Raw genomic sequence first — 144,179 nt, 5'->3', positions numbered from 1 at the left:
CAAACTCCAAGGCTGGAGTGATTATCTTAGGCTTCCACATACAATTTATTTGCAGTTTACTGGAGAACGTATAGTAAGGTTCCTGCCCTAACGTCACGATTATACTGGTGGACAGTGCTGGACTTTTCACTCATTATGTTCATTGACCATTGAGGCCTGTTTACTAGACAGTCGCTTTAACCCACTAAGCCACAGCGCAGAAGCCATACCCCTAGCCTGTAAATACATGATACTTATCTGGGTGGTCCCTCTGCGTGCATCCTAAGGAATCCTTAGATTGCAAAGCTTCGCGTGGGCTCCCCCCAAAGCTAAGCCGTAAGGAGAAACGAGACGAGTAGTCTGATCATCTGTAAGTAAGTACAGTAAGTGAAAGGGAAAAGTACCCTATTACAAAGTAACATGACAGAAAAGGGAAAATGTATGTAAATAAATAATTAACTATTTAAGCGTGCTGTCTTGCTACTGTGGGCTGCGACGGGGTTGGGCACCATGGGGGGTTGGGTACTGGTGGGCCAGTATCCCGCCCAGTGTGAGTAATGGGCCGGGGGAAGGTGCAGGCCTGCCTGCCACCAGGGAAAGGGGGGGAGCGCTGTGGGCTGCTGCCCCCACCCCAGCTGTTGCATCACTGCGTATTGCGGTTGGCTGTACGCAGTTTGCCCCGCCTGCGCTTGCGGAGTGAGGGTGCCCCGAGACAGTATTGGAGGGTACGGGTGGGTTAATTGCAGCGCTGGGGGCGGGGGGGGTGTGCACGGGCTCCGGCGGTGGGGTCTGTCCTACCGGAGCCGTGTTATGCTGCTGCTGGGCACGTCCCATCATGTGTGGGTACGTGCTGCTCATGTGCAGCGACGCGGGGGGTGTGCTCACGGGCTCCGGCGGTGGGGTCTGTCCCACCGGAGCCGTGCTATACTGCTGCTGCTGCGCACGTCCCATCGTGTGTGGGTACGTGCTGTTAGTGTGCCGTGACGCGGGGGGTGTGCGTGTGAGCTCCGGCGGCGGGGCCTGTTCCGCCGGAGCTGGGACATCCGGCTGCTGCTGCGGCTGGGCGGCGCCGAGCGTGACGCGATCGCTCGGCGCCTGAATTGCAGCGCTAGGGGGGGGGGGGTGCACGGGCTCCGGCGGTGGGATCTGTCCCGCCGGAGCCGCTATTTGTGTCTGCTGCCGCTGCGTGTGTGGGTACGTGCCGCTACTGTGCAGCGTCGCTGGGGACGTGAGTGCGGGCTCCGGCGGTGGGGCCTGACCCGCCGTAGCCGGGGTTTGTGGCTGCTGCTGCGGCTGGGCGGCGCCGAGCGTGACGCGATCGCTCGGCACCGGAAGGAGGGGGGGTGCGGCCTGCGGCTGGCTGCGGGCTGGGGCCCTCGGGGAGCAGCGTGCTGTGAACCGAGCGCTGCCTGGTCCGCCTGGATGAGACGCCGGGGGGGCATTCCTCCTGGGCCTGCGCATGCTGCGGGGTGGGTGCTGGCTGACGGTGCTGCGTTTGGGGCAGTGTCTGAATATATTTTGTGATAAACTGCCGCAGTGTATGGAGGGGGATTAGATTGTGGTCTGTGTTATACCCTTGCAGTGTTGCTTATACCTGCAGCGTAGGAGAGGGGGAGCGCGGGGAGGGCTAATAAATGAAAATGTACTTATCCTTCCCTTGCTTCCAGGAGCTGTGAGGTGGGTGCCTTCTTGGATCCTTGATCAGCATGAAAGAGGGAGCCTGCCTGGCATTCCTGGTCTTTTGTACCTCCCAGGTAAGCCTCCTCCCCCTTTCCCTATAGGATGCTGCTATGCTACCTGCTCTATCCCCCCCCCCTCCCCTCCCCTCCCCTTTTCTCCCCTTCCCTGCCCCAGGCTCCTTCTTTAAAAAACCCAGGACGCTTATTTATTCTCGGGCCTAGTTTGTCCCTCGAATTCTTGAAAATGAGTGGAAATTATGGTTTTTGAGGTTAATAATACTTTGGGATCAAAATGACCCCCAAATTCTATGATTTAAGCTGTTTTTTAGTGTTTTTTAAAAAAAAAACACCCGAATCCAAAACACACCCGAATCCGACAAAAAAAATTCGGTGAGGTTTTGCCAAAACGCGGTCGAACCCAAAACACGGCCGCGGAACCGAACCCAAAACCAAAACACAAAACCCGAAAAATTTCAAGTGCACATCTCTAGTGCCAATAAAGTAATACATAAAACACTAGGTGAATAACTTGTGTAGGAGGTGAACTATCTGTTTGGTAGATATATAGGCCCTCATTCCGAGTTGTTCGCTCGCAAGGCGATTTTAGCAGAGTTACACACGCTAAGCCTCCGCCTACTGGGAGTGAATCTTAGCTTCTTAAAATTGCGAACGATGTATTCGCAATATTGCGATTACAAACTACTTAGCAGTTTCAGAGTAGCTTCAGACTTACTCGGCATCTGCGATCAGTTCAGTGCTTGTCGTTCCTGGTTTGACGTCACAAACACACCCAGCGTTCGCCCAGACACTCCCCCATTTCTCCAGCCACTCCCGCGTTTTTTCCGGAAACGGTAGCGTTTTCATCCACACGCCCATAAAACGCAGTGTTTCCGCCCAGTAACACCCATTTCCTGTCAATCACATTACGATCGCCGGAGCGAAGAAAAAGCCGTGAGTAAAAAAGCTATCTTCATAGCAAAAATACTTGGCGCAGTCGCAGTGCAAACATTGCGCATGCGTACTAAGCAGAAAAACGCTGCGATGCGATGAAAATTACCGAGCGAACGACTCGGAATGACCCCCATAGTTACCATATATATGCAACTTGGAGTGTCTGGTAAATGTCTGATGTAATGTCCAATATATCCTTTACTTCTCCCAAACACAATGGAAAACATTGCACCGAATACAGGGCCCGATTCAGACCTGGGGGTATATTTACAAAGATTCGTGTTTTGGCCGTTTTGAAGGGTGTTTGAACTCGAATGGTGTCGGGTGCATTTTACTGCAACTTTTTGAATCCTGATACGATCATTCACTAAGCTGCCGAGTTTTGCTCAATCGTTTTTTCCGATGTCGATGTGATTCGTAATATCAGGCAGTGTTTTACGGGAGTGATGAGTAAAACACTGCCTGACAAAACACAAGGAATCCCGGCCGGATCTGTGAGATCCATGCAGGGCTTCATTGTGTACCTTAAAAAGTTGTTTAAAGTCTTAAAAATTCAGAAAAAAATTGCGTGGGGTCCCCCCTCCTAAGCACAACCAGCCTCGGGCTCTTTGAGCCGGTCCTGGTTGAAAAAATATGGGGGGAAAAATGACAGGGGTTCCCCCATATTTAATCAACCAGCACCGGGCTCTGCGCCTGGTCCTGGTTCCAAAAATACGGGAGACAAAAAGCGTAGGGGTCCCCCGTATTTTTGAAACCAGCACAGGGCTCCACTAGCCAGGTACATAATGCCACAGCCGGGGGACACTTTTATACTGGTCCCTGCGGCCCTGGCATTACATACCCAACTAGTCACTAGTGATGAGCGGGTTCGGTTCCTCGGAAACCAAACCCCCCCGAACTTCACCCATTTTACACGGGTCCGAGGCATAATCGGATTCTCCCGTATGGCTTGGTTAACCCGAGCGCGCCCGAACGTCATCATCCCGCTGTCGGATTCTCGCGAGATTCGGATTCTATATAAGCAGCCGCGCGTCACCGCCATTTTCACTCGTGCATTGGAAATGTTAGGGAGAGGACGTGGCTGGCGTCCTCTCCGTTTATTGTTGAACTTGATTGTGCTTTATTGCTTAATTGTGGGGAGGACTGGGGAGCAGCTGTATAATATAGGAGGAGTACAGTGCAGAGTTTTGCTGATCAGTGACCACCAGTTTTATCCGTTCTCTGCCTGAAAAAAACGCTCCTTATCTGTGCTCAGTGTGCTGCATATATCTGTGCTCACACTGCTTAATTGTGGGGACTGGGGAGCAGCTGTATTATATAGCAGGAGTACAGTGCAGAGTTCTGCTGACAGTGACCACCAGTATACGTTGTCTGCCTGAAAAACACTCCATATCTGTGCTCAGTGTGCTGCATATATCTGTGCTCACACTGCTTAATTGTGGGGACTGGGGAGAAGCTGTATTATATAGGAGGAGTACAGTGCAGAGTTTTGCTGACAGTGACCACCAGTATATACGTTGTCTGCCTGAAAAAAACGCTCCTTATCTTTGCTCAGTGTGCTGCATATATCTGTGCTCACACTGCTTAATTGTGGGGACTGGGGAGCAGCTGTATTATATAGGAGGAATACAGTGCAGAGTTTTGCTGACAGTGACCATCAGTATACGTTGTCTGCCTGAAAAACACTCCATATCTGTGCTCAGTGTGCTGCATATATCTGTGCTCACACTGCTTTATTGTGGGCACTGGGGACCACCAGTATATTATATAGGAGGAGTACAGTGAAGAGTTTTTCTGACCAGTGACCACCAGTATACGCTGTCTGCCTGAAAAACACTCCATATCTGTGCTGCATTGTAGTATATATAGTAGGAGTACAGTGCATAATTTTGCTGACCACCAGTATATAATATATAGGAGTACGGTACAGAAGGCCACTGCTGTACCTACCTCGGTGTCGTCAAGTATACTATCCATCCATACCTGTGGTGCATTTCAGTTTTGCACAGTTTGCTGACCACCAGTATATAATATATATAGCAGTACGGTACAGTAGGCCACTGCTGTACCTACCTCTGTGTCGTCGAGTATACTATCCATCCATACCTGTGGTGCATTTCAGTTTTGCACAGTTTGCTGACCACCAGTATATAATATATATAGCAGTACGGTACAGTAGGCCACTGCTGTACCTACCTCTGTGTCGTCAAGTATACTATCCATCCATACCCGTGGTGCATTTCAGTTTTGCACAGTTTGCTGACCACCAGTATATAATATATATAGCAGTACGGTACAGTAGGCCACTGCTGTACCTACCTCTGTGTCGTCAAGTATACTATCCATCCATACCTGTGGTGCATTTCAGTTGTGCGCAGTATATATAGTAGTAGGCCATTGCTATTGATACTGGCATATAATTCCACATATTAAAAAATGGAGAACAAAAATGTGGAGGTTAAAATAGGGAAAGATCAAGATCCACTTCCACCTCGTGCTGAAGCTGCTGCCACTAGTCATGGCCGAGACGATGAAATGCCATCAACGTCGTCTGCCAAGGCCGATGCCCAATGTCATAGTAGAGAGCATGTAAAATCCAAAAAACAAAAGTTCAGTAAAATGACCCAAAAATCTAAATTGAAAGCGTCTGAGGAGAAGCGTAAACTTGCCAATATGCCATTTACGACACGGAGTGGCAAGGAACGGCTGAGGCCCTGGCCTATGTTCATGGCTAGTGGTTCAGCTTCACATGAGGATGGAAGCACTCATCCTCTCGCTAGAAAAATGAAAAGACTTAAGCTGGCAAAAGCACAGCAAAGAACTGTGCGTTCTTCTAAATCACAAATCCCCAAGGAGAGTCCAATTGTGTCGGTTGCGATGCCTGACCTTCCCAACACTGGACGGGAAGAGCTTGCGCCTTCCACCATTTGCACGCCCCCTGAAAGTGCTGGAAGGAGCACCCGCAGTCCAGTTCCTGATAGTCAAATTGAAGATGTCACTGTTGAAGTACACCAGGATGAGGATATGGGTGTTGCTGGTGCTGGGGAGGAAATTGACAAGGAGGATTCTGATGGTGAGGTGGTTTGTTTAAGTCAGGCACCCGGGGAGACACCTGTTGTCCGTGGGACGAATATGGCCATTGACATGCCTGGTCAAAATACAAAAAAAATCACCTCTTCGGTGTGGAATTATTTCAACACAAATGCGGACAACAGGTGTCAAGCCGTGTGTTGCCTTTGTCAAGCTGTAATAAGTAGGGGTAAGGACATTAACCACCTCGAAACATCCTCCCTTATACGTCACCTGCAGTGCATTCATCATAAGTCAGTGACAAGTTCAAAAACTTTGGATGACACCGGAAGCAGTCCACTGACCACTAAATCCCTTCCTCTTGTAACCAAGCTAACCACACCACCAACTCCCTCAGTGTCAATTTCCACCTTACACAGGAAAGCCAATAGTCCTGCAGGCCATGTCACTTGCAAATATGACGAGTCCTCTCCTGCCTGGGATTCCTCCGATGCATCCTTGAGTGTAACGCCTACTGCTGCTGGCCACTTAACCACGGACATGTGGACAAGTGGAGCAGGGCAGACTCAGGACTATATGACTGTGACAGCCCACTGGGTAGATGTATTGCCTCCCGCAGCAAGAACAGCAGCGGCGGCACCAGTAGCAGCATCTCGCAAACGCCAACTCGTTCCTAGGCAGGCTACGCTTTATATCACCGCTTTCCAGAAGAGGCACACAGCTGACAACCTCTTACGGAAACTGAGGAAGATCATCGCAGAATGGCTTACCCCAATTGGACTCTCCTGGGGATTTGTGACATCGGACAACGCCAGCAATATTGTGCGTGCATTACATCTGGGCAAATTCCAGCACGTCCCATGTTTTGCACATACATTGAATTTGGTGGTGCAGAATTATTTAAAAAACGACACGGGCGTGCAAGAGATGCTGTCGGTGGCCCGAAGAATTGCGGGCCACTTTCGGCATTCAGCCACCCCGTGCCGAAGACTGGAGCACCACCAAACATTCCTGAACCTGCCCTGCCATCATCTGAAACAAGAGGTGGTAACGAGGTGGAATTCAACCCTCTATATGATTCAGAGGATGGAGGAGCAGCAAAAGGCCATTCAAGCCTATACATCTGCCCACGATATAGGCAAAGGAGGGGGAATGCACCTGACTCAAGCGCAGTGGAGAATGATTTCAACGTTGTGCAAGGTTCTACAACCCTTTGAACTTGCCACACGTGAAGTCAGTTCAGACACTGCCAGCCTGAGTCAGGTCATTCCCCTCATCAGGCTTTGCAGAAGAAGCTGGAGACATTGAAGGAGGAGCTAAAACAGAGCAATTCCGCTAGGCATGTGGGACTTGTGGATGGAGCCCTTAATTCGCTTAACCGGGATTCACGGGTGGTCAATCTGTTGAAATCAGAGCACTACATTTTGGCCACCGTGCTCGATCCTAGATTTAAAACCTACGTTGTATCTCTCTATCCAGCAGACACAAGTCTGCAGAGGTTCAAAGACCTGCTGGTGAGAAAATTGTCAAGTCAAGCGGAACGTGACCCGTCAACATCTCCTCCTTCACATTTTCCCGCAACTGGGGGTGCGAGGAAAAGGTTACAAATTCCGAGCCCGCCTGCTGGCGGTGATGCAGGGCAGTCTGGAGCGAGTGCTGACATCTAGTCCGGACTGAAGGACCTGCCAACGATTACTGACATGTTGTCTACTGTCACTGCATATGATTCTCTCACCATTGAAAGAATGGTGGAGGATTATATGAGTGACCGCATCCAAGTAGGCACGTCAGACAGTCCGTACGTATACTGGCAGGAAAAAGAGGCAATTTGGAGGCCCTTGCACAAACTGGCTTTATTCTACCTAAGTTGCCCTCCCTCCAGTGTGTACTCCGAAAGAGTGTTTAGTGCAGCCGCTCACCTTGTCAGCTATCGGCGTACGAGGTTACTTCCAGAAAATATGGAGAAGATGATGTTCATCAAAATGAATTATAATCAATTCCTCCGTGGAGACATTCACCAGCAGCAATTGCCTCCAGAAAGTACACAGGGACCTGAGATGGTGGATTCCAGTGGGGACAAATTAATAATCTGTGAGGAGGGGGATGTACACAGTGAAAGGGGTGAGGAATCGGAGGATGATGAGGAGGTGGACATCTTGCCTCTGTAGAGCCAGTTTGTGCAAGGAGAGATTGATTGCTTCTTTTTTTGGTGGGGGCCCAAACCAACCAGTCATTTCAGTCATAGTCGTGTGGCAGACCCTGTCGCTGAAATGATGGGTTCGTTAAAGTGTGCATGTCCTGTTTATACAACATAAGGGTGGGTGGGAGGGCCCAAGGACAATTCCATCTTGCACCTCTTTTTTCTTTCATTTTTCTTTGCATCATGTGCTGTTTGGGGACAATTTTTTTGAAGTGCCATCCTGCCTGACACTGCAGTGCCACTCCTAGATGGGCCAGGTGTTTGTGTCGGCCACTTGTGTCGCTTAGCTTAGTCACACAGCGACCTTGGTGCGCCTCTTTTTTTTCTTTGCATCATGTGCTGTTTGGGGACAATTTTTTTTTTGAAGTGCCATCCTGCCTGACACTGCAGTGCCACTCCTAGATGGGCCAGGTGTTTGTGTCGGCCACTTGGGTCGCTTAGCTTAGCCATCCAGTGACCTCGGTGCAAATTTTAGGGCTAAAAATAATATTGTGAGGTGTTCAGAATAGACTGAAAATGAGTGGAAATTATGGTTATTGAGGTTAATAATACTATGGGATCAAAATGACCCCCAAATTCTATGATTTAAGCTGTTTTTGAGGGTTTTTTGTAAAAAAAAAACAGAATCCAAAACACATCCGAATCCGACAAAACTTTTTCAGGGAGGTTCTGCCAAAACGCGTCCGAATCCAAAACACGGCCGCGGAACCGAATCCAAAACCAAAACACAAAACCCGAAAAATGTCCGGTGCACATCACTACTAGTCACCCCTGGCTGGGGTACCCTGGAAGAGTGGGAATCCCTTAAATCAAGGGGTCCCCCCCTCCAGCAACCCAAGGGCCAGGGGTGAAGCCCGAGGCTGTCCCCCCCATCCAAGGGCGGCGGATGGGGGGCTGATAGCCTTGTGAAAAAATGTGAATATTGTTTTTAGTAGCAGTACTACAAGTCCCAGCAAGCTGGTACTTGGAGAACTACAAGTACCAGCATGCGGTGGAAAACCGGGCCCGCTGGTACCTTTAGTACTACTACTAAAAAAATACCCCCAAAAAAACAGGACACACACACCGTGAAAGTATACGTTTATTACATACATGCACACCTCCATACGGGTTCACTACGGGTGGCCGGCGGTCGGGCTCCCGGCGACCAGCATCCCGGCGCCCGGCGCCGGGAGCCCGACCGCCGGCTTACCGACAGCTTGGCGAGCGCAAATGAGCCCCTTGCGGGCTCGCTGCGCTCGCCACGCTACGGGCACGGTGGCGCGCTACGCGCGCCACACTATTTTATTCTCCCTCTATGGGGGTCGTGGACCCCCACGAGGGAAAATAAGTGTCGGTAAGCCGGCGGTCGGGCTCCCGGCGCCGGTATACTGAGCGCCGGGAGCCCGACCGCCGGCAAACAGAAGACCACCCCTCCATACATATATACTTACCTATGTTCCCACGAGGCTCGGTCCTCTTCTCCATGTAGAATCCTTGGGGTACCTGTGAAAAAAATTATACTCACAGAATCCAGTGTAGAATCAGACCTTTGTATAATCCACATACTTGGCAAAATAATAAAACGGAAACCCGACCACGCACTGAAAGGGGTCCCATGTTTACACATGGGACCCCTTTCCCCGACTGCCAGGACCCCCCCTGACTCCTAACAAAGAGGGTCCCTTCAGCCAATCAGGGAGCGCCGCGTCGTGGCACTCTCCTGATTGGCTGTGTGCTCCTGTAGTGTCTGTCAGGCAGCACACGGCACAGATACAATGTAGCGCCTATGCGCTCCATTGTAGCCAATGATGGGAACTTTGCGGTCAGCGGTGAGGTTACTTTCGGTCAACCGTTGACCGCAAAGTTCCCACCATTGGCTACAATGGAGCGCATAGGCGCTACATTGTATCTGTGCCGTGTGCTGCCTGACAGACACTACAGGAGCACACAGCCAATCAGGAGAGTGCCACGACGTGGCGCTCCCTGATTGGCTGAAGGGACCCTCTTTGGCAGGAGTCAGGGGGGGTCCTGGCAGTCGGGGAAAGGGGTCCCATGTGTAAACATGGGACCCCTTTCAGTGTGTGGTCGGGTTTTTGTTTTATTATTTTGCCAAGTACGTGGATTATACAAAGGTCTGATTCTACACTGGATTCTGTGAGTATAATTTTTTTCACAGGTACCCCAAGGATTCTACATGGAGAAGAGGACCGAGCCTCGTGGGAACATAGGTAAGTATGTATGTATGGAGGTGTGCATGTATGTAATAAACTTATACTTTCACGGTGTGTGTGTCCTGTTTTTTGGGGGGTATTTTTTTAGTAGTAGTACTAAAGGTACCAGCGGGCCAGGTTTTCCACCGCATGCTGGTACTTGTGGTTCTCCAAGCACCAGCTTGCGGGGAGGCTTGCTGGGACTTGTAGTACTGCTACTAAAAACAATATTCACATTTTTTCACAAGGCTATCAGCCCCCCATCCGCCGCCCTTGGATGGGGGGGACAGCCTCGGGCTTCACCCCTGGCCCTTGGGTGGCTGGAGGGGGGGACCCCTTGATTTAAGGGGTTCACACTCCTCCAGGGTACCCCGGCCAGGGGTGACTAGTTGGGTATGTAATGCCAGGGCCGCAGGGATCAGTATAAAAGTGTCCCCCGGCTGTGGCATTATGTACCTGGCTAGTGGAGCCCGGTGCTGGTTTCAAAAATACGGGGGACCCCTACAGCTTTTGTCCCCTGTATTTTTGGAACCAGGACCAGGCGCAGAGCCCGGTGCTGGTTGATTAAATATGGGGGAACCCCTGTCATTTTTTTCCCCATATTTTTTCAACCAGGACCGGCTCAAAGAGCCCGAGGCTGGTTATGCTTAGGAGGGGGGACCCCACGCAATTTTTTTCTCAGTTTTTACACTAAACAGACCCTTTCCCATAGATAACCATGCACAGATCTCACTGATCCGTGCATGGTTATCCAAACTCGACTGGAAAAAGCAGGTCTATTTTTTTGCTGCTTTTTTTAACGAATCGAAAAAAAACAGACCCGCACTTGAGCACTCAGAAACTAACACCCAAATACGAATGAATAGTGAATACCCGTATTGTATGAAATAACAGCCGTGTTTGACCGATGGTCTATTCATTCGTATTTCTGAACTTTGCAAATCAAACCATTACGAATAGTCCAAACACTGCCGAGATTGGTGCTTAGTGAATTCCCGGATTGGGACTTAGAAAAAAAAACACAAATCGGACAAACTCGAATTCTTAGTAAATATTGGCCCTGGTCGCTGTTGTGCGAAATCGCACAGCGTCTGATTATCGAATGACTGCGCATGCGTATGCACCGCAATGCACGAACACGATGCCAAACAGCGACAGGATGGTGCGAAAATTTAGATTGCAAGGCGTTCGCAAGGTGATTGACAGGAAGAGGAAGTTTGTGGGTAGTAACTGGCCATTCCAAAGCGTTTTCATGGAGGGTGTGTGACGTCGTGTGACGTTGATTGTATCGCCTTGTAGGAGTAAGTCCTGGGCTGCGCACAGACTGCACAGATTGGAAAAATCATTTGATGATGAGTGAATTGCGAAAAGGATTTGAAGATGTCCGCTGTCTGGCGAAGTTTTTCTCATGGCGTACACACGAATTCACACACTTGCACGGGGCGGGTTTTCAGTCTCCCTGGACGGCGACTATCTGAACGCAGACCTCTGCAAATTTGCAGCACAGCGCTCGGGTCTGAATTAGGCCCATAATCCTCTGTACTTTTGTGCACAACTTCTCAATTTTTGTAATCCAAATTGTCATAAAGATGGTTCTATCCAATGTATCCCTGGGATGAAATAGATCTGGTAATGTTGATAGACCCGTCCTGCTCAATCTCCAGCAGGACCGTATCTCCGAATCTCACCTGCACCACAGCATGTAGCTGCAAACTCCTGGAAGCTGCCAGATGATATATAGCGGCAACAGAGAGTCACGCCGGTGCGGCGTACAGCGTCCTCTGGGGGAGCACAACCCAGAGTTATCTGACCCGCAGCTGGTTACTGGTGCCCGGCTGCCATTTCAATGGAATTTCAGGACGTAACTTGCCGCACGCTGATGTGTCTCAGTCACGCCTAGGGTCATTTAAGGTAAACCATGTCAATTTTAAGCGAGGCTGCATCCCCTTCCGGTGGCATAAATCAAGACTATTGGCAAGTATAAGGTTGCTCTGATGTTACCGCCGACAAGGGTTCAGTATGGTTTACCGATGGACACAATACCGACGGTTATAATCCCAACAGCCATTGACCTAGTCAAAATACCATCATGCTCAAAATACCAACATTCATTATGCCGACATGTTCAAAATACCGACAGTCGGAATACAGACATTTGAAATGCTGACATGTCAAAATACCGGCATTAGTTTTTCTGTTTTTGTGACAATGTCGACATGACTCGCTGCGCTCGCCATGCTTCGGGTACACTATTATATTCCCCCTCCAGGTCCACTAGGATCGTAAAGCATGAACAAGTCTGTTTTGGGGCAAATATTCCTTAAAAACGCATGTCGGCATTTCAAATGTCAGTATTCTGACTATGGGGTATATTCAATAAGAGTCGGATCCATTTCTGACATGCAGTTGTCGAAATGGATCCGACAACCCCTATTCAATGGACGGCAGCGACCAGAGGTGCAGATGGCGGCCAGTGGGGGGATTAACGGCGGCGGGCATGAGTGGGGCAGCGGCGGGGGGAGCAGAGATCGGCGGCCGGCGGGAGGACACATGTCTGCGGCAGGGGGGAGGCGCTGCAGGGAGAGAGGTACCTGGTGCAATGTCTCCCCCCGCCGCCGCAGACATGTCCCCCCCGCAGCCAGCTCCTCCCGCCAACCGCCGATCTCAGCTCCCCCAGCCGCCCGCAGCATCGCTAGTCTCCTCACCTCAATCCGATTTGTTTTCAAGTTGGATTGAGTTTGTTGGAAAGGGGGCCAAAACCTGCCGGATTTGGCCCCATGTCCGACAGAAGCGCGCGAATTCCTGACTTGTTGGAAAAAAATCAGCCCCTATTGAAGGGGTTCCAACCTATTTCTGTCGGAAGCTGCCGTCTTTCCGACAAGACGGCAGCTTCCGAAAGTTATTGAATACACCCCTATGTCGGCATTTTGAACATGTTGGCATAATGAATGTCGGTACTTTGTCTGTCGATCAATGGCTGTAAATCAATTGCTACCCTCCGACAACAATGTGGTTGATAAATAGGGGCTGCAGATGCCGTAGTTGTTACATAAAATAGTATGGCGCACACCGTAAAAATGCATCGTGCTTTCATAAAAGAGCCGATCAGAGGAAAATATATCTGAGACGGTATTTTTTTACATGGGGAGGCTTTTCTACATGCGCCCACCAGCTTTCCTGACAGCAACCTCATTAAAAGGAACCTGATTCATTACCTAAAATGACTGATAATAAAGGACTGTGGGGGATGCAAATAAAAATAACGCACAGGTCACTTTCAAAAGGTTCTTTATTTATTTATTTATTTATTTGTATAAAATGAATAATTGGTTACTTTTGTTTATGTTTTGTTTTGTTTTTTACACAGATTTTCTAAAATATCCTCCATTTATTTTTCCCCATGATAGATAACAAGGTGAAAATGTCAATTATCATGCTTTCTTTTGTCCATACACATCTGTGATTGTTGAAAGATGCCTCTCCTATGGCGTATTAGGCATTTTAGGGTTCAGTGGTCCTTCAACTTCGAAATGCTTAAAGGAGTTGCCCAATTAATATGTTGTTTACTGCAATTCATCTACCCACAGCAACTGTAATCTGCCCCCACGCATAAAAGATACTGGAAGAGCGCTGATCCGTGTTACCGCCCTGCACTCCCACCTAGAACAATTTATGCAAATGCAGTGCATAATTTCAATATCTGCTGATTTCCCTGAAAGCATGTCCACCTTAATTGTGCATAACTGTAAATGTCAATTTTTTTCGTACATTATCGCCTTAACTGCGTAACTTGGTGAGCTATAATATCGTTTAAAGAGATTTTAAAAAAAAATCCCCGACCACCCATGTGGCTGAAGTGATGCTAAAATAAATTGTGATAAAGAACAGGGCAAAATTTAAAGTGAGGCGTATTTCACAGATCATTGCAGTAATGGCCAGCCTCCTGCTAACAACTGTGTTATGGTTCCAGCACTGACTGGGTTAAGCCATTAGCAGGTTCTGGGTTCCGTTGGGCCCCCGGGGGCCAGGATTCCCGCACGTGACAGGGAATTCTGGAAAGGGTCAGTAGCTAACGGGAAGAACCAGCAGACAGACAGACTGGTATTGATTAGAGGGAGTGCAGGAGGTAGAGGGGGAGAGAAAGTGTACTATACTGGGAATGTAGGAGAGGTGGAGATGAAAACAGCACAGGTTGGGAGAGTAGGTGAATAAAGAGAGAGAAGTGAGAAAGTAAAAGGGAGTTATATGGAGAGTATGAGCTGCAGCCATGTTTGGATATACTGTAAGAGGGAGCACCAGAAGTTTAACAGAAATGAGTCGATGAAACGAAAGAAAAAAATAAATGAAAGCCTTATATGGACTGCAGGAATTGTAGATAGCTGCTGTATATTAAAAAAAAATTGTATACATTAATTACATGTCAATACAATAGGTTATTAGTTATATGCAGAGAAGTGGAAGCCATTAAACTGTTTCTTGAAAAATATAAGCACAAATGATAGATCCTGTCTAGGAAAACAGACATGACATTCTCAGTAGTCACCACTAGATGACACTGTCCACATGATAATTTAATTAGTGAGCCCTTGTGGTCATGTTTGTGTCTGCTAGTCTATATGTTGTCAATACACTGTTATTTTTATTGTGATTTATGTGTATGCCACCATGTTCAATAAAGCTGGGCAACGCTGGTAAAACAAACAACAAGCGTTGCTGTAGCTATACGGTATGTGGGAAATGGAAAGCAAGATGTGTACATGCAGAATAATAACGTCAGATTCTAGAAAGACTGTATCACAAATCACAATCACAAACAGAATGGAATGAAAAGTGACAAATCACTGCACGATTTAAAGCAGCTATTTTTTTAATGGCATAACCTGGAATTTTGCATTGAAATAATATGTTTCCAACCCAAAGCACCAGGTTTTGCCTTTTCAAATACCGCTGGAAAAATTGCAGAAAATTGTCGACTGTGACAAATCACTCTTCATGCATTTACCTTTAAAGTGAACTGATTGGCAATCGCATACAACAGCCAATTTGTGGCTGCAACCAATGGACCATAATAACTATAGAAGCCAAATAACTGTAGGGCACACAAATCCATATTTGTCATGAAGAAGGTCCTTATTTTGTTTTGCCTTATGCAAGTAAGAATAACTTCCAGCAATAAACCTGATTTTGCCGGCAGCCTCCCCAGCAGCGGTAAGATTTCTCACCCTTTGCTGGCCATGGCAAGTCTTCCTACCTGTGTAACAACCCCAGGGTTGGCAGGGTATGTCTAAGTGGTTGAGAGAGTTATCACAGGCGTTGGGTGGCTATGTGACAGACCTTTCCCATGAAATGTTGTTCCCCTGTACCTTGTCTCGTTGTACCGTGCTCAGAGAGGTAGGAAAGATTGATACGAATCAGACGTGAGTCAACAATTCCAACAGGAAGTCTTTTTTTTTTTTTTTTTTTTTTACAATTTTTTTAGTGAGGCAGTATCCGATGTGTTACAGGAAAAGAAAGACAAGCCATAAATATTCGACATTGATAAAAAATCAAAAGTAATTCCTAATATGAACAGCAGAACTCCAACATATCAAAAGATACATATCAGAAAATACAATATACATTTGCACAGAATATCTGAAGCCTGGAAGTGATTAAAGTAAAACGATTGGTGGTACTCCCACAGCAATTTTTGTTAGGTACCATACCGTGTTCTGTAAGCTATGGTGGAGTTGTTGCTTAACAAATAGAGGTAGCGTATCTATATATGATTCCCACATCGTAAAGAACCGCTCCACCTTCCTATCTTTTTGCAATAGTGTTTCCATCCAATCCATCTTAAAGATAAAGTTGAGCTTGGATAGGAATAGAGGCATTTGCGGGGAAATGGTATCCAACCAACCCTGGAGTATAGGTTTCCTCCCTGCTGCACTTAGGTGGTCATTCCGAGTTGTTCGCTCGCTAGCAGTTTTTAGCAGCCGTGCAAACGCTATGCCGCCTCCCACTGGGAGTGTATTTTAGCTTAGCAAAAGTGATAGCGTCTGAGTGGTGATAGGTAAGTGTTATGGTATGTGTTGAGAAACAATTCTATGTACATGCTGGCCGACAGGGTTCTTTGGGAGTACAGTAAAGCTTTCTCCAGAGTTGGTATCGATAGGGTTGGGAAGTAATGCAACCATTTTGATATACCCCCCGGTATTTTAGCATTATCTATGATATCCCGCAAAATATTGTAATGAATCGATATAGCTCTACGTTGAGGGGGTGTGATGGGCAGGAGGGAATCCAAAGAATTTTTCCAATCAGTGGTAGAGAAATGTTGCAGCACATGTGAAGCGTAAAACTTCAGTTGCAAGAACGACAGTGGGGAGGATCCCACATCAGGGTGACTAGAAGCCAATTACGTGAATGTTAGAAGGCATCCTTCGTCAATAGAAACAAACGAGCATAAAGTGTGGAGCACCCGCTGAATTCCATGTAGCGAAAGGGTGAGTAGCCATGCCATCAAGGAAGTTGGGATTACTTAGGAGGGATAAATGAAGGGAATAATATGCATTAAGGTTGTGTTTATGGCGCAGTATATGCCATAATCGTTTAGTCGACCACAATAGTAGATTAGAGCGTATCTGGTCTGAAACATCATGGTCATGTAAATGTAGGAAGCAAGTTAGGTCAAAGTTTTGTTAAAAAACTTTGTTCTAGGGACGTATCAGTGTAAATTGACAATTGAAAAATCTCGGAGGTGCCGTAATAGTGCAGCATGATTATAGGTGAGACTATCAGGGAAGTTTATTCCACCATTAAGTTTTGGTTGATGGAGTTTCTTAAGAGCGATTCTAGCAGGAAGTCTTTTTTATTCATCTGCAATGAACTCTGGATTTGGGGTGATTGGTTAATTAAAGAACATTATTTGGGTAGTAAATCAGAAAAAGAAGACTGACATACAAGGAAAACAGGAATCTGCAATTTATCTACAATTCACACAACAAACTGTCATCCAATTGGCAAAAGACAAATTATTAGAATCACAAAGAAGAATTAAAATCAGGATGAGAAACAATTGGAATCACAAAATTAACATAAAATCATTGGAATCAGGAAAATAAAATCAGACACTGTGCATTCCATTCTATAATGTGATCACAAGTAGAATAAAGACAATACGTTTCAGTAATCCTAACTACTGACTTTTCTAATTTTCCATAGCCAAGATAACAAGTATCTTCACAGGAAATTATCGTTGGAGCTCTTGTTATTAAAGTTTGCTGTGCCACAGTGCATCAGTGGGGGAAATGGGCACAGTTACCAAAGGGTGATCCAGGGATAGGAAATGTCAATATAACTCAGTTCTTTATTGCAAATGATATATACCTAGCAAAGGAATAACAATGTCTCTTGCCAACGGCCTTTATGTCACAACAAGGGGCTTTTGTATTGAACAAACTTCGTTTCTATCAGTTACAAGGTTTGATTTACACTTGTATAATTAGCTCAGTCCTTCCAGCAATAACTATCTGTCAGCATTACATAAACTCAGTCCTTTAGCACAGATATGTCTCTTATCCTTGCGTTTAAACTCTACTCTGGAGCACTAACATTTCTCTTGAACTTGGATTAGCCCTTCTTCTATCAGTTTTAGCTGCTACAATATGGTACGATGGCTGTGCCTTGCTTAATCACTGGCTAGTTTGTAACACAGGTGGTGGAGGCTGAAAAGTACACTTGTCAGTTTCAAACAGTACTCACTCAGACCCAGAGAGCAGAATTTAAAGCTCGCTGTTCCCGCTGTAATGGCTCCTTATTCTTCCCCTCAAGATGGCCACAGCATCCGCACCTCTCACCAGGCCTGGTGATGTCCGGTCCTCCGGCTGTGGCTTCTCCACACCGGCTCTCCAGCAACACTCCGCTGCTTTCTCCAACAGCGCTGCTTTCACCGCCCAGCGTCCTGTGGCTCTCTCCAGCTTACAGTTCACGCTCTGCTCCATGTTACTCCACCTGCCAGCATAAGTCACGCTCTCCACCTTCTTCTACCCAGCACTCCTCGCTTCTCCCAGCAGCCTCTTGCCAAACAGCTTTCTTTTCTGAGGCCACATGATCAGACCCAGGGCTGCAGTTAACTCCTCCTGCACAAGCACTTCTGCTGCTGTTGCGGAGCTCCAACAAAGGTTTCTTAAAGGGGCACACACACACAGTTCCGGGGTGCCACACCTGTATTTGCCAGGATGGTCTGACTGTCTGCAGATGTGCACAAATCAACAAGCCGGCTTCTATGGCCTGTATTGGCTGCAGCTCCTAAAAGTCAGATTGGGCTGCCATAATAGCAGGGTAGTGGATTCCTGTGGGAAGCGCTTTCTGCTATCGCAGCCCAGACTGGCTGTGCCAGGGGCAGAAAACACTGCCCCCTGGGATGGCCTGTTCAGTGTGTGATTAGCAGAGAGCACTTCCATGGGAAGCCACTGACATTACCAGTCAGTCACTAGGGGTGGTGGGCTTGCTGTAGCAGTGCAGCTCTTAGATCAGGGGCGCCCAGAGGTGTGGGAGCTGGTACCATTTATTTGGGCCTGGTGTTTGTTAGAGGGGCCCTGGTCACCCCCCTGCCATACAGCAGCTACAGTGGCACATTAGGCAGGGAGGGTAGGATGCTGCTGTGTGCTGGCCTGAGGAGGGTCAATGGAGGCTGTTACCACTGAGCAGCAGCAGTCTCCTCTCTCTCCCTACTTGATGTGCAGGGAGACGAGATCGCACTGATTGCCCCTCCCCCTCTCAGATCTGCCTCTGGCTAAGTAACATGTGGCGCCAACCAATTTTTGGAAGACTCCAAGCCGATCCGGGGAGAGTAGGCAAGTATGACACACAAACACACCACCCCAGTACCTAGGCTCATCCATGCACTCAACAGACCTGGGTAAAGTCCAATACTGATCGCAGTAGTCCTATCAGATTGAGGGACTGATTCAGAGTTGGACATAATTACATCTGCGTTACGTGAACAGAAATGAAGGCAGATACTGTATTAGAGTTTCCCGCAGCTAAGTGACCGCTACTTCCCTGTCCATACATGTGGTTTCAGAGCCACCATTATTGTCAGTGCTCACTTCTACCAACCTACACTTGGAGCAAGATATTCTTTAAATATCAGACTGATCTCTGCATAGACTGCAAATCCATCAACGTGCCTACAGTGGATGCCCCATTGCCACACAGTTACACCATTCAACCCAATGTGAGATGCAACTGAGTTACATGCGACTCTGACCCGCCCGTAGATGTGTGTACGCTCATCTTCGTAACTTGAGCAGTCGCTAACCGCCACAAGATCTGTCTGCCAAATATACTTGTGAGCAACTCTGAATCAACCGCTCAGTATGCAATGTATCTATTGCAAAAGTAGCCGGGGGAAAATGACTTTTGCAACTTTTCAGAGAAGATGTATCAAACCTAGGAGAGAGATAAAGTGGAGCTGTTGCACAAACCAATAAATCAGCTTCTCTCATTTCAAAGACTAATGACAAATGACAGAAGCTGATTTGATGCTTGCACAGCAGCTACCAAAGGTAGGCAGAATTTATATGAATATTGGGCCTAATTCAGTAAGGATTGCAAAATTTACAATCCTTTTGTTAGCATGCTGGCCCTGGGGGTCTGACCCATTGCAGGGAAAGGCCGCCCAGCATGCTGACCGCCACCTCCCCACCTTCAACAGGCAGAAATTGCAATCGCATAGCAATTTCTGCTTGTTAGCAGAAAATAAGGATGCCTCCTGCCGGCACAGCTTAGCTGCACCCACAGGAGGCCCGCTGTCATGTTTCCGATCACGCCCCCGCCATGCCCCCATTCGTGCAGCACCCTCCCCATTTGACGGCCTCCGCCCCCCGCAATACTTTGTCTCTGCCCTGGAAACGGAGCGCTACCGCCCACCCCCGCCCTGGGACCGCCTCTACCTCATTGACAGGCAGAGGCAATTGCATTTTGCCCCCCCCCCCCCGCAGAAAATGCGGGCGCATAAGCGGGATGGACGCTGCGCAGGCGCCCGCAGCTTTTTTGTGGTTTTTGCAATTGGATCGCTTACTGCTATACAACCTGAATTAGGCCCATTAGACAATTTTGTGGGATGTCTCTATGTAAAAGTAAGAAATGTGGCAAAATAGAAAGTGATCGGCCTCATCTAGAATACTGTGTTCAATTCTGGAGGCCATATCTTCAAAAGGATAGTACAGGTTGAGTATCCCTTATCCAAAATGCTTGGGACCAGAGGTATTTTGGATATCGGATTTTTCCGTATTTTGGAATAATTGCATACCATAATGAGATATCCTGGCAATGGGACCTAAATTTAAGCACAGAATGCAATTATGTTTTATATGCACCTTATACACACAGCCTGAAGGTAATTTTAGCCAATATTTTTTTATAACTTTGTGCATTAAACAAAGTGTGTCTACATTCACACAATTCATTTATGTTTCATATACACCTTATATACACAGTCTGAAGGTGATTTAATACAATATTTTTAATAACTGTGTATTAAACAAAGTTTGTATACATTGAGCCATCAGAAAACAAAAGTTTCACTATCTCACTCTTGCTCAAAAAAGTCCGTATTTCGGAATATTCCGTATTTCGGATATTTGGATATGGGATACTCAACCTGTAATACATTAGAAACTGTACAAAGAAGGGCAACTAAAATGGTGCATGGCCTACATCACAAAACATACCCAGAAAGACTAAGAAATCCCAATATGTATAGTTTGTAGCAGAGAAGGGAAAGGGGGGACATGATAGAAACTTTCAAATATATCAAGGGTTTTAACAAAGTCCAGGAGGGAAACATTCTCCAAATGAAGAGAAGCAATAGGACACGAGGACATGCACTGAGACTGGAGGGGGGGAGGTTCAGGGGAAATTTGCGGAAAAATTACTTCACAGAAAGGGTAGTGGACAAGTGGAATAGCCTCCCATCAGAGGTGGCAGAGGCTAAGACAGTAGAGCAATTTAAACATGCATGGGATAGACATAAGGATATCCTTACAAAGAAATAAGGATCAAACAAGGTTAGAGAAAAAAATAATGTAAAAAAAAAAAAAAAGTGGCAGACTAGATGGGCCAAGTGGTTCTTATCTGCCGTCAAATTCTATGTTTCAAATTCTATGATCTATTTAATATTAGAGATGAGCGCCTGAAATTTTTCGGGTTTTGTGTTTTGGTTTTGGGTTCGGTTCCGCGGCCGTGTTTTGGGTTCGACCGCGTTTTGGCAAAACCTCACCGAATTTTTTTTGTCGGATTCGGGTGTGTTTTGGATTCGGGTGTTTTTTTCAAAAAACACTAAAAAACAGCTTAAATCATAGAATTTGGGGGTCATTTTGATCCCAAAGTATTATTAACCTCAAAAAACATAATTTACACTCATTTTCAGTCTATTCTGAATACCTCACACCTCACAATATTATTTTTAGTCCTAAAATTTGCACCGAGGTCGCTGTGTGAGTAAGATAAGCGACCCTAGTGGCCGACACAAACACCGGGCCCATCTAGGAGTGGCACTGCAGTGTCACGCAGGATGTCCCTTCCAAAAAACCCTCCCCAAACAGCACATGACGCAAAGAAAAAAAGAGGCGCAATGAGGTAGCTGTGTGAGTAAGATTAGCGACCCTAGTGGCCGACACAAACACCGGGCCCATCTAGGAGTGGCACTGCAGTGTCACGCAGGATGTCCCTTCCAAAAAACCCTCCCCAAACAGCACATGACGCAAAGAAAAAAAGAGGCTTTTTACTGATATTTGGTGTTTTGGATTTGACATGCTCTGTACTATGACATTGGGCATCGGCCTTGGCAGACGACGTTGCTGGCATTTCATCGTCTCGGCCATGACTAGTGGCAGCAGCTTCAGCACGAGGTGGAAGTGGATCTTGATCTTTCCCTAATTTTGGAACCTCAACTTTTTTGTTCTCCATATTTTATAGGCAGAACTAAAAGGCACCTCAGGTAAACAATGGAGATGGATGGATTGGATACTAGTATACAATTATGGACGGACTGCCACGGTTAGGTGGTATAAAAAAACCACGGTTAGGTGGTATATATTATAATAATAATACAATTATGGATGGACGGACTGCCTGCCGACTGCCGACACAGAGGTAGCCACAGCCGTGAACTACCGCACTGTACACTGGTTGATAAAGAGATAGTAGTATACTCGTAACAACTAGTATGACACTATGACGACGGTATAAAGAATGAAAAAAAAACCACGGTTAGGTGGTATATATTATAATAATAATACAATTATGGATGGACGGACTGCCTGCCGACTGCCGACACAGAGGTAGCCACAGCCGTGAACTACCGCACTGTACACTGGTTGATAAAGAGATAGTAGTATACTCGTAACAACTAGTATGACACTATGACGACGGTATAAAGAATGAAAAAAAAACCACAGTTAGGTGGTATATATTATAATAATAATACAATTATGGATGGACGGACTGCCTGCCGACTGCCGACACAGAGGTAGCCACAGCCGTGAACTACCGCACTGTACACTGGTTGATAAAGAGATAGTAGTATACTCGTAACAACTAGTATGACACTATGACGGTATAAAGAATGAAAAAAAAACCACGGTTAGGTGGTATATATTATAATAATAATACAATTATGGATGGACGGACTGCCTGCCGACTGCCGACACAGAGGTAGCCACAGCTGTGAACTACCGCACTGTACACTGGTTGATAAAGAGATAGTAGTATACTCGTAACAATTAGGATGACACTATGACGGTATAAAGAATGAAAAAAAAACCACGGTTAGGTGGTAGGTATATAATAATAAATAATACAATTCTGGTCGGACGGACTGCCTGCCGTGTGCCGACACAGAGGTAGCCACAGCCGTGAACTACCGCACTGTACACTGGTTGATAAAGAGATAGTAGTATACTCGTAACAATTAGGATGACACTATGACGGTATAAAGAATGAAAAAAAAACCACGGTTAGGTGGTAGGTATATAATAATAAATAATACAATTCTGGTCGGACGGACTGCCTGCCGTGTGCCGACACAGAGGTAGCCACAGCCGTGAACTACCGCACTGTACACTGGTTGATAAAGAGATAGTAGTATACTCGTAACAATTAGGATGACACTATGACGGTATAAAGAATGAAAAAAAAACCACGGTTAGGTGGTAGGTATATAATAATAAATAATACAATTCTGGTCGGACGGACTGCCTGCCGTGTGCCGACACAGAGGTAGCCACAGCCGTGAACTACCGCACTGTACTGTGTCTGCTGCTAATATAGACTGGTTGATATTTAAAGAGATATTAGTAGTATACAACAATACTATACTGGTGGTCAGGCACTGGTCACCACTCCTGCAGCAAAAGTGTGCACTGTTAATTAATATAATTGTACTCCTGGCTCCTGCTAACAACCTGCAGTGCTCCCCAGTCTCCCCCACAATTAATTATAAGCTTTTAATTTATACATTGATGACTGTGCAGCACACTGGGCTGAGCTGAGTGCACACAGACTGAGTCACACTGTGTGACTGACTGTGCTGTGTATCGGTTTTTTTTTCAGGCAGAGAACGGATATAGCAGAGAGAAGTGAACGGATATATTATATTAAATAAAAGTTAACTAGCAACTGCACTGGTCACTGACTGTGGTAAACTAACTCTGTCTGCGACTCTGCACAATCTCTCTCTATCTAATCTATCTATCTCTATTCTAATGGAGAGGACGCCAGACACGTCCTCTCCCTATCAATCTCAATGCACGAGTGAAAATGGCGGCGACGCGCGGCTCCTTATATAGAATCCGAGTCTCGCGATAGAATCCGAGCCTCGCGAGAATCCGACAGCGTCATGATGACGTTCGGGCGCGCTCGGGTTAACCGAGCAAGGCGGGAAGATCCGAGTCGCTCGGACCCGTGGAAAAAAAAGTGAAGTTCGTGCGGGTTCGGATTCAAAGAAACCGAACCCGCTCATCTCTATTTAATATGTCACCATTAAACCTATATGTACCAAATAAATAATAAATCCTAGACTGAAACAATAAAAAAAAAATTATATATTGGCAAAACAGACCAAGCAGTAAGCCTTGGAGGATATGGAGCTGGTAATAAAGGGATAAACCATAGCTGGTCTTGGATTAGTGATCGATAAATACCAACCAACACCTATCGACAAACTAATACTGCCGGAATAGTGATGGTTAATCTGAGTTGCTGCACTGCCAGTATCTTTTAAGGACTTTATAATATTTTACATAGGAATCGGCCTTTTTCAGAGACAGATGTTTCATGGAAAATGAAAACAAAGAACAATATCTAGAGAAAGAAAAAGAGATCTCAGCACGGAAAATACTGTATATTGTTGTACAGAGACACAATAATTGTTGGACTGGAGTATAGCTGAGTACACACTTAACGATGTGTGTACCTGTTGATATTGGCTGCGGCGGGTCCGGACAGGGTGCCGACATCGGCAAGTGCATACACACTTGCCAGTGTGGGGAGAGGAGCTGGGCCATGCTGCGTTCAGCAGATTGAGCAGCATGTACAGCCAATGGGTGCATCGCTGACGATATAGTGGGTACATACTGGACGATTTGAATGATATGTCGTTCAGAAAAATCGGAATCAGGCATATCGTAAAAAAATTCATCCAGTGTGTACCCAACTTAAGTGGTCGGTCAGCGGTGTCTTACTATATGGAGCATTGTGATGTGTCATTAGCATTATGTCATTTTCTCACTGAAGAGATCACTATCATTACCGTATAGAAAGCCATATGGAAATCATGTTGGGTAACTAGGCTATAGTAGTGCCTATACCAGCCGTTTCCAGAACCCCTGTGTGATGACTGGCAGCTCTCTTTGGTGACTTGAACAAAGGCCTCAGAATTACAAAAAATTTCAAACACAGCCTGTAACATGTTAATGAGGAGCTGGTTGGCTGGCACTTTATCTCTCTCCACTTTATCTCTCTCCAAGGCTTAGTACATAGACCAAAAAAATCTCTCTACTTTATCTCCAAGCTTTAATATATATGCTCCAAAGTGACATAGGGCCTAATTCAGCATTAGAGACGTACACCGGAAATTTTTCGGGTTTTGTGTTTTGGTTTTGGATTCGGTTCCGCGGCCGTGTTTTGGATTCGGATGCATTTTGGCAAAACCTCCCTGAAAATTTTTTGTCGTATTCGGGTGTGTTTTGGATTCGGGTGTGTTTTGGATTCGGGTGTATTTTTAAAAAAAAAACCTCAAAAACAGCTTAAATCATAGAATTTGGGGGTAATTTTGATCCCATAGTATTATTAACCTCAATAACCACAATTTCCACTCATTTCCAGTCTATTCTGAACACATCACACCTCACAATACTATTTTTAGTCCTAAAATTTGCACCGAGGTCGCTGGATGACTAAGCAAAGCGACCCAAGAGGGCGGCACAAACACCTGGCCCATCTAGGAGTGGCACTGCAGTGTCAGACAGGATGGCACTTAAAAAAATTGGCCCCAAACAGCACATGATGCAAAAAAAAGAGAAAAAGAGGTGCACTGTGGTCGCTGGACGGCTAAGCTAAGCGACACAAACACCTCAATATCACAGGAATTATTCGTTCTAATCAATGGTATTATTGGTCCAAATCACTGGAAGAAAATGACAAAATCACTGGAATTATTCGTTCTAATCAATGGTATTATTGGTCCAAATCACTGAAAAAAATGACAAAATCACAGGAATTATTCATTCTAATCAATGGTATTATTGGTCCAAATCACTGGAAGAAAATTACAAAATCACAGGAATTATTAGTTCTAATCAATGGTATATTGGTCCAAATCACTGGAAGAAAATGACAAAATCACAGGAATTATTCGTTCTAATCAATGGTATTATTGGTCCAAATCACTGGAAGAAAATTACAAAATCACAGGAATTATTAATTCTAATCAATGGTATTTTTGGTCCAAATCACTGGAAGAAAATGACAAAATCACAGGAATTATTCGTTCTAATTAGAGATGAGCGGGTTCGGATCCTCGAGATCCGAACCCCCCCGAACTTCACCCATTTTACACGGTTCCGAGCAGCCTCGGATCTTCCCGCCTTGCTCGGTTAACCCGAACGAGGCCGAACGTCATCATCCCGCTGTCAGATTCTCGCGAGAATCGTATTCTATATAAAGTAGTGATGTGCACCGGAAATTTTTCGGGTTTTGTGTTTTGGTTTTGGGTTCGGTTCCGCGGCCGTGTTTTGGATTCGGACGCGTTTTGGCAAAACCTCACCAAAATTTTTTTGTCGCATTCGGGTGTGTTTTGGATTCGGGTGTTTTTTTCAAAAAACCCTAAAAAACAGCTTAAATCATAGAATTTGGGGGTCATTTTGATCCCATAGTATTATTAACCTCAATAACCATAATTTCCACTCATTTCCAGTCTATTCTGAACACCTCACACCTCACAATATTATTTTTAGTACTAAAATTTGCACCGAGGTCGCTGGATGGCTAAGCTAAGCGACACAAGTGGCCGACACAAACACCTGGCCCATCTAGGAGTGGCACTGCAGTGTCAGACAGGATGGCACTTAAAAAAATAGTCCCCAAACAGCACATGATGCAAAGAAAAAAAGAGGCGCACCAAGGTCGCTGTGTGACTAAGCTAAGCGACACAAGTGGCCGACACAAACACCTGGCCCATCTAGGAGTGGCACTGCAGTGTCAGGCAGGATGGCACTTCAAAAAAATTGTCCCCAAACAGCACATGATGCAAAGAAAAATGAAAGAAAAAAGAGGTGCAAGATGGAATTGTCCTTGGGCCCTCCCACCCACCCTTATGTTGTATAAACAGGACATGCACACTTTAACGAACCCATCATTTCAGTGACAGGGTCTGCCACACGACTGTGACTGAAATGACTGGTTGGTTTGGGCCCCCACCAAAAAAGAAGCAATCAATCTCTCCTTGCACAAACTGGCTCTACAGAGGCAAGATGTCCACCTCATCATCATCCTCCGATTCCTCACCCCTTTCACTGTGTACATCCCCCTCCTCACAGATTATTAATTCGTCCCCACTGGAATCCACCATCTCAGGTCCCCGTGTACTTTCTGGAGGCAATTGCTGCTGGTGAATGTCTCCATGGAGGAATTGATTATAATTCATTTTAATGAACATCATCTTCTCCACATTTTCTGGAAGTAACCTCGTACGCCGATTGCTGACAAGGTGAGCGGCTGCACTAAACATTCTTTCAGAGTACACACTGGAGGGAGGGCAACTTAGGTAGAATAAAGCCAGTTTGTGCAAGGGCCTCCAAATTGTCTCTTTTTCCTGCCAGTATACGTACGGACTGTCTGACGTGCCTACTTGGATGCGGTCACTCATATAATCCTCCACCATTCTTTCAATGGTGACAGAATCATATGCAGTGACAGTAGACGTCATGTCAGTAATCGTTGGCAGGTCCTTCAGTCCGGACCAGATGTCAGCACTCGCTCCAGACTGCCCTGCATCACCGCCAGCGGGTGGGCTCGGAATTCTTAGCCTTTTCCTCGCACCCCCAGTTGCGGGAGAATGTGAAGGAGGAGATGTTGACGGGTCACGTTCCGCTTGACTTGACAATTTTCTCACCAGCAGGTCTTTGAACCTCTGCAGACTTGTGTCTGCCGGAAAGAGAGATACAACGTAGGTTTTAAATCTAGGATCGAGCACGGTGGCCAAAATGTAGTGCTCTGATTTCAACAGATTGACCACCCGTGAATCCTGGTTAAGCGAATTAAGGGCTCCATCCACAAGTCCCACATGCCTAGCGGAATCGCTCTGTTTTAGCTCCTCCTTCAATGTCTCCAGCTTCTTCTGCAAAAGCCTGATGAGGGGAATGACCTGACTCAGGCTGGCAGTGTCTGAACTGACTTCACGTGTGGCAAGTTCAAAGGGTTGCAGAACCTTGCACAACGTTGAAATCATTCTCCACTGCGCTTGAGTCAGGTGCATTCCACCTCCTTTGCCTATATCGTGGCCAGATGTATAGGCTTGAATGGCCTTTTGCTGCTCCTCCATCCTCTGAAGCATATAGAGGGTTGAATTCCACCTCGTTACCACCTCTTGCTTCAGATGATGGCAGGGCAGGTTCAGGAATGTTTGGTGGTGCTCCAGTCTTCTGTACGCGGTGCCTGAATGCCGAAAGTTGCCCGCAATTCTTCGGGCTACCGACAGCATCTCTTGCACGCCCCTGTCGTTTTTTAAATAATTCTGCACCACCAAATTCAAGGTATGTGCAAAACATGGGACGTGATGGAATTTGCCCAGATGTAATGCACGCACAATATTGCTGGCGTTGTCCGATGTCACAAATCCCCAGGAGAGTCCAATTGGGGTAAGCCATTCTGCGATGATCTTCCTCAGTTGCCGTAAGAGGTTGTCAGCTGTGTGCCTATTCTGGAAAGCGGTGATACAAAGCGTAGCCTGCCTAGGAACGAGTTGGCGTTTGCGAGATGCTGCTACTGGTGCCGCCGCTGCTGTTCTTACTGCGGGAGGCAATACATCTACCCAGTGGGCTGTCACAGTCATATAGTCCTGAGTCTGCCCTGCTCCACTTGTCCACATGTCCGTGGTTAAGTGGACATTGGGTACAACTGCATTTTTTAGGACACTGGTGAGTCTTTTTCTGAGGTCTGTGTACATTTTCGGTATCGCCTGCCTAGAGAAATGGAACCTAGATGGTATTTGGTACCGGGGACACAGTACCTCAATCAAGTCTATAGTTGCCTCTGAATTAACGATGGATACCGGAACCACGTTTCTCACCGCCCAGGCTGTCAAGGCCTGAGTTATCTGCTTTGCAGCAGGATGACTGCTGTGATATTTCATCTTCCTCGCAAAGGACTGTTGGACAGTCAATTGCTTACTGGAAGTAGTACAAGTGGTCTTCCGACTTCCCCTCTGGGATGACGATCGACTCCCAGCAGCAACAACAGCAGCGCCAGCAGCAGTAGGCGTTACACTCAAGGATGCATCGGAGGAATCCCAGTCAGGAGAGGACTCGTCAGACTTGACAGTGACATGGCCTGCAGGACTATTGGCTTTCCTGGGTAAGGAGGAAATTGACACTGAGGGAGTTGGTGGTGTGGTTTGCAGGAGCTTGGTTACAAGAGGAAGGGATTTAGTGGTCAGTGGACTGCTTCCGCTGTCACCCAAAGTTTTTGAACTTGTCACTGACTTATGATGAATGCGCTGCAGGTGACGTATAAGGGAGGATGTTCCGAGGTGGTTAACGTCCTTACCCCTACTGATTACAGCTTGACAAAGGCAACACACGGCTTGACACCTGTTGTCCGCATTTGTGTTGAAATAATTCCACACCAAAGAGCTGATTTTTTTTGTATTTTGACCAGGCATGTCAATGGCCATATTCCTCCCACGGACAACAGGTGTCTCCCCGGGTGCCTGACTTAAACAAACCACCTCACCATCAGAATCCTCCTTGTCAATTTCCTTCCCAGCGCCAGCAACACCCATATCCTCATCCTGGTGTACTTCAACAGTGACATCTTCAATTTGACTATCAGGAACTGGACTGCGGGTGCTCCTTCCAGCACTTGCAGGGGGCGTGCAAATGGTGGAAGGCGCAAGCTCTTCCCGTCCAGTGTTGGGAAGGTCAGGCATCAATTGGACTCTCCTTGGGGATTTGTGATTTAGAAGAACGCACAGTTCTTTGCTGTTCTTTTGCCAGCTTAAGTCTTTTATTTTTTATAGCGAGAGGATGAGTGCTTCCATCCTCATGTGAAGCTGAACCACTAGCCATGAACATAGGCCAGGGCCTCAGCCGTTCCTTGCCACTCCGTGTCGTAAATGGCATATTGGCAAGTTTACACTTCTCCTCAGACGCTTTTAATTTTTATTTTTGGGTCATTTTACTGAACTTTTGTGTTTTGGATTTTACATGCTCTCTACTATGACATTGGGCATCGGCCTTGGCAGACGACGTTGATGGCATTTCATCGTCTCGGCCATGACTAGTGGCAGCAGCTTCAGCACAAGGTGGAAGTGTATCTTGAACTTTCCCTATTTTAACCTCCACATTTTTGTTCTCCATTTTTTAATGTGTGGAATTATATGCCAGTATCAATAGCAATGGCCTACTACTATATTTACTGCGCAAAACTAAAATGCACCACAGGTATAGAATGTAGATGGATAGTATACTTAATGGATGACGAGTGACAACACAGAGGTAGGTACAGCAGTGGCCTACCGTACTGCTATATATAGTATACTGGTGGACACTGTCAGCAAACTGCAAAACTAAAATGCACCACAGGTATAGAATGTAGATGGATAGTATACTTAATGGATGACGAGTGACGACACAGAGGTAGGTACACAGCAGTGGCCTACCGTACTGCTATATACAGTATACTGGTGGACACTGTCAGCAAACTGCAAAACTAAAATGCACCACGGGTATAGAATGTAGATGGATAGTATACTTAATGGATGACGAGTGATGACACAGAGGTAGGTACACAGCAGTGGCCTACCGTACTGCTATATATAGTATACTGGTGGACACTGTCAGCAAACTGCAAAACTAAAATGCACCACAGGTATAGAATGTAGATGGATAGTATACTTAATGGATGACAAGTGACGACACAGAGGTAGGTACAGCAGTGGCCTACCGTACTGCTATATATAGTATACTAGTGGATACTGTCAGCAAACTGCAAAACTAAAATGCACCACAGGTATAGAATGTAGATGGATAGTATACTTAATGGATGACGAGTGACGACACAGAGGTAGGTACACAGCAGTGGCCTACCGTACTGCTATATATAGTATACTGGTGGACACTGTCAGCAAACTGCAAAACTAAAATGCACCACAGGTATAGAATGTAGATGGATAGTATACTTAATGGATGACGAGTGACGACACAGAGGTAGGTACAGCAGTGGCCTACCGTACTGATATATATAGTATACTGGTGGACACTGTCAGCAAACTGCAAAACTAAAATGCACCACAGGTATAGAATGTAGATGGATAGTATACTTAATGGATGACGAGTGACGACACAGAGGTAGGTACAGCAGTGGCCTACCGTACTGCTATATATAGTATACTGGTGGACACTGTCAGGAAACTGCAAAACTAAAATGCACCACAGGTATAGAATGTAGATGGATAGTATACTTAATGGATGACGACACAGAGGTAGGTACAGCAGTGCACTCTGCACTGTACTCCTCCTATATAATATTAATTATACTGGTGGTCCCCAGTCCCCACAATAAAGCAGCACACTGAGCACAGATATGGAGTGTTTTTCAGGCAGACAACGTATACTGGTGGTCACTGTCAGCAAAACTCTGCACTGTACTCCTGCTATAGCTGCTCCCCAGTCCCCACAATTAAGCAGTGTGAGCACTCAGCACAGATATATTATGCAGCACACTGAGCACAGATATGGTATGGAGCGTTTTTTTCAGGCAGAGAACGGATAAAAACTGGTGGTCACTTATCAGCAAAACTCTGCACTGTACTCCTAACAGCTGCTCCCCAATCCTCCCCACAATTAAGCAATAAACAACCAATCAACTGTCTTCTACAATAAACGGAGAGGACGCCAGCCGCGTCCTCTCCCTATCATCTCCAATGCACGAGTGAAAATGGCGGCGACGCGCGGCTGCTTATATAGAATCCGAATCTCGCGAGAATCCGACAGCGGGATGATGACGTTCGGGCGCACGGGTAAGCCGAGCAAGGCGGGAAGGTTCGAACCTGCCTCGGACCCGTGTAAACAAGGTGAAGTTCGGGGGGGTTCGGTTTCCGAGAAACCGAACCCGCTCATCACTAATATAAAGAGCCCCGCGTCGCCGCCATTTTCACTCGTGCATTGGAGATTGAACGGAGAGAATGTGGCTGCGTTTTCTCCCTGAAGAGCTCCGTAATGTGTGCTCAGTGTGCTGCAAATATCTGTGCTCAGTGTGCTGCAAATATCTGTGCTCAGTGTGCTTAAAATAATAAAATATCTACGTTCTCTGCCTGAAAACGCTCCATATCTGTGCTAAGTGTGCTGCAAATATCTGTGCTCAGTGTGCTTTATTGTGGGGACTGGGGACCACCAGTATATAATTAATTATACTTATAGTAGTACAGTACAGTACAGTAGGCCATTGCTGTATCTTGCAGCTCTGTGTCACTGCAAGTATCCATTCCATATCTGTGCTGCATTTTTGTGAGCAGTATATAGTATTACAGTGCATCATTTTGGTGACCCAACAGTATATAGTTGTGTACAGTAGGCCATTGCTGTATCTTGCAGCTCTGTGTCACTGCAAGTATCCCTCCATTCCATTTTCTTACAGTGATTTGGACTAATAATACCATTGATTAGAACGAATAATTCCAGTGATTTTGTCATTTTCTTTCAGTGATTTGGACCAATAATACCATTGATTAGAACGAATAATTCCAGTGATTTTGTCATTTTCTTCCAGTGATTTGGACCAATAATACCATAGATTAGAACAAATAATTCCAGTGATTTTGTCATTTTCTTCCAGTGATTTGGACCAATAATACCATTGATTAGAATTAATAATTCCTGTGATTTTGTCATTTTCTTCCAGTGATTTGGACCAATAATACCATTGATTAGAACGAATAATTCCAGTGATTTTGTCATTTTCTTCCAGTGATTTGGACCAATAATACCATTGATTAGAACAATAATTCCAGTGATTTTGTCATTTTCTTTCAGTGATTTGGACCAATAATACCATTGATTGGAACAAATAATTCCAGTGATTTTGTCATTTTCTTTCAGTGATTTGGACCAATAATACCATTGATTAGAACGAATAATTCCAGTGATTTTGTCATTTTCTTCCAGTGATTTGGACCAATAATACCATTGATTAGAACTAATAATTCCAGTGATTTTGTCATTTTCTTCCAGTGATTTGGACCAATAATACCATTGATTAGAATTAATAATTCCTGTGATTTTGTCATTTTCTTCCAGTGATTTTGACCAATAATACCATTGATTAGAACGAATAATTCCAGTGATTTTGTCATTTTCTTCCAGTGATTTGGACCAATAATACCATTGATTAGAACAATAATTCTAGTGATTTTGTCATTTTCTTCCAGTGATTTGGACCAATAATACCATTGATTAGAATTAATAATTCCAGTGATTTTGTCATTTTCTTCCAGTGGTTTGGACCAATAATACCATTGATTAGAACGAATAATTCCAGTGATTTTGTCATTTTCTTCCAGTGATTTGGACCAATAATACCATTGATTAGAACGAATAATTCCAGTGATTTTGTCATTTTCTTCCAGTGATTTGAACCAATATTACCATTGATTAGAACGAATAATTCCTGTGATTTTGTCATTTTCTTCCAATGATTTGGACCAATAATACCATTGATTAGAACGAATAATTCCAGTGATTTTGTCATTTTCTTCCAGTGATTTGGACCAATAATACCATTGATTAGAACGAATAATTCCAGTGATTTTGTTATTTTCTTCCAGTCATTGGACCAATAATACCAATGATTAGAACAAATAATTCCAGTGATTTTGTCATTTTCTTCCAGTGATTTGGACCAATAATACCCGAACCCGCTCATCTCTATTCAGCATGGATCACTATTCAGAGAATTCGCAAACTGAGCGATTATCAAACAACTGCACATGCATAGCGTTCACATTGCACATCTGCAAGGAGTAGTAGCGACAGAAAATGCGTACAGATCGGAAATTGCAATGTAGCTGCTGTTTGACTGACAGGAAACCTGCCATTTTCTGGGTGCGTTAGAAAAAACACAGGCGTTTTTGGGGAGGGTCTGTGACGTAAGCACAGACCACTTCCATGCCGTCTCAGTCGCAGATTAGTGGCAGTCTCAGACCTACTCACATTTGCTCAGACGGCACAGTTTCTTCGATGTTCCGGAAATTGCATATGCATCTGCAAAAGGATAGCGATCTGCGAGGCATTCGCAACTTTGCACAGGGCGTTTTTCCTTCCTGTCGGGGCAGCGCCTTTCTTCTCCTAGACAACTGCAATTTCTCTGAATAGCGATCCAGGATGAATCAGGCCCATAGTCACAACCGGGTTGGGTTTGTGTGACAGTGCTTGGGAGACCGCCGGTCACCATACCGATGGTGGGATCCCGGCTGTTGGATAGATGGTGGCACGCTGCGCTCGACACAGGTTCTATTTCTATTCCCACTCTATGGGGGAGATTCAAATGTTTGAAAAGTCGGTTGGGTGTCTGTTTTTTCCTGCATATTAGACAAGAAAAAACAGACTCCTAACTGACGTTTCAAACATTTGAATCTCCCCCTATGTCCGACAGAGACTATTCCACGAGTGGGAATAGTTCCTGTTGGTCGGCATGCCAACCGTCGGGCTGTTCACCGGTCAGAATCCCGGCGTCGGAATAGTGACCGCCGGTCTCATAACCGCATCCCGTCACAACCATAGTAGCCAGCACTGTGGCACAGGGACATTTGTGCTGCCACTATCTAGGTCTATTCATAGCATTCTCAGTAATATGGAGGGGTTCCAGCAATCATTTTAAAAAAAGTTGGCTCAGATGTCCCAACATTTGCCATAGCTTAATGGCCCAGCCCTGATCAGTACAAAATAGCCCATAATCACTCTATCACACATTGAAGGTAATAGTCTAATGGCATCTGGGCTAATGGGCTAATTGCCAACTATGAAGTTCTCCCCTCCAGGAGAAGCCTAGAGAGAAGATGCAGCTGGTCTGTTTAGGGGTGGCTGGGCTGCAACGTTAATAGGCCCCACCCCCTCCATACACACTTACAAATCCTGGTATTGTCTCCCCATCTTCCCCACTTCACTAGAAAGATACGGGGTATGGGGAACTACCCGAAAAATCATGAGTCTCCAAATACTTCCAGGAGAATAGGCAAGCGTGATCTGAAGATGACATTAGCACACACACGCAAGATCAAGAAACATGGGCTGATCCCTGTGTTAGGCAGGTGTGGAAAAAATGCTGCAAAGTAAGAATGCTTTCAAAAATACAAGTGTTAATAGTTTATTAGGTGTGACCACCCTTTGCCTTCATAACAGCAACAAGTCTTCTAGGTACAGTAAAATTGCACAGTTTTTGAGGGAACTTGGCAGGGAGGTTGTTCCAAACATTCTGTGTATGTAGGGTTTCTCAAATCCTTCTGTCTCTTCATGTAATCCCAGGCAGACTCATTGTTGAGATCTAGGCTCTGTGGGGGCCATATCATCACTTCCAGGACTCCTTGTTCTTCTATATGCTGAATATAGTTCTCAATGTCCTTGGCTGTATGTTTGGGGTCGTTGTCCTGCTGTAGAATACATTTGGATCCAATCAGACGCCTCCCTGATGGTACTACATATATGGTTAAGTACATGTCTGTTTTTATCAGCTTTGAAGATGGTTGGTTCTATATTGGAGTGGGAGAAGGGACCTTCTGACGTACCTAAGGGAGGAGACACGTCACCAGGGGGAGGAGCTACGGCCGAACAGGGTACCCGAAAAGTACGCTCGCCACGCTTCGGGCTCGGTGGCTCGCTTCACTCGCCACCTAATTACTAAAGGTAATAGTTGGTGGCGGGGATAATAGAGCAACTGTCCCGCTGGCCTAGCTCCTCCCCCTTGTGTCGTGGTTCCTCCCCCTTATGGAAAAGGTCCCTTAGGCCACTTGGATCTAGCCTCAACCCTTTGAAGATACCATTAATCCTGACCAAAATCCCCAAACCCATTTGCTGAAATGCAGCTCCAAACTTGCAAGGAACTTCCACCATGCTTCACTGTTGCCTGCAGACACTTATTATAGTACCACTCTCCAGCCCTTTAGTGAACAAACTGCCTGCTGTTACAGCCAAATATTTTACATTTTGACTCATCAGTCCAGAGCACCTGCTGACATTTCTCTGTTTTCGTGCATAGTTGAGTCACGTGTCCAAGATGAAGGTTGGGCTTTTTGGCTGCATGTCTTCCATGAAGACCACTTCTAGCCAGACTTCTCAGAACAGTAGATGGGAGTATGTTGAATATTGGATTTTTCCAGATTCTATGAAATGTTGCATACCATAATGAGACATCTTGGGGATGGGATCCAAGTCTAAACACAGAATGCATTTATGTTTCATATATACCTTATATGGTTTTGGTATGTACAACCAGAGGTCGGGATGTCGGTGGTCACTTGACCGACATCGGCATCCCGACACTGAAGATTCCGATACCAAATGGGGTAAGTATTTTGACCCACGGCTACCTTGATCCTAACTCTCTGGGGGTGGTAGCTATCCACCCCCCCACCCCCACGACCCCCAAAGCCTAACACCCCCCCCCCTCCCTCAGTGCCTAACCCTAGCCCTCCAACCCACCCAGTCACTAACTCTAACCTGTACCTCGACACAAAACTTCTCGATGTCAGTAGTTGGTGTTCTGGTGCCAGTCTCCTGAGTGGTGTCGGGATTCTGGTGACAGTCACATGACTGGCGGGATGCCGAACACATACCCCTTATACACATAGCCTGAAGGTCATTTTATACAATATTTGTAATCATTTTGTGCATTGAACAAAGTTTGTGTACATTTAACCATCCGAAAGCAAAGGTGTCACTATCTCAGGGGGTAACTCAGATCTGATCGATGTATTCTAGGGACGTGCGATGAGCTAAATACCTCAGGAGGCACGTTGACTGTTTTCGCACAGTGGGTGATCAGGTACTAAGGGGATAATTCAGAACTGATTGCTAGGCTGAGTTTTCATACAGCCTGCGATCGGGTCTAAACTACGCAGGTGTATGCACCGCAATGCGCAGGCGCGTCGCACGGGTACAAAGCGGATGGCTGAACGCATTCGCATTGGTGATCGCAAGGAGATTGACAGGAAGAAGGCGTTTGTGGGTGTCAACTGACCATTTTCAGGGAGTGGTTGGAAAAACACAGGTGTGTCCAAGCGTTTGCATGGCGGGTGTCTGACGTCAGTTGCAGTCCTGGACAGGCTGAAGTGATCGCAGCGGCTGAGAAAGTCCTGGGCTGCGCAGAGACTGCGCAAGATCTGTTTGTACAGCTCTGATACACATGCATTCGCATACTTGCACAGCTAAAATACACTCCCCCTGTAGGCGGCGACTATCTGATCGCAGCAGTGCAAAAATTGCCTGCTAGCGATCAGGTTTGAATTAGGCCCTAACTGCATATGCATCGCAATGCGCACGCGCATCGGACACCAACAATAGGCATCGCCGGTCAGCGACGGAATGGTGTGAAAAATCAGATTGCACGAGCGTTTGCAAGGTGATTGACAGCCATTTGTGGGTGGTAAGTGTCCGTTTATTGGGAGTGTCCTGAAAAATTAAGGTAGGAGGAGTAAGTCCTGGCTGGCGCACAAAGTGGATATTCACAGTTCGTCGCACACTTGCACTGTGAATTTACACTCCCATTGGAGGCAGCGATTATCTGATCGCAGGACAGCAAAATTATCAGCCCAGCGATCAGATCTGAATGACCCCCTCAGTCGTGATCAAAAATTCTTTTTTTCGGAACAGTATTTCGGAATTTTGGATATGGGAGACTTAACCTGTATGTATATTCTCCCCATTTGGTTCTCAAGTGCTGGACATTTGCTATTAACGGGTGAGGGAGTCATGCTCTGCTTAAACTATTCCCCTTATAGGAAATTCCTTAAAATGAACTTGGAATAATAATAAAAAGATTTGCAGAAGATTTATTCAATAGCAAAGTCTGCTCGTTGTTGAGTAAGATAGTGAGAAAAGAGCCTAGCTGTACATTGGCCCTACGCCTAGACTCAATAGCTTGAAGTCAAATGGTAACTTTTCTCTGACTATAAACAATTATCTACAGTTATAACTGTTTAAGCCAAAAACTTCCTTGGTACGTCTAATATTACTCTGATGTTCAGTAGCAATTCCTCCCAGTACAGCTACAGCCTATATCAACTATTGATTTAGTTTTCAACCGAATGTTGCTCCACATATACTGTACTACAGGGAAGCGCAAAGCATTATTGTGCACCACCGAGCTCTAGAGACAATTAACTTTACCAAAGTCATTTGTACTGCAGTATTAAATATATTTAATGTTGTTTGATATCATTCTGACCTGATCGTTTACTGGCATTCATCGCAGCGCAGCGATCAGGTCATAAGTGCGCATGCGCCGGCGCCGCAGTGCGCCAGCCGACGGCTGTTGTTGCCTAGCGATCACCTCTGCCTGATTGACAGGCAGAGGCGCTCACTGGGCGGGAGGGGGCGGCACGGCGGTATTTTCCCGCCATTTTGTGGGCGCGGTCTAGCCAACACAGGCGTTGCCGGAGCATGCGAGGGGCGGGCCGCAGCAGATGCGTGACATCACACGCAGCCGCTGCGACCCGGGCAGCGACGTGTAGCTACCGGCTAGCACGCAAAAGCTGTGCGATGCTTTTGTACTTCTGCGGGGAGGGGGGCAGGCCTGACATGCTGAGCGGACCCCCGCATGTCAGTGTGCCTGAATGTAGCCCTGCAAAATTTTACAGGGCTACGATCAGGTCTGAATTAGGCCCTCAGACCTAATCGTAGAAGCAAAATTGTTAGCAGATGGGCAAAACCATGGCCCTCATTCCGAGTTGGTCGCTGCATAGCGATTAGTTAACGAAACTGCAAAACTGCGCATGTGTATGCACCACAATGTGCACACACAACGTACGGGTACAAAGAGCAGGGTGGTTTTGCACAGGTTCTAGCGACGCTTTCAGTCGCACAGCCGATTGCAAGGAGATTGACAGGAACTGTGAGTTTCTGGGTGTCAACTGACCATTTTCTGGGAGTGTTTGGAAAAACGCAGGTGTGGCCGGGCATTTGCTGGGCAGGTATCTGATGTCATTACTGTGTCATTTGTCGCAGCAATCATCGCACAGAATAAGTAACTACAGGGCTGGTCTTGTTCTGCACAAAATGTGTTTGCAGGCGCTCTGCTGCACAGGCGTTCGCACTCCTGCAAAGCGAAAATACACTCCCCCGTGGGCAGCGACTATACGTTTGCATGGCTGCTAAAAGTAGCTAGCGAGCGATCAACTCGGAAATCGGAATTAGGCCCCATGTGCACTGCAGGGTGGCAGATATAACATGTGCAGAGAGAGTTAGATGTGGGTGGGGTGTGTTCAAACTGAAATCTAAATTGCAGTGTAAAAATAAAGCAGCCAGTATTTACCCTGCATAGAAACAAAATAACCCACCCAAATCTAACTCTCTCTGCACATGTTATATCATACTTGCCGACTTTATGGCTGCTCTCTCCGGGAGAGAGCAGCCAGGTCGGATCAGCAGGGGGCGGGGCAGTGACGTGACGTGCAGAGGGGGGGCGGGCCAGAGGCGGAACGGGGGCGTGGTGGAGGCAGAACCGGCATTATACTGCAAGGGTCGTGGCTATGATGACGCGATTAAACAAGAATCGCTTCATAGACTGCCCGGACCGCCCACTTTACTCACTAAGTGGGCGGCTGGGCAGGGGAGGGACCCCAGAAATCAGGAGACTTGCCTGCTCTTCCGGGGGGGCCAGGAGGGTCACCCGATTTTCGGGAGCCTCCCGGCCATTCCGGGAGAGTAGGCAATTATGTGTTAAATCTGCCTCTCCCTGCAGTGCACATGGCCCATCTGCTAACAAATTTGCTGCTACGATCAGGTCTGAATTAGGCCCATTGTTCTGAACAGTGGGGGTGATTCCGAGTTGTTCGCTCGCTAGCTGCTTTTAGCAGCATTGCACACGATAGGCCGCCGCCCTCTGGGAGTGTATCTTAGCTTAGCAGAATTGCGAATAGAAAATTCTTAGCAGTTTCTGAGTAGTTCCAGACTTACTCAGCCATTGCGACCAGCTCAGTCCTTTTCGTTCCTGGTTTGACGTCACAAACACACCCAGCGTTTGCGCAACCACTCCCCCGTTTCTCCAGCCACTCCTGCGTTTTGCAATTCGAACGCCTGCGTTTTTCCGCACACTCCCATAAAACGGCAAGTTTCCGCCCAGAAACACCCACTTCCTGTCAATCACATTCCGATCAGCACAGCGATGAAAAAGCTTTGTTATGCCGTGAGTAAAATACCTAACTTTTGTGTAAAATAACTAAGCGCATGCGCTCTGCGAACCGTGCGCATGCGCAGTAAGCGACTAATCGCAGTATAGCGAAAATCGTCAACGAGCGAACAACTCGGAATGACCCCCAGTGTTAAGAGTATTGTTATGTATCTTATGTTATAAGGTGTTATACAACTTGGTGAAGATGTTGTGCTATGCGATGGGTAAGATAATTCGTTAATGCTGAATTCTGAAGTTGTTTTAATCTGTATATTTTATGAGATCATCTTTTCCTTTGCTGAAAGCATAGCCTGACGGGAACGTCTGCTGATCCATTCCTGCAATATAAAGTTGGAAACTGTATTCACTATTCATTACCTGTAGTTAAACTACAATTGCAATATATTAGGTAAAGGAAAAACTAGTAGGGAAAGGGGTGGGTAATTTGGGATGGAAGTGGAAGGGAACCTTTTGCCTATTCACCATAAGTTCTGTATAGCAAACCTGTTAAGTTACTAAAGGTATAGTGGACTTTGGGTTTTCCATGGGGGTGCTGAGGGGCAGACATTGAATAGGGGGAATGTTGTAATGTGTACACTGTGCTCTTCTCCGTCAGCGCCATATGTACAGATGTAATAAGGTAAATCCAGCTTGCACTGAGGCCTCATTACACAAGCTGATCGCAAAACTGTTCCTGCGAATAGGTGCATGCATACCAGGGCCGTAACTACGTGTGTGCCAGCGGTGCATGGCACACAGCTCAGCCGCCCTGAGTGTGCAATTGCCTGCATCCTCTGCCTAAAGTCTGCGGCATTGTAAGTAATGAGTCAGTCTGCCAGCTCCGGGGGCAGGGGAGGAGGAGGAAAGAGCAGCGCAGTGTAATTGGTGGCTGCACCGCTGCAGATGTCCCTCTCCTTCACATTGGCTGGCCGTGATCACTCCCTCTCTGCTCCCTGGCCGAAGTGCTGCAATCGTTCACTCCCCGCTCCCTGGCGGAAGTTCCGCAAGCGTTCCCTCCCGCTCCCTGCCCCACACATGGACGCGACCACCACTAGTAGCCAGAGCCAGCCCCACCCATACCGGACCCTCTCATTCTCAGTGACTGCGGTAAGCAAAAACTGGTGGGACTGGGGGTATATGTGTATCTGGCACTGGGTGTAAATGTATATCTGGCACTGGGGGTATATGTGTATCTGGCACTGGGGGTATATGTGTATCTTGCACTGGGGGTATATGTGTACCTGGCACTGGGGGTATATGTGTATCTGGCACTGCACACAACGCATATGCCGTAATGTGTAAAAGGGGACTCTGCCTGCCATAATGAGCTCTACCTGGTGTACTGGCGTTACTGTGTGGAGTAATTTGAATAATGTAGACTACTGTGCACCGTAATATTGGTATTATTTTATGGCCACACTCCTTCACCATGGCCCTATATTTTTGGCGCGAGCCTCTGGCGTGCACTGGCCCTATTTTAAATAAGGGGGGGGCGCCAGTGCTGTTTCTTGCACACAACGCTAAAATGTCTAGTTACAGCACTGATGCATGCGGTCACGCCCATCCATAGAGAATGCATGGTGCAGCTGCCGGGTACAAATAGTCATACCCTGGCGTGCTCTGGTGTGGTGAGGCGGACCCTCAATGAGTGCGCATGTGCAAACGCATTGCTGGTTGAATGAACCTGGCTACATCTGTATATGGCTTCACCCCCTGGCTCCCCGGACCCTCCTACAGCCACCAGGCCTGCCAATATTCTCCATATCACCACCCAGAGCTGGCCCTAACCAATATGATGCCCTAGGCAAGATTTTGGCTGGCGCCCCCTAGCTCCGCGGCTAGTTCCGCCTCTGACCCTGCACCCCTTTCCCGGCACCATCACCCCTCACCCATAGCAGTCCTTTGGTGCTCCTACCTCCTATATTTTAAATACAAACAGCGCGCACAAGGGGCGTGTTCTTGCTGGGAAGGGGCATGGCCACACAATAGTCCCACCAATTCAAATTACACCACACAGTAGTGCAACTTTATTCACATTATATCATGCGATAGTGACCATTGTTCATGTTACATCACACAGTAGTACCACTTTACCTTATATATGTTACTCCTCATAGAAGTGCCCTTTATTCACATTACCTCACACTGAATTCTCCTTATTCATATTACACCACACCATAATGATCTTTATTCACATTAGACCACGCAATAGTGCCCTTTCTATACATTACGCCACACAGTAGAGCACCTTATACACATAATGCCACACATTAGTAATGCCTTTAGAAACATAATACCACACAGTAATGCCCCTTACACATATGACACACATTATTAATGTCCTTATAAACATAATGCGCCTTACACATTATGCCAACCTTTATTAATGCCCTTATACACATAATGCCCCTTACACATATGCCGCACATTATTAATGCCCATTAATGCCCTTATACACATAATGACACACAAAATGTCCCTTACACATATGCCGTAAATAATTAATGCCCTTATACACACAATGACACACATAATGTCCCTAACACATATTAATTAATTTATACACATGACACACATAATGCCCCTTACTTACACATATGCCAAACACTATTGCACAACCAACCCACCTGTACACAGCACTCACACGGTCGCTAACACTGTGACCTCTGCCTCTGCTTGGATACAGATGTGTCCTTATACATCTTGCCTCAATACGCCATGCAGCAGGAGATGCCTGGGGTGACTCAGCTGGCAGCTCTATGCCAGCTCTGCTAACGTTGGGCACCTTTTATGCCGAAAATGCATTTTATTTGCATTGCTGTGTGACTAGTATGCAGAAACAGCTTCTGCTGATTAAAATTATATGCGGCATGCCTATATTCTGTGTTCGACTGTAGCTGTATCTGCATATGAAATGCTACGTTACAGTGATTTTCAGGAATACTCTGTAACATAGCATTTCATATGCAGATATAGCCGCAGTCACACACAGAATATAGGCATGCTGCGTATCTTTTTTATCAGCAGAAGCTGTTGTGCCCCTAGACATTCCAAATGCCCCAGGCAATTGCCTATGCCTAGGGCCGGCTCTGTCACCACCGCTTAAGTGCACTATCACACCACTGCCTTCACATTAAGTGTGCAGTCTGATGATGCATTCTGCACCAGGCACACTACAACCCCCAGCAACCCCTTCATACTCCAGGCTGCTAAACTGTAATACCATCACTGTTTTAATACCACTGTGTGCATCACCTGCATTAACCCTGTCTCTGCTATTAACATTAAACGCGGTACTATGGTTAGGGACTTTCTGCATGGATTGGCAGTCACTAGCAAATCCACTGTGCACCTATTGTGATCCCCATCCCAATAGGCTAGAAATATTTCCATCAGTTTTGAGTGCCCTGTGCTCCACACCACAGTCTGTGCAACACTGCAGAGGAGCCAGACAGCCCCCACCAAGAGGACGCTGTCATCGACTGCTAGACAAGACCCAAGGCATGGCAACCAGGCAAGGTTCTTGGCCTTTTTTATTGACAGAAATGATGGGTGTGGCTAACAGGGACTGCATTTCCTGTGATGCTGCGCCCCTTGCAACGGGACCATACCCCTTTTCTAAGAGTGTGGATTATCCCTAACACCACTATACCCTTCCACTATCACGGTGCTCCCTCTCATTTTCTTCAGGGTCCGTCAGTCTGGAAATGTAGTCTCGTGGTACTGACCACGTGCCAACATGTGGCAGCCATTTGCTATGGCATGAAAGTTCCAGGAGCACAGGGAGATGTATGGATTCTGCATTTTGATAAAGGAGGGGCAGTTATGGGAGAGGGAAGCAGCTGAGCTACATGGTAAAAAAGCAGAGCTCAGAATAGATGCTGAAGGTTGAAAGTACAAGCGGAGGTAGGAGAAGAAAGGTGGGTTTACTTGGTAACAGAAGTAGTTCTGATTGTTACTAACAGTGGAGTCAGTTTTGTGAAGGATAACATGTTTGATCTCAGGGAAGAAGAGAGAAAGTTTAATGCAGACCTTGGGATCCGAAATTTTATCCAGACGGGGAAAATACATTCCATGTACAGAGATATTACATTTTACAGAAAGACCATATCCCATAGGACCTCTTTGAATAAAACAAGGCTACTCCTACTCCCCAGCTAAGCTTCATCAGTGAAAGTACAATATAGGGTTTGGGCTGCTGAGTTCTTCACAGTATATAGGAGGCAATTCCAAGTTGATCGCAGCAGGAATTTAGTTAGCAATTGGGCAAAACCATGGGGGTCATTCCGAGTTGTTCGCTCGGTAAAAATCTTCGCATCGCAGCGATTTTCCGCTTAATGCGCATGCGCAATGTCCGCACTGCGACTGCGCCAAGTAAATTTGCTATGCACTTAGGAATTTTACTCACAGCATTTTCATCGTTCTGGCGATCGTAATGTGATTGACAGGAAATGGGTGTTACTGGGCGGAAACAGGCCGTTTTATGGGCATGTGGGGAAAAACGCTACAGTTTCCGGGAAAAACGCAGGAGTGGCTGGAGAAACGGGGGAGTGTCTGGGCGAACGCTGGGTGTGTTTGTGACGTCAAACCAGGAACGACAAGCAGTGAAATGATCGCAGATGCCGAGTAAGTCTGAAGCTACTCAGAAACTGCTACGAGGTGTGTAATCGCAATATTGCGAATACATCGTTCGCAATTTTAAGATGCTAAGATTCACTCCCAGTAGGCGGCGGCTTAGCATGAGCAAATCTGCTAAAATTCACTTGCGAGCGAACAACTCGGAATGACCCCCCATGTGCACTGCCGGGGAGGCAGATTTAACATGTGCAGAGAGAGTTAGATTTGGGTGGGTTATTTTATTTCTGTGCAGGGTAAATACTGGCTGCTTTATTTTTACACTGCAAATTAGATTGCAGATTGAACACACCACACCCAAATCTAACTCTCTCTGCACATGTTAAATACCGACAAGGTCAAAATACCGACATGTAAAATGCCGACATGTCAAAATGCCGACATGCGGTTTTTGTTGTTGTTTTTTTGTGTGTATGTCGACATAAGTCAACATGGACACCATATAAAGTGTACCGCGCCCCCTCGCATGGCTCGCTGCGCTCGGCACACTATTATATTCCCCCTCCAGGTCCACTGGGATGGTAAAGTATGAACAAGTCGGTTTCAATTAAAAAAATCATGAAAAACTCATGTCGGTATTTTGACCTGTCGGCATTTTACATGTCGGTATTTTGACCTTGTCAGTATTTTAAATGTTGGTATTTTGTCCATGTCGGGATTTTGACCTTGTTGGGATTTTGACCATCGGTAAATTGGTGTCGGGATTTTGAACGTCGGGATTTTGATTGGAGGTAAACTGACTGCATCCCGTTAAATCTGCCTCCCCTGCAGTGCACATGGGCCCTCATTCCGAGTTGTTCGCTCGGTAAAAATCTTCGCATCGCAGCGATTTTCCGCTTAATGCGCATGTGCAATGTCCGCACTGCGACTGCGCCAAGTAAATTTGCTATGCACTTAGTAATTTTACTCACGGCTTTTTCATCGTTCTGGCGATCGTAATGTGATTGACAGGAAATGGGTGTTACTGGGCGGAAACAGGCCGTTTTATGGGCGTGTGGGAAAAAACGCTACCGTTTCCGGAAAAAACGCAGGAGTGGCCGGAGAAACGGAGGAGTGTCTGGGCGAACGCTGGGTGTGTTTGTGACGTCAAACCAGGAATGACAAGCACTGAACTGATCGCAGATGCCGAGTAAGTCTGAAGCTACTCAGAAACTGCTACGAGGTGTGTAATCGCAATATTGCGATTACTTCGTTCGCAATTTTAAGATGCTAAGATTCACTCCCAGTAGGCGGCGGCTTAGTGTGAGCAACTCTGCTAAAATCGCCTTGCGAGCGAACAACTCGGAATGACCTCCATGGTTTTGCCCAATTGCTAACTAAATTCCTGCTGCGATCAATTTGGAATTACCTCCATAATGCTTTACTTTCTACACTTTCCAACGTGTTTCTGATCCAAGCTGCATAGACCTCTGGGAAAGGCAGACAGCATGGATGGTGACTGATACACATACAAGGTACAATGGGGGTCATTCTGACCTGATCGCACGCTGCCGTTCATTGGAGCGCAGCGGTCAGGTCAGAAGTGCATATGGGCCGTTGCCGCAGTGCGCCGGCGCATGGCTGACCGCCAACGGCTGTCGTTGCCTAGCGATCGCCTCTGCCTGATTGACAGGCAGAGGCGGTCGCTGGGCAGGAGAGGGTTGCACAGCAGCGTTTGGCCGCCTTTTTGTTGGCACGGTTCGGCCAACACAGGCGTGGCCAACCGTGTGGGGGGTGGACCGCAGCGGCTGCGTGGCGTCACATGCAGCCGCAACGAGCCGGGCAGCGACGAGTAGCTCCCAGCCAGCACGCAAAAGCTGCGCTGGCCGGGAGCTACTCCTAAAGTGCAAAAGCATCGTACTTTTGTACTTCAGCGACGGGGCAGGGACTGACATGCGGGCCGGGCTAGTCCTGTGCTGGGCGTCCCCCCGCATGTCAGTTTGGATGATCGTAGCTACGATCAACTCTGAATCACCCCCAATGTACATAATGGATGCCAGCTAAGAATATGTTAAGACTTAGTAACCAAGAATGTTTACTTAAGGCAACATATGTTGTTTTGTGTTTTCTGTGGACACATCTGAGTAGACTGTTGTATAAAACTAGCACCGATCATTACTGTACATAGATTACTGGTCATTATTAGTCTCAGAGGGACACTAGAATAGATCACATATAATAGATGTGGGATGTAGCATACGTCAAGAGGGGTGTGACACATTTTAATGCCGACAACCACATGACCAACACACGGCACCCCGACAATGAGAATGCTGACAGGGGATGGGGTAATTATTTTACCCCTCACCTGTCCCCTACCCTAACCCACCTGGGGTGGCTATGTGTAATTGCCATGTATTAAGGTATAACCAGCACCATCTGATGATAGCACCACAGTTAGTTACTGCACAAGTACCAATATGATTTTTTTTTAATTAAGTTAAAAACATTAACAAAATGCCAATGAATACATGACCTGAGCAGACAGTGTCACTAGTGAACTGTGAATTGTGTTGCCCAAAGGAATTGAGAGAGACGGGGTCACAGAAGAGAGAGTTAGAGCAGAGGTTGAGAGGCAGAGGGACAAATCCCCTGAGCGAGAGAATGTCAGCCGTCATGTAAGCCTGTGATCCACTGTCAATATTATTTATTACCTTCAACTAAGCCAAGTGCTGAAGGAGTAAACCGAGGATTGTGATTTCATCAAAAATGGGGGGAGATGTATCAAACCCTGGAGAGAAATAAAGTTTAAAAATAACGTTTTTGTGCAGCAGCGGACCAGTTGCACGCGCTGCAGAGGGGAGGATGCGCTGAGTGAGCAGCAGGGGGTGGCAGGGACTGCTGCTGGGGGGGGTGACGGCTACGATCGCTCACCCCCTGCACTTTAAGCAGGGAGAGAGAGCACACTGCTACAGTGTCCTCTCTCTCCCGGCTCCATGCCAGCGCTGCCTACATCGGGGAAGAGGGGAAAAGAGGGACCCGGGACCCCCCCCCCCCCTTCCCCCGGGCCACTCCAACAGGCCTGTGTCTGGGTATAGTGTACTCGCCCCCTCTCTCGGTGCCACTGGTAACATTGTACTGTAGTTAGTAGCTGATACTTTATCCCACCACTTTATTTCAATGTTTTAATAAATCTCCACCACAGTACATGTTACATGTTATCCTGAAAGCTGTATTTGTATTGCCCCTCTGTACCTACAGTATGTCATCGCAACGGGTGTAGTATGGTATGCCGGCGGCCGGGCTCCTGGCGGACAGCATACCGGTGCCGGGATCCCAATCGCTGGCATACCGACAGCTGGGCGAGTGAGCTTGCCACGCTGCGGGCACAGTGGTGCGCTAAGCGCGCCACGCTATTTATTCACCCTCCAGGGGGGTCGTGAGCCCCCAAGAGGGAGAAAAGTTGTCGGTATGCCGGATGTCGGGATTCCGGCGCCAGGATCCCAACAGCCGGCAAACTGAATACCACCCCATCGCAACTAGTGATCTGATTATTCAACATTCATGAAAAGAGACACTTTTACACCGCAAAGTCTGAGAACCAAAAGAGAGGACTGTATGTGTCCAAGAGGAACCAAAAGATGAAGTAGGGTTACATATGAGAAGCATCTACATAACCGATCTGCCAGTGTAAAAAAGAGTTACACATACAATCTATGATGTTCTTTCAGAGTCTAGTATTTTCTACAGCATGGTGAGTTTTGGGGTATGGTATCGTTTAGCAGCTAACTGTAGCAATGACATACCTTTGTTGTACTCTATGTATTATTATTTCCGCTGACCAGCTCAGAAATTACATCAAACTGCAGTATCAGATGTCTAGAAGAAACTCTGTAAAGTATAGTCTGGAGATTACTGCCCACTGTTTGTATTCTAAGTCCTGACCTTGAGCTTTACAATTCTTCTAGTTGACTGTAGTCGTGTGCTATCATTATCTTCCTCAAACACTCAATAGCTAACATCTCTGCCCACGGTTTCCTTTAGCTAAATCTAATTTCTTTGTAATATCCTAGATTTTCCAGCTGCAGACCCTTTCTCTATGTTAGAGATATTCAACCTCCGGCTGTTGCGGAACTGCGCCTCTCAGACATGCTCCGCCTGATGCTGATCTGGCTCAGGGTTCACGTTTGGCCAGTTTACAAACCACTGGCCCACAGCAGGAATACAGCTGGGAGTGGCCAACGTAAAACTGATGGGAAGGCACTGGGAGGAGATTATGGTCTAGCGCAGGGGTTAGCAAAGTCCTGGCACACATGTCAGATATGACACTCTAAACAGTTTTAAGTTACACGCCAAATGCTCAGAGGATTTACCAGCCAGGACCATTTTGTAAGTCCTAAATGTAAATTTACGACTCATTATTTTATAATTAAAAAAGTATTTTGTTTATTCAGTAATAGATATAGCAAACAGTACGAGCCTAAACTAACCTGTTTACCGATAAACTTGATCAGTGTATTGGTATTGCCACTGACACCAACTCTCTGATTCTACCGTTTTCATTACTGCCCCCACTCATGCCTATTCTTAGTGCGACTGCGAGTTAGCTTGGTAACAACCGCGCTTTACGGCAGCCCAAACACACTCAAAACTGCTCTCAGCCCCATAGGGCTGCAAGCAAAGTGAGCAGAGCGGCCCGTGAGAGGTGCAAGATGCGGTGCCGTTGCCAAATTGAGGCCATTAGGGCAGTCCAGAGCAACTCTGCTAAGTGTCTTATGTGTGGCATCTTGTATTACAGTTGACTTTGCCTTTCCTTTACACTGTGCTATTTGTTGTGGTTGGTAGTAGACAAATAAAAGAAAAGAAAGGCTGGGGTGTAGCTATAACTTTGTACCCCACAGGGGCCACAAAGTTTTTCTTATAGGACCCCTTTTTTATATAGGGACCCCTTTCCCCTTCTAGAGAGACACCTCTCTCCAGAGCAGTTGTTTTTTTATGCACCATAGTAGTGTCCTAGTTAATGTTATGCCCCATAGCAGAGCCATAATTCACATTATATCACACAGTGCCCCCGGTTCTTATTAAGTACCACTGTAGCGCCCCAAGTTACCAATATGTAACATTGTATTGCTGCCGTGCCAATACACATGCCACATAGTGCCCTTAGTTCACATGCTGCAGTACACTACTTAGCACAGGTATATCCAGGAACCTGGTAGACAACATGACCTGGGCACAGTTGAGTCAGACCCTAGAGGTGGGACCCCTAAGCATGCACCTTTTTTTAGAGCAAAAACTAAATATAATTGCTAATACAAATATTGAAAGTAAAAAACAAGTGATGGAAGACAGTTCATTTGGAACCATTTCTCTTCCCAGACCTACAGTATACAGTTAATATCTTGAGCTAGACATTTATGTGAAGATTTTATGTCCATATTATGCATAGAAGAGTAAGCTGTTTTGTTTGAACATTCCCTGTATTACCATTACCCAGGATATAAAGTTCTAGATACCGATTCTCTCACTTCTCTACTCCCATTGTACTGTATTGATTTACTTAGACATAGCAACTGTCATGACAAAAAGCTGGAAGCCGATTTGATCAAGTCCTTTGTGCTATATCTACCCGAGTCTTCTGACAAATCTTTTTCTTGCCAGCTCAGGATCTATGAACTGAAAGCTGCAGAGGCCTAGCTTTTCCTGAAGGCGAGATGTAAGACACCACTGCCCCCCATACCATCAGGGAATGCATCACTGCCCGGCTGCAGGGGTAATGTAGGATCAAAATGTCTCAATGCCCTTTAGATTATGGTTAGCAGTCTTTCTTCTTTTTGAAAATCAATATCACAGCCTTTACTCCCTCTCTGAGACTTGACTGGTGCAAGATATCATGTAAATTGTTACTAAATGGAGAGTAAATTGTCCATAGCAGTGAGAGGGTTTTTTAAAAGCTAACTCAGGTCTTCATGAACTGAGCATTTCTATAACATACATATTTACAGATTCTCTTTGTGATCTATGGCGCCAGTTGTATAATGGAGGGATCTATTTAACAAACCTCCATGATGGAAGTAAAAATATAATATCTGTGATTAAGAGATTTAAAAAAAAAAAAAATTGTAACACCAGTTCACGCACATCAATATAGACCCACGGACATTGCAGGTTCTGGAGGGGCCCTATGAAGTACCACCACAACTCTGGTTTGCTATCATTGATGCACATCCCTGCTGAAGGGAACAGGAAGGGGCGGGACTTAGCAGGTCACCAAGGGCAGGGCTAAGCTCTATTCCCATAGTGCCAAGGGGGAAAAAACACTGCTGCCTCAAAGCTATCAATGGCAGAGAACCATCGGATCTTTGCCATTGAAGACAAAAACATCAACCAGTGTTGGCAAAACATCAATGGTTGTTAATCAGCGATGGTTTATGGCAATCCCTAGCACTTACTGGTAGACCTGTAAAGATCAGGGGTGAAATAGTGGCTCACTAGGGAATAGCAGAAATCAGCTGACCCTTGAAAATTGAGGGCATTCCTCATTATCCTAGGAGCACATAGAGCAGATAATACAGTTAATCTGGCTGCATGATAATTTTAACATCTCAAACCATTGTTTCTGCTTTAGAGCTGGAGAGGAAAGGGAGAGGTGGCGGTTGAGAATACTGTATGAGGGAGTATAACTACAGTAACAGTCCTGCTGTTGGAGATAGGGTAGGGTAGAGTAGAGCAACCATCCGTGGTCAATGTTTTCTTTCCGTCATTGGAAAACCATTATAGGAGAAAAGGGCCATGCATGCACAAAGCAGAAAGTGCAAAACTTTCCACCACAGGCCTTTTCCATTGATAGTAAAACCACAGACCATCACCAGCAAGCCATGGATGGTTGCTAACCATGAATGGTAGATGGCAAACCCTTGGACAGAGCTACTACAGCTTAAGGAGGAAGAAGAGCAGTGCATGGTGAAAACAGCATGGAGATGTTAGGGTGTGGGAGTATGATGGGGAATGGAGGAAGAGGAGCAGTGCATGGTAGGATCGCCATGGAGATGAAAAGGAGTGGAAGTATGGTGGAGAATGCAGGAAAAGGAGCAGTGCATGGTGAGATCGGTATGGAGAATTATGGTAGTGCATGCTGGATAGAGAATTATTTAGAATTGCTATAATGGCATCTCCATTTTGTCTTTATAATAGGATGTCACTTAACTTTCTCATCAGTGATTAGGCTCCTTTGCTGGATAGCATAATGGATGTCTGTTGTCACCATACTTTGTGAGGCTAGGATGGGTGTCCCAGAGGGAGATGGGCCTGCCTCTGTCACTGTCCAGCCACTGACAGGTTTGCCACACAGATAGCTTCCTTCCTGTGTGAAGGATCTACAAGTACAGGTGTCCCAAGAGCAGGGAATGGCACAGATTGATAATCAAAATTAATCCAGCCTGGTATCCCCTATTTCTGAGGTTTATATATGAAGTTGAATGTATGTGTCTTTGTTGTATTGGGTTACTGTATTTTAAAGTGTGGTATTGATATACTGTACTTAAATGTTGCCAGGTCTGGTGTTCAGGTACCGCTAGATTCTCTATCACATTCCCTGAACTTTTCAGATTACACAGAGGAGTTGTCACCGTGGTTGCTGCCCATGCACTTTGTTGGATATCCTCCACTGTTGTTCTGCCATGATGGTCCAAGTCAATAATGGAGCCACTTTCAATGGATAAGACATTCCGGGATGAGACATGGATTTCATTGGATTACACTTTGTGGTCAAGTATATGGTGAGGGTTGAGCGGTAGGCTTGCTGTGTGGTGAACCCCTTCACTTTTGATATATGTATGGCATTCCTTTGTGCTCTGTAAATACATATAAATGTATTTATATGTAAAATAAAGGTGCTATTGTATTTTGCCAGGTGTTTAACCAATTGATTCCAAACTCAGGTAGTATAAATGGCATCTTCGGGTGATCAGTCAGCACTAAATGTGCACGAAGAGCTACACATTAGCTCGGTGATAGTGGGATGAAAAGCCACGCAGGAGACAGAACTGGTGAAGTGTTACAGCCCCTGCTGGACTGTCAAGAAGCGAATGATACAACAAAGAACAACGAGTGTCAGGGATTCCTAATTCTTTGTTCTGCTGTATATAAGTATTTATATTCTGGGCTGCATTAGGGAGAGTCTTGTCTCTGAACACCTGCCAAGATGAGCACCACAAAGTCTGAAGATAATCATAAAACAAAGTAGGCACTACTATAACATACAAAGTTATAATAATTACTTTGATAACCCAAATGAACTGTATAAATAATTCTTACAGTGCCCTCTACACAGTTCACACAAAACTTACATATGTTCTTTTTCTACACTCATACAATCCTCTACACTAGGCCAAAACTCATGTGTGACTGGATCATACAGGCCACCACCGAACTTTTATATGTGCAATCTGGCTGGACCAATGTGCAATATGTAGCACTTATCCTAATGTAATTTATTAAATTCCTATTTCTATATAGAGTGTAAGCCTGCGATCATGGCTCTCTTACGGTTTCCCTTTGTCAAAGTGCAAATTAATTTACTAGTGGTCTTTTTTTATCCAAACTGAGAATATCACAAGAAGTCCATTACAGTCCCATTGGTAGAGTTACCCGCATTTCATGCTTTCCACAGGGGCTGGTGGTGTGATTATTCCAGTTTCTATCTTTTCACAATTAAACTCTGGCATCCTACGCTATGACGTTTATTTAATTGCAGAGAATGGAAGTTTGCAGTCTTTCCTGTGAGGCTGTTGATGAAGATATCTTTATATGAGTTCTACTACTGTGCACATGTAAGCATTCATTGGGTATATACTGTATACAAGGGAAATAATGGGAATGAAGTTTAAAGAACCCTTTATGTGAGCATTGCATTGCTTATATAAGCATACATGTGAGCATTCACATATTTGTGATATTCACGTGGTGATCTGATATACTGTACAGTATAGAGCCTTCTCCCCTCGTGTGCCTTTCCTTCTCTTACACTATATTATACTCCATACTCACTTTGATAAACCCTAACTAACCCCTGGGTTTCTGTACTTGTCCTATATTGTCTTGAACTTTATTTTCTTTTTTATTGTTTTGTTAATTTGTTTATGTACTCTGTAATGGGAGCTGCAGATCCCTTGTGGTGCCAAATAAATAAATAAATGATAATAATAATAATAATAATGATAATAATAATAATAATAATAATAATAGTAATAATAATAATAATCCATATCATGCGCCAATGAGGATAAAAAGTGCACAGCATGAGGAGGATATAAGGAAACTATTGTGGAGGACACATCTCTTATACTATTAACCCTCACTGAGGTGTTGATGTTAATGTTACACAGAGACATTACAAGAATACAGTGACATTACAAGTATTTGTATCTCTGTGTTGTTACAAATCTGAATGGAGAACTGTATCCTGATGTAAAGATCTCCCTGTAAAGAAGAGGAGCCTGTGGTATATATGTACATTGTGTGTGAGACAATTAGTGCACACACTGCCAGTTATTTGTGCTGTATAGTATATGTGGGATTGCTGATTCCATCTTTGGCAGAGCGCAGCTTTTTTCGGAGTGCCAGTGGATTTTATAAATAAATACATGTTAATAAAATAAATAAGGGTGATATTATGGTTTGCCTCCCAGTTTAACTCATAGATCTGGAATTAATAAGCATCAGATTTACTTTTATTAAATGAAAAACCAGGGGTATTTTGCAGTTAATATTATTCTCTGTTTACCAAGGAGAATCAGTGGCTTGTAAAAGCTGCCACTTAGTAAATCTAGCTGTTATTGGTATTTTTGGTCAAACTTAGTTGAGAATAGGATAGCTGACTACTAAAGCATTTAGGGCCCAATTCAGCTTGGCATGCAGAAGTGCAGAAGTCTCTATTCTGCGATTTCCGCACTTCTGGGGGCAGTGGCGGGGCGGCGCGCCAGGGTGACTCTGATGCACTGTTCTTGACAAAGGTCCATAAAGGGACCGAAACGTCGACCTTGTACTAGCTGTTTGGCTATCTTGATGCTGCCATGATTGAATAAAATGACTTCTTCTGGACTTAGTGGTGAGTGCCTATACCTTGTGAATATTTATTGTTTGGTCTGTTGCCCATTATGGAGCACCGTCTGATGTTATATTGAAGCTGTGAGTGTGGTCTTAAGATACTTTATTTATATATATATATATATATATATATATATATATATATTAATTATTCTTCAGTTTATTAGGGGGGGAATGTATCAAATGTTGGAGAGAGACAAAGTACCAACCAATCAGCTACTAACTGCCACTTTACAGGCTGTGTTTGAAAAGTGACAATTAGAATCTGATTGGTTGGTACTTTATCTATCCACTTTATCTCTCTACAAGGTTTGATACATCTCCCCCTGAATAACAAAGTCATACCATTCTGGTGTTTTTAATAAATATAGTAACTTGCTGGCAACTAACAATTAGAATTTAGAAGAAAGCCACAAATGTTACCAGCAAAATAAAAATCAAAGCAGAGTAGATAGGACATTGATCAGGATATTGGCATCAATTCAAAGAAAATAAAGATGGATCTATTTGTACAGAGACTGAAATCTTTTCTAGATGAATGTCTTTCATCTGCTTCTATATGTGTCTCAGTGTCACACATTAAAGGTACACAGAAAAAGAGAACATTGGGGGGTAATTCAGAGTTGATTGCAGCAGCAAATTTGTTAGCAGTTGGGCAAAACCATGGCCCTCATTCCGAGTTGTTCGCTCGTTATTTTTTTGCGCAACGGAGCGATTTGTCGCAAACTGCGCATGCGCAATGTTCGCAGTGCGTCTGCGCCAAGTAAATTTGCTAAAAAGTTTGGTATTTTACTCACGGCTTAACGAAGAAATTTCTTCGTTCTGGTGATCGTAGTGTGATTGACAGGAAGTGGGTGTTTCTGGGCGGAAACAGGCCGTTTTATGGGTGTGTGTGAAAAAACGCTGCCGTTTCTGGGAAAAACGCGGGAGTGGCTGGATAAACGGGGGAGTTTCTGGGCGAACGCTGGGTGTGTTTGTGACGTCAAACCAGGAACGAAACTGACTGAACTGATCGCAGTGGCAGAGTAAGTCTCGAGCTACTCAGAAACTGCAAAGAAATTTCTTTTCGCAATTCTACGAATCTTTCGTTCGCAATTCTACATAGCTAAGATTCACTCCCAGTAGGCGGCGGCTTAGCGTGTGCAAAGTTAGATTTGGGTGGTGTGTGTTCAAACTGAAATCTAAATTGCAGTGTAAAAATAAAGCAGCCAGTATTTACCCTGCACAGAAACAAAAGAACCCATCCAAATCTAACTCTCTCTGCAATGTTATATCTGCTCCCCCCTGCAGTGCACATGGTTTTGCCCAACTGCTAACAAATTTGCTGCTGCGATCAACTCAGAATTACCCCCATTGGCCCTCATTCCAAGTTGTTCACTCGCTGCTAATTTTAGCAGAATTGCTAATAGGCTCAAATCTGGCAGTTCTGCGCATGCGTATGCATCTCAGGGCACATGCGCTAAGCAAATTTACACAAAACTATGCTATTTTACTCACAGGCGAATGAAGCTTTTCAATCGCTCTGCTGATTGACAGGAAGTGGGTGTTTCTGGGCGGAAACTGGCCGTTTTCAGGGAGTGTGCTAAAAAACGCAGGCGTGCCAGGTAAAAACGCAGGAGTGGCTGGAGAAACGGAGGAGTGGCTGGTCGGACGCTGGGCGTGTTTGTGACGTCAAACCAGGAACTAAACGGACTGAGGTGATCGCAATCTAGGACTAGGTCTGGAGCTACTCAGAAACTGCAAGGAAATTGCTTTCGTTAGCAATTCTGCTAATATTAGCAGAATTGCTAATCTTTCGTTAGCAATTGCTAATCTTTCGTTAGCAATTCTGCTATGCTAAAATACACTCCCAGAGGGCGCGGCTTTGTGTTTGCATTTCTGCTAAAAGTAGCTAGCGAGCGAACAACTCGGAATGAGGGCCATTGTGTGATATACAGTAAGACTAGTGACAGAGCACATCGCCTAAAGGAAGCGGAGATGTGGCCATAGCTTTAGTAAAAGTTCTACATACAGTACAACATTTCAAAAACCTGATGTCACCTTCAGAGTTCAGACATGAGTACTGGACACTGATCATCTCCACAAGGGTTCTGCTCCAGTTCAGCCTTTACTCTATGTACAACTTTTACTAGTTGTGCAGCAAAGTCAGTGGCGGATTACACCCTGTGGAGGCCCTTAGGCAAATCTCGGGACACCTTCGCAAATTATCTTCTAATACGTTTTTCATTTTACCAACCAACAGTCTACAATCTGGAAACTGTAATGTGAAATTGATGTCTATGGTTTATGTACTTTAATGGGGGTATTCAAACAGGCACTTTTCGCCTGTTTTTAGGTCAAATTTACATTCGACCAATGCCCGTGCAGTTTTTTCGACTGGTCAAAAAAATCCAGCATGGGCGAAAATCACGTGGATCGGCAAATTTGCTGCCGCTCCATGTGTTTTGTCGAATTTGCAGGCGTTTTTGCCCGTTTTTAGCCCTTTTTCATCCATGCTGATTCGAAGAATAAAAAAGCGAAAGGGCATGGGCAAAAAGTGATTCAAAAATTGGCGAAAAACAGGTCCGAAATTGAGTGCACAAGGTCGAATTAGTGTCGTTTTTTCGGCTAGCCGAAAAAAATACGTCTCTAAATGAATATCCACCGAGCTGTTAATGGGTACATTAATACAGTATTTTCTCTATAGAGTCTTTAATGTAAAGTTTTTGTTTCTTTGAGTTGATTAATTTTATCTATCTTTTGGAAACAATTTAAGAAAGCTTGATTGTCATTTTCTTTCAAGATCAAATCAATATTATTTTAAACCGTTGTCATGGGGCCACTAAAAGACACGGACCGTTAGGCTGGTGCCTATCCTGCCTATTTGGTATTCCGGTATTGAACAAAATGTTGGTACTTTGTAAATACTAGATAACAATTATGGCAGTACTGTGCTTCAGACCAACTGTAGGACAAGCCAGCATCTGGGTGAGAAGGCTTCTGCAGTATCGTGTACTTGAGTCACAGATGAGGAATGTTCAGGATTGCAGCCAAATCTGATGAAGCCTGTTAGCACAATAAAATATGGTAATAGGCACTGCTGGGAAGATGATTATGGAGAGAGATAATCTGCAGCCACCAAGCCGGAGGTTCTTCTGTGAAGACAGACGCAAGGAGTAGATCACTGTTGTTACAGGCCATAACCTGAGCCGAAGGACGATGTCACATGGTACAATACAAGACATTATTACATTCCGAAGTCAACGCCAGCAGTCTGACAGCAAAGTGAATATGGAACACTGTTCCCTGTCATCAGAGTACATCTGCTGTCAAATTGCTATGTACATATGTCTGTGCTAGAACACAAATAGGATGTTTATAGTGTTATGGACACAATGGAGCGATGCTGTCAGGAGAGGGCATAAGCAATAGAGGGCGGGGTTACCAATTAAATTACTGCTAGGCAGCCATGTTTATATAAGGAGAAGGATGACTCAGTGTTGGGGACAGCAAAATGAAAAATGTATTAAAAAAAACCTATTTAAAAATACCAACCTTTATGGTGTACATATGTGTATTACTGTACTTGTGCTTACTTTGTTGGTAGATGTAACAATGCATAACATACAACACTTAGAATTTTAATTGTATGTTTACACAATTTGCCTTACAGTACACAAACTCATGTACAATTTTATTTTATGTAAGGATGCACGGGTAATGCTCCCTCTATGGGTGCTCAGATTAGCTGGTCTGGCAATAAGCTGCCGTATGTTTTGTCTCAGGACATCCGGTACATATATGCCTTTGGAACCACTTACTGTAAACATACAGCTGGAGGGTGCAACTGTAAAATTTGTAAACACGCTGTCTAAACTATAGATATTTACTACACAAAGAGCTTCAAATAAAACCCTACCCACAAAGGGATATATCCACCGAGTCCCTGGCTGCGTGGTCGCATGTTCTGCCCCTCTACCATCGAAGCAAGGACCAAGTCCAATATCTTTAGGTGTTTGTCAGGTACACAGAGGACAAAGCGGTGATTCAGACCTGGTCGTAGATGTGCTAAATTTGCTCTGACATGCGGGGACACCCAGCACAGTACTAGTCCACCCCACATGTCAGGCCCTGATCCCCCCTTCCTGCACCGGTGCAATAGCATTGCAAGGTGGCGATGCTTTCACACCCGCCAAGTAGCTCGCTACTTGCGCAACCTATCTGCACTGGCAGGTGGCTAACCACCGCGTTCTGGGTTGCAGCGGCTGCGTGTGACGTCATGCAGCCACCGTGACCCGCCCACGCAACGGTCAAGACACGCCTGCATTGTCTGGACCATGCCCCACCAATGGCATTCTAATGCCGTTGGCACGCCCCCTCCTGCCCCGCGACCACCTCTGCCAGTCAATCAGGCAGAGGCGATCGCACCAGTGGGATGCTTTCACAGTATGCCTGCTGCGCGTACGCACTAGGCAAAGGGCTTCAGACTGCGATTGCTGTTGTTGCATCAATCGGGTCTGAATTAGGTGCAAAGTCTGTGGAGGCTTAGACAATTTGTTCACTAGCTCAATCCTAGCACAACATTACCTCTAATCAGGGCTGTCCCAAACTAGAAAGACAGCTGTCAGAGTGAGGACCACTCTACCCGATTCCCATGGAGTTAAATAATTTGATGATGCATTCTATTTCCTTTACAACCATGTATAGAATAGTAACATATCAATAGATTAGCCTGTCCTTCTAGAGCAGGGGTGGGGAACGTCTGGCCCGCGGGCCGTATACGCCCCGCAAAGACACTTCACCCGGCCCGCCCAGCCCGCTCACAGTACCGCAGCCGCAGAAGAGGAGTGAGGAGGGAGAGACGGCATTTAACAGAGGGGGATGCTAGGTAACCTGGCAACCATGCAGCGTGCGCACGGGGGGGGGGGGGGGGGGGCGGCGCTGCGAGGGGACGCATAGAGGAGGAGGGACAATGGGAGGCTGTCACCTGCTCATCCCTTCCCGCTCTTCCTCTGAGTCCTGCGCAGGAGAATTGGGGGGAGCGTGGCTGAGACAACGCGGTGAGGAGAAGGATGGAGATTGGAGAGCAGAGGGGGAGAACTATGGGGAGCCGGCAGTGGAGAGCGGGAGCACAGAGAAGGGGAGATTCCGCGGCATTAGACACTGCCATGTGTGGCAGTCAACGCTGAAAGAAAAAAGGTAAATAAATAAAAGATGTGGGGACTAGCCTGCTGTTGGGGGGAAGCCTGTTGGTGTGCAAGGGGGATCATATTGCTGTGCAGAGGGGACATTTCAATGTGCAGGCAGATAATGTTGATGTACACTACAGGGGATGGTGTGCAGGGGATCATACTACTGTGTTTGGTAGAGTATTGTTGGTGTGCAGGGGGATATTGGTTTGATGTTAACGTTAGTGTGCAAGAGAAGTATTTTTTGTGCAGGAGGAGTGTGTTGGTACAGCCTTGTTCCTCTCATCCTCAGAGGACTGGATGAGTGTTGAGGGGGAGGCAGTGCGATCGCGGCTAGGAGGAACAACACTGCAGCACCAAGACTGAGCCACGCTGCAATGATTGTATGGCGTAATGTGAATGTGAATCATACTGTGTGGTGTAATGTGGATGTGGCTCATACTGTGTGGTGTAATGTGAATGTGGCTCATACTGTGTGATGTAATGTGAATGTGGCTCATACTGTGTGGCGTAATGTGAATGTGGCTCATACTGTGTGGTGTAATGTGAATGTGGCTCATACTGTGTGGTGTAATGTGAATGTGGCTCATACTGTGTGGTGTAATGTGAATGTGGCTCATACTGTGTGGTGTAATGTGAATGTGGCTCATACTGTGTGGCGTAATGTGAATGTGGCTCATACTGTGTGGCATAATGTTAATGTGGCTCATACTGTGTGGTGTAATGTGAATGTGGCTCATACTGTGTGGAGTAATGTGAATTTTGGCTCATACTGTGTGGCGCAATGTGAATGTGGCTCATACTGTGTGGCGCAATGTGAATGTGGCTCATACTGTGTGGCGTAATGTGAATGTGGCTCATACTGTGTGGCGTAATGTGAATGTGGCTCATACTGTGTGGTGTAATGTGAATGTGGATCATACTGTGTGTCGCAATGTGAATGTGGCTCATACTGTGTGGTGTAATGTGAATTTCGGCTCATACTGTGTGGCGTAATGTTAATGTGGCTCATACTGTGTGGTGTAATGTGAATGCCCTGCCCTAAGCCATGCCCCTAAAGGAGGAGCACCAATTCACTTTCTGATGAAAAGCACCAAAATGTCTAGTTACAGCTCTGGTGCAGAGTGTCCTGTATGCTACACAGCCCAGCAGCACTGTCACTCCCTCCAAGCGGCACTACTAGGGGGCATATCTACAGGGGGGAAAACATACTGGTGGCATATCTATAGGGGCAGGCTAATTTTTAAGTTTAAATTTCTATATGGCCCCGAAGGATTTTCTAAATATCCAAATGGCCCTTGGTAGAAAAAAGGTTCCCCACCCCTGTTCTAGAGGTATGTTATAATAGCACACACAGAAAAGGTTACTACGCCTGATAACAGAAACCTTTAACAAATACATATAAAAACATGCTTGCCTCGCTGTGCTCTCTCTCTCTCTCTCTTTCTCTTGCTCTTTTTTTAAGTGGAGAGTACGTGACAGCTTATTTAAGCAATAAATACTTGTTTCTTCTTAACAACTGGGGGCTCGTTCGGTATCTCAATAATTAATTATTTACATACATTCACTTCTGGACTACAGCATTCCCAAGAGAAAAAAGTAAGGAGCAGACAATGGCCACAAGGTAAGCCTAAATGAGATGGCCGCTTGGCACTTAGGGGTTAATGACGCTCAGTGAATGCTACGTGTATGCTACATGTATGCAGATGCTACGAACTTCGACTCGGTCTAGGCGGCAACTCTAGTGTACACAACCGCAGCATTTGTAAGCGAAGGATTTTGAAAATTATACCCCTTCTACTAAAATGCTGGGGTTTTAGAACACAGTGCTAACCCGGGCTAGACCCCACTTACAATGCACCTGTGTGCAATGTTTCCGTTCTGCCGCACTTGGAGATGACATCCTCTAGGAGAATGAACTCCAGGCTACACATTAGTAACTCGTCGGTCATGATTGCTGTAGTGCACTGAGCAGTCTCCACCCTCCCTTTTATGACCTCATCTTTGTGAGCCTGAAAAAGGCTATTTCTTATTACATCCATAGGTTTAGCAGTAGGTTTATTGTAAACAGGGCCTACCCGGGAATAACCTGGGTTGGAGGTGCAGTGTAAACGAGGTCTGACCTGGGTCTCACCCGGGACTCACCCATATGCAAAATACCAGGTCGGACCCGGGACTTTGGTATAACAGGGGTATTAGTTACAAATGTGAATTAATATGGTGACCAAGCCTGAGACTGAATTTACAATCGCGGCCTGAGTGTCCAGGGTACTGGGATGTGGTGGATACAAAAACACCCTGAAGTGTGAGAACATTTATAAGGTGTCAGTATTACTATTTCAGTGCTGTTATACCCCTTTCATACCGCAAAAATAACCCTGTAAATTGTTGATGCAGGTCGATGTGCGGTGTGAAAGGGGTAAGTCCTGAATTCCCGGGTCGTCTGACCCGGTATTTCAACCCGGGAATAAAGCAGGGTTATTACCGGGTCCGGTGTGGTGTGAACGGGTAACAAGAGTCGATGCGATCTGGGACCCGTTCACAGAATGGAGGAGGCGGCGTGGAGATGATCTCATCTCCAAACACCACCTCGGCACCCGCCCTTGATGATGCATGTGCAGCCTCCGCTCCCACCCCCGATGGTGACCTGACCAGGCATATTGCCGTGTCGCGTTGCCAATCTGAAAGTGGTATCATGGTGGGTCACACCCGGGAAGGACCCATGTACAATTCTTGGATGCGACCCGTGATTGCGATGTAAAAGCGGTATTAGTAATACAACTTTCACATCAAAAACCCAGGTTCAGCCCAGGTTTCTGTACACAGTTCCAACCTGGGTCTGACCAGGGCCAGACCCTGTTTACACTGCACATTGGGCCCAGGTTATTCCCGGGTCAGCCCCATTTAATACCCCTTTCCCACCGCCAATGACGGATCCCACCCGGGAATTGGAAACGGGTCCTTCCCGGTAGAGATGAGCGCCTGAAATTTTTCGGGTTTTGTGTTTTGGTTTTGGGTTCGGTTCCGCGGCCGTGTTTTGGGTTCGACCGCGTTTTGGCAAAACCTCACCGAATTTTTTTTGTCGGATTCGGGTGTGATTTGGATTCGGGTGTTTTTTTTCAAAAAACCCTAAAAAACAGCTTAAATCATAGAATTTGGGGGTCATTTTGATCCCAAAGTATTATTAACCTCAAAAACCATAATTTACACTCATTTTCAGTCTATTCTGAATACCTCACACCTCACAATATTATTTTTAGTCCTAAAATTTGCACCGAGGTCGCTGTGTGAGTAAGATAAGCGACCCTAGTGGCCGACACAAACACCGGGCCCATCTAGGAGTGGCACTGCAGTGTCACGCAGGATGTCCCTTCCAAAAAACCCTCCCCAAACAGCACATGACGCAAAGAAAAAAAGAGGCGCAATGAGGTAGCTGACTGTGTGAGTAAGATAAGCGACCCTAGTGGCCGACACAAACACCGGGCCCATCTAGGAGTGGCACTGCAGTGTCACGCAGGATGTCCCTTCCAAAAAACCCTCCCCAAACAGCACATGACGCAAAGAAAAAAAGAGGCGCAATGAGGTAGCTGACTGTGTGAGTAAGATAAGCGACCCTAGTGGCCGACACAAACACCGGGCCCATCTAGGAGTGGCACTGCAGTGTCACGCAGGATGTCCCTTCCAAAAAACCCTCCCCAAACAGCACATGACGCAAAGAAAAAAAGAGGCGCAATGAGGTAGCTGACTGTGTGAGTAAGATAAGCGACCCTAGTGGCCGACACAAACACCGGGCCCATCTAGGAGTGGCACTGCAGTGTCACGCAGGATGGCCCTTCCAAAAAACCCTCCCCAAACAGCACATGACGCAAAGAAAAAAAGAGGCGCAATGAGGTAGCTGACTGTGTGAGTAAGATAAGCGACCCTAGTGGCCGACACAAACACCGGGCCCATCTAGGAGTGGCACTGCAGTGTCACGCAGGATGTCCCTTCCAAAAAACCCTCCCCAAACAGCACATGACGCAAAGAAAAAAAGAGGCGCAATGAGGTAGCTGACTGTGTGAGTAAGATAAGCGACCCTAGTGGCCGACACAAACACGGGCCCATCTAGGAGTGGCACTGCAGTGTCACGCAGGATGTCCCTTCCAAAAAACCCTCCCCAAACAGCACATGACGCAAAGAAAAAAAGAGGCGCAATGAGGTAGCTGACTGTGTGAGTAAGATAAGCGACCCTAGTGGCCGACACAAACACCGGGCCCATCTAGGAGTGGCACTGCAGTGTCACGCAGGATGTCCCTTCCAAAAAACCCTCCCCAAACAGCACATGACGCAAAGAAAAAAAGAGGCGCAATGAGGTAGCTGACTGTGTGAGTAAGATAAGCGACCCTAGTGGCCGACACAAACACCGGGCCCATCTAGGAGTGGCACTGCAGTGTCACGCAGGATGTCCCTTCCAAAAAACCCTCCCCAAACAGCACATGACGCAAAGAAAAAAAGAGGCGCAATGAGGTAGCTGACTGTGTGAGTAAGATAAGCGACCCTAGTGGCCGACACAAACACCGGGCCCATCTTGGAGTGGCACTGCAGTGTCACGCAGGATGTCCCTTCCAAAAAACCCTCCCCAAACAGCACATGACGCAAAGAAAAAAAGAGGCGCAATGAGGTAGCTGACTGTGTGAGTAAGATAAGCGACCCTAGTGGCCGACACAAACACCGGGCCCATCTAGGAGTGGCACTGCAGTGTCACGCAGGATGGCCCTTCCAAAAAACCCTCCCCAAACAGCACATGACGCAAAGAAAAAGAAAAGAAAAAAGAGGTGCAAGATGGAATTGTCCTTGGGCCCTCCCACCCACCCTTATGTTGTATAAACAGGACATGCACACTTTAACCAACCCATCATTTCAGTGACAGGGTCTGCCACACGACTGTGACTGATATGACGGGTTGGTTTGGACCCCTCCCAAAAAAGAAGCAATTAATCTCTCCTTGCACAAACTGGCTCTACAGAGGCAAGATGTCCACCTCATCATCATCCTCCGATATATCACCGTGTACATCCCCCTCCTCACAGATTATCAATTCGTCCCCACTGGAATCCACCATCTCAGCACCCTGTGTACTTTGTGGAGGCAATTGCTGCTGGTGAATGTCTCCACGGAGGAATTGATTATAATTCATTTTAATGAACATCATCTTCTCCACATTTTCTGGATGTAACCTCGTACGCCGATTGCTGACAAGGTGAGCGGCGGCACTAAACACTCTTTCGGAGTACACACTTGTGGGAGGGCAACTTAGGTAGAATAAAGCCAGTTTGTGCAAGGGCCTCCAAATTGCCTCTTTTTCCTGCCAGTATAAGTACGGACTGTGTGACGTGCCTACTTGGATGCGGTCACTCATATAATCCTCCACCATTCTTTCAATGGTGAGAGAATCATATGCAGTGACAGTAGACGACATGTCCGTAATCGTTGTCAGGTCCTTCAGTCCGGACCAGATGTCAGCATCAGCAGTCGCTCCAGACTGCCCTGCATCACCGCCAGCGGGTGGGCTCGGAATTCTGAGCCTTTTCCTCGCACCCCCAGTTGCGGGAGAATGTGAAGGAGGAGATGTTGTTGACAGGTCGCGTTCCGCTTGACTTGACAATTTTCTCACCAGCAGGTCTTTCAACCCCAGCAGACTTGTGTCTGCCGGAAAGAGAGATCCAAGGTAGGCTTTAAATCTAGGATCGAGCACGGTGGCCAAAATGTAGTGCTCTGATTTCAACAGATTGACCACCCGTGAATCCTTGTTAAGCGAATTAAGGGCTCCATCCACAAGTCCCACATGCCTAGCGGAATCGCTCCGTGTTAGCTCCTCCTTCAATGTCTCCAGCTTCTTCTGCAAAAGCCTGATGAGGGGAATGACCTGACTCAGGCTGGCAGTGTCTGAACTGACTTCACGTGTGGCAAGTTCAAAGGGCATCAGAACCTTGCACAACGTTGAAATCATTCTCCACTGCGCTTGAGACAGGTGCATTCCACCTCCTATATCGTGCTCAATTGTATAGGCTTGAATGGCCTTTTGCTGCTCCTCCAACCTCTGAAGCATATAGAGCAGCGGTGGCCAACCAGTGGCTCTTGAGCCACATGTGGCTCTTTCTTTATTCAAATGTGGCTCCCAACACTCAAAATCATGTGACCACAACAGATACAGAATCCACTGCACTCCAGCCAGACATGCAGCAGCACTACAGGGACTGAAAACTGAAGGAGCCAGATACTAGAGGTGAGAGACACCCATCAGCAAACAGAGAACACATTAGGGGCTGCTGCAATGGCACGAGTTGGTGGGTGGGCTGTAGTGATGCCTGAGAGTGGGCTAGAGTGACACATGGCAGAGCTGGCTGGAGAGACACAGGAGGGTCCTGGCAGGAGAGACACAGGAGGGTCCTGGCAGGAGTGACGTGGGAGGGTGCTGGAAGTAGTGGCACATAGGAGAGCTGGCTGAAGTGACACAGCAGGGTCCTGGCAGTAATGACACATGGGAGAGATGGCTGGAGTGACATAGGAGGGTGGTAGCAAGAGTGAGACATGGGAGAGCTGGCTGGAGTGACAGCAGGGTGTTGGCTGGAGTGACATAATAGGGTACTAGCAAGGGGGACACATGGGAGAGCTGGCTGGAGTGACTCATGGAAAGCTGGCTGGCGTGACAGGGGGGTGTTGGCTGGAGTGACGTAATACGGTACTAGCAAGGGGGACACATGGGAGAGCTTGCTGGAGTGACGGGGGTGCTGGCAGGAGTGACTCATGGGAAGCTTGCTGGAGTGACGGCGGCGCTGGCAGTAATGACACATGGGAAAGCTGGCTGGAGTGACATGTGGGAAAGCTGACTGGAGTGACACGGGGGGGGGGGTGCTGGCAGGAGTGACTCATGGGAAGCTGGCTGGAGTGACAGGAGCGTTCTAGAAGGAGTGATACATGGGGGAGCTGGCTGGAGTGACACATGGGGAGATGAAGTTTATTATGTGAATCTGGCTTTTTCAATTATTTTATGTGAAAGTGGCTTTTTTAATGGATATGGCTTTAAAAAAATTATTTTATGTCGTTCTGGCTTTTTCAATGTATTTTATACCAGGGGCGTGGTCTAGCAAGCACAAGGCCACATTCCATTTTTGCATGCGCGCCATCGGCTTGATGTCGGCTCTTTGACGTACCTAACAAGGTTTATTGGCTCTTTGTCACTGACTGGTTGGCCACCCCTGATATAGAGGGTTGAATTCCACCTCGTTACCACTTCTTGCTTCAGATGATGGCAGGGCAGGTTCAGTAGTTTTTGGTGGTGCTCCAGTTTTCTGTACGTGGTGCCTGTACGCCGAAAGTGTCCCGCAATTCTTCTGGCCACCGACAGCATCTCTTGCACGCCCCTGTCGTTTTTTAAAAAATTCTGCACCACCAAATTCAAGGTATGTGCAAAACATGGGACGTGCTGGAATTTGCCCAGATTTAATGCACACACAATATTGCTGGCGTTGTCCGATGCCACAAATCCACAGGAGAGTCCAATTGGGGTAAGCCATTCCGCGATGATCTTCCTCAGTTGCCGTAAGAGGTTTTCAGCTGTGTGCGTATTCTGGAAACCGGTGATACAAAGCGTAGCCTGCCTAGGAAAGAGTTGGCGTTTGCGAGATGCTGCTACTGGTGCCGCCGCTGCTGTTGTTGCGGCGGGAGTCCATACATCTACCCAGTGGGCTGTCACAGTCATATAGTCCTGACCCTGCCCTGCTCCACTTGTCCACATGTCCGTGGTTAAGTGGACATTGGGTACAGCTGCATTTTTTAGGACACTGGTGACTCTTTTTCTGAGGTCTGTGTACATTTTCGGTATCGCCTGCCTAGAGAAATGGAACCTAGATGGTATTTGGTACCGGGGACACAGTACCTCCAACAAGTCTCTAGTTGGCTCTGCAGTAATGATGGATACCGGAACCACGTTTCTCACCACCCAGGATGTCAAGGCCTCAGTTATCCGCTTTGCAGTAGGATGACTGCTGTGATATTTCATCTTCCTCGCAAAGGACTGTTGGACAGTCAATTGCTTGGTGGAAGTAGTACAAGTGGTCTTACGACTTCCCCTCTGGGATGACCATCGACTCCCAGCAGCAACAACAGCAGCGCCAGCAGCAGTAGGCGTTACACGCAAGGATGCATCGGAGGAATCCCAGGCAGGAGAGGAATCATCAGAATTGCCAGTGACATGGCCTGCAGGACTATTGGCATTCCTGGGGAAGGAGGAAATTGACACTGAGGGAGTTGGTGGGGTGGTTTGCGTGAGCTTGGTTACAAGAGGAAGGGATTTACTGGTCAGTGGACTGCTTCCGCTGTCGGCCCAAGTTTTTGAACTTGTCACTGACTTATTATGAATGCGCTGCAGGTGACGTATAAGGGAGGATGTTCCGAGGTGGTTAACGTCCTTACCCCTACTTATTACAGCTTGACAAAGGGAACACACGGCTTGACACCTGTTGTCCGCATTTCTGGTGAAATACTTCCACACCGAAGAGCTGATTTTTTTGGTATTTTCACCAGGCATGTCAACGGCCATATTCCTCCCACGGACAACAGGTGTCTCCCCGGGTGCCTGACTTAAACAAACCACCTCACCATCAGAATCCTCCTGGTCAATTTCCTCCCCAGCGCCAGCAACACCCATATCCTCCTCATCCTGGTGTACTTCAACACTGACATCTTCAATCTGACTATCAGGAACTGGACTGCGGGTGCTCCTTCCATCACTTGCAGGGGGCGTGCAAATGGTGGAAGGCGCATGCTCTTCACGTCCAGTGTTGGGAAGGTCAGGCATCGCAACCGACACAATTGGAGTCGGACTCTCCTTGTGGATTTGGGATTTCGAAGAACGCACAGTTCTTTGCGGTGCTACTGCTTTTGCCAGCTTGAGTCTTTTCATTTTTCTAGCGAGAGGCTGAGTGCTTCCATCCTCATGTGAAGCTGAACCACTAGCCATGAACATAGGCCAGGGCCTCAGCCGTTCCTTGCCACTCCGTGTGGTAAATGGCATATTGGCAAGTTTACGCTTCTCCTCCGACAATTTTATTTTAGGTTTTGGAGTCCTTTTTTTACTGATATTTGGTGTTTTGGATTTGACATGCTCTGTACTATGACATTGGGCATCGGCCTTGGCAGACGGCGTTGCTGGCATTTCATCGTCTCGGCCATGACTAGTGGCAGCAGCTTCAGCACGAGGTGGAAGTGGATCTTGATCTTTCCCTAATTTTGGAACCTCAACATTTTTGTTCTCCATATTTTAATAGGCACAACTAAAAGGCACCTCAGGTAAACAATGGAGATGGATGGATACTAGTATACAATTATGGATGGACTGCCGAGTGCCGACACAGAGGTAGCTACAGCCGTGGACTACTGTACTGTGTCTGCTGCTAATATAGACTGGTTGATAAAGAGATGTAGTATGTATGTATAAAGAAGAAAGAAAAAAAAACCACGGGTAGGTGGTATACAATTATGGACGGACTGCCGAGTGCCGACACAGAGGTAGCTACAGCCGTGGACTACCGTACTGTACTGTGTCTGCTGCTAATATAGACTGGTTAATAAAGAGATGTAGTATATATGTATAAAGAAGAAAGAAAAAAAAACCACGGGTAGGTGGTATACAATTATGGACGGACTGCCGAGTGCCGACACAGAGGTAGCTACAGCCGTGGACTACCGTACTGTACTGTGTCTGCTGCTAATATAGACTGGTTGATAAAGAGATGTAGTATGTATGTATAAAGAAGAAAGAAAAAAAAACCACGGGTAGGTGGTATACAATTATGGATGGACTGCCGAGTGCCGACACAGAGGTAGCTACAGCCGTGGACTACTGTACTGTGTCTGCTGCTAATATAGACTGGTTGATAAAGAGATGTAGTATGTATGTATAAAGAAGAAAGAAAAAAAAACCACGGGTAGGTGGTATACAATTATGGATGGACTGCCGAGTGCCGACACAGAGGTAGCTACAGCCGTGGACTACTGTACTGTGTCTGCTGCTAATATAGACTGGTTGATAAAGAGATGTAGTATGTATGTATAAAGAAGAAAGAAAAAAAAACCACGGGTAGGTGGTATACAATTATGGATGGACTGCCGAGTGCCGACACAGAGGTAGCTACAGCCGTGGACTACTGTACTGTGTCTGCTGCTAATATAGACTGGTTGATAAAGAGATGTAGTATGTATGTATAAAGAAGAAAGAAAAAAAAACCACGGGTAGGTGGTATACAATTATGGACGGACTGCCGAGTGCCGACACAGAGGTAGCTACAGCCGTGGACTACTGTACTGTGTCTGCTGCTAATATAGACTGGTTGATAATGAGATGTAGTATGTATGTATAAAGAAGAAAGAAAAAAAAACCACGGGTAGGTGATATACAATTATGGATGGACTGCCGAGTGCCGACACAGAGGTAGCTACAGCCGTGGACTACTGTACTGTGTCTGCTGCTAATATAGACTGGTTGATAAAGAGATGTAGTATGTATGTATAAAGAAGAAAGAAAAAAAAACCACGGGTAGGTGGTATACAATTATGGACGGACTGCCGAGTGCCGACACAGAGGTAGCTACAGCCGTGGACTACCGTACTGTACTGTGTCTGCTGCTAATATAGACTGGTTGATAATGAGATGTAGTATGTATGTATAAAGAAGAAAGAAAAAAAAAACACGGGTAGGTGGTATACAATTATGGATGGACTGCCGAGTGCCGACACAGAGGTAGCTACAGCCGTGGACTACTGTACTGTGTCTGCTGCTAATATAGACTGGTTGATAAAGAGATGTAGTATGTATGTATAAAGAAGAAAGAAAAAAAAACCACGGGTAGGTGGTATACAATTATGGATGGACTGCCGAGTGCCGACACAGAGGTAGCTACAGCCGTGGACTACTGTACTGTGTCTGCTGCTAATATAGACTGGTTGATAAAGAGATGTAGTATGTATGTATAAAGAAGAAAGAAAAAAAAACCACGGGTAGGTGGTATACAATTATGGACGGACTGCCGAGTGCCGACACAGAGGTAGCTACAGCCGTGGACTACTGTACTGTGTCTGCTGCTAATATAGACTGGTTGATAATGAGATGTAGTATGTATGTATAAAGAAGAAAGAAAAAAAAACCACGGGTAGGTGGTATACAATTATGGATGGACTGCCGAGTGCCGACACAGAGGTAGCTACAGCCGTGAACTACCGTACTGTGTCTGCTGCGACTGGATGATAAATAATGATATAAAAAATATATATATATCACTACTGCAGCCGGACAGGTATATATTATATAATGACGGACCTGCTGGACACTGTCTGTCAGCAGAATGAGTTTTTTATAGAATAAAAAAAAAAACACCACACAAGTCACACGACGAGTGTTTAACTTTTTCAGGCAATCACAATATAGTATACTACTAACTATACTGGTGGTCAGTGTGGTCAGGTCACTGGTCAGTCACACTGGCAGTGGCACTCCTGCAGCAAAAGTGTGCACTGTTTAATTTTAATAATATGTACTCCTGGCTCCTGCTATAACCTATAACTGGCACTGCTCCCCAGTCTCCCCCACAATTATAAGCTGTGTGAGCACAGTCAGATATATACATAGATGATGCAGCACACTGGGCTGAGCAGTGCACACAGATATGGTATGTGACTGAGTCACTGTGTATCGTTTTTTTCAGGCAGAGAACGGATTATATTAAATAAAACTGCACTGTCTGGTGGTCACTGTGGTCAGTCACTACTAAACTCTGCACTCTCTACAGTACTCCTAAGCTCCAGTAAATCAAGTGTCTCTGTTTAAAATCAATCTCACTCTCTCTCTTCTAATCTAAATGGAGAGGACGCCAGCCACGTCCTCTCCCTATCAATCTCAATGCACGTGTGAAAATGGCGGCGACGCGCGGCTCCTTATATAGAATCCGAGTCTCGCGATAGAATCCGAGCCTCGCGAGAATCCGACAGCGTCATGATGACGTTCGGGCGCGCTCGGGTTAACCGAGCAAGGCGGGAAGATCCGAGTCGCTCGGACCCGTGAAAAAAAACATGAAGTTCGGGCGGGTTCGGATTCCGAGGAACCGAACCCGCTCATCTCTACTTCCCGGGTGGGATCCAGCTTTGGACCCTAACTGCTGGCTTCCTGACCTGGCAATATACCGAGCCGGTTGCCATAGCGGCAGGGGGCGGAGCCGGTAGCAGGGGCAGAGGCGGCGCTGGGAGATGAGCTCATCTCTGCGCCGCCTCTTCCCTGTAGTGAACGGGTGCGACCTGGGAGCCCGTTCGCGCTGCCACTGACCTGGTATTCAACCCGGGAATAACACTGCTTTATTCCCGGGTTAAATTACCTGGTCAGGCGATATGGGAATTCGACCATGGCCCTTTCAAACTGCACACTGACCCATGTCGACCCGGCAATATGCCGGGTTGATACTGGGTTATTTATGCGGTGTGAAAGGGATATTACACAGAACCCGGGTCTGCCCTGCCTGTCATTCACAGACCTACCCTTAAGGCGGACCTCTGCATACACAGCCAATCAGCAGCTTTTAAGCATAACCCGGGTCGGATAATCTGGATCGAGCTGTTTACACTGCACCGTTACCTGTGTCCAACCCTGGTAGCTACCAGGGCCGGATTCCCTGGTCACTCAACCTGGGTTATTATTTTTCAAGGACCCTTTTACACAAAGCTATGACCTGGGTAGACCCAGCAATAACCCAGGTCAAAAGTTCAATGTAAAAGGGGTCTCTGAATCTCTGAGGTTCAATATCCATACGACAACTGGATTGGTCATCTCCTATATAATAGCCCTATTCTGTGACCTTGTGATTCATTTGCTAACGCTGGGCGGAGTCACAACAGTGGGCGGAGTTATTCAAATGAGTCACAGAGATCTGGCCAAATCTACAGGAGACTAGGAGCAGAAGCAGATAGCATGGACATTGGGCATGTCACAGACAGGGCTGCATACCTCCCAGCTTTCTGCAGGAGCTTTCTCCAGGCAGAAGGAGGGAAACACACTCGGCGAAAAGGGGGCGTGGCTTCGCAGGAGGGCCCCCGTTTTCGTCAGTGAGGGAGCATGCCCAGCGCTCTGTGAGCTGCTGGCATGCCCCCAGGGGCTGATTATGAGTCCGGGGGGCACAGGGCACTTGAGACAGGGGAGCCCTATCTCATTGCTGTGCCTGCTGTGGGTTGGGGGCGTGGCCTAATCGCGCCCCGCGCGGCCACGCCCCCTTATGCAAATTCCGATTTTTTTATTTTATTTTTTTATGGGATTTTGGCCCCTCAGCTAGGGCTAAATCCAGAGGACGTGGTCGCTCCCCCTACACACCCGCACAGGGAGAAGAAAGCAGGGAGACTGCTGCCTCCCTGCAACACCACAGACCTGCCAATATGCAGCAGCGTGTGCTGACTGTAGCACAATGCTGCCGCTGTTGCTGGCAGGACGGGGGGAGCTTCTGAGCTGGGACAGAGCTACTCCAGCCGGGGGGCCCCCTAAAACTGTGGGGCCAACGGTACGTATCCCCTGGCCACCCCCCTTCCTTAATCCGGCTCTGCTGCTGGATCCCCCCCCCCCGTAATCCGTACCCCCTGATGCCCCCTCTCCCTCTGTCTCCACTATTCACCGCTGCTCTGCTAAGCAGAACAGCGAGTACAGGAGCTTTCCAACTGCCCCCCCCCACCGCCGGACACTGCGACCCGCGGGTGGGACAGCGGGACAGACCCCAAAAAATGGGACTGTCCCGCGAAAATCGGGACATTTGGGAGGTATGGGGGTGTGTGAGGGGTATGTCATACAGACAGACGGGCACCGGCTCACTGTGTGCTTGACCCCCCACATCGGCATACTCAGCAGGGTCTCTCTGGTGCGGAGGAGCGTCACTTTCTGACACACTCCACGCTTCTTAGCTGCAGTTTAGTGGGGCACCTGCCGCTGTGCAGGTTCCATACTGCCTCTGTTATCTCCAGCCCCGGCAACCCCACCGCTAGCTGCAGCGCTGCCACCCGCAGTGGAGTGCGCCCAGCTCATTCACACACTTTAGCTTGCGGGTAGCGCTGCAGAAATCCGAGCTGCTTGCAGGCTCTGACCCACTCCTCCCTCCAGCCGCAGCGTCTCCTGGGAGCTAACCAGTCACTCCCAGTCTCCCCTTACCACAGTGCCCGGAAGCCGTGAGGTCCGCGCCACGTGCATGCTATGACCCCCTCCTCCCTCCAGCCGCAGCATCTCCTGGGGGCTAACCAGTCATTTCCAGTCTCACCTTACCATAGTGCCCGGCAGCTGCGCGAGGTCTGCGGTGTGTGACTGAGGAGGGGGGGAGGGATGCGGACTGGCAGAGAAAGCAAGACTCCAGCCTGAGAGAGTCAGCCATGCCAAGTCTCCAGCAGCAGCAGATCCCAACAGGTTGGAATGGAACAGCAGCAGCCAGCAGCAGTGACTCCGGTAAGACACATCTGTCTGTCACCACTGTTTTGTCCCTAATACCAATCTCTCCCGTGCCCTGTGTTCTGTCATGTCCCTGTTACCCCTGGCCTTGCCCTGCCACCCTTATTCTGGCCCTTTCACCCTTATCCTGGCACTTTCACCCTTATCCTGGCCCTGTCACCCTTATGCTGGCCCTGTTACCCCTATCCTGGCCCTGTCACCCCTGTGCTTGCCCTGTCAACCCTATACTGGCCCCGTCACCCCTGTCCTGGTCCTGCCGCCCCTACCCTGGCCCTGTCACCCCTATCCTGTCCCTATCATTTCTGTCCTGGCCCTGTCACCCCTGTCCTGGCCCCGTCACCCCTGTCCTGGCCCCGTCACCCCTGTCCTGGCACCGTCACCCCTGTCCTGGCCCCGTCAACCCTGTACTGACCCTGTCACCCCTGTCCTGGCCCTGTTACTGCATACCCTCCAACTACCTTTTATGGCATGTACAGTACCCGCAGCGCCTCCAGACCTCTCCCCAATGCACTACACCTCCGCACCTTCCCCTCCACCACATGCGGCACTCCACCCCTCCCCCACATGCTGTGCCTCCAGACCCCCTACACCACCCGTGGCTCCCACTCCTCCACCCCATCACCACCCACAGCACCTCCAGGCCCCTTCCACCATTCACCCCCCTTATACGTCTCCCCCCACACCTGCCCCCCTCCACCCGCAGCATCTGCAGACACCCTCCTCCATCAGCGGTCCCCCCCTCACCCACCCCTCCCCCACCAATGGCACCCCCGCACCTGCCCCTCCACCACCTGCAGCACCTCCGGACCTCCTTTCCCATCCGCCGCAACACCCGTACCTGCCCCTACCCTACCCATTGTGCCTGCGGTCCCCTACCCAACCCCCGGCACACCCATCCCACAGCACCTCCGGAACCCTTCACCCATCCACAACATCCCCACACCTGCCCCTCTCCCACCCGTGGCACCCCTGCCCCTCCCCCACCTGCAGTGCCTCCGGACCCCTCCCCCATCTGCATCCCCCACTCCTCTGCCCCTCCCCCACGCGCAGCACCTCCCGAACCTTCCCCATCCGGGCCCCACCCCCACTTCTGCCTCCCCTCCACCCGCAGCATCTACAGACACCATCCGCAGTCCCCCCCGCACCCGCTACATTCTGTACATCGTGCCCTGCAGGTGCTGTTCACGCCGTCGCAAGGGGCTGCGCCTCCTTCACCATCGCACGCCCTTTCATTGTGCAATATTTAACCACTAACAAAGGAATGCAGGTAATACTCCATATAATACAAATATTAAACCCCAGAAAGGCATGCAAGGGTTAAGGGGGCGTAGCCCCTTGCGACGGTGTGAAGAGCGCCCGTAGGGCGCGATGAAGCACCTAGTATATAGATAATTATAGTTTAAGTATGGATGTGAAATACAAATCATAGCAAAACTTTGCAGTCTGACGAGACCAATTTAACTCTGACTTATTTATTATTGTAATAAATAACTGCAGGACTTTGTTTAGATTGTGGTTAACAGACTTGCACGTCATAATGGGAAAGGGTTCAGTCTTTATTAGTGGGGTTCCCAGAGGGATTTCTAGCCGCTCTGATATGCCAGAAATACAGTATAGCCAGAAAGCTATTATTTCTACTTATTAGTGGTGCAATAAGATTTGAAAGTTGCCCCATGGCTTCCAGCTGTGCTCAATTATGTTACAAGGGGGTTATAGGAAAAAAATGTAAAGGAATATTTGGGATATTTAATAGTCCTGGAGTCTATATTTCCATGAACAGAGTAAATGCTTGGTTCAATATTTTTAGATAATGTCATTTTTGAATAGTGACAGTTCAATAAAAAATAAGTACTTTAAAAAGTGGTAATATGATCATCTTGAGGTACATTTACAAAATGGTTAAAAACTAAGGGGGTAATTCCAAGTTGATCGCAGCAGGACATTTTTTAGCAGTTGGGCAAAACCATGTGCACTGCAGGGGAGGTAGATATAACATGTGCAGAGAGAGTTAGATTTGGGTGGGTTATTTTATTTCTGTGCAGGGTAAATACTGGCTGCTTTATTTTTACACTGCAATTTAGATTTCAGTTTGAACACACCACACCCAAATCTAACTCTCTCTGCAAATGTTAAATCTGCCTCCCCTGCAGTGCACATGGTTTTGCCCAACTGCTAAAAAATATCCTACTGCGATCAACTTGGAATTACTCCCTAAAAGTAGTATATACATAGGAGGTCATTCCGAGTCGTTCGCTCGGAAAATTTCTTCGCATCGCAGCGTTTTTCCGCTTAGTGCGCATGCGCAATGTCCGCACTGCGACTGCGCCAAGTAAATTTGCTATGAAGTTTGGATTTTTACTCACGGATTTTTCTTCGCTCAGGCGATCGTAGTGTGATTGACAGGAAATGGGTGTTACTGGGCGGAAACAGGCCGTTTTATGGGCGTGTGGGAAAAAACGCTACCGTTTCCGGAAAAAACGCGGGAGTGGCTGGAGAAACGGAGGAGTGTCTGGGCGAACGCTGGGTGTGTTTGTGACGTCAAACCAGGAACGATAAGCACTGAACTGATCGCAGATGCCGAGTAAGTCTGAAGCTACTCTGAAACTGCTACGAGATGTGTAATCGCAATATTGCGAATCTTTCGTTCGCAATTTTAAGAAGCTAAGATTCACTCCCAGTAGGCGGCGGCTTAGCGTGTGCAATACTGCTAAAATCGCCTTGCGAGCGAACAACTCGGAATGAGGGCCATAGTTCTGCTTCATAGCAAAGATGGTAATGCATAAAACAATAATGTATAAAATAGTTTTAATAGGTTAAAGGTATAATAGTACATGTTATAGTTTTAGAAGTTAATCTAAAAATAGAATGGTTTTAGATTTGGTTCTTGTCAGTAACGTCCGAGTAAGTAGAAGAAGATTGTCCTTTTATACTAAAGAATATAAAAAAGACAGGAAAATAGTGCAAGCACCTAGAAAGCAAAAGAGATGCAAATTAGAGAAGAAAAAATAGTAACGTTTAACTTTGACTCAACAGAATGTGAAACTTGGGTGTATTTAATAAGAGGAGGCCAGACTTGCCTACTCTCCCGGATTCTGCGGGAGACTTGCCTACCCCTCCCGTATTCTGCCCACTTCCTAGGAAAGTGGGCAGAATGGGGAGCTAAATAGTGCCGAATCAAGAACCCAGCGGGAGGGGGGGGGGGGGGTTTTAACGATGCGATTATATGCTAATCGCGTCATTGAGGCTCCACCCATATGCAAATACCACCCAATAGCAGTGTTTGTTTGTGCAATGGGCGGGCCTAATGACGTCATTGGCCCGGCCGCGCCTCTGTCGCCACCCCACTGCTTCTCCTCTCCGAGTATATCCCGGAGAGGAGAGGAGAAAAGTAGGTAAGTATGGAGGAGGCATTGGAAGGATCTGTGGCTGATGGCTAGGCTGGGTGAAGTGAAAAGGGCTGCAGACATAACAGAAACGGGTGGTATTCAGTATGCCGCCAGTTGGGATCCCGGCTCTCAGTATACCAGCGTCGGAAACCCGACACCCGGCATACCGACAACTGTTCTCCCTCTTGGGGGTCCACGACCCCCCTGAAGTGAGAATAAATAACGTGGCGCGCGTAGCGCACCACCGTGCCCGCAGCATGAAGAGCACAGCAAGCCCGCAAGGGGCTCCTTTGCGCTCGCCCCGCTGCCGGCATGCCTGCGGTCAGGATCCCGGCAACGGTATGCTGGCCGCCGAGATCCCGCTCGCCGGCCACTCATACTACAAACAACAGAAACACGAGCTGTAGCTGTGACCCAAGACACAGTTCCTCCTGCTGGGTGAAAGTATTACAGAAAGTACATGTACTGTATATGTTAGAGACCTGAAAGGAACTAATACTGTTGGGGGAGATGCAGCAAAACATGGAGAGCATACCTCCCAACAGTCCCGATTTTTGCGGGACAGACCCGCTTTCCCCCTGCGGGCCGCAGCGTCCCGTAGTGGGCGGGGGGCAGTTGGGAGGCTTCTCTGTCACTCGCTACTCTGCTTAGTGCAGAGCAGAGCAGTGGTGAGAGCAGAGCATGCGCACAGCGTCTATTCAGGGGAGGCAGAGGGACTGGGGGGCATGCCAACAGCTCAAAGAGCCCCGGCTGTGCCCCCCAGTGATGAAGGTTTACTGAGGCCATGCCCCCTTTTCGGCCAGACGCAGCTCCGTCACGCAGAGGAGTCCCGACTGGGATATCATAAAACTTAGGAGGTATGATGGAGAGGGATAATGTGGAGAGAGATAAAGTATCAACTACTTAGCTCCTAATTGTAATTTTTCACACACAGCCTCTGAAAATACAGAAGCTGATTGGTTGGTAAAGTTGAAAGGGGAGTGCGCTACTGCGCAGACTCCATGTTGCTACTCCTTCAGCGAAACTTTATTTCCTGTAACAAGATGGCTACCAAGGATACTACTGAGCACGAGCAGAGCCATCTTGGGACTGTGAAAGTGACACAACGGAAGACAGGAGTCTAACACTTAGCTCCACTGAGACCTGCGATTACCTTCTGTTTTAGACACTGTTCCAGCATTCTGCAATGCTACCGGGTACCTACACACACTCACCAGCTTGTAATCTGTTTGACACCCTGCTCTGCTCCATCTACCAATGTGTATAACAATGAGTACGGCTATAGCTGCTTTCTCTTCAATAAAACCACTCCACCTATGTAACTGAGCTGTTTATTGTTGTAAGGCATCCGCTGTTGTGTACAGACACTCTGCATCCTAAAGCCTGTACACACATATTTCCAACAGGTACTTTATCTCTCTCCAAGCTTTGATAAATATCTCCCATGCATTTTAATTGCATTTTGTGTGCAGAAAAAAAAGAGAATAAACCTGTCTTTCAGAGATATTTTCAGAAGAAATTGTTTAAAAATGTAAAGTAGATATGTCCCTAAGCATACAGAAAACATAGCGTCAGAGATATAAAAGGAAGGGCCCACACACTCCAGCTGCGCAGTTACAGGACACAAAAAGGAAGCAAAAAACATGAACATATTGAGATTTTAAAAACTATTCTCTCACTACACCTGTATCAGCTGTGACATCAGAGGAACGCATTACAGCAAATTAACATTGCGCAATTGGATGCATTCCCAAATTGTATTAATTGCCCTTGCTTAATTTTCCCAGCACAAAGATAATTGTTCATATTTGGAAGGAAAAAATGAGAGTGGTAAAAGGGAAAACACGTTTGTGGACTTCAGCGCATCTATGATACAGAATTAGACATGCAAAGAGCAGAAGTGATGGGAGAGGAAGATCAGACTCCTGCAGCACTGATGACAAGTGTAAGGGAAGAGAGGGGGCTGGTGCAGAGGTGGGTGCAGTATAGATAAGCGCTGCATCTTCTCTCGCAGAGGAGTGTATATGTTAATGTTGCAGGTGGAGTGATTTGTATAAAGTCGTCCGCTGCTGGTTTCTCAGATCCGCTGCCTGTGTCTAAAGACGCAGCATCAGATCCACAGCACTAACATCGGCCGGCCCATTTGGATGTCTAACAAAAATATGCTGCTGAGGCAAATGAAATTGCACCCGAGCCACTGGCTTCAGTACGCTCAGAAAATGAGGCTGACACACCCCCATATTCTGCAACGCTCCCCATCACAGCTCCCAAGGCCTGTAAATAACAGCACACTGTGACCGACATCACAGCTGTATCGAGGCACACGCATGCTGCATCTCCAACGCATGCACAGTCCTCTAAACATTGGCCAACTCCATAAAGATCAGAACATCATCCCCCTCTGAATCAGCCCCGGGGTCAGGGTGCAGGAGATTGCAGCAGTCAAGGTGGGAAATTATGAGAGCATTTACTGTATGATAGCTTTGCTAATGTCTTGGGTGAGAAAGGGGTGTATATGAGCAATGATGGCTGAGGTGACAGAATAGTATGAGGGGCTGTTTCTGAGATGTGATGTTGAGGGCAGAGTCAGTATGAAACAAAGGGGTCTATTTATGAAGCAGTGAAAAGAGTGGAGAAGTGAGCCAGTGGAAAAGTTGCCCATGGCAACCAATCAGCTGCTCTGTATAATTTTATAGAATGCACTTTTTAAATGTTACCCTTAACACTGATTGGTTGTCATGGGCAACTTCTCCTCTCGCTCACTTCTCTCTTTTCACTGCTTCCTGAATAGACCCCTAAGGCAGCATTCCTGGGGAACATTAGAGATGGCAAGCTGTCCGCCATGGGGGACATGTACTAAGTGATAAAAGTGGAGAAGTGAGCCAGTGGAGAAGTTGCCCATGGCAACCAATCAAAATTGACGTAACATTTATAATTTGCATACTATAAAATTATACAGAGCAGCTGATAGGTTGCCATGGGTAACTTCTCCACTGGCTCACTTCTCCACTTTTATCACTGCTTAGTTAGTACATATCCCCCTATTATAGTTTGAAGTAGCTTTAGGACATTCAGGTGAAGGTGGCACAGAGGCAGTAGTAAATACAGGCAAATGATGGGAATATTTGCATTATGTCAATATCGAGGCAATTGTTGTTGCCGAAGGAACATATGAGGTGTATAGAGATGAAAAAAAGCAGAAAGTTGAGAGCAGAGTCTTGAGGGACTATAGCAGAGCAAGGAAGTTGAGGGTAGTGTGAGTCAGGGTGAGAGACACCGAAGGAGCAATCAGAGGAGTAGGAGGAGAGCCAGGAGAGGACAGTGCTGTGACAGCCAAGAGAGTGAAGGGTTTCTAGGGGAAGAGGGTAACATCTCTCACTTGTGTCATGCATGCTAAAGGTTAACTATTGGTACTGTAATGTTATATGAAAATTGAAATACTGTACAGTAGTAGTAACGTTTGTTACAACATAGAGATGATATGACTGCTGATACTGTGCATACAGATGTGATGGGGATTAGTGAGCTAATATATATATATTATTTAAAGTATCAATGTTACTAAACATAGAACAAGCTTTAGAGCTGCAGAAAATCATGGGAAAAGGATGATATATTCAATGGACATCAGGGGCGTATCTTGGCCCTCATTCCGAGTTGATCGATCGCTAGCTACTTTTAGCAGCAATGCACACGCCGCCCTCTGGGAGTGTATCTTAGCTTAGCAGAAGTGCGAACGAAAGGTTAGCATTTCTGCTATTAAATATTTCCCTGCAGTTTCTGAGTAGCTCCAGACCTACTCCTAGATTACGATCACTGCAGACTATTTGGTTCCTGGTTTGATGTCACAAACATGCCCTGCGTTCGGCCAGCCACTCCCCCGTTTCCCCAGGCACGCCTGCGTTTTTACCTGACACACCTGCGTTTTTTAGCACACTCCCGGAAAACGCAAAGTTACCACCCAGACACATCCACTTCCTGTCAATCACTCACCGATCAGCAGTGCGACTGAAAAACGTCGCCCGGACCTGTGTAAAATTGCATAGTTTTGAGTAAAAGTACTTTGCGCGTGCGCACTGCGGCCCATGCGCATGCGCAGAAATGCCGATTTTTGCCTGATCGCTGTATAGCGAAAATCTGCAACAAGCTAACAACTCGGAATGACCACCCTAGAGAGAAGGAGGCCAGTGTGCAAGTTCCATCTGGCCCCCCTCCTCTCTAGGCGGCAGCGCTGTAGAGCTCTGGGCACTAGGGTCCCTAGGGGACACTAGCGATGTCACAGAGCCTAAAGCGCATGCGCAGATCTACAGGGAAATGGCGCTGCGGCCATTTTCCCAGTGATTTTCCTGCTGCATATACGCAAAACACCAGTAAAATTGTGCCACACCATTTTCCCTGTGATTCCTGCAGCACTACTTCTGCGCCGCAAGACTCTGGAGGGTAAGTATTTAAAATAACAAGGGCAGGGTGTGTGGTGTGGCCCTCCTGAACCCCCGGGGCTCATGTGCACCGCACATATCGCACCGTGTGTATAAGCTTGCGATGCCGATACGCGGTCTCCTTCGGGATCGGCATCACAAGAAAATATAGTGGGTGCAGGCAGGGCTGATACCGACTACATGCCTCTGGGCATAATAGTCAGTATCGGCCGCGACACCCCGTCGCACCATTTGTACGCGCCTTAAGGGTCAGTTATATGGTGATGTACAGCTGTGCTTCTGATTGTCCAAATGTTTTATGATTGGCAGCCACTAGCACTGGTTTTGCCTGTCACTTTGACCATAAATAATTTGATTTGGTACTGGACCACCAACCCGAAGCACCCCTGCAAGAACCTCACGGCACCCCAAGGTACCTAGCACACAGTTTGGGAACCACTGCCCTAAGCCAGTATGAAGTTAGAGATTTATTTAGCAGTATATAAAAAGTTTTAATAAAACTTCTGTCTGTCAGATAGTCTGACTCATGGTGTAACCCATCCTCCGCTATCATTTGATTAGGTAAATATGGCAGCTCCATGGGGAGGATGAAGTTTAGACATTGGCAAAATCTGTTATAGTCTGAAGCAAAATTGATTTGTGTGTTAATTTGAGATTCAAAAGGCTCAGAGGAGAGTGAAGGATTAGGATTCACTGTATATTTCGTTATTGTTGTTTTTTTTGGGGATAGAATATTGATTTATACATTGCAATTGCTGTTACTGTATAACTATAAATACTGTAGAACCTATGGGTGGAATGTTTAAATCTAGTTCTTTAGAGTGATCTACGCTATTGGTTTTTCTACAGTGATTCTAGGATACATCTGCATCATGGCTTAGAGAGATTCTCTGAAAGGTTGTTACTGAAAACTTGTAGAATCTCAGGATACAGGTAAACGATATTTTAGCATTTGGATAACATGTAAAGGGCGGGATGTACTAAGGGAAAAATGCAGTACAACCCCTGTTTTCGGGGGTTTTACAGCATTTTCAAATGTATTAAGACTCCACCGCTGGGTTTATGCCACTGGGTCTGATGGCGATACCCTATAGAAGCCCATGGGCTTCTTACCGCTGCCGCATCCCGTCACCAACCTGCGCCACTCATGACGACCTCTGCCCCCCCTTCTCCCCCGCAGCACAGCCTTGTTTCCTTCTGGCTGCAGGGGGGAGAAGGAGGAGCCCGGGAACTCCCTGCACACGTCACCTCCCGGGTCTGTGAGGTGACGGAAGCTGCCACAAACCCTCTCCTGCGGACCATCACTGATAGCAGGACACCCCTGGCATCACTTTGCGATACTAATCGCATATGTTAGTACATATGCGATTAGATGACCCGCAATCAGTGATAGTACATCCCGCTCAAATGGAAATAAAAAGGAGTTGTCTAAGGACATGATAATATATTGCATAATGCCATTAAATAATTCTTCCACTAGAGTTTAGTATCACAGTCTCAACACTGTTATGTGTAATACCCTGGAACTGCAAGGGCCTGCAAGCACAAAGTTTCTGTGGCACTACAGGTGCCAGCATGACTGTGTAATAGAAGTAAAAGGGTTGCTGGAGCTGCTTAGGACTGAGCCATCAGCCTACAGCTTGCAGCACAGAAGGGGTTAATAGCCCAGCTCACAGCAAGACAGATCAGCCTGCAAAATGCAAAGGCAGGGCTCACCAATTTGCAGCTCAGGGCGGGAAATCCCAGATGGAATGTCTCCCCGGGAATAAAAGTTTACAAAAAGCTGTCATGCAGCTGCAGCATGGTCTTTGCAGCCAAGAAGCCTGGAGTGTTAGCTAGCAGAAACACGTGTGTTAGCTGAGAGAAGCGTGGTGTGTGAGCTGGAAAGATGTAGCCCCAGTGAGGGCTCCTCACATGTTTATGTGGGGAGAGATGCCAGACGCAGCAAGGCACCTGACAGAGGGAGAGACTGCAGTGTGAGTCTCAAGAGAGGATGTATCTGGGTGAGTGGTCGGAAGCCACGCGGCATGATTAGAAGCCCCACATGGACAAGCGTCCTCGCTATGACAGAGAGACGGTAACCTGGTATGTGTAGCACTACTGGTCACGTAGTGCTGTTCGCCATATTCATGCCGCTGCAACTAAGTGATACGCTGTAGGAGATGCCCTGATGTGTGATCGAATGTAACCATTATGCTTTGTGCTGGAGGAGTGTTAAGAAGTTATCCCTGCTTTGATGTTAAATAAACTTTATGCTGTTTTATGAGATGGCCTGGCGCCCAATTCTTTCTGCGCTGCACCGACACCTGTAGTCCACTCCCACAATGCACCTGTAATTAAACACCTGATTATTCAGGGGACCCCCTGGTATCTGTGCCTGAACCCATGACCAGCTGGGGCAGAGTAAATGTGATGCACTATACACAGTGACTGCAATTTTTGCATACCTAGTACCAGTGGGGTTTCACATATACTCTGCAGGATATGATCCTGCACCCAGCATTCCTGCTAGCTGAGCCACATGAGGTGCTGCAAATTCAGGCATCTGTTTAGGATTTGTAATAATCCTGCGGATTACCATCGACTATAGATTATTTAAAATCATTGATGGTTTATGGCCAATGTAGAATATGTTTGTCATCGATGGGGGAGACCCATATGGTTTCCCTCCATCGATGGCAAGGCATAACCAAATTGTTTTGTTTTTTACAAGGTGCCGGGACACGGAGAATAGCTTCAACGCCGACACCTGTGAAGCGATGCCCCATGTTCTGATTGGCCCACAGTCAGTCAGCGAAAAAACAGGGATGACCATTGGTTGTGTACACCATCAATGGTCATCCACTGCCTAGCTAGCAGCCATCAATGGTCACTTGTCATATTACTATCGATGGCCAACCCCTAGTACTGGCTCTCCGCCCACTTCTTGGCCACAGCCAGTCCCTTGCATGCTGGAGGTATTTAATGCAAGAAGTCTGTACAATGCGTACTTGTTGGGGTTGGTACACATTAGTCTGCACGATTTGCCATATCGCAATGCCAAACATCCATATCGACTAATGTGTACACATGAATGCGTGCTGCACAGCCAACTGAAAGATATCGTATTCGGTGTAATGAAGGATGGAACAAGATGTCATTCCATCATTCATTACATCAGGCTAGTGTATATGGGCAATCAGGGAGTGTCTGGGGCTGAAGGAAAATTGCCCGACCATTGTCCCAAATTGCCATCAACCTGATACGTACCCACCCTTACAGTATATTGCCTGCTACTTGTGGGATACTGCTTTGTTTATCTACCTAATTCCTCTTTCTGGCCCAGATTGTCTCAAACTTCATTTGCTTGCCTGTTCCTCTTCCTTGTCCTGATTACAGATCGCTCTCTTTGCCTACTGTCTGCTCTGTATCCAGACTGCTACTAGTTAATCCTGATAGCTTCCTGTCCAGACTACTTGCCTGTCCATTGATTACACATCAAGTTATTACCCTGTCTGTCTCATAATCAGAGGCATCAATGACACCCAGTGATGCCAGGTGTGGCCTTTCCAGATGGTGACACCAAAATGCCGGCTTCTCCAGGTGCTACACTGTGACATTATCATGCAGCGCCCACTTCTGTCACTGAGGAGGAGCTGACAGTGCTGGCGGACTGGCTCGGGGCAGTGTAGCATCTCTGGAAATGCTGGGCACACCCCCCGAGTGATTGGTTCCCGCGATGCCATGAGGTCACACCCCCTTTGGGCATGCACACCTGTGATGCGTGCATGAGGCTATTTGGCACACCCGGTGTCACCAACCATGATGCCGCCACTGCTTATAGTATAGTTCCATCTTCAACACTGCTGCCAGTGTCCTGCCCAAACCAACTAAACCACAAAGTTCAGTACTTACATAGAAACATAGAATTTGACAGCAGATAAGAACCACTTGGCCCATCTAGTCTTCCCCTTTTTTTATCCTTTAGGTAATCTCAACCCTTTTTGAACCTTAATTCTTTGTAAGGATATTCATATGCCTATCCCAAGTGGGACGACGCTGCCGGCCAATTCAACAAATACGCCAATTTGAGAATTGCCACATGCGACGTGGGGGTCAGTTTTGACACACGGATTATTCAAACACCTTAGCTGCCACCAGCAAGAGGAATTTAGCGTCTAAACGTGAGGTAGTGTTCGCTTCTATCTGTCACACACACACACTCCAATACTTAGAAAAATAGGCAGACGTGGGGCACACGAGGCCTTAGTTCATAAGGATCACAGAAATAGAACTAAAAATTAGATGTTTAATTTCAAGAATACTTCAGAGCTTTAGTTACACAAAGATGTTACAAAAATTATTAAGACTATTTTAAAAACTCACAGAGTACAGTAATCTCAAAACCAAATAAAAAGAAATAAAAATACAAAAACTCACTCAAAAGAACTTAGGTGGTTCTGTTGTGGGGGAGTTTCACAGAATAGCCCTGGTCATTTCCAACATATAGTTGAGTCCCCAAGAAATACCCTTTCTGTCCCAGTGAGGCAGATATAGCCCTCAGCTGTAGCAGCCCCCCACCCTTGGGATTTTTAACCACTTCCCTGCTGGACACTAAACATACACCATTTTTTCATACATTGGTGATAGAAAAGAAACACAAGAGAAGGGGAGGGGGTGTAGGCCAAAGGCATTGGAATCTCCTTCAAAGAGAGTGAGGATCTGGGAGGATCTGTACCTTGTCACCCCTGGATGGTTTTATGACATTCCAGGGAGTTTAGTGGCTTAGTCATCTAAACATGTGGAATTCCTTTACTTTCCAACAGGTGACTGATCCGGACATCTCCCACTGATCAGTATTTATAACCTCTGGTCATTGCACATGGAGCATTGCTTTCATCCCTAACTTTAGGGTCTGTAGATAAGGGTTTATTCCAGGAAGAGAGAATCTCTCTCCTCCAGCCTAGATACACATAGGTCAAACACAGGACATCGCCTGTCAGCCATTTTATCACATCTAAGCTGAAAGAATACAAAATTATATATATACAGTCACATTAAATCATTATTGGTGATTATTTCTGCAGGTAACCACCACACCTTAGATCACATATAATTTGTGATTCTCCTTTCTGCGTTTAAACATGACACCAAGCATGTTTAAATTTCTCTACAGTCTTAGCCTCTACCACCTCTGATGTGTGGCTATTCCACTTATCCACTACCCTTTCTGTGAAGTATTTTTTCCTTAAATTTCCCCTGAACCTGCTTCCCTCCAGTTTCAGTGTATGTCCTCGAGTTCTAATACTTCTCTTCCTTTGAAGAATGTTTCCGTCCTGAACTTTGTTAAAACCCTTGGTATAGTTGAAAGTTTCTATCATGTCCCCCCTTTCCCTTCTCTCCTCAAAACTATACATGTTAAGATCTTTTATCCTTTCTGGGTAAGTTTTGTGATGTAGGCCATGCACCATTTTAGTTGCCCTTCTTTGTACACTCTCTAATGTATTTATATCCTTCTGGAGATATGGTCTCCAGAACTGGACACAATATTCCAGATGGGGCCATACCAATGACCTATACAGTGGCATTATTACTTCTTTTTTCCTGCTACTGATTCCTCTCCCTATGCAACCAAGCATCTAACTTGCCTTTCTCATTGCTATATTGCATTGCTTTCCTGCCTTTAAGTCACTTGAAATAGTGACTCCTAAATCCCTTTCCTCCTCAGTAGTTTCCATTATAGTACCCTTGATACTATATTTAGCCTTTGGGTTTTTGAGACCCAAGTGCATGATTTTGCATTTTTTAGCATTAAACTGTAGTTGCCACATTCCTGACCATTTCTCAAGCCTACCTAGGTCATCAATCATTTGTTTTACCCCTCCCAGTTTGTCTACCCTGTTGCATATCTTTGTATCATCTGCAAAAAGGCATACTTTCCCTTCAATACCATTTGCAATGTCACCAACAAAGATATTAAAGAGAACTGGTCCAAGTACAGATCCCTGGGATACTCCACTGGTAACATTTCTCTCCATTGATTGCACTCCATTTACTACAACTGTCTGTTTCCTTTCCTGTAACCAGGTTCTTATCCATTTAACTGTTTTATAATCCACCCCTATGCTTTCAAGTTTATTTAGTCCACCCCTATGCTTTCAATTTTATTTAGCAGTCTTCGATGTGGGACAGTGTCAAATGCCTTACTAAAGTCTAGATATGCTACATGTACAGCTCTCCCTTGATCTATTATTTTCGGCACCGAGTCAAAAAAGTCAATAAGATTTGTTTGGCATGACCAGTAAATCCATGCTGTTTTGGATCCTGTAAGTTATTTCATTTAAGATATTCCGCAACTCTTTCTTTTAAGTTTTTCCATTAGTTTCCCTACTACTGATGTATGGCTTATTGGTCTGTACTAGTTACTTGCTTCTTCCTTGCTTCCACTTATGTGCAGTGGAACTACATTTGCTCTTTTCCAGTCCTCTGGAATGGCACCTGTATTTAGTGACTGGTTAAATAATTCTGTTAAAGGTGTCACCAGCACATCTTTTAGCTCTTTTAGTATCCTTGGGTGTATCCCATCTGGCCCCATTGATTTATCCACTTTTAGTTTTCAAAGTTCTTTTAGGACCTTCTACTCTGTAAATGTACTTTCATCTACCTTATTTTTATGAATGTCCTTGCAACTTAGCTGTGGCCCCTTCCCTTCTACTACTGTAGTAAATACTGAGCAAAAATAATTATTTAGGTGATCTGCTTTTGCCTTGTCTCCCTCAAATAAATGCTCACTCTCTGTCTTAAGTTTTATTATTCCTTTATTTGATTTTCTCCTTTCACTTATATACTTTAAAAAAGTTTTACCGCCTTTATCTACTGACTGGGCCATTTTCTCCTCAGCTTCTGCCTTTGCACATCTGATCACTTTCTTAGCATCCTTCTGTCTGTCAAGATACACCTCTTTGTTGTTATTATTTTGAGTCTGTTTGTATTTCCTAAAAGCCATCTTTTTTGCTTTCACACTAGTTGATACTTCTTTTGTAAACCACATTGGCTTCCTTTTCCTGGTGGTTTTCCTAACCCTTTGATGCAATGGTCTGTTACCCTTAGTATTGCACTTTTCAATTTTTCCCACCTTCCAAGTTCCTCCAGTCTGTCAATGACTCACTTAAACATTTCCTCATTTTTGCAAAGTCAGCATTTCTAAAATCCAACACCTTTGTTTTTGTGTGACAGGAGTTGGATCCTGTCTTTATACTAAACCATACTGCTTGATGATCACTGGATCCCAGGTGCTCAACCACATACAGTATATGTCTGATATCCTGTCACCATTTGTAAGAATTAAATCTAATATTGAGTCTTTGCGAATGGGATCTCTCACCAATTGCTTGAGAGATGCTCCCTGTAAGGAATTTAGTAATTTGCCACTTGTAGCTGAACTTGCAAAAGACCCCTCTCAATTTACATCAGGTAAATTAAATTCTCCCATGATTATGACTTCTCTCTTTAAAGCCATTTTAGTGATGTCCAACAATAGGTTCCTGTCCAAATCCTGCCCCTGGCCTTGTGGTCTATAGATCACCTCAATGTGAATAATATCCTTCTCCCTGGTTTCTGCGGTGACCCAAAGGGCCTCAGTTTACTTACCGAGGGGCCTGCGACCTGCAGCAGTGAAGTGTAAAGCTCCTTGTGGGTATCCCTGGTGTACACGGACCTCTGTTGGTATGTAAGCTCCCCTGGACTAAGTTGTGTTAAACTGAACTGGTTTCTCAAATCTCATCAACATAATGAGTTTCCTATCATCTGCATACAGTAACTTACTTCAGGAAGAAAGATGTGTCCCTCTTAAACTCCCTGGTCTCCTCATAAAGCAAAAGGGTTGGAAAAGGATGGGACATAAGTTCCCTAATACAGATGGAATGGGAGGGTGGCAGTCAGGTCTGCCTGGGAGTTAAGGTTCCTGCTGGACTGTGTAACACTGAGCTAAGAGTACTAGAAGGCAGCCAATGGGCCAAGGTACAATCACTTCCATTTTGTGAAACTAACTCGTGGTGTGAGTCCACCTTACGGGCAGCAGAATACTGTAGTGCAGACAAGGAGCTGATCCTGAGACACATGGATGCTGATGGTGGGGTACAGTATTGCATACATTGCATGAGCAGATTAGAATTAAATGCGCTTCTGCTATCTCTATTACGATTCGTACGGAAACCACACATATCTGCTTTTATGTAGAAATGAGCGTTTTGGGGCAGCAGCAATGCAAGTACACGTAACCGCCCTGGCTTGTGGGAGTGCCTTGGGTGTGTATCATAATCTCTGTGCGATTCTGAGTCCTGCGCATGGGGAAAGCCTGGTTCTGGCAGATACCTTGCACCTAGCATGGGGAGGTATACTGTAAGTTCAGATACTAATAATTATAATGACCACAACCAGGGTAAGATCAGTGTTTCCACTTGCAGGCACATGAACCCCAGCCTTATGCAGTCTTGGATTAGGTAGGAAATCTGTCCGCAGCTACAGCCACTTTGTGTGTAACTCAGAATCAGCACAATGTGTGCATTGATGGGGCAGATAAAAGAGTTTCTCTTATTGTGTATATGTTCCCTCTATGCTAGACTCCTAAAACTGGTAATAATCCTGTTGTTGCAATTCATCATGTAGAGGATTGTCTTCTAAATAAATCCTTGTATATTCACCAATAACTAGTTGTCTGAGTATAACTATCACAGTCCAACAACAAGGTCCTAGAGAAGTGGCTACTTCATAATTACTGTGTGGCATACTCCACGGGCACAGGGGGTAATTCAGATCTTATCGCTGGGCTGTGTTTTTTTGCTGTCCAGCGATCAGATAGTCGCCACCTACAGGAGGAGTGTATTTTCACTGCGCAAGTGTGCGTTCCTATGTGTAGCAGAGCTGCTAAAAATCAGTGTGTGCAGTCTCTGCGCAGCCCAGGACTTACTCTTCCAGTGCAATTGAATCCTGCTGATCGGGGCCGGAGCTGACGTCACACACCCTTCCTCAAAACGCTTGGGATCGCCTGCGTTTTTCCAGACACTCCCTGTAAACGGTCAGTTGAGACTCACAAATGGCCTCCTCCTGTCAATCGCCTTGCGAACGCCCGTGCAAACGGATTTTTCACACTATCCCGTCGCTGACCGGCGATGCCCGTTGTTGTTGTCTGACACTCGTGCGCATTGCGGTGCATACGCATGCGCTGTTATGACCTGATCGCCCGGTGTGCGAAAACGCACAGCAGCAATCAGATCTGAATTACCTCCCCAGTGACTGGGATTACCAGCCTAAATCCAGCTGCTGTCACAATGTTGGGTTCCAGTTACGGATAGGTTGGAGTGGGCAGTTGGGTGGGTAGAGCAGAATGAAGAAATTTTGGATGGTAAATAAATATTGGAATGGGCAATGTAGGGAATGGCTCTATAGCAGAGGACACACTCCAAATGAACCAATGTAATATTAGGCTGGCAGAGTCTTGCAGACACGTTTATATAATGGATTGATAAAGTGGCAGCTCTGTAATTAGAATGCACCATACACCAGATTAACATTAATGAAGATGGGAAAGGATGAGGGCATGTATCACTTTTTTATAAGAGTTACAAGAGTCCAGGAAAATATCTATAATAATAACTATGGCCCTCATTCCGAGTTGATCGCTCGCAAGGCGAATTTAGCAGAGTTGCTCACGCTAAGCCTACGCCTACTGGGAGTGTATCTTAGCTTCTTAAAATTGCGACCGATGTATTCGCAATATTGCGATTACAAACTACTTAGCAGTTTCAGAGTAGCTTCAGACTTACTCGGCATCTGCGATCAGTTCAGTGCTTGTCGTTCCTGGTTTGACGTCATAAACACACCCAGCGTTCGCCCAGACACTCCCCCGTTTCTCCGGCCACTCCTGCGTTTTTTCCGGAAACGGTAGCGTTTTTATCCACACGCCCCTAAAACGCCGTGTTTCCGCCCAGTAACACCCATTTCCTGTCAATCACACTACGATCGCCGGAGCGAAGAAAAAGCCGTGAGTAAAAATACTATCTTCATGGTAAAATTACTTGGCGCAGTCGCAGTGCGATTATTGCGCATGCGTACTAAGCGGAATTTCACTGCGATGCGATGAAAATTACCGAGCGAACGACTCGGAATGAGGGCCTATGTACAGTAAGTGGAAGCACATGATTCTTCTGTGGACTAATTACATGCGCTGATCCCACTGTCATGGGTGTATCCAGTCTCTGGGTCAACCACATTTAGGTCGACAGTCATTAGGTCAACCACTATTGGTCAACATGCATTATGTCGACTTGGATTCTAGGTCGACATGGATTCTAGGTCGACATGGCAAAAGGTCGACATGAGTTTTTTTTACAATTTTTTTGAACTTTTTCCTACTTTACGATAAACGTGGACTACGATTGGGAACGGTAACCTGTGCCGAGTGCAGCGGTAGTGGCGCGAGGCACCTTGTCCACAGCATGGCGAGCGAAGCTAGTCATGCGAGGGGACACGGTGCACTAATTGGGGTTCCCAGTCACTCTACGAAGAAAATGACACCAAAAAAACCGGAAAAAAAAAACCTCATAACAACCTTACTCATGTCGACCTAATGCTTGTGTTGACCTATTTTAGGTGTCGACTTAGTCGCTGTCGACCAATAGTGGTCGACCTAGACACTGTCCACCTAAGTGTGGTCGACCCTATGAACCACACCCGTCATGGGTGGCCCTAAGTTTTATACTGGAAACATTCGGTTTAAATAAGGTAGCAGTAAGTTAGGGTTCCTGGCTACATTGCACTTTCTGTAGCTAGCTTAGAACCTGTCCATATGCTATAGGAAGCTTCACTGTGGGCATTTCATAGATCATCCGCTAATTTATCCTGCAGTCTTTAAGGTGAATAATTTTCACATTTCCATACTTAATATTTCAAACACGTAGAATGGAATCCTGGGCAACAGCAGCACATTTGCCAGTCATAGAAAAGGGCTTTGTTCCCTCACCACAGGTTGTAAGTCTTGTCAATGCACTGCAGGGGGCGTCTCATCTGAAGTACCGGCCTAGCAGGACACGGCATAGGTACGGCAGAGCTCTGTATGCTTCTCAGAGTTTGCCTTAGTGACATTTATTTCAAAGTGGTTAAGTGAAGAAATGAATCCTGACAATAAAACAAATATGGAAATGCTGGAACAGAATGAAAGGTATTTTCGGCTCAAAAGGGCTTACAATCTAGCGAGGAAGCAGAGCAGTTGCGGCTTCTTAACACCATTAGTGGGCTCAGTGTGAATATCCCATTAAAGAATATATCCAAGTTTTTATAGTTCCACAAATACAACTAACTCGTATTAATGCCTTTCCATATAAAGCATAATCCCTAATTCAGAGCTGTACTCCGATGCCGGGAGAACTAGCATGTGCAGAATGGATACTGCGTCATTGTACGCAGTGGCCCGTAAGACGCAGCCTGATTGACAGACTCCGGGGGCGTTCCTGAAAACAGGGGCTGCCATTTATATCACCAAATTAGTCATCTATACTGTCACAAAGGCAATACAAACTCAATGCAGCCAGGCACATAAAGCGGAAACAGGGACAATGGAGGAGGTCTTGTGTCCACTTCAGGGTTTACACCCATAATCAGCTGCCTCCACATTAATCATGATGATGTATGTAGGCTTTGGGCTGCTTCTCCATACAGCCATGGCAGCCTGCTTAGTGCTTACTAGTGTATGTGAATATGAGACACTGCCTTCGTCTAGTAAAAGTTTGTATGACTGCATGTGGAAGCCTGACCCACATGCTGTTGCTACATCCGCTGCTGTTATTATTGGTATAGTACATGGGCTTACACCAACCCCATGCTGGCTGCAAGACATCTGGCTGTAACAGGCGTTTCACCTCCAGTCACACACTGAGAATAAGCAAGACAGTCTGCTGACACGCCCACAACACTCCCATGACACACCCACAACTCTCATGACATACCCACAACATTCTCATGACATGCCCGCCACACTCCCATGACATGCCCACAACACTGCCATGACACGCCCACAACACCCTCATGACATGCCCCCAACACCCTCATGACACGCCCACAACACTCTCATGACACACCCACAAAACTCCAATGACGCTCCCACCATACAGCAGAGTTACACAGAAGAGAGGAACAAACTTAAATTTCTTAGTAGTTTATTTGAGTAAATCTACAGTAGGTACACACTTTTACAATCATACTTAAGACAGAAATGTTCCTACAGTGACACTTTAGGATATAAAGCCCAGATGATCATAAAGATACATGCAGAAAAAGAAAACATTTGTGGATGTGCTGGTGAATAAATTACATTTGGCCCATAAACAGCTACAGTAAAGAGCATTAATAACAGTTTATTATACAAGATCATATTAAAAAAAATAGGATTTTAATTACCTAACGGTTTTTAATTACCTACCGGTAAATCCTTTTCTCGTAGTCCGTAGAGGATACTAGGGTTCCATTTAGTACCATGCGGTATAGACGGGTCCACTAGGAGCCATGGATGGGTACAGTGTGGGCTGGCTCCTCCCTCTATGCCCCTCCTACCAGACTCAGTCTAGGAAACTGTGCCCGAGGAGACGGACATACTTTGAGAGAAGGATAGATAAAGATAGTGGTGAGATTCCGAACCAGCACACACAAACAGAGGAAAGCTATGCTAATCCAACTTTAAACAGGAACAGCAACAGCTGAACAAACAATACTTAACCAAGTAACAGTGCAGGAAGAACGAACTACCGGACGGGCGCCCAGTATCCTCTACAGACTACGAGAAAAGGATTTACTGGTAATTAAAATTCTATTTTCTCTTACCTCCTAGAGGATACTGGGGTTTCATTTAGTACCATGGGGATGTACCAAAGCTCCCAAACGCCAGCAACCTCTCCCTGGATGGCGCCTTTATCAGAAGATTGTCCAGGTACGGAATTATGTTCACTCCCTGCTTGCGGAGTATAAACATCATCTCTGCCATCACTTTGGTGAACATCCTCGGTACCGTGGAGACACCAAATGGCAGGGACTGGAACTGGTAGTGACAGTCCTGTAGTGCAAACCGTAGATAAGCCTGGTGAGGATGCCAGATCGGAATGTGAAGGTACGCATCCTTGATATCCAGAGACACAAGGAATTCCCCTTCCTCCAGACCTGAGATCACCGCTCTCAGAGACTCCATCTTGAACTTGAACACTCTTAAGAATGGGTTCAAGAACTTGAGGTTCAGAAATGGTCGTACCGAACCGTCCGGTTTCGGTACTACAAACAAGTTGGAATAGTACCCCTTGTTGTGTAGATGAGGTGGAACTGGAACAGTGACTTGAGTCTGTACCAGTTTTTGGATAGCCTGCTGTAAAGTTATACTTGCCTCTTGTGAAGCTGGTAAGCCTGATTTGAAGAATCTGTGAGGTGGAAGCTCTTGGAACTCTAGTCTGTAGCCCTGGGAAATAAGATCTATTACCCAGGAATCCCGGCACGTATTTGACCAGATGAGACTGAAGTATTGTAGTCGGGCTCCCACCTGACAGACCTCCAGGCCTCGTGGTCCACCGTCATGCTGAAGGCTTTGAGGAAGCAGAGCCTGACCTTTGCTCCTGAAGACCTGCAGTTGCTGGTTTGTGTGGTTTACCTCTTGCGCCTCTGGAGGCTGTAGAAGCACCTCTGGATTTTCCCTTAAACTTGGCTGTCCGAAAGGACTGTAAATTTGAAGCTGAATAAGCTTTCCTGGCTGGGGGAGCTGCGGAAGGAAGATCCGTAGACTTACCCACAGTAGCTTCAGAGATCCATTTGTCTAGTTCGTCTCCAAACAAGGTCTCTCCTGTAAATGGTAGGCGTTCCATGCCTTTCCTGGAGTCCAGATCAGCAGTCCACTGGCGTAGCCACAAGCCCCTGCGTGCTGACACTGCCATAGCGGTGGTGCGTGCATTAAGCAAACCAATCTCTTGTATGGCTTCTACCATAAAGTTCGCAGAGTCCTGTATATGCTGCAGGAGTAAAACAACATCCCCCCTAGACAAGGAATCTAACCCCTCAATTAATTTACTTGACCATTTAGCAATGGCTTTTGTGATCCACGCACATGCAATAGTGGGTCTCTGGGCCGGGTCATAGACTAAGTACCCTGATAGGGGACTTTGTACACTAATAATCTCTCCCCCCTGCTATGACCCCCTGGTACCACTGAGGTAATCTGAAGTCACACTGGAGGAGCTGCACGTCTCTGTCAGTCAGCATCTGTGTCCACTGCAGAGGGAAAATGGTGCTGGTGAGCTGCGGGATCCACTCATAGTGAAGCCCCGCCCCTGCAATGGTGCGCGGCCTTCCCGCTTTTTTTATACTGGCTGAGGTAATCTGTTGCTTAAAATGGAGAGAAAACCGGTTTAAGGCTGTTTTTGCCAGTGTGGGTACTGTGTACAGTGTACTGAGACGCAGCTGTGTACTGTGTCTGGAGATGCATTTCGCCCTGGTTAGAAGCCATGCGTCTCCGTACCCTCATGCCGCCATAATGGCCGGTGACCCGCTAGTCAGGACGCTGGTTTAGTACTCAAAACTCTTCTTTCTTCTGGCTCTGTTAGGAGTGGCGGCGTGCTGCGGGAATGTACGCTCACCGTGGTAGGGCTTGCAAATAGTTCCCCCAGTAGCTCAGTGTCCTGTCAGCGGGGAACGGGACCATTAACCCTTTGAGAGGTTGGGCCGTTCCCCCCACACACCCCTAAGTCCCACGAAGCAGGCAGGCTGGTGCCAACCAGCCCTGCCTGAAAATAACAAACATATAAAATAAATGCAGAAAACTATTCAGGAGCTTGCATAAACGTGACCGCCACCTCCGGTCACATTTTCTAAACTGAGTCTGGTAGGAGGGGCATAGAGGGAGGAGCCAGCCCACACTATCAAATTCTTAAAGTACCCATCCATGGCTCCTAGTGGACCCATCTATACCCCATGGTATTAAATGGAATCCCAGTATCCTCTAGGACGTAAGAGAAAAATCTATATGGACATGCAACAAATAATTAGAAACGTGCAACGGAAATTTTTCGGGTTTTGTGTTTTGGTTTTGGATTCGGTTCCGCGGCCGTGTTTTGGATTCGGACGCGTTTTGGCAAAACCTCCCTGAAATTTTTTTGTCGGATTCGGGTGTGTTTTGGATTCGGGTGTTTTTTTTTAAAACCTTCAAAACAGCTTAAATCTAGAGATGAGCGGGTTCGGTTTCTCTGAATCCGAACCCGCACGAACTTCATGTTTTTTTTCACGGGTCCGAGCGACTCGGATCTTCCCGCCTTGCTCGGTTAACCCGAGCGCGCCCGAACGTCATCATGACGCTGTCGGATTCTCGCGAGGCTCGGATTCTATCGCGAGACTCGGATTCTATATAAGGAGCCGCGCGTCGCCGCCATTTTCACACGTGCATTGAGATTGATAGGGAGAGGACGTGGCTGGCGTCCTCTCCATTTAGATTAGAAGAGAGAGAGAGAGAGAGATTGACCTGATTTACTGGAGCTTAGGAGTACTGTAGAAGTGTAGAGAGTGCAGAGTTTACTAGAGACTGACCACAGTGACCACCAGACAGTGCAGTTTTATTTAATATATCCGTTCTCTGCCTGAAAAAAACGATACACACAGTGACTCAGTCACATACCATATCTGTGTGCACTGCTCAGCCCAGTGTGCTGCATCATCTATGTATATATATCTGACTGTGCTCAGCTCACACAGCTTATAATTGTGGGGGAGACTGGGGAGCACTGCAGTGCCAGTTATAGGTTATAGCAGGAGCCAGGAGTACATATTATATTAAAATTAAACAGTGCACACTTTTGCTGCAGGAGTGCCACTGCCAGTGTGACTGACCAGTGACCTGACCACACTGACCACCAGTATAGTTAGTAGTATACTATATTGTGTGATTGCCTGAAAAAGTTAAACACTCGTCGTGTGACTTCACTTGTGTGGTGTTTTTTTTTTTATTCTATAAAAAACTCATTCTGCTGACAGACAGTGTCCAGCAGGTCCGTCATTATATAATATATATACCTGTCCGGCTGCAGTAGTGATATATATATATTTTTTATATCATTATTTATCATCCAGTCGCAGCAGACACAGTACGGTAGTTCACGGCTGTAGCTACCTCTGTGTCGGCACTCGGCAGTCCGTCCATAATTGTATACCACCTACCCGAGGTTTTTTTTTCTTTCTTCTTTATACATACATACTACTACATCTCTTTATCAACCAGTCTATATTAGCAGCAGACACAGTACGGTAGTTCACGGCTGTAGCTACCTCTGTGTCGGCACTCGGCAGTCCGTCCATAATTGTATACCACCTACCCGTGGTTTTTTTTTCTTTCTTCTTTATACATACATACTACTACATCTCTTTATCAACCAGTCTATATTAGCAGCAGACACAGTACAGTACGGTAGTTAACGGCTGTAGCTACCTCTGTGTCGGCACTCGGCAGTCCGTCCATAATTGTATACCACCTACCCGTGGTTTTTTTTTCTTTCTTCTTTATACATACTACATCTCATTATCATCCAGTCTATATTAGCAGCAGACACAGTACAGTACGGTAGTCCACGGCTGTAGCTACCTCTGTGTCGGCACTCGGCAGTCCATCCATAATTGTATACCACCTACCCGTGTTTTTTTTTTCTTTCTTCTTTATACATACTACATCTCATTATCATCCAGTCTATATTAGCAGCACAGTACAGTACGGTAGTCCACGGCTGTAGCTACCTCTGTGTCGGCACTCGGCAGTCCATCCATAATTGTATACCATCTAACCGTGGTTTTTTTTTCTTTCTTCTTTATACATACTACATCTCATTATCATCCAGTCTATATTAGCAGCAGACACAGTACAGTACGGTAGTCCACGGCTATAGCTACCTCTGTGTCGGCACTCGGCAGTCCATCCATAATTGTATACCACCTACCCGTGGTTTTTTTTTCTTTCTTCTTTATACATACTACATCTCATTATCATCCAGTCTATATTAGCAGCAGACACAGTACAGTACGGTAGTCCACGGCTGTAGCTACCTCTGTGTCGGCACTCGGCAGTCCATCCATAATTGTATACCACCTACCCGTGGTTTTTTTTTCTTTCTTCTTTATACATACTACATCTCATTATCATCCAGTCTATATTAGCAGCAGACACAGTACAGTACGGTAGTCCACGGCTGTAGCTACCTCTGTGTCGGCACTCGGCAGTCCATCCATAATTGTATACTAGTATCCATCCATCTCCATTGTTTACCTGAGGTGCCTTTTAGTTGTGCCTATTAAAATATGGAGAACAAAAATGTTGAGGTTCCAAAATTAGGGAAAGATCAAGATCCACTTCCACCTCGTGCTGAAGCTGCTGCCACTAGTCATGGCCGAGACGATGAAATGCCAGCAACGTCGTCTGCCAAGGCCGATGCCCAATGTCATAGTACAGAGCATGTCAAATCCAAAACACCAAATATCAGTAAAAAAAGGACTCCAAAACCTAAAATAAAATTGTCGGAGGAGAAGCGTAAACTTGCCAATATGCCATTTACCACACGGAGTGGCAAGGAACGGCTGAGGCCCTGGCCTATGTTCATGGCTAGTGGTTCAGCTTCACATGAGGATGGAAGCACGCAGCCTCTCGCTAGAAAACTGAAAAGACTCAAGCTGGCAAAAGCACCGCAAAGAACTGTGCGTTCTTCGAAATCCCAAATCCACAAGGAGAGTCCAATTGTGTCGGTTGCGATGCCTGACCTTCCCAACACTGGACGTGAAGAGCATGCGCCTTCCACCATTTGCACGCCCCCTGCAAGTGCTGGAAGGAGCACCCGCAGTCCAGTTCCTGATAGTCAGATTGAAGATGTCAGTGTTGAAGTACACCAGGATGAGGAGGATATGGGTGTTGCTGGCGCTGGGGAGGAAATTGACCAGGAGGATTCTGATGGTGAGGTGGTTTGTTTAAGTCAGGCACCCGGGGAGACACCTGTTGTCCGTGGGAGGAATATGGCCGTTGACATGCCTGGTGAAAATACCAAAAAAATCAGCTCTTCGGTGTGGAGGTATTTCACCAGAAATGCGGACAACATTTGTCAAGCCGTGTGTTCCCTTTGTCAAGCTGTAATAAGTAGGGGTAAGGACGTTAACCACCTCGGAACATCCTCCCTTATACGTCACCTGCAGCGCATTCATAATAAGTCAGTGACAAGTTCAAAAACTTTGGGCGACAGCGGAAGCAGTCCACTGACCAGTAAATCCCTTCCTCTTGTAACCAAGCTCACGCAAACCACCCCACCAACTCCCTCAGTGTCAATTTCCTCCTTCCCCAGGAATGCCAATAGTCCTGCAGGCCATGTCACTGGCAATTCTGACGAGTCCTCTCCTGCCTGGGATTCCTCCGATGCATCCTTGCGTGTAACGCCTACTGCTGCTGGCGCTGCTGTTGTTGCTGCTGGGAGTCGATGGTCATCCCAGAGGGGAAGTCGTAAGCCCACTTGTACTACTTCCAGTAAGCAATTGACTGTCCAACAGTCCTTTGCGAGGAAGATGAAATATCACAGCAGTCATCCTGCTGCAAAGCGGATAACTGAGGCCTTGACAACTATGTTGGTGTTAGACGTGCGTCCGGTATCCGCCGTTAGTTCACAGGGAACTAGACAATTTATTGAGGCAGTGTGCCCCCGTTACCAAATACCATCTTGGTTCCACTTCTGTAGGCAGGCGATACCGAGAATGTACACGGACGTCAGAAAAAGACTCACCAGTGTCCTAAAAAATGCAGTTGTACCCAATGTCCACTTAACCACGGACATGTGGACAAGTGGAGCAGGGCAGGGTCAGGACTATATGACTGTGACAGCCCACTGGGTAGATGTATGGACTCCCGCCGCAAGAACAGCAGCGGCGGCACCAGTAGCAGCATCTCGCAAATGCCAACTCTTTCCTAGGCAGGCTACGCTTTGTATCACCGCTTTCCAGAATACGCACACAGCTAAAAACCTCTTACGGCAACTGAGGAAGATCATCGCAGAATGGCTTACCCCAATTGGACTCTCCTGTGGATTTGTGGCATCGGACAACGCTAGCAATATTGTGTGTGCATTAAATATGGGCAAATTCCAGCACGTCCCATGTTTTGCACATACCTTGAATTTGGTGGTGCAGAATTTTTTAAAAAACGACAGGGGCGTGCAAGAGATGCTGTCGGTGGCCAGAAGAATTGCGGGACACTTTCGGCGTACAGGCACCACGTACAGAAGACTGGAGCACCACCAAATACTACTGAACCTGCCCTGCCATCATCTGAAGCAAGAAGTGGTAACGAGGTGGAATTCAACCCTCTATATGCTTCAGAGGTTGGAGGAGCAGCAAAAGGCCATTCAAGCCTATACAATTGAGCACGATATAGGAGGTGGAATGCACCTGTCTCAAGTGCAGTGGAGAATGATTTCAACGTTGTGCAAGGTTCTGATGCCCTTTGAACTTGCCACACGTGAAGTCAGTTCAGACACTGCCAGCCTGAGTCAGGTCATTCCCCTCATCAGGCTTTTGCAGAAGAAGCTGGAGGCATTGAAGAAGGAGCTAAAAGGGAGCGATTCCGCTAGGCATGTGGGACTTGTGGATGGAGCCCTTAATTCGCTTAACAAGGATTCACGGGTGGTCAATCTGTTGAAATCAGAGCACTACATTTTGGCCACCGTGCTCGATCCTAGATTTAAAACCTACCTTGGATCTCTCTTTCCGGCAGACACAAGTCTGCTGGGGTGCAAAGACCTGCTGGTGACAAAATTGTCAAGTCAAGCGGAACGCGACCTGTCAACATCTCCTCCTACACATTCTCCCGCAACTGGGGGTGCGAGGAAAAGGCTCAGAATTCCGAGCCCACCCGCTGGCGGTGATGCAGGGCAGTCTGGAGCGACTGCTGATGCTGACATCTGGTCCGGACTGAAGGACCTGACAACGATTACGGACATGTCGTCTACTGTCACTGCATATGATTCTCTCAACATTGAAAGAATGGTGGAGGATTATATGAGTGACCGCATCCAAGTAGGCACGTCACACAGTCCGTACTTATACTGGCAGGAAAAAGAGGCAATTTGGAGGCCCTTGCACAAACTGGCTTTATTCTACCTAAGTTGCCCTCCCACAAGTGTGTACTCCGAAAGAGTGTTTAGTGCCGCCGCTCACCTTGTCAGCAATCGGCGTACGAGGTTACATCCAGAAAATGTGGAGAAGATGATGTTCATTAAAATGAATTATAATCAATTCCTCCGCGGAGACATTGACCAGCAGCAATTGCCTCCACAAAGTACACAGGGAGCTGAGATGGTGGATTCCAGTGGGGACGAATTGATAATCTGTGAGGAGGGGGATGTACACGGTGATATATCGGAGGATGATGATGAGGTGGACATCTTGCCTCTGTAGAGCCAGTTTGTGCAAGGAGAGATTAATTGCTTCTTTTTGGGGGGGGGTCCAAACCAACCCGTCATATCAGTCACAGTCGTGTGGCAGACCCTGTCACTGAAATGATGGGTTGGTTAAAGTGTGCATGTCCTGTTTATACAACATAAGGGTGGGTGGGAGGGCCCAAGGACAATTCCATCTTGCACCTCTTTTTTCTTTTATTTTTCTTTGCGTCATGTGCTGTTTGGGGAGGGTTTTTTGGAAGGGCCATCCTGCGTGACACTGCAGTGCCACTCCTAGATGGGCCCGGTGTTTGTGTCGGCCACTAGGGTCGCTTATCTTGCTCACACAGTCAGCTACCTCATTGCGCCTCTTTTTTTCTTTGCGTCATGTGCTGTTTGGGGAGGGTTTTTTGGAAGGGACATCCTGCGTGACACTGCAGTGCCACTCCTAGATGGGCCCGGTGTTTGTGTCGGCCACTAGGGTCGCTTATCTTACTCACACAGTCAGCTACCTCATTGCGCCTCTTTTTTTCTTTGCGTCATGTGCTGTTTGGGGAGGGTTTTTTGGAAGGGACATCCTGCGTGACACTGCAGTGCCACTCCTAGATGGGCCCGGTGTTTGTGTCGGCCACTAGGGTCGCTTATCTTGCTCACACAGTCAGCTACCTCATTGCGCCTCTTTTTTTCTTTGCGTCATGTGCTGTTTGGGGAGGGTTTTTTGGAAGGGACATCCTGCGTGACACTGCAGTGCCACTCCTAGATGGGCCCGGTGTTTGTGTTGGCCACTAGGGTCGCTTATCTTACTCACACAGCGACCTCGGTGCAAATTTTAGGACTAAAAATAATATTGTGAGGTGTGAGGTATTCAGAATAGACTGAAAATGAGTGGAAATTATGGTTTTTGAGGTTAATAATACCTTGGGATCAAAATGACCCCCAAATTCTATGATTTAAGCTGTTTTTTAGGGTTTTTTGAAAAAAACACCCGAATCCAAAACACACCCGAATCCGACAAAAAAAATTCGGTGAGGTTTTGCCAAAACGCGGTCGAACCCAAAACACGGCCGCGGAACCGAACCCAAAACCAAAACACAAAACCCGAAAAATTTCCGGCGCTCATCTCTAATCATAGAATTTGGGGGTAATTTTGATCCTATAGTATTATTAACCTCAATAACCATAATTTCCACTCATTTCCAGTCTATTCTGAACACCTCACACCTCACAATATTATTTTTAGTCCTAAAATTTGCACCGAGGTCGCTGGATGACTAAGCTAAGCGACCCAAGAAGGCGGCACAAACACCTGGCCCATCTAGGTGTGGCACTGCAGTGTCAGACAGGATGGCACTTAAAAAAATTGGCCCCAAACAGCACATGGGGGGTCATTCCGAGTTGTTCGCTCGCAAGCTGCTTTTAGCAGCTTTGCACACGCTAAGCCGCCGCCTACTGGGAGTGAATCTTAGCTTATCAAAATTGCGAACGAAAGATTAGCAGAATTGCGAATAGACACTTCTTAGCAGTTTCTGAGTAGCTCCAGACTTACTCGGCATCTGCGATCAGTTCAGTCAGTTTCGTTCCAGGTTTGACGTCACAAACACACCCAGCGTTCGCCCAGACACTCCTCCGTTTCTCCAGCCACTCCCGCGTTTTTCCCAGAAACGGTAGCGTTTTTTCGCACACTCCCATAAAACGGCCAGTTTCCGCCCAGAAACACCCACTTCCTGTCAATCACATTACGATCACCAGAACGAAGAAAAAACCTCGTAATGCCGTGAGTAAAATTCCTAACTGCAAAGCAAATTTACTTGGCGCAGTCGCACTGCGGACATTGCGCATGCGCATTAGCGACTATTCGCTCCGTTGCGACAAAAAAATAACGAGCGAACAACTCGGAATGACCCCCCATGATGCAAAGAAAAGAGAAAAAGAGGTGCACTGTGGTCGCTGGACGGCTAAGCTAAGCGACACAAACACCTCAATATCACAGGAATTATTTGTTCTAATCAACGGTATTATTGGTCCAAATCACTTGAAGAAAATGTCAAAATCACAGGAATTATTCGTTCTAATCAATGGTATTATTGGTCCAAATCACTGGCAGAAAATGACAAAATCACAGGAATTATTCGTTCTAATCAATAGTATTATTGGTCCAAATCACTGGAAGAAAATGACAAAATCACAGGAATTATTCATTCTAATCAATGGTATTATTGGTCCAAATCACTGGAAGAAAATGACAAAATCACAGGAATTATTCATTCTAATCAATGGTATTATTGGTAGTGATGAGCGGGTTCGGTTCCTCGGAATCCAAACCCCCCCGAACTTCACCCTTTTTACACGGGTCCGAGGCAGACTCGGATCCTCCCGCCTTGCTCGGTTAACCCGAGCGCGCCCGAACGTCATCATCCCGCTGTCGGATTCTCGCGAGATTTGGATTCTATATAAGGAGCCGCGCGTCGCCGCCATTTTTCACTCGTGCATTGGAAATGATAGTGAGAGGACGTGGCTGGCGTCCTCTTATTTTGTTTCAGGGGGCTGCAGTGCAAATATCTTTATTCTGGGGACCAGCAGTATTATAGGAGGAGTACAGTGCAGAGTTTTGCTGACCAGTGACCACCAGTATTATACGTTGTCTGCCTGAAAAACGCTCCATATCTGTGCTCAGTGTGCTGCATATATCTGTGCTCACTCTGCTTTATTGTGGGGACTGGGGACCAGCAGTATTATATAGGAGGACTACAGTGCAGAGTTTTGCTGACCAGTGACCACCAGTATACGTTGTCTGCCTATAAAACGCTCCATATCTGTGCTCAGTGTGCTGCATATATCTGTGCTCACACTGCTTTATTGTGGGGACTGGGGACCAGCAGTATTATATAGGAGGAGTTAGTGCAGAGTTTTGCTGACCAGTGACCACCAGTATACGTTGTCTGCCTGAAAAACGCTCCATATCTGTGCTCAGTGTGCTGCATATATCTGTGCTCACACTGCTTTATTGTGGGGATTGGGGACCAGCAGTATTATATAGGAGGAGTACAGTGCAGAGTTTTGCTGATCAGTGACCACCAGTATACGTTGTCTGCCTGAAAAACGCTCCATATCTGTGCTCAGTGTGCTGCATATATCTGTGCTCACACTGCTTTATTGTGGGGACTGGGGACCAGCAGTATTATATAGGAGGAGTACAGTGCAGAGTTTTGCTGACCAGTGACCACCAGTATTATACGTTCTCTGCCTGAAAAACGCTCCATATCTGTGCTCAGTGTGCTACATATATCTGTGCTCACACTGCTTTATTGTGGGGACTGGGGACCAGCAGTATTATATAGGAGGAGTACAGTGCAGAGTTTTGCTGACCAGTGACCAGCAGTATTATACGTTCTCTGCCTGAAAAACGCTCCATATCTGTGCTCAGTGTGCTACATATATCTGTGCTCACACTGCTTTATTGTGGGGACTGGGGACCAGCAGTATTATATAGGAGGAGTACAGTGCAGAGTTTTGCTGACCAGTGACCACCAGTATTATACGTTCTCTGCCTGAAAAACGCTCCATATCTGTGCTGCATTGTAGTATATAGTAGGAGTACAGTGCATAATTTTGCTGACCACCAGTATATAATATATAGGAGTACGGTACAGAAGGCCACTGCTGTACCTACCTCTGTGTCGTCAAGTATACTATCCATCCATACCTGTGGTGCATTTCAGTTTTGCACAGTTTGCTGACCACCAGTATATAATATATAGCAGTACGGTACAGTAGGCCACTGCTCTACCTACCTCTGTGTCGTCAAGTATACTATCCATCCATACCTGTGGTGCATTTCAGTTTTGCACAGTTTGCTGACCACCAGTATATAATATATAGCAGTACGGTACAGTAGGCCACTGCTCTACCTACCTCTGTGTTGTCAAGTATACTATCCATCCATACCTGTGGTGCATTTCAGTTGTGCGCAGTATATATAGTAGTAGGCCATTGCTATTGATACTGGCATATAATTCCACACATTAAAAAATGGAGAACAAAAATGTGGAAGGTAAAATAGGGAAAGATCAAGATCCACTTCCACCTCGTGCTGAAGCTGCTGCCACTAGTCATGGCCGAGACGATGAAATGCCATCAACGTCGTCTGCCAAGGCCGATGCCCAATGTCATAGTAGAGCGCATGTAAAATCCAAAACACAAAAGTTCAGTAAAATGTCCCAAAAATCAAAATTAAAAGCGTCTGAGGAGAAGCGTAAACTTGCCAATATGCCATTTACGACACGGAGTGGCAAGGAACGGCTGAGGCCCTGGCCTATGTTCATAGCTAGTGGTTCAGCTTCACATGAGGATGGAAGCACTCATCCTCTCGCTAGAAAAATGAAAATACTTAAGCTGGCAAAAGCACAGCAAAGAACTGTGCGTTCTTCTAAATCACAAATCCCCAAGGAGAGTCCAATTGTGTCGGGTGCGATGCCTGACCTTCCCAACACTGGACGGGAAGAGGTGGCGCCTTCCACCATTTGCACGCCCCCTGCAAGTGCTGGAAGGAGCACCCGCAGTCCAGTTCCTGATAGTCAAATTGAAGATGTCACTGTTGAAGTACACCAGGATGAGGATATGGGTGTTGCTGGCGCTGAGGAGGAAATTGACAAGGAGGATTCTGATGGTGAGGTGGTTTGTTTAAGTCAGGCACCCGGGGAGACACCTGTTGTCCGTGGGACGAATATGGCCATTGACATGCCTGGTCAAAATACAAAAAAAAATCACCTCTTCAGTGTGGAATTATTTTAACACAAATGCGGACAACAGGTGTCAAGCCGTGTGTTGCCTTTGTCAAGCTGTAATAAGTATGGGTAAGGACGTTAACCACCTCGGAACATCCTCCCTTATACGTCACCTGCAGCGCATTCATCATAAGTCAGTGACAAGTTCAAAAACTTTGGATGACAGCGGAAGCAGTCCACTGACCACTAATTCCCTTCCTCTTGTAACCAAGCTCCTGCAAACCACACCACCAACTCCCTCAGTGTCAATTTCCTCCTTACACAGGAAAGCCAATAGTCCTGCAGGCCATGTCACTGTCAAGTCTGACGAGTCCTCTCCTGCCTGGGATTCCTCCGATGCATCCTTGAGTGTAACGCCTCCTGCTGCTGGCGCTGCTGTTGTTGCTGCTGGGAGTCGATCGTCATCCCAGAGGGGAAGTCGGAAGACCACTTGTACTACTTCCAGTAAGCAATTGACTGTCCAACAGTCCTTTGCGAGGAAGATGAAATATCACAGCAGTCATCCTGCTGCAAAGCGGATAACTCAGGCCTTGGCAGCCTGGGCGGTGAGAAACGTGTTTCCGTTATCCACCGTTAATTCACAGGCAACTACAGACTTGATTGAGGTACTGTGTCCCCGGTGCCAAATACCATCTAGGTTCCATTTCTCTAGGCAGGCGATACCGAAAATGTACACAGACCTCAGAAAAAGAGTCACCAGTGTCCTAAAAAATGCAGTTGTACCCAATGTCCACTTAACCACGGACATGTGGACAAGTGGAGCAGGGCAGACTCAGGACTATATGACTGTGACAGCCCACTGGGTAGATGTATTGCCTCCCGCAGCAAGAACAGCAGCGGCGGCACCAGTAGCAGCATCTCGCAAACGCCAACTCGTTCCTAGGCAGGCTACGCTTTGTATCACCGCTTTCCAGAAGAGGCACACAGCTGACAACCTCTTACGGAAACTGAGGAACATCATCGCAGAATGGCTTACCCCAAATGGACTCTCCTGGGGATTTGTGACATCGGACAACGCAAGCAATAGTGTGCGTGCATTACATCTGGGCAAATTCCATCACGTCCCATGTTTTGCACATACATTGAATTTGGTGGTGCAGAATTATGGCTTTATTATAACTGGCTTTATTCTACCTAAGTTGCCCACCCTCCAGTGTGTACTCCGAAAGAGTGTTTAGTGCAGCCGCTCACCTTGTCAGCAATCGGCGTACGAGGTTACTTCCAGAAAATGTGGAGAAGATGATGTTCATCAAAATGAATTATAATCAATTCCTCCGTGGAGACTTTCACCAGCAATTGCCTCCAGAAAGTACACAGGGACCTGAGATGGTGGATTCCAGTGGGGACGAATTAATAATCTGTGAGTAGGGGGATGTACACAGTGAAAGGGGTGAGGAATCGGACGATGAGGAGGAGGTGGACATCTTGCCTCTGTAGAGCCAGTTTGTGCAAGGAGAGATTGATTGCTTCTTTTTTGGTGGGGGCCCAAACCAACCAGTCATTTCAGTCACAGTTGTGTGGCAGACCCTGTCACTGAAATGATGGGTTTGTTAAAGTGTGCATGTCCTGTTTATACAACATAAGAGTGGGTGGGAGGGCCCAAGGACAATTCCATCTTGCACCTCTTTTTTCTTTTATTTTTCTTTGCATCATGTGCTGTTTGGGGACTATTTTTTTGAAGGGCCATCCTGCCTGACACTGCAGTGCCACTCCTAGATGGGCCAGGTGTTTGTGTCGGCCACTTGTGTCGCTTAGCTTAGCCATCCAGCGACCTTGGTGCACCTCTTTTTTTCTTTGCATCATGTGCTGTTTGGGGACTATTTTTTTGAAGTGCCATCCTGTCTGACACTGCAGTGCCACTCCTAGATGGGCCAGGTGTTTGTGTCGGCCACTTGGGTCGCTTAGCTTAGTCATCCAGCGACCTCGGTGCAAATTTTAGGACTAAAAATAATATTGTGAGGTGTGAGGTGTTCAGAATAGACTGAAAATGAGTGGAAATTATGGTTATTGAGGTTAATAATACTATGGGATCAAAATGACCCCCAAATTCTATGATTTAAGCTGTTTTTGAGGGTTTTTTTGTAAAAAAACACCCGAATCCAAAACACACCCGAATCCGACAAAAAAATTTCAGGGAGGTTTTGCCAAAGCGCGTCCGAATCCAAAACACGGCCGCGGAACCGAATCCAAAACCAAAACACAAAACCCGAAAAATGTCCGGTGCACATCACTAATTATTGGTCCAAATCACTGGAAGAAAATTACAAAATCACTGGAATCATTTGGCAAGATCACTGTAATTAATAATTAATTATAAGTCACTGATATTAATTGGTAAAATTTTGCTATTGCCTGCCTAGTTAAGTGTAATCTAGATGGGATTTTGTACTGGGGACACAATAACTTCATCAATTGTCTAAATCCCAATGCACTAATGGCGGAAAACGGGCGCACGTCTAACAGCGCACTGATTATACTGAGAACTGATTATACTGATCAATCACTGATTATACTGAGCACTGATTTTACTGAGCACTGATGATACTACGGAGAACTGACATTGAGCAGCGAGAACAGCACTGGACTATTGTACTGTAGTATACTGGTCACCACAATGCTGCACTGTACTACTATATATACTGCTCACAACAATGCAGCACAGATATGGATACTTGCAGTGACACGGAGCTGCAAGATACAGCAATGGCCTACTGTACTGTACAACTATATACTGTTGGTCACCAAAATGCTGCACTGTACTACTAATATATATTGCTCACAAAAATGCAGCACAGATATGGAATGGATACTTGCAGTGACACGGAGCTGCAAGATACAGCAATGGCCTACTGTACTGTACAACTACTGTATATACTGTTGGTCACCAAAATGCTGCACTGTCCTACTATATACTGCTCACAATAATGCAGCACAGATATGGATAGTATACTTGACACAGAGCTGCAAGATACAGCAATGGCCTACTGTACTGTACTATATGTATACTGCTGGTCACCAAAATGCTGCACTGTCCTACTATATACTGCTCACAATAATGCAGCACAGAGATAGTATACTTGACACAGAGCTGCAAGATACAGCAATGGCCTACTGTACTGTACTATATGTATACTGCTGGTCACCAAAATGCTGCACTGTCCTACTATATACTGCTCACAATAATGCAGCACAGAGATACTACACTTGACACAGAGCTGCAAGATACAGCAATGGTCTACTGTACTGTACTATATGTATACTGCTGGTCACCAAAATGCTGCACTGTCCTACTATATACTGCTCACAATAATGCAGCACAGAGATAGTATACTTGCAAGATACAGCAATGGCCTACTGTACTACTATAATTATATACTGGTGGTCCCCAGTCCCCACAATGCTGCACACTGATCACAGATATTTGCAGCACACTGAGCACAGACATGGAGCGTTTTCAGGCAGAGAACGTAGATATTTTCAGCACACTGAGCACAGATATTTGCAGCACACTGAGCACAGATATTTGCAGCACACAGAGCACAGATATGGAGCGTTTTCAGGCAGAGAACGTAGATATTTTCAGCACACTGAGCACAGATATTTTCAGCACACTGAGCACAGATATTTGCAGCACACTGAGCACAGATACGGAGCTTTTCAGAGAGAGAACGCAGCCACGTCCTCTCCGTTCAATCTCCAATGCACGAGTGAGAATGGCGTCGCCGCGCAGCTCTTTATATAGAATACGAATCTCGCGAGAATCCGACAGCGGGATGATGACATTCGGCCGAGTTCGGGTTAACCGAGCAAGGCGGGAAGATCCGAGGCTGCCTCGGAACCGTGTAAAATAGGTGAAGTTCGGGGGGATTCGGATCTCGGAGAACTAAACCCGCTCATCTCTACAAATAATAATAAAAAAAATAGAATATAATAAAAATAACTATGATAAATACAATTTGAAAATCATACACTTTAAATAGACCCATATAAATGTAATTAGTGAAAAGCCACACTGATGTGCAGCAGAAAAGAGTCCTTTGTAGTCCCACAAAAGTAGACCACACAGCGCTGAGGGGGATCTGAGCTGATGACGGCCACAGGAATGGTTGACAGCCGAGGCAACACTGCACTGGTGATGCAGTGCTGTACGTGTTCTGGGATGCACAAGGATGTAGATGAAGCACGGTACTCACGCTTTAGATCCATTCAATAATGCATTGTTGTATTGCTGTATGAATCAGTCACTGAATGCACCTCGGTGTCCAGCCTAAAAGCTGGGGACCAGCACTTCTGTGGACTATTTTAGGCTGGATGTTCTTTCTCTATCATCCCCAGGTTTTATAGGACAAATGCTAATTAATCGTGGTTCAGTTTATAGCCCATAAGGTTCCAGGTAATCACATTAATTAGTGCAACTGTTAATTACTGATTTATATACTGTATACACTAGCATTAACACACTGATTGATGCTGAACCTATATATATATATATATATATATATTTACACTAGCTGTTCTACCCATTGTTTGCATGGGAGTTTCTGATTTTCACAGTTGTAAATATAAATGAGTGTTAAAAATCTGGTTAATCTATAGCACAGGTTCTCAAACTCGGTCCTCAGGACCCCACACAGTGCATGTTTTGCAGGTCTCCTCACAGAATCACAAGTGAAATAATTAGCTCCACCTGTGGACCTTTTAAACGGTGTCAGTGAGTAATTAATACACCTGTGCACTTGCTGGGTTACCTGCAAAACATGCACTGTGTGGGGTCCTGAGGACCGAGTTTGAGAACCTATGATCTATAGAGATGAAAATTTGAGACGTCTTAATATAAATAAATTATAATCCATGGTTCTTGGTATTACCTGAGGAGCACCCGTAGCAGATACGGAAAAAAGTGACAAGACCATTTTTGTAGTTAATGAAATTCTACCCACCGGAGGTGCAATCCAAATTTTGATTAAATTTTTTGGGCGTTATCGTTCACACAATGCAAGCTACGCGTCAGTAATGATGTCATTATGTCAACCCCCTGTTTATCCCATTAGGGGAGGCTTATTAAAATTCTGATTACGCAGTTTTCCTATTTCCCACCTAAAGAATACCTGTGTTAAATTTCGCCTTCCTAACATATCGGGAAGTAAGAGAATTAGTGACGAGTCAGTGAGTGAGTGAGGGCTTTCGCATATATATATATATATATATATATATATATATACAGTGGTCGAAGTGGAAATTTTGAAGTGGGGGTATGCAAAAGTCAAGGATCTAATTATGCGCGCGCCAAAGGCGGCAGCGCTCCAGAAAAGGGGGCGTGGTCACCCAAAAGGGGGCGTGGTCATCCAAAAGGGGGCGTGTCCCGTGTAGTAGAACCCCTTATACTATCTAGTACTGGTGCCCCTTTCACTTTATAGCACACGGTACGAGCTGAAATTCACATTATAGCACACGGTACGACCCGAAATTCACATTGTGGCACACTGAATGAGCCGAAATTCACATTGTAGCACACTGAATGAGCCGAAATTCACATTATACCCCATTGAATGAGCCGAAATTCACCTTGTAGCACACTGAATGAGCCGAAATTCACATTGTAGCACACTGAATGAGCCAAAATTCACATTGTAGCACACTGAAGAGCCGAAATTCACATTATAGCACACTGAATGAGCCGAAATTCACATTGTAGCACACTGAATGAGCCGAAATTCACATTGTAGCACACTGAATGAGCCGAAATTCACATTATAGCACACTGAATGAGCCGAAATTCACATTGTAGCACACTGAATGAGCCGAAATTCACATTGTAGCACACTGAATGAGCCGAAATTCACATTGTAGCACACTGAATGAGCCGAAATTCACATTGTAGCACACTGAATGAGCCGAAATTCACATTGTAGCACACTGAATGAGCCGAAATTCACCTTGTAGCACACTGAATAAGCCGCAATTCACCTTGTAGCACACTGAATGAGCCGAAATTCACCTTGTAGCACACTGAGCCGAAATTCACATTGTAGCACACTGAATGAGCTGAAATTAAGACAGCAGGGACAGCCTGAGTGACGACAGCGATAGAGACAGTGACGACAGCGAGAGAGACAGTCACGACAGCAAGAGAGACAGAGAGAGACAGTGACAACAGAGAGAGTGACCACAGAGAGAGTGACCACAGAGAGAGAGAGACAGGGACGACAGGGAGAGAGAGAGTGACGACAGGGAGAGAGACAGGGAGAGAGAGAGTGATGACAGGGAGAGAGACAGGGAGAGAGATAGAGAGAGAGTGACGACAGGGAGAGAGACAGGTAGGGAGAGAGAGAGTGACGACAGGGAGAGTGACGACAGTGACGACAGGGAGAGTGACGACAGTGACGACAGGGAGAGTGATGACAGTGACGACAGGGAGAGTGACGACAGTGAGAGTGACGACAGTGACAACAAGGAGAGTGACGACAGGGAGAGTGACAACAGGGACAGTGACGACAGGGAGAGTGACGACAGGGAGAGTGACGACAGTGACGACAGGGAGAGTGACGACAGGGAGAGTGATGACAGTGACGACAGGGAGAGTGACGACAGTGACAACAGGGAGTGACGACAGGGATAGTGACGCCAGGGAGAGTGACGACAGTGATGACAGGGAGAGTGATGACAGTGACAGCAGGGAGAAAGGTGACAGCAGGGGGAACATTACCTAATTTGTTGCTGGCAGCAGTGAGCGGTGGGCTGCTGGCGATGGCTGGTGGCTCGTGGCTGGCGGCGGCCGGCTGGTGAGCGGGGGCGGTGGCCGGCTGGTGAGCGGGAGCGGTGTCGGCGGTGGGTGGCTGGTGAGCGGCGTGCGTGGGCGGCGGTGAGTGGCTGTGAGTTAATACAGCGCACTACACAGCCGCCGGCCGCCGCGCAGGGACGGGGAGCACCATGTGCAGAAGGATGGCCACTTCCCTCGCCTCCTGCTGCACTTTCATGGGCTCATTTCCGGGTCAGTGGAAGAAGTGGCGGTATACCATACCGCCGTATACCGCCCCACTTCGACCACTGTATATATATATATATATATATATATATACATGTAGTTGGTGCGGCACTCCAGGCGACCAAAGAACTCAGAGCCAGTACACAGGTTGAATCACAACGTTTCAATGCCTTTATTTCGGCATTTTCATTGGCATTGAAACGTTGTGATTCAACCTGTGTACTGGCTCTGAGTTCTTTGGTCGCCTGGAGTGCCGCACCAACTACATGTATATTTCACACGATGTGAAGGCACCCGGCGCAGCATCGACATTAATGGGAGAGACGGACCTTCTGTTGGCTATATATATATATATATATTGTGACAAGAACACTGGGATAGTGTTTGAGGGCAGGTATATTTGTCCCAGGTTCTTGTCTTACATGTTTTAGAAAATGTTAACTTCTAGGAAAAATGCTTTTTGTTTTGTCTGAACCTTTTCAGTTTGCTGTAAAAGCTGGGTAAAGGCTCTGAGAGAGAGATAAGGCGAGTTCTAGACATTGGGCCCAGTTCGGGTCTTTGGCCTCACAGAGGGCTAATCAGGGTTTCAGCTGTGTAAGTGTGTTATAGTGCTGCTAACCTGATTAGTATGGGCAGACTGCCTGGGAAGGCTGAGGGATCTGTGTGTGAGAGACACGCTTTCTGATGCAAGTGAGCTATACAGTATGTACTGAAGAACTCTGTGTTTTGTTTAGTGACAGTTAGGAATATCTTATGTTTAGTTAGTGCCGGATAGGCAAGGTATTTTTATTTTGGGGTTTGTTTTATTTTCTGTTTCAATAAAACTGGCCGGGGTCAGTTGTACCAGAAACTGGACTTGTGTTGTTCCTCAGCTGCTGCGTGCTACCATATTCCCCAGGAAAAGGCGCCTTGCACCCCTACAGTGTTACAACTTGGTGGAGAATGCGAGCAACCCCGTTCTGCGCATAAGTGAAAGCAGCAGCTTTGTGAGGCCTGCAGAAAACGGTGGTTTATGCAGATACAGCCCAGTGTGAAGTTACTGAGACTCACCCCTGAGGGTTTGATATATGTCTTGGGTGAAAGCAGCTACAAAGCCGCCTGAAAAATCTGTCGACATGGAGGATCTGCTTAAAGCCTTGCTGCAAGCTACAGCGGCTCAGCAGGAGGCCAACCGACAGCAGCAGGTGGCAATGGAGGAAAATAGGAGACAGCAGCAGGTGGCTATTGACGAACTTTACCGGCAACAGCGTCAGGATAGAGAGGCCTTAACAGAAGTGGTGCAGAGCCTTGCAGCCCGGATTGGAGATGTGGCCGTCAGTGCTCCGACCAGCTCTAGTTCTATACGGGCCAGTCACTTCTTGCAGAAAATGACAGAGGCTGACGATGTGGAGGCCTACTTGACCACGTTTGAAAGGACTGCAGAGCGTGAGAACTGGCCAAAAGCACAGTGGGCCAGTCTGCTGGCACCTTTTCTGTCAGGTGAGCCCCAAAAAGCGTACTTTGATTTAAGCCCTGCTGAGGCTCGGGACTATGATAAACTAAAGACTGAGATCCTGACCCGCCTGGGAGTCACGCTGTCAGTACGAGCACAACGGGTGCACCGTTGGGTGTACGCCATGGAGAAGCCTCCGCGCTCTCAGATGCACGACCTTATTCAGCTAACAAAAAAATGGCTACAGCCAGAGACATTAACTGGTCCCCAGATGGTTGAAAGAGTCGTCATGGACCGCTACTTGAGATCTTTGCCCATGGTCCTGCGCAAGTGGGTGAGCCATGGAAACCCGGGTACTGCTGACCAATTAGTAGACATGGTAGAGCGGTATTTGGCAGCAGAGGAACTACTGATGACCACCCAGCAACCCATAGATCCTCGACAGCGCCCTTCAGTAAAGACTGGTAAGACTGTTCCGTGGGAAAACGTTGCTGGGCGGTTAAGAGAACGCAAGGCTGGAGAGACTGTAAACACTGGCCCTGGAGACAGGCCAATGGGGCTAGAACGGTCTATGTTGCCCAAACGGGTTGATAATCGTGTGGTTAAATGTTTTAGATGTGGTATGCCAGGTCATGTTGTTGCCAATTGCCCAGTCATGCAAGAACCCATGCAATGTGATGCTGCCTTTGAATGTCGCAGAATGTCTTTCTTTGCTAGGTTAGCCTGTACTGTGGTACCTTCACCTGAGCTGGAAAAACAAATGTGTGATGTGTTCTTAGAGGGTAACCGGGTAGAGGCCTTGCTAGATTCAGGAAGTTTAGTTACCCTCGTGAAAGCTGGGTTAGTGAACCCCTTAAAGGTCCAGCAAATACCTATTGGGGTAACTTGCATACATGGGGATACCCAACATTATGCCACTGCTGAGGTGAATATAGAAACTTGTTGTGGGTCAGCAATGGTTAAAGTGGGACTGGTGCATGAGGCCATAATAGGGAGGGATTTTCCTCATTTTTGGAAACTGTGGGAATCACGGTTATCAACAGATGTGAGAAGTAAAAAGCCAGTTGATAATACCGGTGATTTTATGGATGTACGTGGGTCTTCGGAACTTTCTGGCCCTTTGCCTTTTGCTAGTTTGGCTGGGGAAGTGACAGATGGGGAGTCCAGTGAGGACCCTCTTGCCGGGAACAGAGACATAGTAGTTAGAACTGAAAGCGTGCCTGACCTGGAGGTAAAGAAGGATCTGTTTGCGTCTGAACAGTTAAAGGATCCTACCTTAATAAAGGCTAGAGAGAATGTTAAGATTGTTAATGGGGAACCTGTGGTACCAGGTGACAGGGTTACGTATCCCCACATGGCCATCTGTAATGAGCTCTTGTACCACATTGTCAAAAGGGGTGAGGATGTGGTAGAACAGCTGGTAGTTCCCCAGCCTTATCGGAGAACGGTACTAGATTTAGCTCATAGTCACGTTACCGCAGGACATTTAGGGGCAGAAAAAACCACTGAAAGAGTTTTACAAAGGTTCTTTTGGCCAGGGGTTTATAAAGAAGTGTCTGAATATTGTTCTTCCTGTCCTGAATGCCAGTATCATGCCCCTAGACCCCATTTCAGGAGCCCACTAGTTCCCATGCCTATTATAGAGGTCCCGTTTGACAGAATAGCCATGGATCTCGTGGGGCCCTTGTTAAAGTCTGCTCGGGGCCATCAGTATATCCTGGTAATTATGGACTATGCCACTCGATATCCTGAGGCTGTCCCTTTACGCACTATCACAACCAAGGCGATAGCTAAGGAGCTGGTGCAGGTATTTAGTAGAGTGGGAATACCAAAAGAAATTTTGACTGACCAAGGTACTCCATTTATGTCAAGGATCATGAAAGAATTGTGCAAGTTATTTAAGGTCACTCACCTCAGGACGTCCATCTACCATCCCCAAACTGACGGGTTGGTGGAAAGGTTTAATAAAACATTAAAAAGTATGTTAAAAAAGGTTGTTGAGAGAGATGGGAAAAACTGGGATTGTTTGTTGCCCTACTTGTTAATGGCCATCAGAGAAGTTCCTCAGTCCTCTACGGGGTTTTCTCCATTTGATTTGTTGTATGGTAGACACCCCAGAGGGCTGTTGGATATTGCCAAAGAGACGTGGGAAGGACAGCCCACTCCTTATAGAAGCGTTATTGAGCATGTAACACAAATGCAGGATAGGATTGCAGCCGTGGTACCTGTTGTCAGAGAGCACATGGAACAGGCCCAAAGTGCTCAACAGAGGGTCTATAACCGGAGTGCCAAGATACGGGAATTTGCTCCTGGAGATAGAGTTCTTGTTTTGGTACCCACTGTGGAAAGCAAATTCCTAGCTAAATGGCAGGGTCCATTTGAGATTAGGGAAAAAGTGAATGAGGTTAATTACAAAGTATACCAGCCGGGAAAGAGAAAACCCGAACAGATTTACCATGTTAACTTAATCAAACCCTGGAAAGATAGGTTGTCTCTGTCAGCGGAGCCTTGCCCTTCGGTGTCTTCACCCCGGTTGCTTCCCGCAGTGAAGGTGTCAGAGACATTATCAGCTGATCAGAACAATCAGGTTAAAGAATTTCTCATCCAAAATAGGGAGGTATTTTCAGAGCTGCCTGGCCGAACGACCATAATAAAACATGACATTGTCACAGAACCAGGGGTCAGGGTTCATTTAAAGCCATATAGGATTCCTGAAGCTCAGCGAGAAGCTATTTCTAAGGAAGTTAAAACCATGTTAGAACTTGGAGTCATAGAGGAGTCTAACAGTGAATGGTCCAGTCCCATAGTGCTCATCCCGAAGCCCGACGGTAGCATACGCTTCTGTAATGACTTTCGTAAGTTAAATGAGGTGTCCAAGTTTGACGCATACCCCATGCCCCGTGTGGATGAGCTTGTAGAAAGGCTGGGAACAGCCAGGTTTCTCACCACATTGGACCTGACCAAAGGTTACTGGCAAATACCTTTATCTGATAGCGCCAAAGAAAAAACAGCCTTTTCGGTTCCGGAGGGGCTGTACCAGTATAAGATGTTACCCTTTGGGTTGCATGGGGCTCCAGCAACCTTTCAACGGGCGATGGATAAAATTTTGAGGCCCCATAGAAAATATGCAGCTGCCTATTTGGATGATGTGGTAATTCACAGTACAGACTGGGGGTCCCATTTGGTTAAAGTACAAGCAGTACTGGACTCAATCAGAGAGGCAGGGTTAACTGCTAACCCAAAGAAGTGCTGCCTCGCAATGGAGGAGGTCAAATACTTGGGCTTCACCATAGGCAGAGGTCTGATTAGGCCCCAATTGAATAAAGTTGATGCTATTCAAAACTGGCCTCGTCCAGTGAATAAAAAACAGGTAAGGGCTTTTTTGGGAATTACTGGGTACTATAGACGGTTTATTCCTAATTTTGCGACCACAGCGGTGCCGTTGTCAGACCTTACCAAAGGGAAGCAGTCAAATGTGGTGAAATGGAACCCTGATGCAGAAAAGGCGTTCCAAGCGTTAAAAGTGGCTTTGTGTTCGCAACCGGTGTTGATAACACCAGATTTTTCAAAAGAATTTGTGGTACAGACAGATGCCTCAGAGGTAGGGATAGGTGCTGTGCTGTCCCAAACCAGAGATGGGGACGAACACCCTATCATTTATTTGAGTAGGAAACTCAATGAGCATGAAAAAAGGTATGCCATTGTGGAAAAGGAGGCTTTGGCCATTAAGTGGGCACTAGATACCTTGAGATATTACCTCTTGGGTAGACAATTCAGACTAGTGACAGACCATGCCCCTTTAAAATGGATGTATGTAAATAGAGGCAAGAATGCTCGTGTAACTAGATGGTTTCTAGCGTTGCAGGACTTTAAGTTTACTGTCGAACATAGACCGGGAACACAATTGGCCAACGCAGATGCATTGTCTCGCATCTTCTGTTTGGGGGCTACAAGTGTTCCGGCCCCTAGGTCGAAACAGGGGAGGGGGATATGTGACAAGAACACTGGGATAGTGTTTGAGGGCAGGTATATTTGTCCCAGGTTCTTGTCTTACATGTTTTAGAAAATGTTAACTTCTAGGAAAAATGCTTTTTGTTTTGTCTGAACCTTTTCAGTTTGCTGTAAAAGCTGGGTAAAGGCTCTGAGAGAGAGATAAGGCGAGTTCTAGACATTGGGCCCAGTTCGGGTCTTTGGCCTCACAGAGGGCTAATCAGGGTTTCAGCTGTGTAAGTGTGTTATAGTGCTGCTAACCTGATTAGTATGGGCAGACTGCCTGGGAAGGCTGAGGGATCTGTGTGTGAGAGACACGCTTTCTGATGCAAGTGAGCTATACAGTATGTACTGAAGAACTCTGTGTTTTGTTTAGTGACAGTTAGGAATATCTTATGTTTAGTTAGTGCCGGATAGGCAAGGTATTTTTATTTTGGGGTTTGTTTTATTTTCTGTTTCAATAAAACTGGCCGGGGTCAGTTGTACCAGAAACTGGACTTGTGTTGTTCCTCAGCTGCTGCGTGCTACCATATTCCCCAGGAAAAGGCGCCTTGCACCCCTACAGTGTTACAATATATAGATATATATATATATAGATATATATATATAGATAAATAAACAAATAAATAAACCTAAAGGTGTGTACACACAGTAAGATCCTTGCTATGCCCGATTTTGACTGTGCGATTTCCCTTGAACTCCCCCAGAGCCCAGATAGCACAGATTTTGACTATCCGTGTTTGAGATTTTGTCTATGTAATGTTTACTATACTTTGTACTAGATAGTACACTAGATAGTCAAGATTGACTTGTCTGCACAGTCTATCTAGCCTTGCGATACCGACCCCGCAGGAGTGCGCATCGGGATGGAAAGCTGCCTAACACCTTGAGATATGCACTAACTTTCCTTAAGATTTTGACTATACAGACAAAATCTTACAGATTTATCTCACCATGTGTACACAGCTTAATATATACATTTTAATTTATTTAGTGTCCACAGTCCAGCTTGTTTAGGTACAGATGAAGCCCGCTAATCGTGGCTCTGTCTGTGCCTGGTCTCCGTCCAGGGCACGCGTGCGTCCGTGATAGAGACGTGCCCCATTCACTAGATAGGGAGTGCGTCTCTGTGCACTCCCGGCGGGGCTAGGTGGATGGATCGCCTAGTCACGCTGGGAGTGCACGTATGCGATGGAGCCGCACTAGATGAGTGCGGCTCCATCTGTAAATAGAAAATGTATGATACATATAAATGATACCAAAAAGAAATATACATAAATTTTTTTAAAAATAAGTAAAATAGCATAGGCATACTGTACACGTTCTTTATTTTATTTTAGTTTTACTATTGTAAGATGTCAGAGTCATTTATTAATTTATAATGTATGTGTAAATCTATACAGACATAAAGATATAAAATTGCTACTAACCGTGTGAATACAGCATGTCTGGAATAAATATATATATATATATATATATATATATATATATAGATATATAAATAATATACATACTAGAAAAACAATAATGCGTGTACGTACACCCACATATTTTAAAAAATACTGAGATCTTTAGGATCGCTTTTATGTTTATCAGAAAAATGTTGACACCATGGTTCAAAATGCTCTTAATTATATTCAATCTATGGACCTCATTCAGAGATGGACACAGACATGGCCGCAACTGAGGGGGGTATGGGTGGGGGGGGCTAAGGGGGCATGCGCTCCGGGTGCAGAATCTGAGAGGGTGTAGAGATGGGTACTCTGCCTCCACTCCTTCCACTCAGCCCTAAGGGGCTGCCTTCTGCCAGGTCCAAGAACCCTCACTGTAGTTACCCGCTCCCCAGCACCACCAATGAAACGCCCCCCTCCCCTGCAAGTAGAACGCTAATGAAGGAGGTAGGGGTTGTCACCAAGGACTCTCCAATCTCCTCTCATTTCCCAAGCGCTGGTCCATGGCCGCTCACACACTCATGTGTCTGTGTAAGCGATGTCTGCCCCCAGGCCTGTTCTCCAGCTCCTCCCCCTTCCAGCAGAGGAGGACAGGGTACTAAGAAGCTATCTACTGCTGGGTCCTAGTACCCTCGCTACAGGTCCCCGCTCCCCAATACCACCAATGTGGACTCCTGGGAAACCAAACTCCCCCCCATCCACCCGACAACTAGAACAATTATGAATGGGGTGGGGGTGGCCGTTCACACACTCCTGTACTTCTGTAAACTGTGTCTGCCCCCTTTGCTGCACGGCAGCTCCACCAGAGGAGGACATGGCAAGAGGAAGCAGTAGCAGCCAATAATTAGTCTGGCCACTGAGGTGGTCTCTATACGCCAGGACAGCTGCTGCCTCCCACAGTGTGGTCCTAGGTCCCAGCCTGCATGCAGGGCTTTGTAGTCCTACAGCAGTTGGGGTCGTCCCCCCCCCAGGGTGTGTGATACAGTGACCGCTTATATCAGGTATATAACACCAGCCAGTCCTAGGGACTCTTCTCTGCAGCCAGGATAACCCACATTGTGTGTGTGTTCCTCCCTAGAAGGTTGGTACTTCTCCTCTTTAATTGGTTGTAGGTCCTTACTGGCATACTGGACTTTGTAGTCCTACAGCAGTTGGACAGTCAGAGTCCCCCACAACACTGTATCTGAGGTGCGTGTCAGTTTCCATGTGTTCCTATCCATTTTCCTAGAGAATGTGTATTGGATGCACCCTGAAGATGCTGGTTGTCACTTTGCCAACTGTTCATTCCTGTGTTTTTGAGATGGTTTCAAAGTGTGTGTGTGTGTGTGCGTGCGTGCGTGCGTGCGCGCACGCGGGGGGGTGCCAAATTACTGTCTTGCCCCGGGTGTCAAAAATCCTAGATTCGGCCCTGACACAGATCACTGCATACGCAGCTAGATCTGCATCCATCTACTCACATGCTGGGGGCCGCCCAGCACAGGGCAAGGCCGCCCAGCGTGTGTGACGGGCCACCTCCCGATGCATCCACAATTAATTTGCGGACGCATCGAATAAAAGTTGACCTCTGGCAGCACAGCCTGGCTGCACTCTTTTAATTGGAGCAGCTGCGTGTGACGTCACACAGCCATCCTGAAAACGATCTGGGCCCGCCCCTGTTCGGCCTGCGAACGCCACCCTAACGCCGCCACGCAAACACCCGCCGATGTAAATCACACTGCGGCCACATTCTTCCGAGATACGGCCACAATGTGTAAGGTTGCGCACGCGCACTGCGGCCAGTGCATGTGTGCAGACCACCCCAGTGCAGCCGCTGCGTTCAGACGCATGGCTGCGTTTGGGTCTGAGTGACCCCTGTATTCCCTAAAATGCTCTTTTAGGTATCTGCCAGTTGGGTGTGGAATGATAGATAGACAGTGTCTAGTTAGACAGTCAATAGATAGACACCACATGTTAGACAGACATTAGGTCGACAGGGTCTAAAGGTCGACATGAAAAAGGTAGACAGTACAAAAAGTAAACAGGGTCAAAAGGTCGACATGAAAATGGTCGACACAAAAAGGTAGACACCATTTGTTTTGCATTTTTGTGGTTTGTGTCGATAGTTTTGTCATCTGGGACCTCCAATTGTGGAAAGGCATTCCCTGCGGGGCTCGCTTCGCTCGCCACGCTTTGGGCTCGGTTTAAATCCAACTCTATGCCGACATGGATAGAGAAGGTATGAAATAGTCCAAAAACATGTAAAATAAAATTTAAAAAACCTGTCTACCTTTTTTGTGTTGACCATTTTCATGTCGACCTTTTGACCCTGTCGACCTAATGTCTGTCTAACATATGGTGTCTATCTATTGACTGTCTAACTAGACACTGTCTATCTATCATCCGGATACACTTGCAGTTCGTCCTACGTATTGTAACATACAATTGAGTACATATATCACAAATCTCAGTTTGCAGTTGATAAACTGTCCAATGTTAAAAATAGTACCTGTCATTGAGGAAGTGATGTGTTTTGATTTATTCATTATATGGTCACAAGTCAAGCATTTAGGGGCAGATTTATCACCATCTGCATTTTCAGATGCGGATGTCATGTGATTAAGGGGGACATTTACTAAGCAGTGATAAGAGCGGAGAAGTGAGCCAGCGGAGAAGTTGCCCATGGCAACCAATCAGCACTGAAGTAACATCTATAATTTGCACACTATTAAATTATACAGAGCTGCTGATTGGTTGATGGGGAAACTTCTCCACTGGCTCACTTCTCCGCTCTTATCACTGCTTAGTAAATGTACCTCTAAATCACCCAAACCTGCAATGCGATTATTAGTTTGCATGGATGTATCAATAATCGCATGCAGGGACAGATCTTGCGAGAAAGCTCTGTCCCTGCGAATGCCCTCCACAGTGCTGCCAACGTCACTACCGCAGCAGCTGGGTACCCCACCCGCCTCGCAAAAAAAAACCTTGCCCCGAGGCCCTCATACGGGTGATTAGACTTACCAGTCCCAGAAGCAGGTGATCAGTGGTCCTGGAAGGCTGCCGGGCATCGGATCCTGTGCGCTGCTGTGACCCCCGGTGCTGTAAAGTAAGCCGCCATTTTGCAGCATCACTTTACTGCATCGGCGGTCACAGCAGACACAGGAGAACCCGATTAACCGGCAGCTCACACCAGGGCACCATTACCCGGCCCATGGCACTCACTGGTAAGTATGTTTTGTTTTATTTTTTTATTTTTTTAACTGTGATCATCTTGTGTGTCCATCAGACACATAGAGCTGATCACTGGAGCCATGTCACTGCACAGCTTTCTCTGTCAAGGGGCAGAGAAAGCTGTGCAGAAGTAGGGATTTGGCAATGTAGGAATATCACAATGATCCCTGCTGAAGCTGGTGTAATTATCAGACTCCTTGCGTTGTTTATTTTTTTTCACAATTTTTTTTTTTTTTAGGAAATTTGCCCAGATGTCATTTCCCATTATAATTATGGGGAATGCGATCTGATTACTAAAAAAAGGAAAAAAAATGCAAATTAAATGGTTTGGAGCAGTTTTTCATGAAAAGCCCTTTACTACATTTGAGTGAAGCAAGAATATATTTTTTTTGTAAAAAATAATGTTAAGAAATGGACCTCTTAGTGTGGTTACAAATATAGCAACCTGGCAGATTAGCCAGTAGCCATGTATTGGTTCTTTACCACTTTGTATGGTTTTCAGATGGCTAGGAGCTAAAGAGCTCTTACAAATTCTGTTTTCTCTTTTTATTACTATCCTTGGTTTAGGATCGATAATTTCTGCTACAATATTGTCTTGTTTTAATATTTTTATAGTTCTTATTTATAATCAATTTTATTTGATTTGATTTATTGCTATATTTTCTAATTAAATGTCAAGGAAGAACTAATATTATTTTAGTTTTTAATGTTTAATTTGTTAGAACTACATAGCAATTTAGAATCTCTGCGTGAGCCACCATCTGGGTAATTTATATGAAGTGTCAAAGTCAGAAAAATATCACGCTACACACTGCCATATTTGCACCTCATGCGAGTGCCTGTTGCACGTTCATGAGCCCTGCCGTGCGTGCGCATACTCGCCACTGCGGGCACCCGCAGGCGCACGGTGTGCGCATTTACGGTAAAGTTTATGTGCGTCTAGCGGGCGACTCGTTCGTTACATATTTTAACTATATAATGTATTTTGTAGATTATGGTCCCTTTGATAGAATCTGAAAGTTTGGTTAATGTAGCATGTTCATGGACAAAGAGATCCCTCTTTGTTTGATACGAAGGGTCAGACAGGAGTAATACAGTGGTGTTTAGTATCCATCGGAAGAGTATTTAATTAGCAATATTCCGGTGTTGGTTTGAAGCGGATTAATCGCTCGTGCGAATAGTTATGGACATAAGAAGTTTATGTCCATTTACTATTATTTGCACTTACTTATCCATGCGGCGGGAAAACTAGTTTCCCACCCACCTGAGCAGTTGGAAATGGTCTCAGCCCACCTGTATGAATCAACCTATGACCTTTTGTTATAATGCGAAGACGAATTCCTGTGTCCAATGAACAATGAGATTGTAGGGACCATTGAATTGTATTGTGTGTGGGGCATAAATAGACAAGCCGATCATATCCAGCTCACTCTCTTCAACGGTTCTCATTGCTGATAATCGGGAGCTGGATATCGAGGCGCATGCGATCGTTCCCCTTGTGCGTAAGTTTTCTCCGCAATCATATTGTCTTTATTGTTATTGTGAGCCATATCTCTCTCTATCTCTCTCTCTCTCTCTCCTCTTCTTTCTCTCTCACTTTTCCTTAAACGTAATTGTATTGTATTTCCTGTGTAGTTATCTGGTTAGTTAGTCTATGTTATATTGTAGTGTATGACTTGTATTGTATTATTCTTTTGCAAGTATAACATTCATATAAGGCGTTAGACCCTAAGCCCGGCATTTGTGTATTTCTTATAATGTTAAGTATTCTCAGAGCGCCGGTGACGCTCGAACAGCTTTTGAGTTAATAAGGTTACACTGTGTTGCATCTACACTCTATCATTTCACTAAGGTTTTCCTGTATAATACATTGTTCATGGTTTACCTATAAAGGTTTAACATTGTGAGCGTCAGCGCCGCTGGTGATCTCCTCGTGGTCCCGAGCGTTCGCTACGCTATAGCGAACCATTACGTTAGTCGGCAGCCAATAGCGTGCCTGTCTGTGATCTCTTGGCCGTGAGCGAACGTGACGCTTGAGCGTCTCGACTACGGCTAAGCGATTGTTACGCAACGTGCGTACCCTTACGGTATTCCATACGTCAATAGCGTACAGTGTTCTTAGACCTCTTAAAGGGTTTTAAGTAAGATAAATATTTAGCTTTATCAATTGGCGGCTCGTCCGTCCTTCACATATCTATACTAGGTAATTTCAGCAGACATTATCCATCAGCAAAGGGCGGGAGGTCATATTCCTCGTAGTGCTGTCTGGATAAGCGTCTGCTTTGCTTAGTAAAGGGTGCTGAGGGAATCCGGAACCGGAGGTAAGAACAACACGCTAGTGTCTTTTAAAACTGTTTATTTCTGTCTTGCGTACGCACACACGCATATCTGCATTTCTTTTATTCGTGTATTTTCATATATCACTCTCCTGTTTGCCATTTTATAATTGATAAACGTGCTAAGAGAGATTTGTCGCTATTTCATAGTTAAAGTGTAAAAGTAATACATTAAGGGATAAAGTGCAAAGCACGCACACAGCTCTACCTAAAGATACAAGGAGAGATTGGTGTGGTGCTCAGTAGATGATCGAGGATCATCTGCATTGATAAACGTGTGAATTGTGTTACGGTGGATATTTGCTTTGCGTACACGTGTCTCTAACAAAGGGTGAGACTCGCGTACGCAACTCAAAGGCCGACGCACGCAGCGTATATTACGCAACGGAGCGCCCGGGTACGCCCACATAACTCAAATCACACACTAGTGTTATTGTAACAGGCGAAAAGGTGGCAACGCGATAAATAGCGCAAGTCTATTTTAGTGTCCGAAATTTAGACTAACAGATCCTTCTCCAAATTTACAACACATCTGGTCTAAAGGAAAGAAAATTTCTGCGCAGAAATAGAAATAGAAACAAAAGTGTACATGTGATGAGTGAGTGTTTTGTATATATAAGTTTATACAATTTTTGAGGTTGAACCACAAGTAGTCGAGTTCTCGCAGGGTACATGCATGTAAGTGACGTACATGGTGGCTAGGGAGGCATCCCTTGTTAAACATAGAATCTGAGCATTAGAGTATAGCAGACCAGGAGGTCACACTGTAGCACAGACCAGGAGGTCCAGGTACAGCAGACAAGGAAGTCCGCTATAAATAGAGAAAAGAGCACAACCCAGGGGGTTGGTGCAGAACCCATATAGGCCATTAAAGCTCATGCTGAAGGAATTCGCAGCCGAAATTTTCGATTCCACTGGTCGCTCTGCACATAAGATTAGTTGCTTATGTGCTGAACGATTGTACCGCACGTAATTGTGTGCATTAGTTAAATCTGACCAGTACCATTTGTGTACGAAACGGGTCATAAATACTATTTGTACATTCTGACGTGATTTGTGTAATTTTTTATTTTCTAAAGGGAAGTTCGCTGGTCACTCAGGAATTATCCAACAACCAACAGTTACTGGAAAGGGTTAATGCTCTGCGGATCACACTCACATGTTCCAGTAAACAAAGGTTCATAGGGGCCCTGGGTCGAGTACGCCAGCACTAGGGCAGTGTGTAGGTCGTATTGGTCGGCGTGGGCGAGTGAGTGGGGTACTCGGTAAACCGCCACCGTCAGCCTATCTTGAACATTTTGGTTTTTGTAAGGGTTGGCTGAAGAAAGCAACGCCTACAGGTATGGGGGCCAATTGTTCAGGTAGGGGGCGATCAACCTCGGTTCGGGTTGATTCAGTAAACCGACCAGTCGGGTCGGCAAGGTACGTAATGTGTGAAAAATACGGTTCACACACAGAGGTTTTATGTGATGAATGGGAGAGAATGACGGTACATGACGGGGAGAAGTTCCCAAAAGTAGGCAGCTTTAGCCCAGAAGTGTTACAAAATCTAAGGAGGAGGATATGTCTCATTAAATCAACAAAGAGACGGATCAAACATTATGATTATTTGCAGTTATGGCAACAGGAGGGTGAAATACAGAGAGGATTGGCTCAGGCGGCGGGATCTAACCCTATCAAGAAACTGATAGCCACGGCCCCGCCGCCACCATACATATCAGGAGAGAAATTGGTTGCGGAGAATGACGCACTAGGGTGTAACAAACAAACACTTAGCAACTGTGTAAATGTTAATAAGTTAACCAATGCAAGTATTAACCCGTGCAAGTTGTACCCTGTTTTGAACTTTCCCCAGGAGTGTGATCAAGAGGACGAATCGGCAACAATATCGGCGCTCTCTCTAGCAGCCACCATATCAGAAACTACAGTAGGCACGGCCCAACCCTTAAGATTAGTAACAAAGGCACCTAGCGGAGGGACAGGTGAGGTCGTATCTACGGGTAAGTACGGCACCATACACTATGCTGAAACCATTTCACCACAGGCTGTAGAATCTACACAGAATGATGTTGCTAGACTTAATCCTGTTAGGGTGATAGCTGTTCCAAATGGGAAAACAGACACCACAGGAGTCACTCCCATTAGGAACATTGCCATGTATAGCCCATTTTTCCGACTGGAATTAAGAACCATAGTGTCTGAATTCCCTGACCCTAGGAAAGACTTAGTTGCTAGCCAGAAATACATCAGAGACCTAGGGAACACTTTAGAGCCCAATAACAAAGACTGGCAGGTATTGCTGAGGGCTTGTTTACCCTCCAATGTCGACTCGGCTCAATTTTTAGCTGACTGTGGATTGGATCAGGATGTACCTCTTACAGATGTGTACAACAAAGACAATGTAAAAAGGATAAGTTTACAGTTAAAAGAGTATTTCCCAGCTGTAGTTAAATGGAACAAAATATTCTCCATTAAACAAAAGGAGTCAGAAACAGCTGCAGAGTATTTTCACAGGGCATTACTAGATATGGCTAAATACACAGGCATAGAGGACATTAAAACAAACATAAACCATCGAGAAGTAGCAGTGTCTGTACTAATGGATGGCTTAAAAGAGGCATTAAAGACAAGGGTACAGACCACGCAACCATGTTGGCGAGGTCTGTCGGTGGCTACTTTGAGAGAGGCAGCTATTGATCACGATCGGAATATCACCAGACACAGGGAATTACAAGGTGATAAATTAATGGCCGTAAGTATACAGGCCCTGACCACAAGGCAGCCTTTGTATAAATCACCAAACCCTGTGGGTAAGTCAAATGTGGTAACCTGTTATTCTTGTCATAGAGAGGGACACTTTGCACGAGACTGTAAATCGAGAAACATACAAAAGTCTTATCAACCCCCTAGACAACGACACGACACACGACATTGGGAGCAGGGTCCACAGAAACGGACTTATGAGCCACATTCAGGGGAAACAAAAAGATACCCCCCGAACAGAGACTGGCAAGCCTCTGGTAGTTCCCATTTAACCCCTTCACAAGTAGTTGCTGCCAGCGGGATTCAGGGAGGTCACCATACCCAATAGGGGTGTGGCCATACCTGTAATCTGCAGCCAGTAAAATTGATTGCAAGTTTTGGAAGTGAACCCGAAATTGCAATTAATGTAGCTGGTAAATCATTAAACTTTCTTGTAGATACGGGGGCGGCCAAATCAGTGATAAATTCGACAGTGGGCATGAGAACCACTGGTAAGACAATTCCAGCCATGGGAGTAACGGGAGTAGTCCAGCATTACCCTGTTAGCAAACCAGCCGAGATTACAATAGGGCCTTTACATACCAAGCATTCCTTTTTGCTGGCTGCATCGGCACCGACTAATCTCCTGGGAAGAGACTTATTGTGTAAAATGGGGTGCGTCATTTATTGTACTCCTGAAGGTGTATTCTTGGACATACCTGAGAATCACGCTCAGGAAGTGCGAGACATGTTAGACTCCCCATCAAAATTAATGACACATACCATTATGACAAATAAGATTACATCCCAAATAGAAGAGATGACATTCCAGATACCAGAGTCACTTTGGACTAAAGATGGACAGGACACTGGATTAATGGCAAACGTAGCTCCGGTAGTTGTACAAGTAAAAGATGGTAGGATAGCTCCAAAAATCCCACAGTACCCTCTGAAGCCAGAGGTGGAGTTAGGAGTTTACCCAGTAATAGAGCGCTTGCTACAACAGGGCATTCTGGTAAGAACATCCAGCACTGCCAATAGTCCCATCTTCCCTGTGAAAAAGAGTGGGGGGAGGGGTTACAGGCTAGTGCAGGATCTAAGGGGGATTAACAAAATAGTTGAGAGTCAGTTCCCCGTAGTGCCAAATCCAGCTGTCATCCTTATGCAAATCCCTCCCACTGCGAAATTTTTCACTGTTATTGACCTCTGCTCCGCTTTCTTTTCGGTACCTCTGCACCCTGACAGCCAATATTTGTTTGCATTTACATACAGAGGAGTCCAATACACTTGGACTCGATTACCACAAGGTTTCATAGATAGTCCAAGTATATTTTCTCAGGCTTTGCATGATTGTTTACAGTCTTTCCAACCAGAGAGTGGATCAATATTGATACAGTACGTGGATGATTTACTACTGTGTTCAGATTCATTGGAAGCATCCCTGAAGGATACGAAACAGCTCCTGTTTCATCTTTCAGACACGGGACACAAGGTTTCCAAAGACAAGTTACAATTATGCCAAACTAAAGTAAAATATTTGGGACACTGTCTAACACAAGGACTGAGACACCTGACCGCTGATAGAATTCAAGCAATTAGAGACATGACTCTGCCTCAAACCCAGCAACAGATCAGAACGTTTTTAGGAATGTGTGGGTATTGCCGTAACTGGATCCCAGGATTTTCCATTCTAGCATTACCTTTGCAGGAGATGGTTTCCTCAAACAAGCCTGATCGGATTTCGCACACAGACGAGTCCGAGATGGCATTTGAGAGACTTAAACAGTGCCTAACGCAGGCACCAGCATTAGGTATGCCAGACTATGGGAAACCCTTTGAGCTGTACGGAACAGAAAGTGCTGGTTGCGCGGCAGGCGTCCTAACCCAAAAGCACGGTGATGCCAGCAGGCCGGTAGCATACTACAGCGCTCAGCTAGATACGGTAGCGCGATCCCTCCCCACATGCTTGCGAAGCGTTGCTGCGATAGCATTGCTAGTAACGAAAAGCGAAGATGTAGTGCTAGGTCACAACCTCACAATTCATACACCACATGCAGTGTCAGCCTTGCTAAATTCTGCCCAAACCAGGCACGTCTCATCAGCGCGGTTTACAAGATGGGAATTGGCACTAATGGCCCCAGTAAACATCACCATAAGGAGATGCAGTGCATTAAATCCTGCAACATATCTCCCAGGTGTGCCTGGACAGGCACAAAGGGTGGAGGATGAGAGTGGTGGGGAAGGAGGATTTAATACAAAGGAGGACACACATGATTGTATGGAATATTTGACCCAAAATTTCACCGCAAGGCCTGACATCAGTGACAACCCACTGGAAGATGTAGATCTTACCTTCTACACGGATGGTAGTTGTCACAGACAGTCAGACTCGGGAGACTTGTGTACTGGATACGCAGTCGTAGACGACCAAGGCACCATAGAAGCTGAACCGCTAGGCCCACCTCACTCAGCCCAGGTTGCTGAACTGGTCGCCCTAACCAGAGCATGTGAATTGGCTAAGGGCAAATCAGCCAATATCTACACCGACTCTAGATACGCATTCGGGGTAGTCCATGATTTCGGAGCCCTATGGCGCCTCAGAAATTTAATGACGGCAGCTGGTACACCGGTAGCGCATGCAGCTCACATCAAAAGGCTTCTAACAGCGATACAGGAACCCGACAGAGTGGCTGTTATCAAGTGTAAAGCACACACATATAGCCAGGACCCAGTATCACTTGGTAACAGCCGAGCAAGCGAAGCAGCTAAGTTAGCAGCTGGTACCCCCAGACAAACAGACACCACACAATTGATGGTATTTAATACCATCAACACACAGAAGTTGTGTGAAATGCAAAATTTGTGTTCCACACAGGAAAAGGCAGTCTGGAAGGCAAAGGGATATGGCCAGGAGTCCTCAGGACTCTGGACGGATGGACAAGGTAAACCAGTGGCCCCCAGAGCATATCTTCCATGTTTAGCTGAGGCAGCACACGGGCTGACTCATCTGGGCAAGGAGGGAATGTGCAAGTTGGTAAGAGCATATTGGTGCGCCCCAGGATTTTCATCTCATGCGAGTAAGAGAGCCATGTCATGCCTTACCTGCTTGAGAAAGAATATCGGAAAGGCAATACCAACAGAACCATCTCATATCCCACCTACAGGCGGCCCTTTTCAGGTAATACAGATTGACTTTATTCAATTACCCCCTTGTCGAAATTTGAAATATGTACTTGTTTGTATAGATGTATTCTCAAATTGGGTCGAAGCATTTCCAGCGGCCACAAACACCGCTATGTTTACTGCTAAGAAAATTGTGCAGGAATTTGTATGTAGATATGGTATCCCTAGAATAATCGAAAGTGATAGGGGTACCCATTTTACAGGTGATGTCTTTCAAGGAATGTGTAAGTTGATGGGAATTGATAGCAAGCTGCACACTCCATACCGTCCACAGGCGAGTGCGAAGGTGGAAAGAGTGAACAGCACTATTAAAAATAAACTGAGCAAAGTTATGGCAGAAACAGGATTGACATGGCCAGAAGCTTTACCCATTGTACTGTACAGCATCAGAACCACTCCCAGGTCCCCTCTTAATCTGTCTCCCTTTGAAATCTTGTTTGGTCGACAACCGTATGTTATGATTAACCCTCAGGATGATTTGAAGTGTAACAATGAAGTGACTGTAAAGTACCTGGTTAACATGAGTAGACAGCTAAGGAATCAAAATGATAATTTGAAGTTAGTGATTCCTGAGTTACCAGATAGTAATTGTCATGACATTGAACCTGGGGATTATGTAATGATACGGAATTTTCTACGCTCAGGTTGCCTTATTGACAGATGGGAAGGACCATACCAAGTCTTATTGACTAGCACTACAGCATTGAAGGTTGCCGAGAGAGAGACTTGGGTTCATTCGTCCCACTGTAAGAAGGTTGCTGATCCAGAGAGGTCCCGTGATAAGGAACAGACGGTAGAGGAAGTTGTATCACTGGAGTGTCTGTTCCAGGAGGACTGAGGCGGCACCTAAGCATCGGAAAATCATAAGATCAAAAGCAGTTGTCGATTCCCTGTTCCCTTTTATTGTTTTTCTCCACTTCCCATCCCCTCTCCCTCAAATTATTTTTTCCCCCTTCTCATTCTTCTCTGTTTCCTCCTATATGATGGACTTGCCCCAAGAGACTGTGATCCGGATTTTCCTGTTGACCATGATGTTGACCAGAGCAGTCTGTTCCGGCGAGAGTACCATGGAGGTCGAGAGAGGTTCTGGAATGGGTTCTGATGACAAAGATGGAGGCGTAGTTTTCCAAGAACAACTTAACCAACAAGTAAAGGCGAGTATCAGAAAACGATCCGATAGCATTGACAATAGAAGGAATTGTGAAGGATTGTTAGCTGAAGAAAACTGTATCTGTAGGCTCTGTGACAATGTAGTTGAGGATGGGTGCATTAAGAAATGCCAATCCAGTTTTAATATCCACATGGACCGGCATCCATTGAGTGACTATCACTCCTTAGTGGGTAGTGTGTTAAATCAAACAGATTGTTGGGTATGCTCTCAAGTACCTCAAGGTCATAGCAAATCAGGACTAGTACCATTTCCTTTAACGGTAGGGGAGGTACTTGAGCTAAAGGGTGGGAGACCGGTGGACAGGAGGTTTAATATCTCCAGTCCTCCTAGTTTGAAGCTCCACCAATATCATGTGGATAGATCCCTAATATGTTTTAACATTACCAATCCCCGAAAGCCGGGAAATTGGGAAGTGTCATGGAGTAACCAAACCATGACCTTTTCATATAGAGCAGATAGAATGCCGACAGATACAGAGCTTATACGCCACATAGCCAGTAGAAAAAAATCTTTCCGATATAGGTATACCCTAGGAAGTAGGATTACGAGAGTTGGAGAAGTATCACCAGGATACTGTGCACATATCGTACAAACTGATACGTGTACTAGACAGATGGGAGAATTAGGGGTAGGAGGATGTGTAATATGGTTATGTCCTACTCCGTCCCATATGTTCTCCCCGATGATGCATATTTCATATGCGGGAGGAAGGCGTATAAGTGGCTTGCCCCAAACTCTGAAGGATTGTGTTATATTGGAAAAGTACTGCCTGAGGTAATGACTGTATCACATGCCAAAATTAAAGATATACACCGTGGTGCCCAAGCTCCTTATACTCACACCCACTACGAGCACGTAGTTAAAAGGCAACTGACAGAAAGGACAGAGCATTCGGCCTCTGACATGATCCATGAATCCACCGGGATCCAATTCCTAATCGCGTTAGATTTCACTCGCACCGCTAGAGGAGTGCTGAACTATAGATATATCTCTGCGCTTGCAAATTTGTTAGATAATATCACAGAAATGTATGATGACACTTTTAGATATACTGGAAGAGAGCTTCAAGCTTATAAAACAGAACTGGTTCAGCATAGAATGGTTCTTAATTATCTCACGGCAGTAACAGGTGGATATTGTGTCACACTGGCAACGCAGTACGGCGTGAAATGCTGCACATATATTACGAATAGCACCGAGGACCCGGTCGAGGTCATAGACCAAAAGATGGATGATATTCTCCAATTAAAGTGGGAATTTCGCAGGAGACACAATCTCACCCTTGCTGCTGTGGGTAATGAGCTGACTGGTTGGGTGTCATGGTTGAACCCGCGAAATTGGTTCTCTGGTTTAGGAGAATGGGCTCAAGGAATCATAATGGATGTAGGGAAGTTTCTCCTATGTATCTTAGGTGTTGTCATAACGATTGGCTTGATATTTAGATGCGTTCAGGCTTTAATGAAGTGCAAGCGTAGTACCAGGGTAATGAGTCTAAGGAGTGAGGAAATTGTAATTCCAATGGATTTGATTTATGACCCAACTGTAGAAACAATGATGTGATGAAAATGCGATTATACGGTCCGTTTCTTTCACCTGTTTTTCCGGTTTTTCCAAGGTAAAAAGACCCACTTTTGACGAGGAATTTGATGATCCTGTATACAGACAACTGATGGATTAAAGAAGAAGTTTTGACAACCTTATACACAGATATTTGATGAACTATGCCATAGACCCCCAGTTTCCCTAGAAATTTTAAAATTACGCTAGCCCAACACTTTTGTAAGTCTATGGACATTGACAAAGCTTTTTGCCCACATCTTTTGGCAAAAGCCCAAAGAAGACTGCATTCAACAGACACCGAACAAGACCTCAACCGACAAATGTTCATTAACCTGACATAGAATACCACTGCATTTACCATAAGTGTTCTTTATCTTCATCTCTACAACCTTCAGGTAATGACACACATAGTCGATAGGGAATACAGGCACAGATATCAGCAATCACATATTCCCCCATTCATGTATCATCAACTAAAATGTGCTCCCCCATTTTGTTGCAACCAAAATCCGAAAAAAGCTCGGTAAAGTTTGACAGCACATCCACAGACCCGTACCGCGGGATAAGAAGGAATTCAAATGTATACTTCGCAATACCTCGAAGCTTGATTTAAAACACGTACGGCACGATGATACATGACCCCCCAAACATGGATTCATACACACATGCTTCTGCTATCTCACTAGGTCATACCCTTTTCCTACCTTCTCCTCTCCTCCCCTACCCAACCATAGAAATGTATTTACACCTGACATATATTTTTCTCGTTTTGAAATGTTTTAGGAAGTGGCAGTTATTGTTGACTGCCAAAGGGTGGACTGTCAAAGTCAGAAAAATATCACGCTACACACTGCCATATTTGCACCTCATGCGAGTGCCTGTTGCACGTTCATGAGCCCTGCCGTGCGTGCGCATACTCGCCACTGCGGGCACCCGCAGGCGCACTGTGTGCGCATTTACGGTAAAGTTTATGTGCGTCTAGCGGGCGACTCGTTCGTTACATATTTTAACTATATAATGTATTTTGTAGATCATGGTCCTCTTGATAGATTCTGAAAGTTTAGTTAATATAGCATGTTCATGGACAAAGAGATCCCTCTTTGTTTGATACGAAGGGTCAGACATGGGTCATACAGTGGTGTTTAGTATCCATCGGAAGAGTATTTAATTAGCAATATTCCGGTGTTGGTTTGAAGCGGATTAATCGCTCGTGCGAATAGTTATGGACATAAGAAGTTTATGTCCATTTACTATTATTTGCACTTACTTATCCATGCGGCGGGAAAACTAGTTTCCCACCCACCTGAGCAGTTGGAAATGGTCTCAGCCCACCTGTATGAATCAACCTATGACCTTTTGTTATAATGCGAAGACGAATTCCTGTGTCCAATGAACAATGAGATTGTAGGGACCATTGAATTGTATTGTGTGTGGGGCATAAATAGACAAGCCGATCATATCCAGCTCACTCTCTTCAACGGTTCTCATTGCTGATAATCGGGAGCTGGATATCGAGGCGCATGCGATCGTTCCCCTTGTGCGTAAGTTTTCTCCGCAATCATATTGTCTTTATTGTTATTGTGAGCCATATCTCTCTCTATCTCTCTCTCTCTCTCTCCTCTTCTTTCTCTCTCACTTTTCCTTAAACGTAATTGTATTGTATTTCCTGTGTAGTTATCTGGTTAGTTAGTCTATGTTATATTGTAGTGTATGACTTGTATTGTATTATTCTTTTGCAAGTATAACATTCATATAAGGCATTAGACCCTAAGCCCGGTATTTGTGTATTTCTTATAGTGTTAAGTATTCTCAGAGCGCCGGTGACGCTCGAACAGCTTTTGAGTTAATAAGGTTACACTGTGTTGCATCTACACTCTATCATTTCACTAAGGTTTTCCTGTATAATACATTGTTCATGGTTTACATATAAAGGTTTAACATTGTGAGCGTCAGCGCCGCTGGTGATCTCCTCGTGGTCCCGAGCGTTCGCTACGCTATAGCGAACCATTACGTTAGTCGGCAGCCAATAGCGTGCCTGTCTGTGATCTCTTGGCCGTGAGCGAACGTGACGCTTGAGCGTCTCGACTACGGCTAAGCGATTGTTACGCAACGTGCGTACCCTTACGGTATTCCATACGTCAATAGCGTACAGTGTTCTTAGACCTCTTAAAGGGTTTTAAGTAAGATAAATATTTAGCTTTATCAGAAGGTTATTAATCTCTCTTTTAAGCTGTAGATGTCTATTAAAGCCATGATTTTTAGCTTCTTTAATCAACCGTAATGGATATTGTTTTTCAAGACATCTATCTTTCAATACCTCTGAGTGGAGTTCACAATAAGTATCTCTAGTACAGTTGTGTCTTATTCTACCCATCTGACACTTAAGGATGTTCAATAGTCGATAATGGCCACTGTGATAATGTAAATATAAGCTGCAATCTACAGATTTAGTATACGTACATAACTCTTTGTGTATAACTCTAGTGGGTGCAAGGGGTGTCATTGCTATGGGGCCCGGAGGCTTAGCGGAACATGGGCCCAGAAAATATAGTTGCACACCAATTTCCCATATTTGCATGCTAAGCAACTGGGTCAGAACCATTGCCCAGCCTGAATTGTGGGACATTACATTATCAGTGCAGGTGTGTAGTGGACGTTATAATAGTAAGGAGGCACTGTACTGTGTCATAACTTGACCTGGAGGCCACTGTAATGTGGAACAATATGAACTGGAGGTCACTGTCATGTGCCATAATCTGATCTGTTTATTGTAATGCAGAGGGCAATATAATGTTACATAATAAAAACTGGGGCACTATAATGTGGCACAATATGAAATGGAGGCAATATAGTATGGCATAATGTGAACTGGAGGGCACTGTAATGTGGCACAGTATGTACAGGGGTCGCTGTAATCTACCATAGGGTCGCTGTAATCTACCATAATATGAACTAGGGCTACTATGGGGCCTGACATTAACTAAGGCACTAGTATGGTTCAGAAAATGAACTAGGGCACTATTATGGGGCATAAAATGAATAACTGCTGTGGAGAGCTGTCTCTCTATAAGCATTAGGACAGGTTCCATTTGAATATGTTGCTATGGGAGCCCTGTATACATAGTAGAAATAATAGATGCACCACTGACAGAGAGAGTAACGTCAAGGTAATTAATGGAAGAATAATAAAAATGTAAGGTGAAATATTAATTCCTATTTTAAGTGTTTAAATAATTAGTAAACGAAGAAAATGAAAGATCATCCCTAACCCAAATTAACATCAAATCATCAATCAATATAACAACCATAGAACTCCAGATTAGTTTGAAATCGGCCTTCCATTTTTGTTGTCGGCAAACACATCTATATACATGGCAGCAAAGCTCGGAGCAAATCTGGTGCCCATGGCCATCCCAAGTGTTTGAATTTAAAAAAAATTTGTGCAGTAAAAAAGACTTGTGCATGTGAATAAACTTAATAGAATCCAGTTGCATTGACTTACGGACATCACATCATCATGTTCTAATGTTTTTTTGACTGCAATAAGTCCAGCATCTGGAGGTAAATTGGTATAGAGTGCCTGAGTGTCCAAGGTGAAAAAAACATACCCTGAAGGCCATATGATATCTGTTACCAAACCCATTAAGTGTATGGTGTCTGTGTATTCGTATGTGTGATTTCTGTGAGGCAACTGCAAAAGGTGATCAACAGAAAATTATAGATTTGATGTAAAAGACCCAATATCAGAAATAACAGGACATCCCAGTGGTATGCTGACATTTTTGTGAACGTTTGGTAAATAATAAAATATAGGTGTGACAGGGTGATCTGGAAAAAGAAGACCTAATTCATCTTTTGTATTGACTCCTTCTGTGGGTGCCAATGTTTTCAATTCTAATTGAAATACAGATAAATGATCCTTCAAAAGGATTCTATAAAACCGAGAATCATGTAATTGTCTGTAAGATTCTTTAGTTTCAGAGCATGTCTTAGCTTACTCAAGTTTCTGATTTGTTTATTACAGAGTTCTTGGAATTCTTTAAAGATTTTTTGTAGAATACCTGTATAGTACAACGTTTATGACCTAGTGACCTAGTTAACAAAATTGTAGATTCCTGAGTACACACTATTGCAATCTACCTTGCAATCTTCAAAGCTCATCTCCTCAAAACATTGGCCCTCATTCCGAGTTGTTCGCTCGGTAAAAATCTTCGCATCGCAGCGATTTTCCGCTTAATGCGCATGCGCAATGTCCGCACTGCGACTGCGCCAAGTAAATTTGCTATGCACTTAGGAATTTTACTCACGGCTTTTTCTTCGTTCTGGCGATCGTAATGTGATTGACAGGAAATGGGTGTTACTGGGCGGAAACAGGCCGTTTTATGGGTGTGTGGGAAAAAACGCTACCGTTTCCGGAAAAAACGCAGGAGTGGCCGGAGGAACGGAGGAGTGTCTGGCCGAACGCTGGGTGTGTTTGTGACGTCAAACCAGGAACGCCAAGCACTGAACTGATCGCAGATGCCGAGTAAGTCTGGAGCTACTCAGAAACTGCTACGAGGTGTGTAATCGCAATATTGCGAATACATCGTTCGCAATTTTAAGATGCTAAGATTCACTCCCAGTAGGCGGCGGCTTAGCATGAGCAAATCTGCTAAAATCCGCTTGCGAGCGAACAACTCGGAATGAGGGCCATTGTACCTGGAGGAGTATCAGCAGAAAAACTGGAGAGAATGGTTTATAGTGCCTACACAGTTCCAGGTTCCAGACCAGCAGATGAGACCAATTTTCAGGAACTAAAACATGATCATGGGTGCGTGCACACGCTTTCAATATATAATCTGCCTGGTGATTGTACAGCATAGGTATGTACTCAGCTTAACTAACCACAAGGGCAGTTGTTAGCTAGAGTCCATTAGGAAGCAATAAGTTTGTGACGATGTTGCCTATAGCAACCAATCAGATCCTACTTATCATTTATCCAGCACCTTCTAGAATATAAAAGCTAGAGTCGGATTGGTAAATATACCCCTATGTTGGACTGTAACATGAAGAATGACTTTTAGATAATGCTTAACCGTGTGAGGACTTATAATTAGTAAAAGCATTTGCATTATTGAAGTAACATCATAAAGAGACATGATGTAACATCATTGAAGTAATACCATTGAAGCAATTGTTGGAACAAGAAAATGCAACATGCATGTTATAACACCAAGCAGTATTGTCACTTCATATCATATGATTTAGGCTGTGAGTCTTGCTATAAAAGACTGACTGATGAGACGATGACATTTCTTCTGATTCACAGTATTGAGAGGCGATCTCCAGGTGTTTATGACCATATAAGGATGATATTCATTTCATTTCATTTTGCAGCTGGTTAGGTGAAGGAAGCTTACTTATGAAATTTAAACACTAATAATTAAAATTTGGCCGGGATGGTGGGCAGCAGGACAAATTAAAAAACGAGGATGCTATTAATGGAATATCTGGCTGTTTGGGGAAAATAGGATCTAGAGCAGGGGTGGCCAACCAGTCAGAGGCAAAGAGCCAGAAAAGATCCATAGTAAAGGGCAAGAGCCACTATCATGCACGCGCCCGCACAAAAATGGGGGCGTGGCCTCGTTTTCACAAAGCCACACCCCATTTATGTGCGCGCACCTTTCGGTATGACATTTGTAGGAGTATGACCTTGTGTCATAACCCCGCTTTTAGTCATGTTGTACAGTGCCACACACATATAATGCCCCAGTACAGTGCCACATACATTTAAAAATGCCAGAAAATGGGTGCCTCCACAGTGCCAGATACATATACGCCCCCACAGTGCCAGATACATATATGTCCACACAGTACCAGATAAATATATGCACCCAGTGCCAGATACACATGCCCCCACAGTGCCAGCTATGCCCCCAGTGCCAGATACACATGTCCCAACAGTGCCAGCTATGCCCCCAGTGCAGATACATATGCCCCCACAGTGCCAGCTATGCCCCCAGTGCCAGATACACATGCCCCCACAGTGCCAGATATGCCCCCAGTGCAGATACACATGTATCCACAGTGCCAGCTATGCATGTCCTTACAGTGCTAGCTATGCCTCCAGTGCCAGCTATGCCCCCAGTGCGAGATACACATGTCCTAACACTGCCAGATATGGCCCCAGTGCCAGATACACATGTCCTTACAGTGCCAGATATGCCCCCAGTGCAGATACACATGCCCCCACAGTGCCAGATATGCCCCCAGTGCAGATACACATGTCCCCACAGTGCCAGCTATTCCCCCAGTGCAGATACACATGTCCCCACAGTGGCTCTCCCCCCCCCCCCCCCCCAAGTGCTGCTCACCGTGCTGCTGCTGTGAGGGGAGGAGAGCACAGCGCACGCCTCTCCTGTTCCTCTGTCTCCGGCGGCGGTGTCTGTCTTCAATTCAGCTCCGGCCCGTGAGCCAATCAGAGCTCGCGGTCCGGCAGCCAATCAGGAGCCTTAGCTGCTACCGCGAGCTCTGATTGGCTCATGGGCCGGCACCAAATTGAAGATAGACACCGCCGTAAGAGTCAGAGGGGCAGGAGAGGCGCGCGATGGGCTCTCCTCCCCTCTCCTCACACACCGGAGAGACCTTAGAAGTGTGTCGGGCAGTGGTGGCCGGGAGCGGATCAAGCCGCATGCGGAGTATGAAAGAGCCGCATGCGGCTCGAGAGCCGCGGGTTGGCCACCGCTGACCTAGAGTGTACAATCATTGACCTGCTCCCTATGAGGTGAATAGGGAATGCGGTTAAGATGCCGGCTGTTGGGATCCCAGCAATTGGAATACAGACGCCGGGATGCTGGCAAGGTCAGGAGGCCGACGCCGGAAACCCGACAGCCGGCATCCTGACCACAAGTATAGCGGGCAGATTAGGGTTAGGTCCAGAGAGGGCGGGAGGTCAGGTGTTGGCACCACCGGGGGAAGGTTAGATTTATGGGGGGTGTTAAGGTTAGGCTGCGGGAAAAGGGGGGGTAGGTTTAAACACCACCGGGGGGAGGTTTAGGTTAGGCACTAAGGGGAGAGGTTAGGGTTAGGCTGCGGGAAAGAGTGTTAGGGTTAGGGGGTAGGGGAACTTTCTTACCTCGCCCCTGTCCGGATTTCACAGATCAGTATGCCGGCATCGGTATTGTGACCGCATCCCATCTGCCAGTCATTCATACTGATCTCGTAAATAGTACCTAATTATTCCAAACAGGGCTCCTACATTTCAGTATTCAGCAAAGTAGCAACCAGAGCCAGTCCTAGGTATAGGCAAACTAGGCAAATGCCTAGGGGCACAAGCAGCTTCTGCTTATTAAAATGATATGTTGCATGCCTATATTCTGTGTGTGACTGCGGCTCTATCTGCATACGAAATGCATTACTAATGTGCGGCATATGTGTAATGGACAATATGTGTATAATTTTACATATAAAGGTAATAATAATGTGTGGCATATGTGTAAGGGGCATTACTGTGTTGTATTATGTGTATAAAGGCATTACTAATGTGTGGCATTGTGTGTATAAGATGTACTACTTTGTATCACTGACCTGAGTTGGGAGTGTTGAGAACTCGGGGGTTCCTCCGATGGTCGGGAAGAGGAACCACAGCTGGGTCGGAGTAGAGATGGCCGGATATAGGTTTTCCTCATGCAGAACTTTAACAGTTATAATTGGTGTAAAACGCTAAAGAACTTTATGATGAGAAGGATTTGAGCACGATGCTGAAGCACATAGAAGAATGGGAACTTGTGAGCGATGTCGAAAGACACGGAAGAATTTGTGAGCGATGTTTAAAGACACTGAAGAATGCAGAACTTGTGAGCGATGTTTAAAGACACTGATGAACTTGTGAGCGATGTTTAAAGACACTGATGAACTTGTGAGCGGTGGTGAAAGACACTGAAGAATTTGTGAGCGATGTTTAAAGATACTGAAGAATGAAGAACTTGTGAGCGACGTTTAAAGACACTGATGAACTTGTGAGCGATGTTTAAAGACACTGATGAACTTGTGAGCGGTGGTGAAAGACACTGAAGAATTTGTGAGCGATGTTTAAAGATACTGAAGAATGAAGAACTTGTGAGCGACGTTTAAAGACACTGATGAACTTGTGAGAGATGATGAAAGACACTGATGAACTTGTGAGCGATGGTGAAAGACACTGAAGCATGAAGAACTTGTGAGCGATGTTTAAAGACACTGATGAACTTGTGAGCGATGGTTAAAGACACTGAAGAATGCTGGAGACGCAGAGGTCTGTGCGGCAAAGGGGTACCAGAGCTTGTAAGCAGTAGTAGGAGTCACTTTGCCCACCGGAACTCTGGGGTTTTCAAAGCAGTAGCAGGTAACCATACAGGCAGGTGTACTGGAGTCACTTTCAGGGAAAGAGAAGATACTCAGGCGCCGGGGCTCTGCCCGCCGCCTGCTTTTGAACTTCCCGCCCCGGTTTGATTGGCGGGGAGGAAGAGAGCCGATGACGTCACCCGCCCACCTACGTGGACGCTGGACGCGCTGGTGCCGCCTATTCCCCGGAAG

Source organism: Pseudophryne corroboree, chromosome 6, assembly GCF_028390025.1.
Source record: "Pseudophryne corroboree isolate aPseCor3 chromosome 6, aPseCor3.hap2, whole genome shotgun sequence".
NCBI lineage: Eukaryota > Metazoa > Chordata > Amphibia > Anura > Myobatrachidae > Pseudophryne > Pseudophryne corroboree.
Note: the sequence above shows the minus strand (reverse complement) of the source record.